Source organism: Peromyscus leucopus, chromosome X (genome assembly GCF_004664715.2).
Source record: "Peromyscus leucopus breed LL Stock chromosome X, UCI_PerLeu_2.1, whole genome shotgun sequence".
In the NCBI taxonomy this organism is placed as follows: Eukaryota; Metazoa; Chordata; class Mammalia; order Rodentia; family Cricetidae; genus Peromyscus; species Peromyscus leucopus.
The window spans coordinates 105,212,697-105,356,875 of record NC_051083.1 but is presented as its reverse complement, the minus strand read 5'-3'; the positions used below and the strand labels follow the sequence as shown (position 1 = coordinate 105,356,875).

At 40.4% G+C, this 144,179-nt stretch overlaps 3 protein-coding genes, 2 long non-coding RNA genes, 1 other non-coding gene and 2 pseudogenes across 8 annotated transcripts; 3 read left to right on the top strand and 5 right to left on the bottom strand.

Annotated features, from left to right (window-relative positions):
• Positions 1 to 16,149: 16,149 nt before the first annotated feature.
• Positions 16,150 to 20,646, top strand: C1galt1c1 (C1GALT1 specific chaperone 1). The gene is made up of 2 exons (XM_028893720.2): positions 16,150 to 16,344; positions 18,830 to 20,646. The coding sequence occupies exon 2, from the start codon at positions 18,835 to 18,837 to the stop codon at positions 19,789 to 19,791; it is 957 nt and encodes a 318-aa protein (XP_028749553.1). The 5' UTR covers positions 16,150 to 16,344; positions 18,830 to 18,834; the 3' UTR covers positions 19,792 to 20,646.
• Positions 20,647 to 34,727: 14,081 nt separating this feature from the next.
• LOC114709766 lies at positions 34,728 to 34,834 on the bottom strand. The gene has a single exon (XR_003736977.1). It is a non-coding gene; the product is annotated as a U6 spliceosomal RNA (small nuclear RNA).
• Positions 34,835 to 39,761: 4,927 nt separating this feature from the next.
• On the bottom strand, positions 39,762 to 52,283 carry Mcts1 (MCTS1 re-initiation and release factor). Of its 2 annotated transcripts, none has more exons than XM_028893719.2 (6): positions 51,971 to 52,283; positions 50,651 to 50,803; positions 50,056 to 50,153; positions 46,747 to 46,880; positions 41,242 to 41,309; positions 39,762 to 39,968 (listed from the first exon to the last, which is right to left on the bottom strand). In XM_028893719.2, the coding sequence occupies exons 1-6, from the start codon at positions 51,979 to 51,981 to the stop codon at positions 39,887 to 39,889; spliced, it is 546 nt and encodes a 181-aa protein (XP_028749552.1). In that variant the 5' UTR covers positions 51,982 to 52,283; the 3' UTR covers positions 39,762 to 39,886. The 2 variants fall into 2 exon arrangements, with proteins under 2 accessions (XP_028749552.1, XP_028749551.1); XM_028893718.2 differs by lacking the exon at positions 51,971 to 52,283 and adding an exon at positions 51,329 to 51,929.
• Positions 52,284 to 71,863: 19,580 nt separating this feature from the next.
• Positions 71,864 to 72,251, bottom strand: LOC114709746 (annotated as a pseudogene).
• A 7,459-nt stretch (positions 72,252 to 79,710) lies between these two features.
• Positions 79,711 to 80,933, bottom strand: LOC119086709. The gene is made up of 2 exons (XR_005090049.1): positions 80,741 to 80,933; positions 79,711 to 80,373 (listed from the first exon to the last, which is right to left on the bottom strand). It is a non-coding gene; the product is annotated as an uncharacterized LOC119086709 (long non-coding RNA).
• Positions 80,934 to 80,993: 60 nt separating this feature from the next.
• Cul4b (cullin 4B) lies at positions 80,994 to 124,416 on the top strand. 2 transcript variants are annotated; one of them, XM_028893713.2, is made up of 23 exons: positions 80,994 to 81,100; positions 83,910 to 83,987; positions 88,974 to 89,147; positions 89,868 to 90,407; positions 92,374 to 92,489; positions 101,904 to 102,007; positions 102,608 to 102,677; positions 104,135 to 104,208; positions 104,933 to 105,095; positions 105,259 to 105,348; positions 105,646 to 105,728; positions 106,459 to 106,526; positions 107,750 to 107,868; positions 108,425 to 108,617; positions 110,607 to 110,711; positions 111,594 to 111,704; positions 112,502 to 112,593; positions 114,128 to 114,235; positions 115,416 to 115,529; positions 116,340 to 116,445; positions 117,970 to 118,142; positions 119,399 to 119,551; positions 122,236 to 124,416. In XM_028893713.2, exons 1-23 carry the CDS (start codon positions 81,061 to 81,063, stop codon positions 122,329 to 122,331), a joined length of 2,970 nt encoding a protein of 989 aa, XP_028749546.2. In that variant the 5' UTR covers positions 80,994 to 81,060; the 3' UTR covers positions 122,332 to 124,416. The 2 variants fall into 2 exon arrangements, with proteins under 2 accessions (XP_028749546.2, XP_028749547.2); XM_028893714.2 differs by having other exon boundaries at positions 80,995 to 81,100; positions 112,502 to 112,587.
• Positions 83,589 to 89,155, bottom strand: LOC119086708. The gene is made up of 3 exons (XR_005090048.1): positions 89,079 to 89,155; positions 86,949 to 87,065; positions 83,589 to 83,945 (listed from the first exon to the last, which is right to left on the bottom strand). It is a non-coding gene; the product is annotated as an uncharacterized LOC119086708 (long non-coding RNA).
• Positions 124,417 to 137,521: 13,105 nt separating the features above from the next.
• Positions 137,522 to 139,046, top strand: LOC114709757 (annotated as a pseudogene).
• Positions 139,047 to 144,179: the final 5,133 nt, after the last annotated feature.

Sequence of the window (144,179 nt, the reverse complement as noted above, 5' to 3'; positions counted from 1 at the left end):
TGGGAGCTGTTAGGTTAGCATACCATGTGTCCCTTCACTCAGCCAGGAAGAAAACAGTTAGCCCAAACAGATACAGTTCAATTTACAAGCAGTGAACACAAAAATCAGCATGGGATCCTTGGTCCTGTAGGATGACACTGAATAAGGGGGTCCCGATAACAGATGACGTGAGCAGTGTGTTCCTTTTCTGTGGAGTAGCCAACTCCAAGCTATAGTCAAGCGGTTTATATTCCAGCTAGACAGAAAGGACTGTATATGCGATGGTGGAGAGCTCTATGCCTCAGTGTAACCAGAGGCCTCTTGGGAAACCTAAGATGGAAACATGGATGAGAAATGGCTTTATAATAGCTTTTCACAGTATTGCTTATTTTGTCATGTTTCGCAGAGAATCGCAGGGTATTTCTCCAAGGCAAGAGCAGACTGTGGTTGAACGTTGGCTGTGTACCTAGGAGGAGCTTTTCAAGGTCACTGGAACACCATGGAAAGAACCATTCCCCAATTCTCACAGCTTAATGCATGATCCATGAGTGTTAAATCTGTACATAGTATAGCCCTAGTACCCTGAATAAGTTTGCTACATTGTAATTGCTCAGTAAATATTTTATTAATTAATGAGTGAATGAATGAATGAATGAATGAATGAATGAATAGGGGCATGTAATGTGAGTGCCCACGAAGCAAGAATTGTCTGCCATTCCACTCTTCTCTAACTCAAAGTGAAAGCTCTGTTCCCTTTCCTGGTTCTTCTTTAGCATCAGCGATTTACCCATATCTGCCACCGCTCATCTTTGTGGCACTACTAAAATCAGATTCAACAAGTGAGATTTTGAAGGTATTTCTCTATGGTTCTTCCTTCTTCCTGGATGACTGCTCTTGATATTTGCCAGAATCGGTCTCTGAGAAAAGCTGGATTGCCTCTTAGATTGTTAGGTCACTGACCTTTCTGCTAGAGCTATGGTGCAGTTCTCAGCCCTGATTGCACATTTAAATTAGCTTTAAAAAAAAAATCTTTCCCTAGAGGACATTCCCAGAATCTCTGATTTAATTATTTTGCTGTGGGACCAGAATGTAGGCAATGTTTTGCTAAGTCCCCAGGTGATATTAATGTACAACTAGGGCTCAGAACCACAGCTCAAGTACGCTCTTGCAGCCTGCACCAAGTGCTTTTGGATGCACCTCCTCCTAAGACCTTAAATACCTTTCACAGGGAACAAAATGTTTAGTTCCATAGAAGAAAGAGAACAATAAAATACAAATCTCCCTCAGAGAGGAATTAGAGCTGTGTAAAGACATTCGGGTTTGATCACTCAGCTTTTTAGTCAGATGACCTGGGTTGTAGCACAGACTACCAGTAATCAGCCATGTGATCTTAGACAAGGAACTTCTCTCGCCTGTGAAATCACCTATTAGTTTGCCTGGCACGAAGCAGGTCCTCACTATCTGTGTGTTTTGTCTGAGAGGGAACCTCTGGGCTTCATCCGAAAATGGAGGGCAATACAGCTGCCCCCCTACCTCCTAGGACTGCTGAGTCTAAAAATAGATGACGGTGCTGTGCAAATGGTAGCTATAAACATTGCTTTTCTTTTCTGGAAATGGTAAATGTGTATGGCACCTTTTAAAAACTTTTCTAGGAACTTTCATGCCTCCAGTCTCATAATGAGCTCTGGCAGCAAACTAAGATGAGCTAGGTTGTACAGTTTACACCAGGTGGCTCTGCAAAACTAAAAGTGAATTCTAGGACCGTTAACTCAAAGGCAGCCATTCTCTTGACCCAACGACTGCTGCAAAAAGTTTACTAATAAATCCCTTTAGGTAACTACATTGGCCATTTGATCAGCATTCCAGACTGGTCATCTTCCCCTCATTTGATGCATTTAAGTCAGAGATCACATCTGAGGATTCTAATCCAGTTGTCCCCAGGTCTATATTAAGTCTATTGCTACCCATTCTACTTCAGTTTCTGATTTCCTATTACCTCTGTCTTCTCTTGCAAACTATTATCAGTAACCATGGTTTGGCTGCAAGAGCAAAAGCAAAAGAACCCTTCCTCATCACAGTGGCTTTTTTCTGTCTATGTGTCACTTTTTACATTTCAACACTGAGGGGAGAATGCAATGAGATGGCAACACTAAAAACTAATAGCCACAAGATGGCAGAGTTTACCATTCCATTTTTTTCCTTGGGGCTATCGTTGATTCATTCATTCATTCAAGAACTATCTTTGAGCGAAGTGCAGTGGTACATGCCTGTAATCCCAGCCCACAGAACTCAAGAGACTGAGGCAGTAAGATCCTGAGTTCAGGAACAGCATGGGCTACATACCAAGACCCAATCTTAAAAACATATGTGTCAGCCGGGCGGTGGTGGCGCACGCCTTCAATCCCAGCACTTGGGAGGCAGAGCCAGGCAGATCTCTGTGAGTTCGAGGCCAGCCTGGTTTACAGAGTGAGATCTAAAATAGGAACCAAAACTACACAGAGAAACCCTGTCTGGAAAAACCAAAAAAAAAAAACAAAAACAAAAAACAAAAAACATGTGTCTTTGCGTACCTGGGGCTTTCCTAGAAGTCAAGAAAAACACAAAAGACATACCCACTTGGGTTTCAGGTCTTGAGTGCCTGGCAGTAGGGAGGAGTCTTTGAGGAAGGAATGACAAAGCTGAGAGCACTCAACTGAAAATCAAGTCACTGGTTCCAGAAACCTCCATGAGAATCAAAATTTATTCACATTTCCAAGTGGCATTCCATATAAACTATGGACTATACACAACTTCCTCTGTAGTTTAAATCATCTGTAACTTTCTACATAAGTGGGTTATTTACACAACTTAACACCAGGACTTGGGAGACTGCTCAGTCAGTAAAGTGCTCATCAAGAGGACTTAAATTCAATTCCCAGGACCTATGGGGAAAGTCCAGACATGGTGGCATGCTTGTAATCCCTGCCCTGGAGAGGCAGAGGCAGGCAGAACTTTAGGGCTCAGTGGTTAGCTAGCCTAGACTAATCGGTGAACTATAGGCCAATCAGAGGCCTCTCTCTCTCTCTCTCTCTCTCTCTCTCTCTCTCTCTCTCTCTCTCTCTCTCTCACACACACACACACACACACACACACACCACACACACACACACACACACACACACACAAAAACACATACACAAAAGTCCAAGGTGGACCTCTGGCTTCCACACAGCAACACACATTCATACACCTGCTCATACATGAACACCTACAGACAAAAGAAAAATTTAATACAATTCAAATCTATAAAAATATTCATCATACTGCACTATTTAAGAAATAATGAGCTGGGCAGTGGTGGCTCACGCCTTTAATCCCAGCACTCAGGAGGCAGAGGCACGTGGATCTCTGTGAGTTCGAGACCAGCCTGGTCTACAAGGGGAGTTCCAGGAAAGCTCCAAAGCTACAGAAAGAAACCCTGTCTCGAAAAAACAAAAACAAAACAAAACAAAAAGAGAACGAAAGAAAAAAAGAAATAATGATAGCTGGGTGGTGGTGCACACCTTTAATCCCAGCACTCAAGAGGCAGAGGCAGGCGGATCTCTGTGAGTTTGAGGCCAGCCTGGGCTACCAAGTGAGTTCCAGGAAAGGCGCAAAGCTACACAGAGAAACCCTGTCTTGAAAAACAAACAAACAAAAAAGATGCTTTTCTTAGGTTCTGAGTTCCATCCCTAGCACCAAAAAGGAAGAGGAAGACAAAACTAGACAACTAGACACAATTGCAAGTTATTCCAAAGTACAGAGTCCTACATAAAGAGGTTAAGTGAAAGACTGTCCAGGTCCTGGAGATCAGAGGTTTCTCTCAAGAAAGGGTAGGCTGGACAAAGAACAGGGACGTGTTTTGGGAAAACAAACAGCAGGAAAATGGCTCCAAGGTCAGAAAGAGCCTGGCCTATCAGGAAACTGAAAGGCCACAGTAACTAGGTGTTGGATACACTGTTTTAAAACATCTGCAGGCTTCACGCTGCCCTCAGGCACTATGTAAACTGGGACTTGTTGATCCAAAAACCTTTGCACTCATGCCATTATTTTCTAGTTCTCTCTAGTCTAGGCTAGCCTGAGTATCTTAGTGAGACATTGTCTCAAAGAGGAAAAAAAGTCTTGGGGTGCATGCAGCTCAGTGGTAGGGCATTTACACATGTATAAGGCCCTGGATTTGAGCTAACACACCACAGGAAAGAGAAAAACAGACTGAGAAAAAGATGTACCTTAAATGTTGAAAATGAATGGGTGTCTCAAAATAATATAATTATTGATACTTTCAAGGCTGCATTATTTAAAAGTGTTTATTTTTATCTCTACTCTTTTTCCTGAACTTCTAGGCATACAACCCAGGGCTCATGCTGTTTAGACAAGGGCTCTAACTTTAAGCTACACCCCAGGCAAATTTATTGATTTTTTTGAGGCTGAATGTTCTCTGAGAGGGACTATAAACCCAGCACTTGGGAGGTAATGCAGAAACACAAAATCCCTGAAGCTCATTGGCCCACCAGCCTGGTCTCAAAAAACAAAGGTGGACAACAATCAAGAAAAGACTTTCAGCATCAGGGCTGAAGAGCTAGCTCAGTGGTTAAGAACACTGCTGGTCTTGCAGAGGACCCAGGTACAGTTCCAGGGACTCCAATGACCTCTCTGACCTCCACTGTCACTGAACACACATGATGCTCATACAAACACTTAGACATACACATAAAATAAATATTTTGTTTTTTTTAAAAGACACTTAACACTGATCTCTGGCTTCTACACACAGTTACACACACAACACCCCACACAAACATTACAAACATACAAATACAAGTATATGTACCACAAAAACACACACACACACACATACACACATACATCAGAACACAAAAAAACTCTATTTTCTTGTTGAATTACAGCTTTTTAAAATCTCTTTGCCTCTTGGCTATTGTGGTAGTTTGAATAGGAATGTCCCCTATAGGCTCATATATTTGAATGCTTGGTCATCAGGGAGCGGCACTGCTTGAGAGGGATTAGGAGGTGTGGTCTTGTTGGAGTAGATGTGGTCTTGTTGGATGAAGTGTGTCACTGGGTGTGGACTTTGGGGTTTCAGATGCTTAAGCCAAGCCCAATGTTTCTCTCTTCCTGCTGCCTGTGGATCCAGATGCAGAACTCTTAGCTCCTCTCCAGCACCATGTCTGCCTGTGTGCTGCCGTGCTGACAATGGACTAGACCTCTGAATCTATAAGCCAGCCCCAATTAAATGTGTTGTTTATATGAGTTGCCACGGTCATGGTGTCTCTTCACATCAATATAACACTAAGACAGTTATGAACTACATGGAACAGGGTCTATGAATTGCCTTTGTACCTAGCTTAGAATAGCTATTTACAACTAATATAGAGTAAATATTTAGAAAAATTTTGAATGTCTAGGTAAGGTGGTACTCAGAGATAGATGTTTTATAACAAGCTACATAGATTACATGGGCAGTTGGCTGAATATGTAAGAGGAACGGGAAAGCTCATAGTGGAAGAGGGCAGACTCAGGAAATGTTATATTGTCTTTCTTGACATGAAAAGATGGGGGAGACAGAAGAAGAGAGAAATGAAAGGGGAGAGAAGGTAGGAGGGAAGGAGAGAGAGAGAGAGAGAGAGAGAGAGAGAGAGAGAGAGAGAGAGAGAAAGAGAGAGAGAGAGAGAGAGAGAGAGAGAGAGAGAGAGAGAGAGAGAGAGAGAGAGAGAGAGAGATCATCACGATAACCTCTAGACTGCTTGGTAGAAAATCACTAATGTCCGCAGCTATCTTAGAGTTATTAGTAAATCTCTATAGGCTGGGAAGATGGCTTAGTCAGGAAAATACTTGCCCTACAAGCACGAGAACCTAAATTTGTTTGTGTGGTTGTTTTTCAAGCAGGAGTCTCTTTTTTTAAAAAAAGATTTTGAATGTATGAGTATTTTGCCTGCATGTATGTATATGCATGACATCCATGCCTGGTGCCCAAGGAGTCCTAATGAGGCCATCAGATCCCCTGGAACTGGAGTGACAGATGGTTGTGACCTTGGTTCTGGGAAACAAACAAGGGTCCTTTGCAAGAACAGCAAGTGCTCTTAACCACTGAGCCATCTCTCCAGTCCCACAACCTGGGCTTGCTCCCCCAAAACCTACATTTCAAAAATTCGAAAAGTGGTGGTGTGCACTTGTGATCTCAGCTCTAGGGCAGGAGATCCCTTGGGCTCACTGGCCTACCAGCCTAGCTAAATGGGAAAGACCCAGGTCAGTGAAGGATTCTTAAAGAACCAACATAGTAACATCTGGCCCATACACATAACATGCATGCTTACACGTGCCTGTAATCCCAAATAGGCAACTAGGGCAAAGGAAAGCGATCTCACCGACTCTGTGAGGTTTTACCTATTTAGAAGACTGCCCCATACATTGTTTGCCCCTTGGATGGAAAAGGCAATAGGTAAACTGGTAGTGTAGCTCACTTGTAGAAGATTTGCCTAGCATGGATGGCACAGTCCTGGGCTCCACCCCAGGAAATAAAAAGCAGTTGGTGATAGGGATTATCTGAAGGTGCTTGTCTGTTTTAATGGTGTCAGAATAAACCTTTACCAAACTCTGCCAGGCCCTGACCAAAAGAACTTTCTGTTTCCCTAAGGCTTGCTGCAATCCCCTGCCTCTGTGTTGAAACTCCAGCCCCTTCTCCCTCACTGGCATTGCCTAACTCAGCCACTTTCACCCGCATCCTGGTAGCCAGAGCAAGGCAGTTTCTAAAGAGAAACAGCCTTGTCTGGACAAACAACTCCCAGAAGTAGAAAGTGCACACTCCTTCAGCTGCATTCAACTTCCCATTCTCCAAAACCTCTATATAAACTGCAAGTATCACCTTCCCCCTTCATAGCCACCCCTGTTCCCACAGGTGTGGGGCGTTTACCCACCACCCCCACAGCTTCCCAGAGTTTTCTTGAGTGCGATCAGCAGGAAATATTAGATAGAAGGATTTATAGCAGAGAATCTTGTGGAGCTAAATAGATAGAAAATAAAGGATAGCCTGGAGAGGGCCTGGAACCTATTCCAATGGGCCCGGACTGTCTCTGGCCCAGGGTTTTTATAGAGACGCCAAGGGGTGGCGCAAAAGACCTCCTCTCCCAGCACAGCCAAGTGCAGACCATCTCAGACACCTGCACTCAGGCCCGTGGTCCTGATCATCCTCTATTCGGACCTGCTGGGTGAAGCCACGAGGAACCCCAGAACGGGCTCCCACACACAGGAGAGCGTCTGCCCCTTGTTGTTTGAATTAAATAGTCTCTTCTGCTGGGGCCAGCCTGATCTCCTTCTGCCTTCTCTCTACACTGCCACAGACACCTAACAAATGGCATGCTCACACTTGGCAGACCTTGGAAATAAGAATCACTAACTCCTTGTGTCACTGCTCCCCCTGAAAAGCAGCACTGCCAGAGCTATGGACATACGCTGGACATGTAAGATTACAGCAGAAGCCTGGAATCAACCCTAGAATGATCCCTGAGTGGCAGGCAGGACTCCACAGCGGAAGACACTTGATGTATTCACCATATAAAGCAGAAAAGATTTGGAAGACTGTTCAAAACTTGCAAAACAGGTTGATGCTTTAGGGCAGTCAGACGAAAAGAAGCACATACATACTTTAGAAAGGGCTGTGCAAAGGGAAGAGGGAAGAAAAAGCAGAAGGAAAAGGTCAGGCCTGCAATATCAGCTACTCCGGAGCCTGCACCACAGAGTTGAGGCAACTGTAACAGTTTATACTGTCTACTTCACAAGCTCTAGAACCACCGAAAAAACAAATCTGAGTGTGTTTGTGAGGGATTTTCTAGATTAGGTTAATTGAGGTAGGAAGACCCCCTTTTCATGTGGGTCCCACCATCCCGTGGGCTAGGGTTCTGGACTGAATAAAAAGGAGAGAGGTAGCTGAGCACAGATATTCATCTCTCTCTGCTTCCTAGCAGTGAATGCCGTGTGACCAGCAGTTACACTCCTGCAGCCATGCTTTGCCTACCATCTTGAATTTGCTCTCAAACTGTAAGTCAAAATAAATCCTTCCATTCTTAAGTTCCTTTTGGTCCAGTATTTTGTTGCAGCAACCAGGAAAGTCACTAATACTGCAACTTAATAATACCCTATCTCCAACTTTGAAAAACAAACAAACAAAAAAGGCTGGAATGATGGAGGCCTCACCTTCAATCTCCACTTCGGGAAAAAAAACAATCCCGCAACGTGTCAGTAAAGAAAAGTGCTTTTGACACTTAAAAATGAATAAATAAAAAATTCAAGTTATTACTTCATTTAAAAATAATAAGCCAGGCGGCGGTGGTACACACCTTTAATCCCAGCACTTGGGAGGCGGATCTCTGTGAGTTCGAGGCCAGCCTGGTCTACAGATTGAGATCCAGGACAGACACCAAAACTACACAGAGAAACCCTGTCTCGAAAAAAAGACAAAAATGAAATAATAATAATATATGACATATTAATATAAATAATATATTTAGTAAATGATACTTTCCATTCTCAAAAACCACTGAAGCCAATTTTGATGAAATGGGGACTATGCTATATTATAAGGACATGGGAAAAAAATAAAACTTTTTATCCAATTAGAATCTGTCATTTGGTGAGTCCTGGGGGTCTAGTAATTCAAAAAATTACTATTATCACTATAATGTGAGTTGGTTATCATGAGTTTTCATCTGAAAGAAAATGATTTTGGGGTATAAAAAAGTTTTGAAGCCAGACAGAAATAAAGACCTTCCCAGGGGCATAAGATGGTGAATACAAGAAAGAGGTGCTGGGGATTAAGCTTGCTTAGTGTTTCTGCTATGATTAAATAAGATATCTGAAATGACAATGACCAATATTTTGCTCTTAATCAATATTACCATGTTCTTCCCTTCTGGTAAAAATAATGTCTATTGCTCCATATGATCCAGATTGAAAACCAGTCTCTCAAATAAATAAATCTTAAAAAAAAACTAAAGGAAAAGATGGACCAACTTAACTGTATGATGTTTATAATGTCTACATAACTAAATACCAAACATCAAGCAAAAGACTAGGCTTTAAAAATAGCTAATATTCATACTACAAAAGATAGATAGCTTTAAAAACATTTTTAGAATTATTTCATTTTCTGTATGAGTGTTTTTCCTATATATATATATGTGTGTGTGTGTGTGTGTACCACATACTTGTCTGGCATTTGGTATACATGGAGGCCAGAAGAGGTTGTCGGATCCCCTAAAGCCTGAGTTTCAGAGAGTTGTGAGCTACCATATAGGTGCTGGGAACTGAACCCGAGTCCTTTGCAAAAGCAGCCAGTGCTGTTAACTGCTGAGCCATCTCTCCAGACCCATGATTGATAATTTCAATACATAAATCAATTAAAAATTTAAAAGCATAAGGTATCCAGTAGAACTAGCAGAAACACAAACAGAATATTTCATAGAAAAAGAAATATAAAAGCATTTTTTACCAGCAAGTGGATTGCAGGAATAGCTCAGGTTTTGCTAGTGTGCCCACGGCCCAGGGATCCATTACACCACTGAAGACTATGTCTCCCTCTCTCCCAGCAATGATTATCTATCTACCTGTAGATCCTCAAGAAGGAGCAGGGCCCCATAAGCTCCATCTCCTCCCATCCCAACAAGATGTTGATGGAGCCCATTGAAACTCTTTACATTTCATGAGAAGAGCTTCACATTTTCCTGTGGGGCTGAGTCTAAAAATTCCATACAAGTCCCATCAGTATATCCTTACCTCTTCAGTTTGAACCACTACAGAACTTGATATGCCCATTCCCTTCCTTCAAACACAAGCAGAAAAAGTCTTTTTTTTTTTTTGGGGGGGGGGGTTTCGAGACAGTGTTTCTCTGTAGCTTTGGAGCCTGTCCTGGAACTCACTCTGCAGACCAGCCTGGCCATCACTGCAGAAAAAAATTCTTAAAAAAAAAGTATCTTCTGGCTCTTTTCTGCTTCTCATTTCTTTTTAATATTTTTCATATTTTATTTTTATTAAAGGGTTGTGTGGAGGTCAAAGAATATCGCTGAGTCAGTCTGGGGACTCTAATTGAAGTCCTTAAATTTGAGCTGGAAGCACTTTTACCCACTGAGTCTCTGTCTCTCTGTTCTCTGTCTCTCTCTCTCTCTCATACATGCATGCATGCACACACACATAGGCATGCTCTGACCTTTTTTATCTACCAACTTGGAAAGAGAAGGAAAACTTGAGAGTGGATTACTTTTGTTCCCCCACTGAAGTTTGGTTTTAAACTCTCTCCAAGCCACTGACACCATGAACTTAATCATGGGTGTTCATACAGTCAGTCCTACATATAAATGGTTCCATAGCCATATAACTAAGGATAAAAAAAATCCTTGAAAAACAGATCTCAGGACCAGATGTGGTGGCACACATCATTAATCCTAACATTTAGAAAACAGAGGGAAAAAGCTGATCTCTATGAATTTGAGGCCAGCCTGGCCTACATTGGGAGTTTTGAAACTCTGTCTCAAAAAAAAAAAGAAAGAATGAAAGAAGGAAGGGGGAAAGTGGTGACTGAAGTGAATACATGCAGGCTATTTTCCTTGTCATTAGTCTCTCAGTACAAGAACTATAAACTAGCTGGGCGGTGGTGGCGGATGCCTTTAATCCCAGCACTCCAGAAGCAGAGGCAGGCAGATCTCTGTGAGTTCGAGGCTAGCCAGGTCTACAAAGTGACTTCCAGGAAAGGCGCAAAGCTACACAGAGAAACCCTGTCTTGAAAAAAAAAAAAAAAAAACTAGCCGGGTGTTGGTGGCGCACGCCTTTAATCCCAGCACTCGGAAGGCAGAGCCAGGCGGATCTCTGTGAGTTTGAGGCCAGCCTGGGCTACCAAGTGAGCTCCAGGAAAGGCGCAAAGCTACACAGAGAAACCCTGTCTCGAAAAAACCAACTAAAAAAAAAAAAGAAAAGAAAAGAAAAGAAAAAAAACTATAAACTATTTGTGATGTATTATTTATTATAGTCAATCTAGAGATGATTTAAAGTTCACAGGAGAATTCGAGTAGATTATATGCAAATATTATACCATTTTATATAAATGACTTAAGATTTGAATATGGTGGGAGTCCTGAAATTAACTGATAGCTGAAAGAGGATGGCATTAGATAATTTGCCCATATTTTCCAAATACTTTTCTCCAGGGGTCTGCTACTCCAGAGAACTCCAGCCACTATTATATTTTACTTACATGTCATTAAATCTGCATATGTAAGTTATCTACATATTTAGCAATGAACCTTAATGTCTACAGCTTCACCATGCAAGACCTTCCATAATATCAATAAGTAGTTTCAGAGCAACTACAGTTAATATTTATAGCTGCCAGTGAATATAACTAAACCCATACCCATGAGACTTCCTTATAGCTTATTCTCCATGTCAACAAGGTTTGAATTATTCACAAAGAATTTAATATAGTCATCAATTTGGAGATTTCATTGTGTATTGCTTCCTTTAGATCTTTTGCAAATTTATTATTTTATAAAATACATCCCACTTCACCATGTCCCTAAAAATCCATGCTTTTGAAATGTCAAAACAATTTTCTTAATATCCTTTATCCATTGTCTCCTGTTTCTTTCTTTTTTAAATATTTCGGGTAGGATATTTGGAGTCTCCTATTTTTAAGGCATTATCTATTGAAAGGAAAAGGACTCAAGGTCCTAAAGTGTATCTATTTCCTTAAAAACAGTGCTCAAGTTTATGTGTGGTGGTCCAAACCTGTAATCTCAGCACTTGGGAGATGAGGAATTCAAGGAATTCTACTACTTGGTGAATCGGAAGTCAGCCTGAGCTACATGAAATTCTGTCTCAAAGACAAAAGAAAGGAATAATGAGGGATTTGGGCTCCATAGTCTTACAAGCATGGGAACCTGATGAAGCCCAAAGTGCATGTAAAAATGTCAAGCATGTGCTGTGTGGCAGTTACCTCCAAAGTGAAGCATTCCCTGGGGGGGGGGGGGATCATGAGACTCCTGGGGTAGACAAAAGATCATGCAGATTTTTCTCATCTCCTGCTCCCCTCAAAAGTATGGGAATGAGTAAACAGTTGCTGGAGAGGGAGCCCTGAACAGCTGAAAGGCAGGGACTAGTTCTTTTTCCACTGTGCAGTTGTTTAGAAAGCTCCAGGAATGCGACTTTTGTGGGTCATCACCTGTTTGGGAGTAGACTTTTCAGTGACACAGCTGCTTTTGAGACATCTGTGCTCTTTGCAAGTAAATCCTCCCCCGTGTTCTGTTAGTAACCGTATTACAAACTCGTTGGCTTACTGAGTTAGACTTTAGTGCAGTCATTATTTTGGTCTGTAATGCACTCCCTTTCTGGATAACCAGGTGTGTGTGTGTGTGTGTGTGTGTGTGTGTGTGTGTGTGTGTGTGTTGCAGCTCTCCAGTGAAAGTCTGCCACATGACAACATGATGGTATGTGCTTATAATCCCAGTCCTTGAGAGATAGAGACAGGAGGATCCCTAGGGCTCACTGGCCAGCCAGTTGAAATTAATTGGTGAGATCCAGACAAATGAGAAACCAGGTCTCAAAAGAGAGAGGGCTCATTCCAGAGAATGGCACCCAGGCCTCCACACGCATGATGTGCATACCTCTGTACACACATACATACACACACAAACTGTAACAACAACACCAACAACAAAACCAGTGTTCAGACAGGCCTGCCTCATGCTTGCAACACCAGCATATGGAAAGCTGAGATAGTATGTCTGTAACTTCAAGGTAATCCCGAGCTATTAGGGAATTCCAGAAGTGGTCATAACATCTTGTCAAAAGCTTTTTGAAGTTATTTTAAATTATAGCTGCCAAATGCTTTAGCTGTGTTCCATTTAATAAATCCCATGGATTAGAAAAGCATTATAAAGCTATCACAATTCCTCCATTGCCTCTTTGAGCTCAGATATTCTCAACTAGCTTTTCTAACATAACAGTCAAACTTTCCAATTCTTGAGTGACCTCCATTGTTACATGGACAAAAACATTTAATTTTTTTTGAGAAGGGATCTCACTATGCAACCCTGGCTAGCCTGGAACTCACTATGTAGACCTGGCTAAACTCAAATGCCCTGCCTCTGCCTCCCAAGAGTTGGGATTAAAGACTTGCACCGCCACACCAGCCCCTAATTATGAATAGTTTTTAAATAAACATGGAAGCATAGAGAGTAAAGTGAAGTTCAAAGTATCTATGACTCATTTTTACTAATTACATTCTGCCAATCTAATCACCATTATTTCTCTCGGCAGAACTGGGCGCTGAACACAGGGTCTTAGACACATTAGTTACCTAGGCTCATAGCCTATGGAACGAACGGCACCACCCACAACCATCCACATCTAGAGACATGCCTTGCCCCCTTAGTCTTTTCTGGAAATGCTTTCTCTCTCTCTCTCTCTCTCTCTCTCTCTCTCTCTCTCTCTCTCTCTCTCTCTCTCTCTCTCTCTCACACACACACACACACACACACACACACACACACACACACACACACATGCGCGGGTGCGCGCGCGCGCGCTTTACTAATTACCTAGATGCTTCTCATTCTAGTCAAGCTAACAATCCAGTTTAATTGCAAAGGTATGAGTGTGAATGTGGATCTTAAGCAAACAGAATGAGAAAAACAAGTACGAAACAAGCAATTTTGTTCCTTAAAATAGGAACAAAACCCAGTTCTGAGCAAACAGTGGTCTCAGTTCGGCAGCAGCTTTGTACAAGCCCTTGACCTTGTAGTCCTTTCAGTTGAATGCTAAACCTAATTTGTAGAAAGTAGAAAAGTTTGACATATCAAAACTGGAGAGAACATATCCTTGAAGAAAAAGAAAAATTTTCTTCCATAATCTCCAGCATGGGTGTGTGGAAAGATCATAAACTAAGGATTTCCTCTCAAGAGCAAACTTCCACATTGAGAGTTTTGGTTTTAGGATTGCTTTGTAAACCTGTGTGTTTGTTAATTTTCAGCACTTCCTAATGGTTTCTTACCCATACTACCTGGCTGAGAGATCAGCAGTAGACAATGTGCCCTAAGTCTGTTTTTCAACTTCCCACTGGTGTGGAAATTCCACTGTTAGCAAGCTTACCACTGCTGGCCTGGGTGACGTAGTGCTTTCACTTGCTGCAAGGTGAACCATCTCTAATCTACAAAGGAGGCCTTAACTGCTGCACTCTTTATGAGGTTGCATGCTTTTGCAGCTACTCGTGTTTATTTTCATTTCTAATATAGCATTTAACTAACCATAATCACACAGAGCGAAAAACAAGAAGCAACATGGGGGACTTTTGAAGGAATGAATACAGTCTGATTGGCTATGAAATTGATCATCTGTGTCCCCTGCAAAAATAGTGTACTACCATTAAAGAAGAGAAATAACATTATTGAATGAGCAACAAACAGATGAAAATTGAATTTACTAGTCCTACTTCATTCAACACAAATGTAAGTAGATATTTGGCAAGATAACCCAATATCTAATTCAAATAAAAAACTTTCACTGTAATAGAGTACAGTTGGTCCTTCAAGTAAGAAGGTCAAAAGAAAAAAAAGAAAGGAAAAAAAGAAAGGAAAAGAAAGAAGAGAAGGAAGGCATTAATGGCAATGCCATTGAGAAGGAATTACTGGAGAAACTGAAACAAAGAAGTCTGGCAACCTGTACAACTTCCCCATTCATGGCTTTTCGCAAGTCTCTGGAGAAACAGAAGGTATAGAGAGTGACTCTTCAATTGCTCAGGGAAAAGATGAGGAAGATGATGAAGATGTGAACCAAAAAGTTTGTGGAAGAAGGTGAGGTGGGTGAGATACTGGAAAAAAAATTTAGGATATGAATAAATTGGATGTCTGCAGTGAAGAGGAAAAATAAAATGCCCCTAATACACAACATAGAGGCAAAGCAATCGTAAAAGAACCTCTGCAGAAAAACAAACCCACATAGAGTCTGTGTAGAACAAAGCCAAAGCCACTTGATTTCTCTTCACCTTGTAAACAGCAGTGGACATTTTGAACTTCTTTACCTTAAAGACAAGGCCTGGTAAGACTATAGCCCTCAGATTAAAAATGATAATTTCTTGCAATCTAGGTGTCATTACAGTATTTCTTGAACTGCTCATTGTACTTAACGTAGGTCATTGCCAGGCACCACTCAAATGTATGTGTTTTCAGGAACTTGGGCCCAAGTCACTATTCAATGTTACTTGAACCAAATCTAGTGACAATACATTTTGAATAGCTATAAAGCTAGCCTTCAACTTTTCAATCCTTCTGCCGTGGCCTCCCCAGTGGTAGGATTACAAGTGTGACCCAACAGCACCAGCTACAAAAGAGCACTTCAAAAGACTGTATTTATTGGTTCTGTAGTCCTAATTAGACCTGGATTCTACACCCACCTCTGCATCTAAGGTAGCCCTTCGGAAGCACCTTTTCTCCTGTATTGGGCCTGATTCCTCACCTGTATTTCTAACATTCATTAACTCCACAAATATTTGTCTCTTGCATTCCGGCACTATGTGCTAGCAATACAGGGTGGAATAGAAAGAGCCAACATTTACTAAACGAGTAGTTTACACTTGAACTTTTGCTAGGGAAGTTATATACACTAACTGATAACCTGTGAGGCACTACTGTGATATTTTCCAAACATAATAAAGGAAGGAACCGAGGCATAGTGAAACTGAAGTCACTTTTCCAGGATATCAAAAAACTTGGCTAAAGATTAGATAGACACTAGGCTATGTGGCTTCAAATCCCACCACTCCAGGAACCAGAGCCAATTCTTTCTGTCCAAAACGATTACTAGTTCAATGACTTGCATTTTGATTCCAGGCCAGAAATCCTGGGAGAAACACCCTCTTGTCACCACAAGAGTATCAACACACTACAAAAGGTTAGAGAAAAGATCCAGAAATCTACAACAGACAGATAACTTGCTTTCCCATTCTGGCAGTTTCCACGCCCAGTATAGGCGGACAAGGAGGAGCATGTGGGCGGGTCTAGCATACGCACGCCCCTCGGGGCATCTCATTGGGTACAGTTGAGCGTGAGGGTTACGTCAGGTCTGAACTCAGCGCGGGGCGGGTCCTTTCAGCGTCCGGGAGTCCGTTTCCCCCACCCCCATCCCGCCCCCCTTTAGCTTCCTGTATTGCCCGCTCTTTAATGAAACCAACGAGAGGACACCGCCTCCGTCTAGAGCAGCCTGGTCAGGAGCGTAACTGAGGGGCCCGTGGACGTGAGAGGAAAGCCGCGTAAGGCTGCGCTTCCCTGCCCTTGAGCCATTCTAGACGCGGTGAGTGCCAAGACCGCTGTCCCCACTCCAAGCGCAACCCGGAGCGGCTGCTCCCCTCCCTCCTTAGGGGAAGGCCTGGGCCCTAGCCCATTCCCAGCATGCTCCACTCGGGATGCCCTGGCAGGTGCTGCGGGAGGACCCACCGGGAATGGTGAAGAGCAAGCAGCCTTCCTAGAGGCGCGCCCCTGGCCCCTCAATGGGATCTTGAAATACTCAAGCCCATCTCTGTACTCAGTCTCCATTTTGATCTCCGTCCACTCTCTCCTTGAAAAAAAAAGTTCATCTCAAAAACAAAGTTTCTGCCTTCACTGTGTGAAGTTTTAAGTTCCCTTCTACTCTGTAGAAAATACCCTATCGTGTGGATCGCTGATGTTATATTTTTTTTATTCTTCGACAGAGGAAAAAATGTTAGGATAATTTGTGCAAATAATTTTGTGTGAAATTTGTGGACGTTTTGAGTTTTAATGGTAGTTTTGCCGCCAGGAGGAGTATCCGTGACAGGAAAAATTCTGACACAAAATCAGGTGAAGGGATTTGTTTGGATTGTTGTGTATTGGCCAGAAGTAATGATTGTGTGATAAGAACTGCAGTTATAACAATTAATATTAAGATGCACCCGGCAACACTGTTTTGAGGCATAGCCTTTCTGTTGTTTCCCCTTTCCTGTGGGAATTGTTTATTGATCAAGTGCTCTGGATTACAGGAGGAAAGTACCATCTTGCCTCTCCTCACCCACTTTCCCAAACACACTCAGAAATTGCACCTTCCCATCACACAGCTGGCTTTGTGGTGCAAGTCAAAGTTTATTTCCTGTTTAAGAAAACAGCAGGAGCCAGACGTAGTGCCACACTAACACCAGCACATGGGCAAATAAAGTGGGAGGATCACAAGTTCAAGACCAGCTCGAGTTGCATAGTGAGAGGCTCTTCTCAAAAAAAGAAAAGAAGAAAGAAAGAAAACTGTCAATGTAGTATCCTTGTAGCATTGTAGAGAAATTTGGTGTAAGCATCAATTATGCTTAGTAGATTTCTCATTTATAGGTCGCTTCTACCACTGATAGCCTTTGTGACTTTGGGTCAGTTACTTAACCTTTATTGTCCTCCATTTCCCTATTTAAAGGAAATACATGTGTGGCATTAGGTGGGGGAGGGGGGAGTCACAGAGTTGGGATTTAGGGCCAGATAAAGACAGACTTCAGATAACCGCTCTATCATTTCCCCACCTTTTATTCTTCCTGAACCAGGAATGTGCTGAAGGCCTGCAGGCCCCTGTGATCCCCTATCTCCAACCCACAGTGCTGGGGTTACAGATAGCTTCCTGCCTTGCCCAGCTTTTTATATAGGTGCTGGGACTGCAACACAGGTCCCCATGCTTGCATAGCAAGCTTTTATCTACTGAGTCATCTCCCCAACCCCATATATTTACAAAAAAATGACACATAACTGAACATATTTTTAAATGAGAAAAATGACATTAGATAACTTCTGAGGTCCTTTTCAACCTTAAGAGACAAGTGGAAATCTAAGGAGCACAGTAGAACTTTGTGGAGTTGCAGGGGAAATTGGGAAACTTTCAGCCTTTACTAGCAAAAATGTAAACCATAATATTTTTTCAGCTGTCTTTTTTACATTGACATTTCTATACATTTCTAGTTGAAATTAAAAATGTAGGACCCCCGCTTACTTCCCCAAGGAAGAAAATAACATTTGAGTAGATAAAAATATTCATTGATATCCCCCAAATATACCTATATTGATTTCTTTCTCCAAACAATTTTCCATTGAGGGCTTTTTATTATGTCAGTAGTTGGTATACTGCATTGTAAGACATTTAATCTTAGGGGCAGAATGATAATTAATAACATATGATATTAACCACAAGAAACATGATTTAGATTGCTTAAAATGCCTTAGGACATTAGCCACCAGTTAAATAAAGCACTAGGTTGAAAAGAGAAATTTGAGACTGGTAGTGGTGGTGGCATACACTTTTAATTCTAGCATTTCACTAAGGAAGCAGAGACGGGGAATCTCTGAGTTCAAGGCCATCATGATCTCCAGAGCAAGTTCCAGGACAGCCAGGGCTACACAGAAGAAACCCTGTCTTGAAAAAAAAAAAGAGAGAAATTTCAGTTTAAATTGAGTATCTGTTCAACTTAAAGTCTTGATCTAAAATGCTTTTGTAATGGCCAGAGGTACTTAAAAACATAGTACAAGTTTCTCACACAAAATTTTTAGAGAATGATGGAAAAACAATGTCTATAACATTGGTTTCTAGGCTAAGGCTTTGATTTGCCTCTTGGTTAAATAAATGCTGATATGCAAAAATTGCCCCCCCTCAACTGCAAATTCTATTCCATGAAGGAGTTTCCCCACCTGATTTCAAGCATCTGGACCTGCTTTTAAACATTAAGGGCAAATTGTAAGTATATAAGAAATAACCAAGTGAAATTATTAGACTGTTTGAAAAGTCTTTTTCTTTACAGGAAAAATGCTTTCAGAAAGCAGTTCATTTTTGAAGGGTGTGATGCTTGGAAGCATCTTCTGTGCCTTGATCACTATGCTAGGCCACATTAGGATTGGTCACGGAAACAGAACACACCATCATGAGCATCACCACCTGCAAGCTCCTAACAAAGAAGATATCTTGAAAATCTCAGAGGCTGAACGTATGGAACTTAGTAAGAGCTTCCAGGTATACTGTATTGTTCTTGTAAAACCCAAAGATGTGAGTCTTTGGGCTGCAGTAAAAGAGACATGGACCAAACACTGTGACAAAGCAGAGTTCTTCAGTTCTGAAAATGTTAAAGTGTTTGAGTCAATTAATGTGGACACGAATGACATGTGGTTAATGATGAGGAAGGCTTACAAATATGCTTTTGATAAATACAGAGACCAGTACAACTGGTTCTTCCTTGCACGCCCCACTACTTTTGCTGTTATTGAAAATCTAAAATATTTTTTGTTAAAAAAGGATCCATCACAACCTTTCTATCTAGGACACGCTGTAAAATCTGGAGACCTTGAATATGTGAGTGTGGATGGAGGAATTGTCTTAAGCATAGAATCAATGAAAAGACTCAACAGCCTTCTCAATGTTCCTGAAAAGTGTCCTGAACAAGGAGGGATGATTTGGAAGATATCTGAAGATAAGCAACTAGCAGTCTGCCTGAAATATGCTGGAGTATTTGCAGAAAATGCAGAAGACGCCAATGGAAAAGATGTATTTAATACCAAATCTGTTGGGCTTTTCATTAAAGAGGCAATGACTAACCACCCAAACCAGGTAGTTGAAGGATGCTGTTCTGATACGGCTGTTACTTTTAATGGATTGACTCCTAATCAGATGCATGTGATGATGTATGGGGTGTACCGGCTTAGGGCATTTGGACATATTTTCAATGATGCATTGGTTTTCTTACCTCCAAATGGTTCTGAGAATGACTGAAAAAAAGCAAGAGCGTGCATTTGGTAACCACATTAAGACATATTATCATGGTTTCTAATTGATAATGCATCTAACACAGTAGTGTGTTTCTTTTTCTTAATCTGGTTACGCTGGTATAATCACACATTGAAGTCTACTTGTACGTTTTCAAATGGAATGGTATTTTTCCCTTAAATCACTTGTAAGAAATTTTCATGTGTTAGAAATAAATGTTTTAAGAATAGCAATTTTGCAAATACATATTTATAAATATTTATGTGATGAAGACTAAATTGTAGACATTAAAATCTGTGATGGATTGGTTTTAAATTTTTAATGTATCTTTCTAATATATGAAAATGAGATCTCTAGTGAATTTGTGTTTAAAATGATACTTTTAGCCCTGTGTTTCCTTTACTTTTCTGTAGGGGTAGGAGCAGGGTCTTACAATGTAGTCCAGGCTGGCCTAGAACTGGCAGTTCTCCTTAGCCTCCTGAGTGCTAGTTTTATTGGCGTGTGCCACTATGCCTAGTTGTTTCCTTTACTTCGGATGTAGATCTGTACTCTAAGCCACATCAATGCCAATGGGTTTACTCTCCTAAAATACACAACAAAGCAATTAAGGAAGTGTTTGTTACCACTGTTAAAGCTTCAATGCTATCCCCAAGAGAATGTGCAAATTTTTACAAAGGTTAAGTAATATTCCTCAAAGTTAATTATGTGGCATTCCAGAGTGTTTAGTTTCCATTAACTCTCTACTTCAGCATTCAAATCATGCATTTGAAATGGAGGCTATGAAAACTGTAATGTCGTTTAACTGTTTTCCCCCTTAAGCTATGAGCTGCAGCTTGGATTAAATATATGACCTGTGATTTATTCATGCCTACTGGACAGTGACTTCCATGCAGATCTCCTTTGAAAAAAACTTGTTTTTGCTCCTCTGGCTGATTCACCTACCTAAGTTAAATGTGGGGTTTTATTGTTTTGGTTTTTGTTACTTGTGCAAATTCTGAAAATTTCCCCAGATTCACAATTATGTCACACATAACTGGTTTGGCTTTGTTTCCATTTTGGGTGGGTAGGCACTAGCCTCACCATCCATGTTGGATTACCATATTATTTTCGTAATCTCAAGTGAGTACCTAAAATGTCCACCTATTGTGGATACAGTCATTCCTGTCCTCTTAAATGTGTAATATGCTTGGATCTGGCCTATCCTATAATCTGCTCTCTTCAGTTCAATTCATAAGCCCCTTTAGGACGTGAAACTATTTTTAGATACAGTATTCCTTGTAATTGGCCTCACGACTGTAATAATCTCCTTCAGCTTTAGCAAAGCAGGATGAATTTCAGACTATTGATCGTCAAGGTAGTGTGTCAAGCCTTTGTTTTAAATGCTGTCTGACCTTCTTCCTTGGGATTTTCAGTTAAGCTGAAGCATTCTTAATTTCAAAGAATCATAAATCCTATTTAATAAGCACCCTATTATGTGGTTACAGATGCAATTTCTACAGATCAAGTTATGTTCATTGTGAGTATAATGATTAAAAATTCTGAGTATGACTCATTACCCCTAACACTAATATTTTTACATTTATTTTATTGAGGGGAGGGGTTACACAAGTGCACATGTAGAGGTCAGAGGGCAACTTGTGAGAGTCAGTTTTCCCCTTCCACAATGTGGGTCCTGGGGATCAAACTTGTATTGTCAGTGTTCACAATAAGCACCTTTACCCACTAAGCCATCCATGTGGCTTTATTTAAAATTTTCTATTTTAGGGACCAGAGAGATAGCTCAGTGTTTAAGAGCACTTCCCATCTTCCAGAAGACCCAAGTTAAGTTTCCATTACCAATATTGGGTGGCTGACAACTACCTGTAACTCACCTGTAATTCACCACCTTCTTTTGACCTTTGCAGACACTTTGCACACACATGACAAAAGAAACACATATACACATAAAATGTAACTTTTTTCTATTTTTGTTGTGTCACCTTGCCAGCACCAGTATTTAAATTTTTCATCTTTGGGCTGGAGAGATGGTTCAGCCTTTAAAGGCTAGGCTCAAAACCAAAAATACAAAATTTTTATCTTTAATTACATTAGCCTATCAATATACTGAAATTGCCAGGCCGTGCCCTAGCACTCAGGAGGCAGAGGCAGGGGGATCACTGTGAGTTCAAGAAAAGCATGGTCTAGGAAGTGAGTTCCAGGACAGCCAAGACTACATAGAGTGACCTTATCTCAAAAATTAAACAAAAATATTGGAATAAATGTCAGTGAATACACCCTTTTGACTTTCCAGCCAATAGATGACAAGATAAACATGGGCATTTATATTGCTGGGCGGGTGGGTAGCCTTCAGCAGGAGGGCTCCTCCAACACAGGGCTCAAAGGGAGATCCACAGAGTTAGCTTGTACTAGACTTATCTATCTGAGGGGTTAGGAAAAAAACACTCACACTCTCTCTTGATGGTTTCCTTCTTTGTTCTCTAATCTATGTTCTTCCTGTGTTCTTTCTACTGTATATTTTTTCTCTATAGCTTATATACCCCAACAAAGTTTTTCAGGCAATCAATATAGGAATTCCAATGTGGTTACATTCTATTTTTCAAGTGATTGACTACAACGAATACAAAACAAACAGTAAAAACAGCATGATTAAACATTTTACATATTACAGGTGAAAAACAAGTTATCCCAAGAACCCACTCACATTCATACCCAAGCAACTTGTTATAAATTAACTGTGTGGGCAAGCAAGCTATTCTTCTCAGTCAGGTCTTTTACTGGCAGACTACATTTTGCAGTTACAAAGAAAGGGCCAATTACTTTATTACTTCTCTTGAAAGGTAATCTTATAAGGAATCTTGAATCACAAACATAAGCTTTTATACATGAAAAACAGTCAGCTGTACTTTAAATCTTTAGGGTACGTACCCACTCAATAGTTTTCTTTATATCAGATTGAGAGCAAACATGAATATAAGGAATTAATCATTACATTTGATCATTAATCAACCCTAGCAAGAAAAGTATGTCAGCTAGTAATAATTGGAGTGCTTTGTATTTTTTACCTTAACCTACTCAATCTACAACTCAGCAATATGTCCTTGTGAACTTTAAATTGTTTTCTGCAGTTTTTCATCTCAAAGCTATTATCAAACATCTGTTATAGCCTGAAGTTACTTAAGGCTTTGTTTCAGCTAATGTTACACACCAAAACCTGAGACTGCATCTTTCAGCATTAAGAGAATTAGAACCAGCTTGGCTCTTGGGGACTCAATTGTTTTTCTTAATCATTAACCTGAATTGCGATCTATGCTGCTCCTTAGGTGAAACTCATAGGACCTAGGTGTGTGACATTTCCTTGTATGTATTTTTATTTGTCAAAATTCTGTATAAGCTAACATTATTATTATCCATTAGACAGTACAATTTAGGAAGGAATCATCTTCATGACAATTCACAGATAAAAATGCTCAGCAGAACATGATGTTTCCATGAGCTAAACATACTACATTACAGGCAGGGAGGATCTCCTCACACCCACTCACACCATGCCAGGTACCAGAGGACAATGGCAGGGGCAAACATGTAAAGGCACAGCAGAAGCAAAAGACATTCTGGGATCTGGGGTCTCGGGGCCTTGCCTATCTGAGATTCACCCATCAGGGATTTTCCTCCTAGTGGGCTGACAACCTGAAGTCAATTGCCACCTGCTGCTCCTCTGACATGGCCACTGGCACATTTAAAATAAAATTAATGCTTAATTGAGTTTTTATACATGATATTGGATTATAAAATGTCTCCAGTAGTATGTTGCCTCTTAGAAATTATGTATATCCAGGCTTGTAGATAAAAGGTGGCTCACTAACAGAAAAATTGTAATACTGTGGTTGTAGATACTGACACACTTTTCATAATGTCATTTCACTTTATGTGTAAAAATACACATTTAGTAGCTAAGCTAGCCCTAGCCATACTCTGGAGTTAGGATGTGAGTTGAGGAAAAATAGAGGTCCAATGCAAATTGATCATAAATGTGAATATCCTTTACATATGGCTAATGACTAGCATAATAAATACATAGGTTTAAACAACTATCAGAAATTGAGACATGCAGCCACAGCTAACATATAAATGAGAGAAAAAAAATTTTTTGGTTTTTCTTTTTTTTTTTTTTTGGTTTTTCGAGACAGGGTTTCTCTGTGTAGCTTTGCGCCTTTCCTGGAGCTCACTTGGTAGCCCAGGTTGGCCTCGAACTCACAGAGATCCGCCTGGCTCTGCCTCCCGAGTGCTGGAAAGGGTTTCTTAGTGTAGCCCTGGTTTTCCTGGAACTCACTCTGTAGACCAGACTGGCCTTGAACTCACAGAGATCTGCCTGCTTCTGCTTCCTGAATAGAGTGCTGGAATCAAAGGTGTGTGCCACCACCTCCTGGTTTGTAGATGTCTTCTAAAAGTTGAATTTGTGTTTATTTTTCTGTTTGTCTTAAGTAGACACTGGAACCTAACTTAAGCAGACCCCAGGCCATTTCCTTGCATGAGCTGAATCCTCCTCAAAAATGAAAACATCATATTTAGAATAAAAAAGAAATTATACTCCTTGGCTTTTTCTTTTTGATGAAGCAAAAAAAGTTATTCTGTATCAAATCTGGCATATAAAATCAAGAGTTTTTTTTGGAGTGAATTTAAAAAAACCCATCAGGTTTTATTAAAGAAGATTATACCTAAATTAGAAAAATTTCAGAAAGCAGTCTAGTGGGGCATCATTCATTTCTGCTTCCTTTGTTAAGTGTTCTTTAGGTGAATAATCCAGTGCATTTGGTGCATGCATGAGTGGTCACATGATAAGTAGCTTTTTTTGTTTTCTAGTGTATTTTTTTAAGGGTGTATATATGTGTGGGTCTGTGCAAGTAAGATCAGGTGCCCTTGTGTTTATAAAAGTTAGCTTCTTTTTTGTTTTCTAGTTATTTTTAATGGTGTGTATATGTGTGGGTATGTGCAAGTAAGAGCAGGTGCCCATGGAGGTCAGAAGAGGATGTCAGATCCCCTGGAGCTGGAGTTCCCAGGCATTTGTGAGCCACCTGATGTGAGTGCTGGGAACTGAACTGAGGTCCTGGTTTTCTAAAAGAACAGACTCTGAGTCATCTCTCCAGCCCATTTGGGGAGTGTTAATGTTTTAATCACATTTGTGTGTGTGTGGATGCACAGGCACTTGCCACAGGCACATGTGTGGAGGTCATGTGAGTTCCTGGGATCATGCTCAGGTCCTCAAGCTTGGCAGCAAGCACCTTTAGCCACTGAGCCATCTCTTCACCAGCATTGTTTGGGGCTTTTTATTGTTGTTTAGTTTTTAAACACAGGCTTTCTTTAGCCCAAGCTGACTTCAGATTCAAGGGACTCATTCTGCCCCAAGCTCCTAAGTGTTGAAATTATAGACATGCGCCATCATGCCTGGCTTTTTACAAACATTTTTTGTTGAGAGTTTAAAATAGGGGCTCGAAAGATGGCTCAGTGATCAACAGCATTGACTGCTCTTCCAGAGGACCCTGGTTCAGAAATTCCCAGCACCCACATGGCAGCTAACAACTGTCTGTGACTCCAAGACACCCTCACACAGACCTATATGCAGGCAAAATACCAATGCACATTAAAAAAATTATCAAGAATCTGCCGGGCGGTGGTGGCGCACGCCTTTAATCCCAGCACTCGGGAGGCAGAGGCAGGCGGATCTCTGTGAGTTCGAGGCCAGCCTGGGCTATCAAGTGAGTTCCAGGAAAGGCGCAAAGCTACACAGAGAAACCCTGTCTCGAAAAACCAAATATATATATATATATATATATATATATATATATATATATATATATATCAAGAATCTAAAATAATGGGAATATATCATTGTACCTTGCTCATATTCACCCTCCCAGTATACTTTCTCATTCCCCCAAATATAGCCCTTCTGCTTTCATGACACAATCAAATTCCAGATATGAGAAAAATATGAGATTTGTCATCCCCCAACCTACTTTGTTGTTGCACCTCCCCCTCCCTTTAGATTCCCTTGACTCACAGTCTCTAGCAGAAATTAACTTTTTTTTAGCATAGGAACAGTTTTTCAAATTTTATCTATCTTTCCCCCCAAATTTTAAAATCGATGTATCAGGGTTTAGTCGCTCAGACTTATCCTCCCAGCTGAAGGGCGGAGGCAGGAAGATCTCAAGTTAGAACCCAGCCTTTAGTAAAATCCTGTCTCAAAAATTAATAATTATGGGCTAGCAAGATGGCTTAGTGGCTAAAGGTACTTGCCACCAAGTCTGATGATATGAGTCCAATTTCCAGGACCCACATGGTAGAAGAGAACTGACTCCCACAAAATGTTTCCTAAACTCTACAGGCAGATTAAAAAAAGAAAATAAATATTAAAAATCAGCCAAGTGTGGTGGTGCAATCCTTTAATCCCAGCACTTAGGAGACAGAGGCAGGCAGATCTTTGTGAGTCTGGGTCCAGCCTCAAGTTCCAGGACAGTCAGGGTTATATAATGGGACCCTATCTCAAAAAGTAGCAAAACTAGGGGTTGGGGATTTAGCTCAGTGGTAGAGTGCTTGCCCAGCAAGTGCAAGGCCCTGGGTTCGGTCCTCAGTTCTGGAAAAAAAAAGACAACAAAAAAGACCCCCCCAAAAAAAAAAACCAAAATAGCAAAACTAAAAACAAAAACAATCACATTCAATATACATCATCACCAAAAATTAAATGGATGATAGGAAATGACTTGATTGGAAAATAAAACATGATGTGTATCTGGAAGTCTTCATTTTACAAAAACAAACTTTTTTTTTTGGTTTTTCAAGACAGGGTTTTTCTGTGTAGTTTTGGTGCCTGTCCTGCGTCTCACTGTAGACCAGGCTGGCCTCGAACTCACAGAAATCCACTTGGCTCTGATTCCCAAGTGCTGGGATTAAAGGCGTGCGCCACTGCTGCCTGGCACAAAAACAAACTTTTAACCTATATCATTGTGACATCTTTACAAATTTTTCCTTTTACATACCAAGCATTTTTTGAGCTGAATGCTAGGCCTGGTGCCCCGTGAAATGCAACAAGAACCCAAAGCCATGATTCATTACAAGGATTCAGTCAATTTGTATAGGGTTTGCAGGAGCAGTAAAACAAACCATTGTTTACATTGTATAATGCTGTCCTCTGTGCATGTCATGGCCATTGCCCTCTTGAACTCTTAGCAGCTGGGATTACCCTCAGGAGACCCAGACATGATTTGGTCCATTAATTCTATCATAAGGGGAGGGGCTCAAGAGGTCTTATCTATTCCTAAAGATAAGTAGGCAGTTAATAGTTGCTTACTGGGGCAGCTCACAAGGCCCCACTCTTCCTTGAGAATATATAGGCAGTTAACAGTTGCTGAGCATGGGACTCAGGAGCCCCACCAAGGATAGATAGTTAATAGTTGCAGAGAATGGGGCTCGGAAGGACACGCCTGCACTGCCAAGGATAGGTAAGCAGTTAAGAGTTGAGAGAGAGAATCAGGATTCCCTAACCCTCCCAGAGACTAGGCAGGCAGTGTTTAACCAGGCATAAATTGTCCATGCTCCTGTAACCCCCATTAAGCTCAATGGCTCGCCGTGCTAGACATGGTTGAAATCTTTTCTTTGGTCTGTAGCTTGGTGCTCTATATGACGTAAATAGGTATTTGTTCATCTCCCTAGGAAAAGCCACACAAAAATTAGAATATGGTGGTCCATTTACCTAAAAGTCCTGGATTTTGAGAGATACCATTACTTTAAATTCACAAAGAAAATCCATATTTTTTTTTTTTAGTGATTCCACACAAGAATAGCCACACCATTTATGCCACTGCATTTTCACTTTGGCAAAAGTTCTGGCAGAAGAGCAGGACTTAAAGGTTTGGGTTTTTTGGTTTGGTTTCATTAATTCTTGGGATAGGACAGGAGAGATGACTCAGTGGTTAAGAGCATTGGCTGCTTTTGCAAAGGACCCAGGTTCAGTTACCAACACCCACATGGTAGCTCACAACCAGCTGTGACTCCAGTTCCAGGGAACCCAATACCCTCTTCTGACCTTTGCATGCACCGGGCACACATATGGTGCATGGACATACAGCCATTGCACATAATTTTTTTTAATTCTTGGATCATAAGACACATCACCTAGGTACCCTGTGTACTAAATAAATGAGAACTGTCAAAACATGAGTTGAGTACTTCCTGAGGAAGTGGTGACAAGTTGACTGGCCTAACAAACATCTTTGAATACTGGTATTTATCTAAAATATATGGCAGGAAGCCTTAAGAAATACTGCCTTTTCATGAACCCATTCCTGTCCATACATTAAACATGAGCACCACATATACAGTTTAAAATTTTCAGTAACCACATTAAAGAGTAAAAAGACATAGGTAAAATTACTTTTCAGTAATATTTTATTTAACCCAATATATCTAAAGTACTGTCATTTCAACAAGTAATCTACAGGAATAATTACACAGTTAACATTCTTTTCTAGTTGAGTCTTTGAAATGCAGTGTGTAGTTATAACATATAACAATTCATTTACCACATTTCCAGTGCTCAGTAGCAACATATGGCTAGTGACCACCATACTGCAAAGTAGAGGGCTATACAGTTCCAAAAATGTGCCAGATAGGTTTAAATATGAATGGGAGAAAACACCCAAAAGTCCTGTTTGGGGTTATGTCAGATGAAATTAAAACTGGAACCTATTTTTAGTAGGCTCCAGGCCATCACCTTGCATGAGTTCAATCAAGGACCATCCCCTTCAAAATGAAATCATTGTATTTGAAGCAAAACATCAATTAGACATCTTAACTTTTACCCTTATATAAATGAACCCAGACTACTCATTAACTTTAATCATCATTAATATTTTCCCCCAACTATCTTCAAAGTAATTGTTAGGCCTGTGCTTGCACAATACACACTTCTCTAATTGCCATGCTTTTTTTAAAAGACAGTCAGTGCATAGCTTTGGCTAGTCTCAGAGAGATTCTCCACCTCAGCCTCCTGAGTGTTGGAATTGTTTCCACATAACTAGTTACTCCCTTGTATCACTTTTTAAGGATTCAACAAAAGCCTCTAAAAGCCATAACCTTTAAATGGCTATAAAGCACCTGGCTTCAAGGCGATTGAGTAGTAGGAACAGCTCAGCTCTCAGAACTGAGTTCAACTTCAAAGGATTCTCCTAGTACATCCTGCTGCTGAAGAGAAAAAGAACATCCCGTCAGCAGCATAAGACTGTGTAAGCACTCCACACACTCATACAAACCCTACCTGCTGTTATCCCACTGTGAAACACAAGATTACCAAGGTACACTTCCCTCTCATGAGTCACAAAGATGATTTAACTATGGGCCAGGCTTAACCTCTGAGCATTAGTGTCCTCATTTGTAAAAAACTTAAAAGCTGTCCCCACAGAATCATAAAAATTAATGAAAATATGTAAGATTTTCGGCATGGTGGACACCCAGAGAAAGCTATTTCCTTTTTCTCTTCCTTATTTGGACACATTTAGTACTCCAGTCATTCATGTATCAATTCTTGGAAATAAATATCTTGATGGTAAAATATTAAGCTACTAATTTGAACAGGTGGTGCTGAATATTCAAACTAATAGAGAAATAGTCTTAAAATAACTAATCTGGCCAGGCAGTGGTGGCACATGCCTTTAATCCTAGCACTCAAGAGGCAGAGGCAAATGGATCTCTGTGAGTTGGAGGCCAGCCTGGTCTACAAAGTGAATTCCAGGACAGCTAGACTGTTTACACAGAAACTCTGTCTTGAAAAACCAAAAAAGAAAAAAAGATAACATCTGCACATTTAATCGGTGCTATGTGATAAAACAGCTTTTTTTTCCCTGAAAGCTTTTAAACAAGTATTTTTAGCAGTAAGCCATAAATTACTTTTAAAAACATAAGTTTAAGCCGGGCTTTGGTGGTGGCGCACGCCTTTAATCCCAGCACTCGGGAGGCAGAGCAAGGCGGATCTCTGTGAGTTCGAGGCCAGACTAGGCTACCAAGTGAGTTCCAGGAAAGGCACAAAGCTACACAGAGAAACCCTGTCTCGGAAAAAAAAAAAAAAAAAAAAAAAAAAAAAAAAAAAAAAACATAACTTTAGACTATGTTTCCCTTTCACAGTAAATTAGATACTTCTGAAGCCTAAATTGCTTAAATTGATGTAGTTCTTATTTCTCACACTTTAATCAAGAGGTTTCTGTTCATACTGGTGGAAAACCCTGCATCAGTGAGGATCCTTCATCCTTGTAAATGCTTCTGAAGGCTAGTACTTGGGAGAGAACTGTTTGATACCACACAAAGGGTAATAAAGCCATGTGCCTCTCCTCTGATCTCATTCAGGAGCAAGAAAGGATTAACTTTGTCAATTCCTTTCCATATATATTACACAATAACTTTAACCTTGTGAAATACAACATAAGTACAATATAAGTACTCAAGTTTCTAATATATTTTATCTTGTATGATTTTAAAAACAATAAAGCAGTATCTGAAAAAAATACATTCCAGTCATGTTTTGAAAGCTATTTAGTAGATGATGCGTTAGATGTAGCTATTATCATGCTAAATAAGGCTATTTTAAATCTGTATTCAAATGTTTAATTTTTTAAAAACATAATATTGTTTTAATTTTTTTTATTTTATGTTCATTGGTGTTTTGCTTGCATGTATGTCTTTGTGATGGTGTCAGAAGCCCTGCAACTGGAGTTACAGACAGGTGTGAGCTGCCATGTGGGTGCTGGGAATTGAACCCAGGTCCCCTGGAAGAACAGACAGTGCTCTCAACCTCTGAGCCATCTTTCCAGCCCTCAAAACATAATATTATTTAAACAGAATTTTAAGTCTAAATGCTTATACAAGAAAACTTTAAAAAAATAACTTTAGGGACTAGGGATGTAGCTTAATTGGTACAGTGCCTGCCTAGGATACAGGAAGTCCTGAGTTTGAACCCCAGCACTGCATTAAAAATGGGCGTAGTGGTACACACCTACAGTCCCAGCACTTAGAAGGTGGAGGCCTAGATTGAGAAGTTCAAAGTCATTCTCCCTACACAGAGAAAGTTCCATGCTAGCCTGGGCTACAAGAGGCTGCATGGAAAGGGCAAGGGGGGAGATGAAAGGAAATGGAAGAAAGAAAGGAAAGAACTTAGCCATATGAAAGCGTATGTAGTGCATAACTTTAAGAGAGCTGCCCAGCAGTGGGACCGAGTCCTGTGCTCATTGCATGAGTTGGCTGTTTGAAACCTGGAGCCTATGCAGGGACGCTTGGCTCAGTCTGGGAGGAGGGGACTGGACCTGCCTGGACTGAGACTACCAGGTTGATCGCAGTCCTCGGGGGAGGCTTTGCCCTGGAGGAGATGGGAATGGGGGGTAGGCTGGGGGTAAGGGGAGGAGGTGGAAGGGGGGAGAATAGGGGAACCGGTGGCTGATATGTAGAACTGGATGGTATTGTAAAATAAAAGAAAAAAAAAAGAGAGAGAGCTGCCCAGAAGGTACAGGATAAAAACTACTCACTCTCACCAATTAAGGTCAGATGTGTTAGTGAAGTGAATTTTGGCTTTAAAATGTTAATAGAACAGCGTCTTCAACAACCTAAGTTTTACATTAAGATAAGTTTACATTAACTCATTTAACATATTGGAGGACAACTCAAGGGAGTCATTTTTCTCCTTCCACCAAGTGGGTCCTGGGGACTGAACTCAGGTTGTCAGTCTTGGCAGTAAGTATCCTTACCTACTGAGCCATCTTGCCAGCCCCCTGGAGCACCAATTAAATAAGTAAAAGCCATTCTACATGGAAAGTATTTCACATCATGAAAAACTTTAGAATGTCAATATATAGAAACAGAACTTTAAGCCCTGAAGAATAAGGAAGCAAAATTAAACGTTTTTTACTGGGCAAGGTGGCTCCAGTCTGTTATCCTGAATTCTGCAGGCAAGAGGATTCTGAAATCAAGGCTAGCCCAGGCTCTATCACCTCTCTGACTACCACCACCAGTTGCCTAAGGGCTAGGGATGAATCTGTAACAGTGTTTGCCTAGCATGGATGAGACCCTGGTTGAGCCCCTGCATTTGATCCTCAACACTACTGTAAAGTTTTCTAATTTATGTCCTCAAGGACTATGCATGTACACTGGCTGCCTAACAGCTATGCAGTTTCATCATAAAATCATCTAACTGGTTTGCAAGTTTCCAAGCCTCAGGGCATCAGCATAAGGCAATCTCAATCTTGGGGGACAAAGAATACCCCTTTTTAAAACAGAAATTGGTAGGGATAAAAATTGGCTGCCAGGGTTTCTCAGAAAATTAGGAATCGAACTACCTCAAGACCCAGCCATCCCACTCTTGGGCATATACCCAAGGAATGCTGATTCATACCATAAAGATACATGCTCAGCTATGTTCATAGCAGCACTATTTGTAATAGCCAGAACCTGGAAACAACCTAGATGCCCGTCAACAGAAGAATGGATGTGGTACATATACACAATGGAGTACTACTCAGCAGAGAAAAACAATGAAAGCATGAAATTTGCAGGCAAATGGATGGAACTAGAAAAAAATCATCCTGAGTGAGGTAACCCAAACCCAGAAAGACAGTCATGATATGTACTCACTCATAAGTGGATTCTAGATATAAAATAAAGAACAATCAGACCACAACCCATAGAACCATGGAGGCTATATATATAGTATGGAGGTCCCTAGGACGACTGTGGCTCATAATAAATTTCGGTTTTACTCAATTATTGAAAAAAAATAGCCAAATGAATGGAAACACATGAACTATGAACCAAAGGCTGAGGGGCCCCCAGCTGGATCAGGCCCTCTGAATAGGTGTGACAGTTGATTGGCTTGATCAGTTTGGGAGGCAACTAGGCAGTGGGACCAAGTCCTGTGCTCATTGCATGAGTTGGCTGTTTGAAACCTGGAGCTTATGCAGGGACACTTGGCTCAGTCTGGGAGGAAGGGACTGGACCTCCCTGGACTGAGTCTACCAGGTTGATCGCAGTCCTGGGGGGGGAAGGATTTGCCCTGGAGGAGGTGGGAATGGGGGGTAAGCTGGGGGTAAGGGGAGGGGGTGGGAGGGGGGGAGAATAGGGGAACCTGTGGCTGATATGTAGAACTGAATGGTATTGTAAAATAAAATAAATAAAATCTAAAAAAAATTGGCTGCCAGATCTTAGAACTCCCAGTAAGTTTGATGAACAAGGAAACTAAATTTGTTTTTTTGGTTTGGTTTGGCTTTTGGTTTTTCAAGATAGGGTGATAGGGTTTCTCTTTGTAGCAGCCCTGGCTTTCCTGGAACTTGTTCTCTAGACCAAGCTGGCCTGGAACTCACTAAGATCCTGCTGCCCCTGCCTCCTGAGTGCTGAGATTAAAGGTGTGAGCCACCACCACCAGGCTGAAGGAAACTAAATTTGTGTTGAAGGTTTATGTTAAAATGGCACTTTCTCCAAACAAGAGCTTAGTCACAACCAGTCTTGCTGAAAAGCAACTCCTTTGCCTGCATGCTTGTGGAAACCAGAAGTTACTTATTACACTACAGGAAACAAAATGATAGTTGGCAATTATCACTGACAAGCTGTATGATTAAAGATTAAAATAAGGTAAGCTTTGTATCTTGTAAATCTAGATGTTTTTCCAAGAATACTTAAGTGAACTTGAAGGGAGTAAATAATTCATTATGCCCTGTCATTTATTGTTCCTCATTCACCCTGACGAAATTAAGTATTTGAAAAGCTGGGCATGGTGGTGCACACTGGTAATCCAAGTACTCAAGGGACTAGGCAGGAGGATCAGAAGTTCAGGGCAGCTTGAACTATACACATAGCAAGACCTTTCCTCAAGGGGAAAAGAAGAATCTTGAAAATGTTTGGATGATTTGACGGATTTCTTTTTCTGTTTTTGCCTGAAAGAAAAACCAATGTCGTACATGCTGATATTAAGAAATCTGCAATGGATTGGAGATGGCTTAGTGGTTGAGAGCAATTGTTCTTGTAAAGGACCCAAGTTCGTTCTCTAGAGAACATGCAGGCAAAACACTTATACATATAAAAATTCTAAAAATAAGTCTTCGACATAACATAAGCCATTGAACTAATGTTCCACAAGAAACTGATACCTATAGTTCTATTTTTAATTAACTGCTTCCGATAGTTACACATCTTTCCTTCCTCTAATCAAGTTTTCTTTATCCATTTGAGGTATCAAGTCTCATTACCATTTCTATTTGCTGCATTTCACAAACACACTAATTGGCAAAACAATCCATTTAATTGTAATTGAATATTAGTAGTGAAGCATGTCATTCTCTCCAACAAGGGTTTTAAGACAAAATTATTTTTACTACTTTGTCTTATTTCTCAGAGTATTCAAGGATAAAATTTAGTGTTCTTCAATTGTTACTTTAGTGTTCTTCAAATGTTAATTTCCTCCCTGTGACTTTATTTCAGGGTTTTGTTGTTGTTGTTGTTGTTGTTGGAAATAGCATCTATGTAGTCCAGGCTGGCCTAAAACTCACATTCATCTAGGATTAATGAACTGCTCATAATAAACAATATCAGAAGAAACTCCTGAGAGTCTCTCCTTTAATCCATTCTATGATAGATTTTATTCACTAAAAGGCTGGCTTTAGAGACAAGGTAAAATAAGCTGGTCTCCAAGCCTCAATCTGCCTCCTCCAGCCTTCTGAGTACCAGTATTATAGGCAATTATAGAGGTGCACTACCATACCTGGCTTCTTTGTTTTTCAGGCAGGTCTCCATAAGTAGCAAGGGCTGGCTTTAAATTCATGGTAGTCCTTCTTAGGTCTCCCAAGTGCTAGCAGGACTACAGCCATGTACCACCACACTCAACCTCCTAATTCTTTTTTTTTTTAATAAACTGGTTAAAAAATATGGAACGCTTCACGAATTCGCATGTCATTCTTGCACAGGGGCCATGCTAATCTTCTCTGTATTGTTCCAATTTTAGTATATGTGCTGCTGAAGCGAGCACTCAACCTCCTAATTCTAATGCTTGTTTTAAAACTGACCCTCGCCAGGCGGTGGTGGCACACAGCTTTAATCCCAGCACTCTGGAGGCAGAGCCAGGCGGATATCTGTGAGTTCAAGGCCAGCCTGGGCTACAGAGTGAGTTCCAGGTAAGGCGCAAAGCTACACAGAGAAACCCTGTCTCGAAAAACCAAAAAAAAAAAAAAAAAAGCCAAACAACAACAACAAAAAAAAACAAATAAAACTGACCCTCAGTTTTGTCCATTCATACCAATCTGATGTCACTGTAATCCTTGACTAGGAATTAATTGGTTTTAATACAATACTAAATAAACTCATGTTATAGTTGGCAAATCTCACTATTCCTACCATAAAAAGTTTACTAAAAATATGCATAGAAAGCATACAATACAAAATATAAAAATATATCATTCATTTACATGCATCAGTCTCTAGACAGACTGGTATGGCTTCATTACAAAATGTTGTAAGACTTTGACATTAAAAGTAGAGTTATGCCGGGCGGTGATGGTGCATGCCTTTAATCCTAGCACTCCGGAGGCAGAGCCAGGCCTCTGTGAGTTTGAGTCCAGCCTTGTCTACAAAGTGAGATCCGGGATAGGCTCCAAAGCTACACAGAGAAACCCTGTCTCGGAACCCCCCCCCCCCAAAAAAAAGTAGTTATATTTGGTCTAATTTTTGCTGTGCTAATATGATTGTAACATATTTAATGAATATGCTCTACAGGGTTTCCAGAATATTTTAATGGCCTACTCTTACAGCAAGTTTGTGGTTGCTTGAGACCTCAGAAGTGATAGTTTTATTGACATGGGATTTATGTTTTCAGTTTTTCTTTCATTACAAATCAATTTTAGTAGATACTCCTTTAGAAATTGGAATCATTTTGAATTTCCTGAAGAACATTGAGAGAGATGTCCTCAATATTAAGGAATCTAGATAAACAAAATTAAAATATTTACATTTTGTTTGGGCATGCACTCAACATAGTTCCATTAATACATAATTACTGTGTTTATGTTACCATGACCAACAAAAAAATGAAATACCTCTGCAAATTTTGCAAATTGCTGTTTATCTTCTTCTAAAGCACTATGCCTAGAAATAGTGTATACTATTTGTGTTTAGATGTGTTTAGACGGGGAACTTGCTTGTATAGAATTATTATTTAACAAATAGCATATGATCTCTATGTGGGGATTATCATATCCCTCAATTTGGAAATGTTCATGACTACCCTTGGGATAAATCCAGCTGGTTTTGTTTGAAGTTGATGTTTTTTAAAAAGAGGTAAAAGAAAAGAAAACATGAGCTGGTCTTGGTGGTGCAGCCCATAATCCTAGTTTCATGGGAGGCTGAAGCAAGACAACCGGAAGTTCAGGGACTGCTGGATTATAGAATGAGTTCAAGGCCAGTTTAGGTAAATTAGTGAGACCTTGTCTCAAAATAAAATGAAGCCTAGGGATACAGCCCAGTGTCAGAGTACTTGCTTAGCATTTACAAAGTCTGGGGCCAACCTTCAGTTTGGGGGGTTGTGGGGGGCAGCTGCTAACAGAACAACAGCAAAACATGAGTCTGCTAGAAGAGATTGATTGATGGGCACTGAACTATGGGATAACCATCTAACCTGAGATGGTGAACTGTTACAACTCCAAAGCATATGGATTTCATTTTTTTAATCTATTGTGTGCTAGGTGTTTTGCCTGTGTATATGTCTATGCCCCGCATATGTACCTGGTACCAATGGAGGCTCTTCTAAATCCCTTGTAACCAGAGTTACAGACAGTCGTGAGCCACTATGGGGTTGCTGAGAACCTAACCCAGTCTTCTGTGCTATCTCTCTATTCCTACATTTGGATTTAAAAAAAGCTTTGTACTAGATACAATGTAAGAGGTACTTTTATAGTTAGTTTATATGCAATTTGTACTTTATTTGAAACAGGGTCTCACTCTGTAGACCAGGCTGGCCTCAAACTCAGAGAGCTGCCTGTCTCTGCCTCCCAAGTGCTATGGTTAAAAGCGTGAGCCACAACACCCAACACAAATTTGCAAAATTCTGATGACTAAAATTGGAAAAGTATTGTAATTAATACTGACTTTATAAATTGGTCTTGGGGCTATCACCATTGCTCATTTTTTCTTCATGACGTTTTCTCACTACACTAGAAGCCCCTTAATTGCAAGAGCTTCTTGTATATTTTTCCTTTGTGCCATTCTATATGGAAACAATACCTATTGAGATCAACTAACCTGAGCTGAGTAAAAATGAGCCATCTACATAAGAATAGCTGGAATGGAAATTAAGTTTGGCACAGATTTAATTTTGAAATTTAAAATTTGTGTCATGTTGCTCAAAAGATACCAGGTACTCTCTATTATTCTCGGGAATACAGGTGAATTTTCCTTCAAGCATGCTGCAGAAAGTGGCTCATCTTTCTGCTAGTTTAGCATCTCTCAGTTGGCTCCCATACATGGCCTATGTTTAAAAACTGAAAAGGCCAGCTGGGCATGGTGGCGCGTACGCCTTTAATCCCAGCACTCGGGAGGCAGGCAGATCCCTAAATTCAAGGCCAGCCTGGTCTACAAAGCAAGGTCCAGGAAAGCCAGGGCTGTTACACAGAAACCCTGTCTTAAAAAAATGGGAAAAAAAACCTGAAAAGGCCTGCACAAGTAAGAGTGGCACCCCTGATTAAAACTGATGAGATGAGGCCTCAAACTCAGGAGAGGCAGGCAACCTACTAGTCTACCAAGGCAACAGTCAGTGTACCTTAGCACAGTAGAAAAACCAGCACAAATATTGATGCTGAATATTTAAAAAAGTGTTCTCTACACCCACTGTGACAGTGGTTAGGTACAAGGAATAATCATTCTAGAAACCAGGCAACATAAAGTTTTAACTTCTCCGGTCTATGTTTGTGTGTGCCATGTTTTTCATTGTTTGCACCACACAGACAATCTTGGTCAACTAACATTATTTTAGCAGGAAAAATAAAAGCTCAATACTTGGTTTTGGCACAAGTAGCACATGTATTATTATTAGGACTATAAGGAGCTACAAGCCTCAAAATGTGTGCTTCTGCCTCAGAATTAGAAACAGGAATTTGAAATCAGTAAGTCAGCATAAATGTTTTGAGACAAGATCTCACTATGCACACCTGGCTGACCATATCAGGCTAGCCTCAAACTCAGATTCTCATGCCTGAGTGCTAGAATAAAAGGCATGCACCACCACATCCAGGAAGACTTTTTTATCTACCAAGAATAACTATCAAAATTGAGCAATATGGTAAATTGTAAGATACAACTGTCACAACAAAAGGGAAATATTAGACATAGAACTTGAAAAGGATATAGGAAGTAAAATATCAGGGCATCTCTACAGGCTAAGAAAGACAAGCTTTTGGTACTGATAAGCATTCTAATTGAGGAAGAATCAGGAAAAATTCTCCAAGCCTTACCCCAACCCAGATGAAATATTATTATCCCAAGTTATCAACCTTTCTTTGCTCTCTGTATTTACCAAGAAACTTCTTGTTTACTAACTGTTCACCCTATGTAGGCCCTTTACTCAAACATATATTTATACTCTGGGAAATCTCCAAGTCTTACATGGTCCATCAGTGGGTAATTGTGTGCCAATCTGAGGATCAGATCTTTATCTGTGTTCACTTATGTTAGTTATATCCTGGGAGGCCCAGCTAGAACAGCCAGCTGCATGATCTCTCTCTCTCTCTCTTTACTATCCACCCTCACCATTTTCACCAACTTCTAACTGTAACAGGGGTCACCACAATCTTGTAAATGTCTGTATCCATCTGAAAAATAAAATCACATGTCAAGATTGGTAAACAACCAAGAGAGATGGCTGAGACACTAGCATAACAAGGTCACTGGGAAGAAAGGCCTTTATCACTAACACTTACAAACAGATTACTGTTCTTTCTATATGTGGCCCATTGTCCTCAGGATAGGAGATAGACATTTTGAAGGGAATATATTGGAACACAAAGATGACAGTTTAAATCTCTCATGGCATGATTTGACTCAAGAGAAGGCACTACAAATGAACCTTAATCTGATGAAACCTGTTTTTACAGGATTACATACTATATATTCCTGTGTACAAGGGACAGTGATACAATGGGAAAAAATAAAGAACATGGGAAATTCCTAAGAAAAAAACTACATTTCTTAAATGATTTAAAAAGATAAAAGAATATGGATTTAATATAGAAACAAATATCAACCAAATACAATATAAGCATATTGTCTCGTCCCTAACTCAAGGAAACAAACAGTTCATAAAACTTGAAAAGAGACAACTGAGGGAGTCTGATGAGTTTAGATAGTTGATCATATTAGAAAATAATGTTTTAAGTATTCTCAGGGTATGTGATTCTATTTTTAAAGACTATCTTTTTAAAGATACATATTACAATAGTTAAAGCTTTGAGAAATAATTGGCTAAGATTTGCTGCACAGTAACTGGTGAGTAGTGAAGAAAACTGAAGCATAGATAAAGGAAGATTGGTCCTAAAGTGAAGCAGGGAGATGAAGGAAGGAAAGTCTGTTATACTATTACCCATAGTTTAGAGCTGTTTGGAACATTCCATAGTGAAATCTAGAACGACAACAACAACACATATACACACACATACACACGGAAACACTGCTGGGTGCCTCTGAATAATGGAATCAAATTCCAAATCTAGCTTCTAGCCCCATAACTAGACAAACTATCTAGGAATCCACCATCAACTGGCAAACACATTTACCAAATCATCTTCTATTGTTAACCTAAATAGGACATTGAGTTGTCTGCTGAGTCACTCACCCGATATCCTTTAATGTCCAAGTTGGCTACCCAATTATAATTTGTGTTTAAGTTAAAATAATTTCTGAAGCTAACAGAATTTTAGCATCCATAGAATTTATTCAGCATAAGCACAGAGGCATTGTCTTCATGCTGTCACACACAGACACAAACACAGATATAACACAATATCCATATTTAGCCCAAGCACATTCCTTTTGAGGCTCATTTATATGTCTTCATATGCCACAGCCCATCATTTAAATAATGGATATTTTCAATGCCAATTCCTTTGTTGACTTTCTCACTGTAAAAAAAATACATAAACAGGTTTTATGAATTTTATAGGCTTATTCATTCATAAGAAACACAATCCAAAGTGTCTTGTTACTTTATAATCACTGAGCAACATGTAGGAAATTTCTTGCTATTATATTATTGTCTGCATTAAACTACAGTACTCTGTGACAGTTTGTGGAGTTTGGGGATTTGGTTGATCTGACTTTTCTTTTAGTTGGCTATTTTTTTTTGTAGTACTACAGAATCAAACCCAGGGCCTCATGCTACACAAGCACTCCACCACCGAGCCACATAATTACTCTTGAAAAATCATATTTAAGTGATTCTAAAGCTGGGTGAGGTAGCACACACCTGTAATCCCAGCACTGGAGAAAGATCAGGAATTCAAGGTCATCCTGAACTGCTTGGTGAGTTCAAGGTCAACCTGGGCTGCAAAAGACCCTGTCTCAAACATTCAAAAAACAGCCAGATATCAGTGGCACACGCCTTTAATCCCAGCACTTTGGAAAGCAGAGGCAGGTGGGTCTCTGTGAGTTCGAGGCCAGCCTGGACTACAGAGTGAGTTCCAGGACAACCAGGGCTACACAGAGAAAACATGTCTGGGGCAGGGGGTGGGCACCAGAAAGTAAATAAAGATACTGACTTTAGCAGTATAATAAGCAATCAAACAGAATGATACCAACAAAATAAGAAAAATAGCAACACTAAATCTCAACGCAAAATTAATAGAATTTCAGTTCTGTATGTTGGAAACATGCTACATTTCTTCTATCACCAGATCAGAATCTAAAAGGGTGAATAATGCTGAACTATATCATTATTCCTTTTTGAGACAGAGTCTCACTTTATAGTTTCAAATCAACCTCTAACTCACTAAGTGCTAGGATTATAGTCATGTGCTATTACACCCAGCAGTATTAGTGTTTTCAAAACTAGCAGTAAAACACACACCCTCTATCACTGATTTAAATCTAGATACTAATACACACCCTCTATCACTGATTTAAATCTAGATACTAAAGAGAAAATCCTAAAGTACCACATACATAGGTATATAACACCTGTTTTGGCACATGTTTCATTTCAAAATGCTTAAGAATGTAACTCTGAAGACAGAATGAGTTGTAACGGCTTCCTAAGTGTTAGGAAAATTAAGAAATGGGTTACTTTGCTTAGCTATTTGTAAGATGTGGTATGAATGACATCAAACTTCACCTATAACTGATGCTGCCTGAGCTACCACTGATATTTCGGTTAAGGGAGCCTAAAGTGAGACTTACATATCTTCTGCAGACATCTTCATGACGCCAACACACAAAGCATGTTGCTTTCCTTCTGCCATGATTGCCTGAAAACAAGCTAAGAAAACTATTTCTCAATTTGGGGAAGGGAAGTGTGAGAAACAGTGATTGTTTTGCCACCTGAGCCCATCTTTTGTTCTCTCCTAGATCACTGATTCCTTAAGAGCAGGAACCTAGGAGTCTTTGGGTACAATGTAAATATCCAATAAATCCTAATTTAATCAATCACTATAGTTTCAAGCCAAATATCAGTACCACACCTCCCTATGAACCAAACCAGAACGCCAGGCAAAAAGAAGATAAAACTTATTGTAGATAAATACTAAAATCTGTGAAATACATATCAATTGTTTTAGTTATTACCACCACCAAATGGTGGCTTTATATAAATAACACATAAGATAATAATTATATACCCAGCTTGACAAGGTACAAGCTGATAATTGCCACACTCAGAAAGTTAGGGAAGGAAAACCATACATTGCAGGAGAGCCTGAGCTGCACAGTTAGTAAGGTCAGTTCTATGTTACATAACAAGACTATCTCAAAAAATATACTTCCATTCTGTTTTGATGAGCCCCTTGTAACAGTTTCAACCTTTATACAATTGAAACAATGATTTTGGTTATCCTTCAAAGCTTCTGTTTTATGCTGCAGTGTTTGTTTTGAGCTCAAATATACACAGAATCTCTCTACTAGTTTTTGCAATTCCTGTAAATCTACTATTTCAAATGAGTGAAACTGCATCTTCAAAAAGGGGTGGAGGGTGGGTGTGATGGTAAAGTTTAGGTACTAGGAAAGTCTTCCAGTCAAGGAAAATTTCAGAACTTAAAACATACCACTGTTTAAATCTATAAACATAAAAGGTAACCTTGTCCTCATAGAATATTTTCTCTACTGATTTTCCAGTGGTTCATTCAGTGTAGCACAAAAATTTGAGCACCTAGTATGTGACTAGTATCTACGTCAATGCAATGTGTATCTAACATATACAACTTATTCTATCCTTTAGGTATAAATACCACAAAAGAGAAAACCTTCTTTTGAGCACAAGGCACAGAATATATATATTTTTTTAAAGATAGTGTCACACTATGTAGCCCTGGCTGCTCTGGTACTATTCTAAAATTCAAAGATCTTCCTGAGTACTAAAAGCATGTACCTACCACTACACCCTGGTATTTTTGTTTTTGAAGCTGGCCTCAAACTAATGGCAATCTTCCTGCCTTAGCCTTCCAAGTGCTGGGATTACAGGTGTAAGCCACCACATTCAGTTAAGACACATCTTTAAATGCATTCCAACACTCCATAGTGATTTCCTTGTTCTCACCAATTATGATTCCTTTTCTCAACCTGAGGCAAATGAACACTCTGTCTATGACATAGCAGAAGATGGACTCCTGTCCTAATGGACAAAAGCCTATTTTATAGATAATATAGATGAAATATTGCTGCAAAATGGAAATGATACAGAATCACTTAGTCCTATTCATGGCATAACTATACCCTTTAAACTGTATGGAGCAGGGGTGCACCTCCATAATATCAGCATCTGGGAGGCTGGGGCAGGATTGTAAATTCAAAACCAGTCTGAACTACCAAGTAAGATCCTGAAATGGAGGGTGGGGAAAGAGGCAAGACACGGTGGCACACACATGTAATCCAGCACTTAGGAAGTGGAGGCAGGAAGATCATCAATAGTTCCAGGCCAGCTTAGGCTGCAAGAGACCCTGTCTCAAAAACAAAACAAAAAAATTGGGTTTCCTCCCTAGACAAAGAAGATAATAGGAGTCATTAAGTATGATCATGGCTTAAAAGAATAGCTTGGCCATATGTGGTGATCACACCCTTACTTCCCATGTTTAAGAGGCAGAAGCAAGAAGATCTCTGTGAATTTGAGGCCAGCCTGGTCTACATAGCAACTTCTCTGCAAGCCAGTGCTACATAGTAAAATGCTGTCTCAAAAAGAATAAAAAGCCCAACATAACAAGCTGTGCTGTACATGAAGACTATTCCTTGATTTGAAGCAGTCTCAATTTGTCATTAGTTCTTCTATTTCTGGTTTGGTTTTGAGCCAAAGTCTCATGTACTCCAGACTGACCTTGAACTCATGACACTTGTCTTGTCTCAGCTTCCCAGGTGGTGGGAATACAGGTGGATACCACTACTTACAGATCCATGTGCATTTCTTTTAAAAAGTTGAATAGGTTATATTGATTTTTTGCTCCTGTGGTTCTTTTCTTTTCTTTTGGTTTGGTTTTTTGAAACAGGGTTTCTCTGTGTAGCTCTGGCTGTCCAGGAACTCACTCTGTAGACCAGTCTGGCCTTGAACTCATAGAAATACTCCTGCCTTTGCTTTCCTGGGTACTAGGATTAAAGGCGAGTGCCACCACTGCCTGCCCCGTGGTTATTTCTTAAGGTCTCACTTTTTCCTTTTTTGAAACTATACTGCAGTATCTCTAAATGCATTTATTTGACCTATTACATTCATTATTAATATCTGCCACCTTCTTTCTAATGAGACCGATAAGAACACAAACTAAGATAGTCAATCTGGGGGCATCTAGTCTTTCCAAATGACGTATATTTAAAAATTCATCCTTAGCCAGGTGAATGCCTTTAATCCCAGCATTTAGGAGGCAGAGACAGATGGATCTCTTTAAAGTAAGCCTGGTTTGTATATAAGTTCCAGGACACCCAGGACAATGTAAGAAAGAACCTGTTTCAAAAAAACAAACAAAAGTCCTAGCCAGATAAAGTGGCTCATGCCTGTGATCCAACACTTGAGAGCTAATGCAGGCAGATCACCAAGAATTCAAGACTAGACTTTCTCAAAAAGAAAAAAAAACCTATTTAAATATTTTCAAGTTAGACATATTAAAATGTTAAAACATTTTCAGAGAGAGAGAGAGTGCTAAGTGGTGATGCTCACTTGTAATCCTAGTATTGGGAAAGCTGAACTAGGAAGATCACTGTGAGTTCAAGGCTAGCATGTGTTGCATATCAAGACTATCTTTAAATATAAAAATACACATTTCTCTTAGAGAAAATATGTTCACAGATCCAAACCAACCGCCTAAATGTCAATTTTTAGGCTGGGTATAGTAATAGATTTGTAAGCCCAGCACTGGGAGGCTGAGAAAGGAAGATTCAAGGCTACCCCGGGCTACCTATCGAGTTCCAGGCTAATCCAAGCTACATAACACAAGATACCCCCCCCAACACACACACACACACACACACAGGCAAAGTAAAAGTGAATTTTTAAAATAAATGTTGAGGACTCTTAGTATTTCTCCTAATACAGAGTTGTTGCTTGAGATGTGAGAAACTGTACCTGTTGCCTCAATTCAGTTCTCTCTTGAATGCTTTTACTCCACTCTATCTGGATAGTTAAACTAAATGTTAAAGTGGCAAGTTCATGTACAAAAGAGGATCCAATCCTATCACCTATAACCTATTCATAATAAAGTTTCAGACTACATCTTGAGTCTGATTATAGGTCATAAACAGGCTGCAATGACACTAGAACTCCTTCATAACTTTTCAATTAGCTTCTATGAATCCACGTAAAATGAAACACAATTTATCATCAAGAAATAAAAAGGGAGGGCAAGATGGTTCAGAAGGTAGAAGTACTTAAGATACAGAACTGATGAGCTGAGTTCTATCCCAAGAACCTATAGCAGAAAGAGAGAATTGACTCCTCAAAGTTGTACTCTTACCTACACACACACACACACACACACACACACACACACACACACACACACACACACACAATAGAACGTTTTTTTAAAGAAATAAAAAAAGAGCTGGGCAGTGGTGGCACACGCCTTTAATCCCAGCACTGGGAGGCAGAGGCAGGCTGATCTCTGTGAGCTCGATGCCAGCCTGGTCTACAAAGTAAGTTCTAGGAAAGGCGCCAAAACTACACAGAGAAACCCTGTCTTGAAAAAAAAAAAAGGTGAATCAGGCATAATAGTATATGCCAGTAATCCCATGACCCATCAATAAGGAGTTCCAGACTAGTGATGGCCACATAGTAAATTCAAGGTCAGTTTAAATAAGACTATCAAAAAAAAAAAAAGAAAGAAAGAAAGAAAAGAAAAGGGAACAGGGAATAGTGGTAAACACCTGTAATCCAGCATCTCAAGAGACAGAGGCAGGATTATAGCAAGGTCAAGGATAGCCTGGGCTACAATAGTAAAATCTAAGCCAGTCAGGGATATATAGTGAGATTCTGTCTCAAGAAAACAAAAGATAGCTGGATATGGTGGCACATACTTTCAAACCCAGCACTTAGGAGGCAGAGTCAGGCAGATCTTTGTGGGTTCAGGGCCAGCCTGATCTACATAAAAATCTCTAGGCCAGGCAAGGATACACAGTAAGACTATCTCAAAAAAAAAAAAGACAGAATGTAATTGTGGGTAAGAGGAATATGATTATAATATGTTATATACATATGTAAAATCGTTTAAAAAAAGATTGAAAAAAGGGAGCCAGCCGATCCCAGCATTCGGGTGGCAGAGGCAAGAGGATCTCTGTAAGTTCAAGCCCAGCCTGTCTACAGAACAAGTTCTGGGACAGCCAATGCTATACAAAGAAACCTTGCCTAGATAAAACAAAGGTGGCGGGGGGGGGGGGGGGGGCAAGAATGGTGGCACATGCCTATAATTACAGAACTTGGAAGGTAGAGGCAGGAAGAGTAGGAGTTCTAGAGCATCCTTGACTACAAGTTTGAGACCACCTTGGGCTATATGAGACACTTTGTCAAAAAGAAAAAAAAAAGAAATAAAAAGGTTGCTTGATTCCAAGTTTATCTCTCACTTCTTTTCAGGGTCAAGAATATGCCTCCTTTAGTCCATCATATAATCCTATAATCTCAACATTTAGGAAGCAGAGGTAGAATTCTGATCAATCTGAGACCAACTTGAGATACATGGTAAATCCTAAACCAGCCTGGACCACATACTGAGTTTGAGGTCCAGCCAAGATTACATAGTAAGACCTTGTCTCAAAAGAGAGAGAGAGAGAGAGAGAGAGAGAGAGAGAGAGAGAGAGAGAGAGAGAGAGAGAGAGAGAGAAGAAGAAAGAAAGAAAGAAAGAAAGAAAGAAAGAAAGAAAGAAAGAAAGAAAGAAAGAAAGAAAGAAAAAGAAAGAAAGAAAGAAAGAGGAAAAAAGAAAAAAATTCATTCAAGGCTGGATGATTTGAGTTTATCTCCCATTTCTCTTTAGCCAAAATTAAAAGTCTCCTTCAACAGGGTGTGGTAGCACATGCCTGTAATCCCCGCACTTGGGAGACTGGGGCAGCAGAAGCACAAGCTCAAGGCTAGCCTTGGCTATAGAATGAGACTACTATTTCTGAAAAAGAAAACTAATAAAAATTAAAAGCATATGTAATATTCTCCTGGATGACAGATCTTTCAGTAATAGCAAGAATCCAATGAACAATTTTCAGTGGTTAAAACCTGGGAAGGATACAACAATAGTATCTACGGCAGCAGGGTAAAGCTTAGCTCCAGGAGAAGTTAAGCCAGGACACATGATATTTGCTCCACTGAGGACAAATTTGATGGCTCCTTTATCAACCTGCTGATGTGGCAAGATAAAAGGATCTACAAGAGAAGAAATAAATTATACAAATTAATATGACTGAAGATTCAAGATAATGGCAAAGAACATAAACAAGTGTTTTCCAAAATTACAGTACTCTTATTATTGCAAAATAAAAGCCAAAGTACAGTCCTAACTGAGAAAGTGGATAAATATTTTCAAGAAAAGAGTATAGGAATACACATCCTAGTAGAGTGCTTCAAAGCTTCATTTAGAACGACTTAGCAGCATGCATTAAAAACCTTGAAAAGGGGTTGGGGATTTAGCTCAGTGGTAAAGCGCTTGCCTAGCAAGCGCAAGGCCCTGGGTTCAGTCCTCAGCTCTGATAAAAAAGTAACAAAAAAGCCTTGAAAAGAGTTCTACTCTTTGATCCAGTAACTCTACTTCTGAATCTGTCCTAAAGAATACAGAGGGAAAGCCAGGCGGTGGTAGTGTATGCCTTTAATCCCAGCACTTGGGAGGCAGAGGCAGGCAGATCTCTGTGAGTTCAAGGCTAGCCTGGTCTACAGAGCAAATTCAAGGACAACCAGAGCTCTTACACAGAGAAAACAAACCAAAAAAAAAAAAAAAAAAGAATACAGAGGGATGTGCAGTATGTAGAAAGATTTGTTCCAACACTGACATAAAACAGAAATAAACTGAGATGGATCACAATGTCTAAAAAAATGAGGTAAGATACAAACAATTTAAGATATGTCTATAAGAATAGTATTTAAAGCTGGGCGGTGGTGGTGGTGGTGGTGGTGGTGGTGGTGGTGGTGGTGGTGGTGGTGGTGGTGGTGGTGCATGCCTTTGATCCCAGCGCTCAGGAGGTAGAGCCAGGCAGATCTCTGGGAGTTTAAGGCTAGCCTGGTCTACAGCGCAAGATCCAGGACAGGACAAGCACCAAAACTACACCGAGAAACCCTGTCTCGAAAAACAAAAAACAAAACAAAAGAGTAGTGTTTAAGTCTACAATAAACCATGCTTTTGGAAAATACTTAATGGCTGGAAAATGTTTACAAAACAACATGTCAATGAAAACAGCAGAAATAAAACACTATCAAAAAGATCAGTGGCCAGGCATGGTATCACAAGCCTTTAATTCTGGTACTCAGGAGGCAGAGGCAGATCTCTGAGTGTGAGGCCAGCTTGGTCTACAGAGTTAGTCCAGGACAGCCAGGGCTACACACAGAGAAACCCTGTCTTAAAAAAATGAAAAAAAGAAAATCCGTGGTTACTAGAAAGAGAAAGGGTGAACAGGTAGACTACAGGGGATATAATTTATACTGTATGATAGTGAACAGTAGATACTTGACATTATGGATCTGGCAAACCACATAGAATTGTATAAAAAGAACTTTTATGACTATTAATGTTATCAGTAGTGATTCACCAACTGCAAGTGCCTATGATTTTCCAATGCAGAATCTTAATAGAGAAAACTAAGTAGCAAAGAAGCCAATTTTAAAAGAACAAAAAAGGTTGTGCTTAGCAGTATAGTGCCTGCCTAGCATGCACAAGGTCCTGGGTTCAATCTCCAGCACAAAATAAAACAAAACTGAAAGTGTTTGTATACAACATAGGAAAGAAAGTGGATAAGAGTATACCAATGTACTGAACATAGTTAACTCTGGATTACAGCAATACACTTGCTTATTAGTTTCCTATTCCTGTGATTTCCCACATTTAAGTGCATATATTATTTTTGTAATCTTAAAAGAAAGTATCTATGTGTGTATACCAATAACTTATAAACCAACAAAGAATTTCTAGAGGCTTTCACATGATGACAGCTTAGGGGTTTGTTTTGTTTTTTAAGATTTATGTAGGTATGTATTTTAGGTATATGGGTGTTTTGTCTGCATGTATGCACACCAGAAGAGGGCATGAGATCCATGGGACTACTGTCAGACAGTTGTGAGCCATCATTTGGGTACTGGGAATTGAACTCAGGACCTCTGGAAGAGTAACCAGTACTCTTAATTGCTAAACCGTCTCTCTAGCCCCTAGATGAATTTGTAAGCTTCTCTAAGTTCCCAGTAACCAGGTATGGTGGCACAGCTTTATAATCCCAGCACCTAGGAGGTAGAGGTAGGAGAATTAGAAGTACAAAACCAGCCTTGGTTACCTAGTGTTTGTCTCAAAGAACAATAACTTATTCCCACTGCATCAGAATTTAATTTCTATCTTAATCTAAAAAAATCAATGCTTAATTGAATAATTATAATTAGTTTTATAAATATTAAAATTTCACCCCCATAAAGATTTGCCAAACAGTTTTACTACTCCTGACCTCTGTAACACCAGGCAATTAAAAATTTATCTCCTTGTGATTTAATGAATTTGGTTTTTACAAAGAGATAAATTCAATCACCACTGCCCATCATTAATAGAGCCTATAAGTCACTAGTTTTCCTACTGCCTCCTGAAAATACCAAACTAAAAAGCAAAAATTTTAGTTCCCATTTGAAAAGTTCTTGCTCATTGGAATTATATCTTCCTTCAACTTTTTGTAATATGTATGCATGAAATCAACATTATTTGATTTCATGACATCTGTTCGTGTACTCAGTCAGTAATAAATGGGAATCCCACATTTACCCAATGCTTTTCCATACACAGAATTATGTCTATTAGGGAACTCTAATAACAAACTTAAAATGAAAATCTTCCAAGCCTTTATCAGTTTATGTTTACAATTACATACTGGTCTATTCTTCCAACTACAATGAGGACAGGGGACTTTGTCTGTCTTTGCTTACAATCGCACTTCTTAGTAACTAGCCCCTAGTGCCAACCATATAAAAAGTTCACTAGATAATCACTGAATTAATATTTCTGGGGCCTTTGTTTGGGGACAGGGTATCACCTAGTAGCCCAGATTAGCCTCAAAATTGTGCCAATCTCTTGTCTCAGCTTCTCAAGTTCTGTGAATACATATGTGAGTCTCCACACCAAGCTTTTATTGAATGGGTAAACTAATGAATGCTTTTTTGTAGGGAGAGGGCTTTCTATAATACATAAGAGAATTTGCATTTTTCAGACTTACAACAAGATGAGGATCCACTTTACTTTTATATTCCTTATTACTTAGCACTACTAAATAAACTATCAAAAGTCACTTTCCACTCCTATAATTTTCAACTACTTTTGTGTATTTTTATATTCCCAATGCATATTTCTAACAAGACTTACATTTATGAAGTAATCTTAAGGTTGGATAAAAAGGCCCTTCTCTTTGTCTAAAAAACAGTAATTCCCCATTTACTGTAAGGATTTCTATGTGTTCATGGCTGTAAGAGAAATGTCACAAAGTACCAAGTTAGCTATTTTCCTTCAAAAATGAATGTAAGTCAAACATCCTATAAAAATTATAGCCACATACAAGGATACATTAAGCTTATTAATCCAGTAAAGACCCTGACCAAAAAATACCTGTCTAGTAGAGAAGACAGAGAGGAAATATGACCAGCTACAGCCAATTTAATTCCACATTTTATTACTGAAATTCCATTGTCAAGTAATAAATCTGTCAAGAGTAAACTGAAATCCAATTATAGATAAAAACAAGTCTTTGATAAGACAAAGTATCATAAAAAAGATACACATTTTTCATATATGTAGATAAGATTTGAAAATAGAAATAAGACAAGTTCAGAATGAATTCTGTCTATTCTCATCATTAGTCTATCAATAGCTAATGCAGAAATAATTCCACTTAGAATGAGAACAATCTAACCTCTAATGTTCAGCTACTCTCATTTTTACATGGAGAAAAACAAGGACTTACCATCGGACAATTTTCACAGGATCTTTCTTAGGCATGATTTGATTAAGCCATGGTTCAATACCTGGAAATTGCTCTATCAATTGATTTTTAATACCCTTAATAACCGAGGTTTTCAACTGGATGCAGTTGGACACATTTTCTTTTTCATCAAATCTGGCAAATGATTTTTTTCAAGGAAAAAAAAGTCATTGCTAAGCAAAAGAATCAGAAAATCTAGAAGTAAGGTTCTAATTAATTATTCCCAAGCAAGTACTCATACCTAAAATAATTATAAATTGTTTTTAAAATACCAATTTCCATTTGTCTTATACAAAACCAACGTTTTAAGATAGTATTAGAATAAACTGCCATGCATGTGATGCAATTAATGGGGGCAGAGCAATTGTTATGCTGGAATCTGTTATCAGCTACACAAATGTCTTTTACTGAAAATTCTTGCTCAAAGGAAAAAAAAATACAGACTCCCACCCATAATAAAAATCTATGTTTTTTTTTTAATCTAAACGAAACTTCACACATGAAAATACAAAAGACCAACCCAAAAGAACAAAAGAATGAGCCCTGGCAGGTTACGTAGTCTGCAGAGTTTTTCTGTTTTTGTTTTTGTTTTAAGGAATGGTGATGATAATTTTAAGAACTGTATCAAGATTTGCTCAAATTTTCATGCACAAAACCCACCTTCCTTTTCCCATGTTCCCCCCTTGCCTTTTGCGTCTATCAAATCTGAAAGACAAACCCACTGGGTAGGTTTCCAAAGAATTTTGTCTTCCTTACACTGACTAGCACACAGGGCTATCACGTTTTTAAGACAAGGTTAATCTGGCAGCTAAGCAATAGGTTTGACAGGCTGCTTGCTTCCTGTCACCCAGACTCCTTCGCTGCCATGACCCAGGAAGTCAAGCCTTCCCCTTTTCAGTTCATAACTAATAAACATATGGTAGTGAGTGCAGGGCTCTCCTCTCAGCTAAGGAGGATGTGCCCCTAAATCACAATGCAAGGATGTGATTGGTAGACACCTAGGAATGGAGACAGCACTGCCGGAGGGGGCAGAACAGGGTTAAGGAGACAGAAAATGGGAGTGGGAGAGCCAAACCCCGATTGAAGACTAAAGATGAAAAGCTTAAAGAAGTGTTCCAAGTCCTGAGTGAGAGCATACTATTAAAAGGCAAACAAACAAACAAACAAAAAACCCAAAAAAACTTAGGGAGTCAGGATGGCAGGGGCGGGGGAGAGAAAGAGGACCTTTGCTCTCGCCCTCTTCCCCACCCCCACCCCCACCGCCTTTGTGAGCAGCCCATGGAGGCCACAGCGTGTCCTTACTTCTTGAACATGATCCAAGGTGAAGGGGACGACGATAGGGAAGGGCCCGGAATGGGAAGGAAATGGAATTAGGAAGGGTCCGGCACGAGGAAGGCCGGCACTGACAGTCGGATCTGCTGTCGTTATCCGGAAGGCGAACACACTATGCGCTTTACGGCCCTCAGCGAAATCTGACTACTTCCGCTCCTCTCAACTCCACGTTGACGCTTTTGTCGCCTCCTTTTGAGTAACAGCTTACTCTCCATTGGGGATAGCCGAAAGGGCGGGACTTCAGAAAAGATCAAGCAATTCTTTCTGGTTGCTGAAGAGAAGAACGGAGGAGGGCGGGAATCAATCAAAGCAGTAGCGTCAGTTACGGGTTCCTTAAAGGGTCAAGATTCTTCGGTCTCTTTGTTGCTACATACTACTATACCAAATACTTTGCAATGACAATGGTTTTTGTTTCCTGCCTCAGGCAACCTAGTGAATTGGTGCTTACTAAGCAGCACAAACCTAGGCGAACCTCATAGCTTCATGTTAAAATAATGGCAAAGTTGTCGGGTTCAGCAAATAAAATTACAAGACACCTAGTTAAATTTGAATTTCAAATAAAGTGAGCATCTTTTAGTGCAAGTATATCTCATCTACGTTTTGAACATGCTTATGCTAAGAACTACTTGTTTATATGAATTTAATTGAACAACCTATTTTTTATCTGATAGCCCTAATCATTAGACAGTGAAGTGTTATAGAATTAACAAATAAGTCACCAGGTTGCTGTCCCCTGCTTCACTGTGATACTTAGAAACTGAACTACAAATAGAATGTAGCAGAGCATGGTGGTGCACACCTTTAATCCCAGCACCTGGGAGGCAGAGGCAGGCAGATCTCTGAGTTCAAGGCCAGCCTGACCTACGGAACTAGTTCAGGGACAGCCAGGGCGACACAGAGAAACCCTTTCTCATAAAACAAACAACAACAAAAAAAGTGCAATTTCGTGCCAGACATGGTTAACACATGTCCGAAAATCACAGCACTTGAAGGGCTGGAGGAGGCTTGAGACCCCGTCTCAAAAAGCAAACAAAACAGAAATTTTAAAATAAGGTAATTTCCTGGCCGGGCGGTGGTGGCGCACGCCTTTAATCCCAGCACTCGGGAGGCAGAGCCAGGCGGATCTCTGTGAGTTCGAGGCCAGCCTGGGCTACCAAGTGAGCTCCAGGAAAGGCGCAAAGCTACACAGAGAAACCCTGTCTCGAAAAACCAAAAAAATAAAAATAAAAAAAAATTAAAAAATTAAAATAAAATAAGGTAATTTCCTTAAAGAATAAAAAGACCTCTGGGCCAGTAATAATAGTCATAATCTAAATGAAAAGATAAAGAAATCCATTTTGCTGAGTCCTAATGATACTCTGCTATACTCATAGATGGGAGTCTAGAATAATCATCATCAGAGAGGCTTCACCCACAGCAACTGATAGGAGCAGATGCAGAGACCCACAGCCAAACATTAGGCAGAGCTTAGGGAATTCTGCATAAGAGGGGAAGAAAGGGTGTGTAGGAGCCAGAGGGGTCAAGACACCACAAGAAAATGGCCCCCAGAATCAACTAACCAGGGCTCATAGGGTCTTACAGAGACTAAAGCGACTATCAGGAAGCCTGTATAGGACTGACCTAGGTCCTCTGTATATATGTTATGGCTGTGTAGCTTGGTGGTTTTGGTGGGACTCCTAACAGTAAGAGCAGGGTCTATTTATGACTCTTTTGCTTGCTTTTGGAACCCTTTTCCTCCTACTGGGTTGCCTAGTCTAGCCTTGATATGAAGGTTTGTGCCTAGTCATTTTGTAATGTGTTATGCCATGTTTGTTTGATATTCCTGAAAGGCCTGCTAATTTCTGAAGGGAAACAGAAGAGGAGTGGGGAGGGGATAAGGGAGGGGTAAACTGTGGTCAGGATGTAATATAAGAGAAAAAATTAAATTTAAAAAGAAAGAAGAAAAAATACATTTTGCTTGTGTGATTTTTTTTTTTTTTTAGTCAGGACTTCGATGTATATCCCCAGCTGGCCTTAGAACTCCTTATGTTGATCAGGTTGGCCTCAAAATCAGATATCCACCTGCGTCTACCTCCCTAGTACTGGGATTAAAGATGTGTGCCACCACACTCAACTTTGTATAATTTCTTAAAAAATTTTTTCTAAGAAAACAAAATTATGCTTCGAAAGAAAGATTAAGAAAGAGGAAGCATGGTGGGGATTAAAGACTAAACAGGCACTACTTAATATGTGAAACACAGGAACCTGTAAGACAAACATAGCAGTCTATCTAGGAACAAATATTCTAGTCCTCAATGGGGAGGTAAACCTTTAAAGTATTCCAACAAATGTAGTATGCATTTAAATTGTTTCATTGTTTGTAACTGGTGGTTAATATGCCTACCTTGTCCTGATTCTATGGTACCAACAATCTTTGTTTAATAACTTAATATTTTCAAATCAAATCTGCATGAAAAAATTGTTTGTCTTTGTAAATTAATAATTTGGTTATTCTGGTTTACACATCAGTCTTATGTGAATATCCTCAGTATGAATCTGCATTACTAACATCAATAAATATGGAAGGATTTGGAATATTGGGTTTATGAACATGCAAAACTGAAGCCGAGAGCCTAGCATGGTGGCCTGTGGGGATACAGTGGTTGGCTCTGTCCTCTGCTCCTCAGGCAAGTTTATTAGGGTACAAAATATATCAAAACCACAGTAGCCCATACATGTAATCCTGGCACTAGCAAAGCATGGAAGTTGAGACAGGAAGATGGAGAGTTCAATGGCAGCTTGACTACAAAATGAAACTCTGTCTCAAAAAAAAATGAGGCTAATGAGCTTCTTGCCAAATATTATTATTCCTCACCTAGCAATTCTCATGCCACTCCAGGAGCCTGCCATTTAACAACAAATACATTGTCAACAGCAAGAAACAGCCATTACTGAGTAGTTTAACGTTAGCGAAAATAGATAATTTGCATTAGAATTTATACAGATGCTCTTTAAGATGGGATTATAAACCCATAAACCCACTCTATACATTGAAAATATCATTAAGTTGAAAGTGTGTTCAATACACCTACCCTAACAAGCAGCATAACTTAGCAAAACAGAACACTATCTAGAGAGAATTGGTTGTTTCCCATCAGTATCATGACTGGCTGGGAGAGATGGGCTTTACTGTTGCTACCCAGCCTAGCAAAACAATACACTCACTAAACCAGAAAAAGATCAAACTTCAATGTTTCTACTGAATACTTACTATTTTTGCATCCACCATCAAACCATTGGGGTAGCTGCATGTGGCAAATTTGTATTTAATAAGTACATGTTCTACAAGCAAATCGGAGTTAATTTATTGGACAAAGAAATTAGGAATAAATTAGCCAGGCATAATGGCACAAGCCTTTAATCCTAGCACTTTGGAGGGAGAGGCAGATGAATCCCTGAGTTCCAGGTCAGCCTGGTCCACAATGTGAAATCTAGGATAGCCAGGACTACACAGAGAAACACTGTCTCAAAAAATAAATTTAAAAAATTAGTAAATAAGTGGACAAGTTTATTAATTTTTTGAACTTTTTGTTTGAAAAATGTACTAATGCGACTAGAGTGGTGTTTCCCCAGTTAAAAGTACTGACTACTCTTCCAGAGGACCTGAGTTTGATTTCCAGAACCCATGTAACAGATCATAACCACCTATAACTCCAGTCCTAGGGGGTCCAATGCCCTATTTTTGCCTCCATGAGCATCAGGTATGCAGGCAGCCAGAACACCCATACACATAAGGAATAAAATAATAATTTAAAAACTACTACTTTTACTTATTCAAAAGTATTATGCCAAAAATTTATATTACTAAAAAAATAACTCCCCCCCCATGCAGTCAGTCTCTTGCTAGAGCTGGTACCATGTATTGCCAGTGCCCAGTCAATGGAATTTTTCTTTTGTTTTGGGCTTTGGGTTTTGGAACATTTTGTACGTGAGTAGTGGTGGTACTGGGGATGGAACCCAAGATATTGTGCATTCTGGGCAAGTACTCCATCACTGAGCTACATTCTCATTCCTCTTTTCCTATTTTTTAAATTTTGAGATAGAGTCTCACTAAGTTGCCCAGGCTAGCCTTGAATTTGAGATCTTTCTCCCTCAACTTCCTGAGTATCTGAGATTACAGGCCAGTGCTGTCAGGCTGGGAGTGGTAGTTGTTGCTTGGTTGCTTATAGTTTTTTGTTTGGTTTTTTTTTGGTTTGTTTGTTTGTTTGTTTTGTTTTGTTTTTAGAGACAGGGGTTCTCTGTGTAGCTTTGGAGCCTTTCCTGGAACTCACTCTGTAGACCATGCTGGCATCGATCTCACAGAGATCTGCCTGCCTCTGCCTCCCGTGTGCTAGGATTAAAGGCATGTGCCACCACTGCCCTGCGGTTGCTTATAGTTTTATTGTTCTTGTGTTCTTGTTGTTGTTGTTATTGATGTTGTTGTTTGAGGTAGACCCTTACTCCTTGGCTGACCTGAAATTCACCAAGTAGCTCAGACAGACCCCAAAACATGGCAATCCTCCTGCTCATCCTCCCAAGTGCTGGAATTCAGTGGCACAGCACATACCTAATACGTGTCATGTATACACACCCACCCCACCCTCACACTCATGCTGTATCATTAGTTACCAAATGGGACTTGAAAGAATTGTTTCTTTCTTCTGTCCTTGCTTCCTCTGTCTGGGACAGATAGAGGTTTCTGTGCATCACTCCAGAAAAAAAAAAAACAGTGTTATGTGCATTATAATAATGAAATGGATTATAGTTTTCCAAGATTATGTTTTGGAGTTTGCTCCTGAGAAAGAATTATTATATTTATTTACTTATTGTGTGTGTCATGTGCTCATGTGCATACCAGTGTGTATGTGGGCAGAGGGCATCTGGTAGGAGTCAGATCTTCCCTTCTGCCATTGGGACCTGGGAATCAAACTCATGTGATCAGGTTTAGCATAAGCATCTTTAACTGTTTAACCATCTTGTTGGCCCAGAACTCACCTTTAACTCAATCATTGCTATAACAAACCAGTGCCACAGAGGATATATTTCAAAATATCTTCAAAAATTACACAGGGCTACCCTGTCTTGGAAAAATAATATTGAAGTAATGATGACTCGCCCCTGTAAGTGCAACACTTGAGAGGTAGAAGGAAGAGGATCACAAGTCTAAAGCCAGCCTAAGCTATGAGACTATCTCAAAAATTCGAAAAGAAAAATTAAAAATGAACTTCCAAGCCAGATGGGGTGGTATAGGCCTGTAATGGCAGCACTCAAGAGGATGAATCCTTGCTGTTTCAAGGACACCCTGGGCAATACAGTGAGATAGTATCTTAACAAAACAACCCAACCCTGAAAATTAAGTTTCATTTATTCATGTCATAAACAGTTATAAAGTTCTTTTATGCCTTTGATATACATGATCTCTGTCCTATAATTTATAGATAAATTATAATATCTTATTTTACAAGGACCCTCAATGTCTACATAGGACAGGACACAATCCCCCAGCCAATCATGTATTTTACTATAAGCTATAATAAGCATTAAGCATGTCACAGTTGTGTTTGTTCACTTAAGGTTTTGAAAGTGGTTTACAGAGTCATTTGATACAACTCTCTAAAGTGCAACCCAGGGAAGTACTTCTTAAGCGATAAGCATAGCACCAGACCCTGTAAAGAGTCTAGGAAAGAAAGGTTTTCTTAGGAAATAGGGCACAGATTTGAACAGTGGAGAGGCTGCTTTCACTGCAAGAAAGAACTGAGCCACTGCCAGACCCTTGCTGGGCCTCCCGTCTCTCAGAATCTATAGCCTGTGAAGTCTCCTCGTAGGCTCATATTTCCCACAGACTGCCTCTCAGCCTTCTACTTTAGAGGCAGCTGAACCCTGGCTTTATGTCCCCCACTAGATCAAAACACACCTAAGGCCGGGCGGTGGTGGCGCACGCCTTTAATCCCAGCACTTGGGAGGCAAAGCCAGGCGGATCTCTGTGAGTTCGAGGCCAGCCTGGGCTACCAAGTGAGTTCCAGGAAAGGCGCAAAGCTACACAGAGAAACCCTGTCTCGAAAAACCAAAAAAAAAAAAAAACACACCTAAGAATCACAACACTCCTCCCCAGAGCCCCCCACCAACTCTAAAAAGCATAAGTGAGAAAGTACATTAGTACTTCTTGTCCAGATCTTCCTATACCAAGCAACATACGTAACATCCATGAAATAAACAACTCGCACCTCTAGTCTTAAACACAGCTCCATTTGGAGACTGGAGAGTTCCTCCTATCTATCAAAAGACTATCAGGACTCACCAAACAGCAAGACTGGTGATGAGCCAAACTCACTAAGCCTCACTCACACCCGTTTTCTTCTATCACTGCCAAACATGAAAACACCCAGTCTGACTTGTTGGGACTGTCAGCAAGTTGCTTTTTCCCCTCTTTTTCTTGGAGAATTTCACACAATGCCCACTCCTCCCCAAAACTCCTCCCTGATTCATACCTCCCTCCCTGCCACCCATCCCCACCAATTTTCTGTCCTCTTTAAAAAAAAAATACTAATTAACTCTAGTTTGTGCTGCCTGTTCTCTCCTGGGTGGGGGCCATCCCCTGGAGCCTGGTTGATGTACCAGGGGGCACACCCTTAAAGAAAACTGACTCTTTCTCCCCCAGAAGTTATCAGTTGTCCATAGGCCTCAGTTAAGTGTGAGGACTCATGAGCCCCTTTCCACTCCGTCCTAGACTGTTGATTAGCTTGATCCTGTGCGGGTCTTGTTGAGTCAACTACAGATGCTGTGAGTTCCTGAATTCAGTAGTCTGTCAGGTTCAGAAGATATGACTTTTCTCCTGTCCTCGCCAACCTCTGGCTCTTACAATCTTTCTGTCCCCTCTTCCATTATGTTCACTGAGCCTTCTAGAAAGGGTAAATATAGATACCCCATTTATGGCTGAACACTCCATTGCCACTTAGTCTCTACACTTATACCATTTATGAGTTTCTGTGTTAACCACTGTTCACTGCCCAAAGAAACAGCATGGGCAAGGCCTAAGAGTAACATGGAAAAAAATGAATTTAGAGCTGGGCGGTGGCATCACATGCCTTTAATCCCAGCACTGGGGAGGCAGAGGCAGGTGGGATCTCTGTGAGTTCGAGGCCAGCCTGGTCTACAGAGTGAGTTCTAGGACAGCCAAGACTGTTTCACAGAGAAACCCTGTCTTGAAAAGAAGAAGAAGAAGAAGAAGAAGAAGAAGAAGAAGAAGAAGAAGAAGAAGAAGAAGAAGAAGAAGAAGAAGAAGAAGAAGAAGAAGAAGAACTTAGAGAGCAGTTTGATACTATGTCCATTTAGCAGGTTCACCCCTGGGGCCTTGTTAATCCTCCAACTGTTGTGAGGGTCTTAGGTGATGAGGTAGTTATCTAGGGGTACAGGTAGGTTGGTCTGGTGGGACGGACAAAGAATTGTATTCCCTGGAGAAAAGATTGAGGCAGGAAAGTGAAGGGGCAATTGGAGAAGGGCCACTGAAAGGGAGTGACATCTAGAAATCTGAGGAATAGGGACAGTTGCAACCTCCTGAGGGGAGAGGGTGGGATAACCCCCAAAGCAAGAAGCCGCTCTTCTTAAAGGGGCCAGTCCCTGTTTTCAACAGATTCCCCAAGTTACCCTAACCCTCCTTCCAACTACAGGTTTTTAGCCAGATTTACAGTACCAGATATGTATTTTCTCCTGTGGAATGGGTCTTAAGTCCAATTAGAAAGCAGTTGCTTATTCCCATGTCTTAGTTAGGGCTTCTATTGCTTCGACAAAACACCATAATTAAAAAGCAAGTTGGGGAGGAAAGGAATTATTTCAACTTACACTTCAATGTAAACAGTCCATCACTGAGGGAAGTCAGGACAGGAACTCAAACAGGGTAGGGTAGGAACCTGGAGGCAGAAGCTGGTGCAGAGGGCATGGAGGGGAGCTGCTTACAGGCTTGTTCTTCTTGGCTTGGTCAGACTGTTTTCTTATAGAACCCAGGACCACCAACTCAGGGGTGGCCCCACCCACAATGGGCTGGGCTCTCCCACATCAATCATCAGTCAAGAAAATGCCCTATAGGCTTGCCTACAGTCCAATCTTAGGGAGACATTTTCTCAATTGATGTCCTCTCCTCTCAGATAACTCTAGCTTGTGTCAAGTTGTCATAAAGCTAGCCAGCACATAAGACAAGATAAACACCCTCCATGTCTGGCTGTTGGTCTCTGTATTGGTCCCCATCTTCTGTAGGAGGAAGCTTCTCTGAGGATGACTGAATAAAGTACTGATCTGTGAGTATAGCAGAATATCATTATGAGTCATTTTAGCACCACATTTTTTTCTTTTTTTTTTAGGCCAGTATTATTTGGTTTTTACCCTAGGTCCCTGCCTATCTAGTCTTATGTTCTTGGCCACCCAAGCAGTGTCAGGTATGGGTTCCATCTCATGGGCCTTAGATCAAATCAGTTATTGGTTGGTCACTCCCACAAGTTCTGTGCCACCATTGCCCTAGCATATCTTGCAGGCAGGACAGACTCTAAGACAAAGTGTTTGTGGCTAGGTCTGTGTTTGTGTTTCTCTTTTGGTAGCCTGCCGAGTACCTCCCTACACCAAAGACACTAGAACGTAGGAGTGAAGGTTCTGTGTAGGCACCAGCTTATTGTTTCCATGTTCAGTGAGTTGTGTGGATGTTGTCCTCAGCAATGAGGCCCCACTGTCATTTTTGGAGAGCAACCCATTGTCTTGGCAACAGCCTGAGTTGTTTGGGGATAACCATGGGACCCTCTTGGCATACAACTTAGTTTAATGCAACCCAGTCCTGATACCAGAAGCCTCCTTTGGTGAAAAGATATGGCCAGTTGGGACTCGGTCTCCTTCATTACTAGGAGACCTCATTAGGATCGCCTTCATATATTTTAGGAAGTTTCCATTGCACTAGGTTTCCATATCTTCCCTCAAATGCCCTCAATTTTAGTTGTCTCTCCCTTCATTCCATTCCTCAACCCACTCTTCCAACTTCTTCTGTTCCTCCCATTCCTATCCACTGCTCCACATCCCAGTCGACCCATAAAATATATTCTGTTCCCCTCCTGGGATACACACACACACACACACACACACACACACACACACACACACACACATCCCCTAGTCTCTTCTTCTATACCTAAGCTCTCTGGGTCTCTGGATTGTAGATTAGTTATCATTTATTTAATGGCTAATGTCTTAGTGTTTCTATTGCTGCAATTAAACACCATGACCAAAAGGCAAGTTTGGGGGGAAAGGTTTTTGTTTGGCTTACACTTCTACATCGTAGTCCATCGTTGAAGGAAGCCATCATTGAAAGAACTCAAATAGGGCAGGAACTACCTCAGGAGCTAATGCAGAGGCTATGGAGGGGTGATGCTTACTGGCTTGTCCATCATGGCTTGCTCAGCCTACTTTCTCATAGAACCCAGGACTACCACCCCAGGGATGGCATCACCCACAGTGGGATGGGCCCTCCCCCCATTAATCACTAATTAAGAAACTGCCCTACAGCTGGATCTTATAGAGGCATTTTCCCAGTTGAGGTTCCCTGCTTTCAGATGACTCTAGTTTGTGTCAAGTTGACATAAGACTAGCCAGGACACTTTATAACATTCATGCCACTATTGCACACATGGACCTATCTTGCCACCCCAATCATTAGTGCAGTTAACAGTGTTCACATTTGGGTAAAACAGTTGATGACCACAACCACCACCCCCACCACCCCCAGTGTACATAGCACCTTCCAGTACTATGAAAGCTAACTGGCAGGGAGGAAGCTTCCTGGTCAGGACCAATTTGCTTTCTACATGTCCTATGACCAATGTGTGTGGTGTCTTCAGCAATAGGGTTTTACCATCAACTTCTGATGAGCAACCAAGAATGATGGCTATTGTTTGGGGCATCCCTGCGACACCCCGACCAGACCAACAACTCAAGGAGAGGTACCCCACAACTGGCACTGGGCCTTTTATTTGACAATCTATGGCTTCTGGGATGAGACTAATCCCCTATGTAGGATAACTTTAATTAAACTCTTTGGGGGTGGAGCTGGAGAGATGGCTCAGAGGTTAAGATGACTCAGAGGTTAAGAGCATAGGCTGTTCTTCCGGAGCTCATGAGTTCAATTCCCAGCAACCACAAGGTGGCGAGCAACCATCTATAATGAGATCTGGTGCTCTCTTCTGGAGTGCAGGAATACATGCAGGCAGAATACTGTATACATAATAAATACAACTTAAAAAAAAACCCTTTGGGGGCAAATTACTCGGGAAAATAGGCAAATTACTTAAACTCTGTGTTCTCATCTGTAAAATGGGGTCTCTATTTTATGAAGATGCTAGGAGAACTGTGGAGTGTCAATCTGTGGGAGATAAGAAGGAAGTTTGGAGCCAGGCATTGGTGGCGCACGCCTTTAATCCCAGCACTCGGGAGGCAGAGCCAGGCGGATCTCTGTGAGTTCGAGGCCAGCCTGGGCTACCAAGTGAGTTCCAGGAAAGGCGCAAAGCTACACAGAGAAACCCTGTCTCGAAAAACCAAAAAAAAAAAAAAAAAAAAAAAAAAAGAAGGAAGTTTGGTTCAACACAATTCAGTAGCTGGTGTTGGTTCAGACTTCAAGAGTCTGATCTCAAAGTAGTTTATCTTAGGCATTTTTTTTTTTGAGATAGGGTTTCTGTCCTGGAACTTGCTTTATAGACAAGGCTGGCCTCGAACTCATGGAGATCTGCATGTCTCTGCCTCCCAACTGCTGATATTAAAGGTGTGCACCAGCAGTGCTTAACTATTTTAGGCATATTTAAGCACAGCACAATTTGGAAAAAAGTTTCTGGTGATAATTACCCCAAACCCATGTGCACAACAAAGCTCAAGACATGACTACTTTGAAATGCTTAGTAAAGTACAAGTGACGAAACTTCCAGAAAGGTTGCTTCTATAGATTAACTTTGGAAACAGGCTCAAGATAAACAAGCTGATGATAAGGGTCTGGGGGAGGACAGCACTATAGATTAACTGAGACAAACAATCTCAAGATAAAGGTCTGGGGGAGCCCATGTGGCCTGGCCACACAGATAGCGCAAAGGTCACCAGGCTATTACCCACATCTGTCTCCAGTCTTCTGGGTGGAAAACAGGTTATACATCTCTCTCTTTGAAGAGCCAGCCCTGCATGCTTAACATTCCTGGTTTCCCTGGTGCTTGCTTGTCTGTGAGCACAAGGACGTCTGTGTCCCTTACAGGGGACTAAAGAAGAAAATTCAAAGTGGTGTTAAATTCTTTAGGATTTTTGTTCCTCCTCTTCCTTGTTCCCTCTTCCACTTTAACCCATTTCCCTGTGCTTCTCTTCCCAGTACTTGATGTTCCATTTCTACCTTCATTTCCAGGTGCTTCTGCTAGAGTGCAAAGGTAATTCAGTGGCTAAAGCCCTGGGCGAAATGACCAGCACATTTTTTTTTCTCTCCTTCATCTCTGACTCTCAATATTCTACTTTCTGTTTGATTCATTCTTTTTTTTTATTTTATTTTACAATATAATTCAGTTCTATATATCAGCCACGGATTCCCTTGTTCTCCCCCCTCCCGCCCCCTCCCCTTCCCCCCATCTCACCACCGTGACCAGCACATTTTTTTTTAAAAAGTACAGGCCAGATACCTTCCTGTAATCCCAGCCCTTGAAAGAGCCAACAAAGACTGTCACTATTGTCCTAAGTACAAAATAGATAGATAAATATATACGTACATATCCAGAAACAACAAAATCCTAATGTGCTTTTATAACTGAAAAAAAGACACACATAAGCCTGTAATATTTTTAAGACTAGCTTAAGAAATGATGGCATTTTTATTTGCCAATCTCTTCCTTTAAATGAATTCTAAAACTTTATTACATCGTGCCCCCCCCCCAAAAAAAGCTCACTATCATTCTCAACTACACAGCAAGTTCTAGGCTGTATAGTTGAGAAACTACAAACAAAAAGTGAGCCCAGGTGCTTTTGATATGCTCCCTATGGGGACACAATTCCACCACTAGCAAACTCTTCTGCCATCCTATTTTAAAAGATTTTAGTTATTTTTATTTTATGTGGGTGTTTGCTTGCATGTGCACTAAGTGCATGTAGTGCCAGCAGAGGATGGTGTTGGATCCCCTGGAACATGAGTTATAGATGGTTGTGAGCTGCCATGTGGGTGTTGGGAATCGAACCTAGGTCCTCTACAAGAGCAGCCAGTGTTTGTAACCTCTAAGCAATCTCTCCAGCCCCATCTTCTGCTACCTTATCTCTGAATATCCACTGGTGTTCTTCATTTTTCTATGAGTTCCCTCATATCCTTTTCCATCTAACGTGATTTATAGCAACAGCACCACTGTGCTGCAATCAGGAAGTAGGGATCAGGAAGTACGGTAGGCATGTTCCTTCTCGCAGGCACACGGTGATTTCCAGACAATTCATCTCCACCCTCAGGTGAACCCTGAATCCTTCTTGCTGATTCTTCTGCTGAGTTTCATGATCTTTGGTCACACATTGATTTTACCCTCTTTGTTGTCCTACACTGATTCAGCAAAGACACTGGTGCGTGCTACCCAGCCTTCCTCTCCTTTGTAGGCTTGTGAAGCGCTGCAAGAGAAAAATGCCCAGTGAAGCTGACTGATGTGGTGAAGCTGCAGGTGTGGACCTCTCTCTGTCTTAGTTAGGGTTACTATTGCTTCGATGGAACACTACAGCCAAAAGCAAATTGGGGAGGAAAAGGTTTATTTGGCTTGTTCATGAGAGGAAGTCAGGATCGAAACGCAGAGCAGGAACTTGGAGAGATGATGCAGAGGCCATGGAGGAGTGCTGCTGGCTGGCTGGCTCCAGAATGCATGCTCAATCTGTTTTCTTATAGAACCTAGGACCAACAGCCCAGGGATGGCCCCACCCACAATGGGCAGGTCCCTTCTCCATCAATCATTAATTACGAAAATCTCCTACAGCCGGGATTTATGGAGGCATTTTCTCAATTGAGGTTCCCCCTTTTCAGCTAACTCTAACTTGTGTCAAGTTGACATAAAACTAGCCAGCACAGCCTCTAATGTGCCTGTGGATTCCTGGAAGGTGCCTGTGGCCAAGCCTGATGATCTGATTGAGTTTGATCCCAGGACCTCACATGGTAGAAGAACTGACTCCTACAAGTTGTCCCTTGCCCCACACTTATACACCATGGCGGTGTGTGCCCACATACATACACTCCCACACACCATATTCCCACAATTCTCTCGGTCCTAATGGTACTTCCCCTACACTTGTTCTTACTCCTCAAAACTTCACCTCCTCAACTGTCCCAAATAACTAATCCCCTGAAAATAAGATGGGAATTTCTAGATGGAAATTCATTCCTACTACTAAACTAGAAATATACATATACTCACAGGCACCTTTTCCTACTGTTGAAAGGATAGCTAGCCCTCTTGCAGACCCCGGTCAGGGATGGGTCCTCTCAATAGCTTTATACAACTCACTAGGACCTCTCTTTTTTCTCTTTTTTTTTCATTTTCCTTTATTAAGAAATTTTCTACTCATTCCACATACCACCCACAGATCCCATCTCCTCCCTCCTCCCTCCTCCCACCCCCCAGCCCTCTCTCCCTAGCCACCCCACATCCCCACATCCCCCAAATCAAGGTCTCTCATGGGGAGTCAGCAGAGCCCAGCACACTGAGCCTAGGCAGGTTCAAGCCCCTCCCCACTGCACCAAGGCTTCACAAGGCATCACACCACAGGCACTGTGCTCCCAAAAGCCTGCCCATGCACCAGAGACAGATCCCAATCCCCCTGCCTGGGTGCCCCCCAAACAGTTCGAGCCAAACAACCGTCTTCGGTATCCAGAGGACCTAGTCCAGTCCCATGGGGGCTCCACAGCCACTAGTCCACAGTTCATGGGCTTCCACTAGTGTGGCCGATCATCTCTGCGTGTCTTCCCATCTCTATGCCCCCCTCCTGCAGAATCCCTCCTCTCTCTCATCGATTGGATTCCCGGAGCTCAACCTGGTGTCTGGCCAGAGATCTCTGCATCTGCCTCCATCAGTAGGACCTCTCTCTTGTATTTTATTTTTCTTTCCTCTTTGAGGCAAGGCCTGATGTGTAACCCTGGCTGGCCTCAAGCTTACAGAAATCCTCCTGCCTCTACCTCCCAAGTATTGGGGTTACATGCAAGAGCCACCATACATGTGCCATCACATCCTGTCTCTCTTTTTGTAGTTTCTTAATTTTTTTTTACATTTTAAAATTATTAATTTGTGGGTGTATGAGTGTGTGAAAGTGGATGTATGTGGGCATACACTGCCGTGGTGTATGAATAGGGGCCAGAGGACAATTTGTAGGAGTCAGTTTCTCTACTATATGAGGTCCTGGGATCAAACTCTTTCAGGGCATCAGGCTAGCCACAGGCACATTTACATACTGAGTCTTCTCACTTCTGGTTGTTTTTTAAAACATCGCTACTATTTTTTCTTTTGTATTTTTCAAAGAAAATATGTGGCAATTTCCATATTATAAAATGTACAAACATGCCGGGTGGTGGGGGTGCACGCCTTTAATCCCAGCACTTGGGAGGCAGAGCCAGGCGGATCTCTGTGAGTTCGAGGCCAGCCTGGGCTACCAAGTGAGTCCCAGGAAAGACACAAAGCTACACAGAGAAAGCCTGTCTCGAAAAACCAAAAAAAAAAAAATGTACAAACATAAAGGTATAATATCAACAATAATAGCAGCATCTCAGGCTGGAGATATGGCTAAGTAATAGAGCACTTGCTTAAAATGTGCAAAGCTCTCGGTTATATGCCCACACTCAAAAAAAAAAAAAAAAAAAAAAAAGCTAGTGTTTTTGGAGTAATTGCCCTAAGCGAGGCACTGTTGCAAGTGATTTCATAGATTACCTCACTTAATCATCAGAGTAATAATTAAGTAATAATTAGCATTTTCACTTTGTAGGTAAAGAAACAGAAGGAATGGAGGTTAAGGAATGTAGCTCAGTTTCTATAGGTGGATGGATAGATAGATATTTCAATATATATACTACATATGCTTTTGTAGTTATTTGGTTTTGGCTGACCTGGGAATTGAACCCAGGACTTCATGCTTACGAGGCAAGGACTTGAACCACTGAGCTATATTCCTAGCCTGGTGTGTGTTTTTGAAAAACAAAAATGACTCTGAGCCTTGTAAAGCATGCCTATCAGTCAGAAGGCTGAACCAGGAGGATTGTAAATTTGAGGCCTGCCTAGCTTATATAATGAGACCCTGTCCCAAAAAGAAGAAACAAACAGAAAAGCACAAATGAGATCATGCCATACATTTTTTTCTTTTTTAATTTTTTTAATTTTTTGAGATTATAATATAATTACATAATTTCCCCCTTACATTTCCTCCCTCTAAACTCTCCCATGTACTCCCTTTTTTGCTTTAATTTATATAATACACAAACTGCTCAGTCTGTACAACTTCACTTGTATGCATATGTTTTCAGGACTGGCCATTTGGTATTGGATAACTAATTAGTGCACTCCTCCGTGGGAAAGACTCTCTCCTGCTCTCAGCTTTCCTTAGTTGCCTATAGATCTTTGTGCAGGGTTGAGGCCTCACATGGTTTACCCCATCCACATTGGCATGTCTATTGATAACGTCCTTCTTCCGGTCATGTTTAAGCAGCCTTTTTTGGTAAGACTTCATGGGTGTACCTTCTGATAATTCTAGTAGACACAATCTCACAGCAAATTCCCTGATCCTCTGGCTCTTACGATCTTTCCTCCCCTCTTCCTCAGTGATCCCTGAGCCTTAGGTATAGGAGTTGTGTTGTAGATATAATTAGTTGGGACTGGGTTCCACAACCCAGAAAAGAATGAAATCATGAAACTTTCAGGTAAATAAAGAAACTAGAAAAGATCATTGAGTGAGGAAATCCAGACCTAGAAAAACAAACATCAAACATCACGCATTTTCTCTTATCTTAGGTTCCTAGCTTCTAATCTTCAGATGTGAGGATACAGCCTGTACACATTAAAAAAAAAAAACCTGCAGGAAACAGGAAAGTGAAAGGGACCATGTAGGCGGGTGGTGGTAATAGAAGAGGGAATAGCAGGATACAAGCGATTTGAAGGGGAATGGAAAAATAAAAAATAGGAGGGGGGCTTTAATTAAGGAGGAGGAGGGAAATAAATACAGTAAAATAGCAGTAAGGATGTCTTCAAGCTACTTGAGCATTCTACCAACTGTGCTGCACCACCAGCCAAACCCAGTTCCCTTCTGGCAGCATATTCAAGCCCCTACAAGAAGTCTGGTAGGTGCAATGAAGTCACAAAACTCCAGTACTCCTGCTTTCCTAAACGGGCCTTTTCAAACTCTGGGATCAGAACCCCATGCTCTGACACCCATATTATTTTAGAAGTCCTCAATTTTATCAACTGGAGCATCATCAGGGTTTGGGGGAAGTTGGAGGGGAGAATGGGAGGTAAACATGATCCTAATACATCGTGTACATGTGTGAAATTCTCAAAGAATAAAAATCCCCACACTTCCCTGAGGTTCTCTCTTCTATTAAAACCAACCAAGAGGAGATCCATGCACTCCAATTATGGTCTCAGAGCAGAACAACTATCAAGCTTCACCACCCATTTTCCGCCTTAACAACGGAGGTAGGAGTGTTGTCCCAGACATTCTCTACGCCCAATAGCCTCACAGTCACTGTTTACCTTGAGTCCATCAGGGACCATTCTCGTCAGATCAGCCTTATGAAAAGAGGAAAAGGGGCTATTTGTGGAGAGAGAGCCATCGGGAGAGGGGGAGGGGAACAGGTGAGGGTAATGTGGAATGAGTATGAGTGCCATGTTATACATATACAAAATGTCATGAAGAAACCCATCATTTGGTACACTAAGTAAAAAAAAGAAAAAGAACAGCTGTCGCCATTTAAGTTAGTCACCAGAAGAAGCGCCAGACTCCATAACTACCCAACATCTAACCCACATTCATTTTCATTTGGCTCTGTACATCCTCCACTCTGGCCCCCTCTCCCATGTTTTCCTAACTACTGAAATATTTCCACTATATCCATTATGAACAAAACCTATATTCTCAGTTCCCTTTCCCCATGCTCCCTTCGTCTTATTCTTAAAGACACCTGGATCCTTCCTGAAATCAATGCTTTCTCTTCGGCTTTCAAATTATGGTTGCTTTTTCTCCCACAGGAGGTGGAGGTAGGGGAATGGATTTTTGCCATGTTCCTTACTGAAACTTAGACAACATTCCCCACTGTCACATATGTTAATGATATTTGGGAATGAGACATTTAGAAGATATTAAGGATCAGATGAGGTCTTTAGGATTGGTCCCTCATGATGTATTAGTGGTTTTCCAAAAGAAGAAAAGAAAGACCCAAGTTAGGAAGGTTGCTGTGTCTCATGGTGTAATGTTCTCTGCCACGTCATCACCATCAGGAAGTCTTTCACCAGATGTCTGAATCCTGCTCTTGGACTCTCTAAAGCATGGGCTAAATAAACCTCCTTTATTTATAAAGTACACAGTTTATGGTATTCAGTTATGGCAACAGAAAGTGGACTAAGGCACACCCAATCTATGCCACCTGCCCGTTTTGCCTAGGTCTAGGTAGCTGAAAGTGACTAGAGAAAAACAGAACTATGCTGACTGGCTTCATTTTAAATTCATGAATGTGAATCTTAAGTGGTCTCTTAATGCTTCCTGGCAATCATATTATATATCACAAGACTGGTGCTATCCAATATAAATTTTTGGAGTGATGGAAATGTTCTATACTTTGTGCCACCCCAAACAGTAGCCATGAGTACATACAGCTACTTATATTTACTTTCAAATAATTAAGTGGCTCTTTTAAATTCATTCCTTAGTTATATTACCCACATTTCAAGCTTAATAGTCACATGTGGCTAGTGGCTATGTGATAGACACTGTAGTCTAGACAATTGACTTTCCTGCTTGTCTAGCTATTTCCATTTTCCACCATTGTCCACAAATTCCTATCATTCCACCTACCCACTTAAACCAGCATCTATACCCATATACTCTGTCTTTTCTCTTGTTGATATATATACACATACATATATATGATATATGTGTGTGTGTGTATGGCATATGTGTATGTATGTAGACACATACACACACATCAGTGGCTCTCAAGGTGTGATCTAAGGACCACAAAATGTCCATGAGTTTAATATTGTCAATTTGTGCTATTATAACCAAATATCTGAGGCATGGTAGTTTATACATACAAGGAGTCTATTTCTCATTTATTTATCATTACTGGTTTGTTACTGTTGGTAAGTGGAAATCCATTTGTTTGTAGCTAAAATAATGCCAAAAAATGATGAGTTTTAAAGAAAAGAGGCTTATTTTAGCCCACAGTCCTGGAAGTCCAAGGACAATAGGATGCATCTGGTGAAGGCCAAGGTACTGCAAGTTATCACAAGAAAAGAGACAGAGTCTCCCTATGTAGCCCAGGCTGGCTTTAAAGTCACTGTCCTCCTTTCACACCCTGCCAAGTGCTGAGTTTTATAGGAATGAACCATCTTGGAGGAGACACAGAGGTTCTTGTGCTCACAGATAATCACTAGGGAAACCAGGAATGTTAAACACACAGGGCTGGCTCTTCAAAGAGAGAGGTGTATAACCTGTTTTCTGCCCAGAAGGCTGGGGACAGAGGTGGTTAATAGCCTGGTGACCTCTGTGCTATCTGTATGGCCAGGATACATGGGTCCCCCAGACTCTTATATTTATCTCACTCACTCTATAATACTACCCTCCCCCAGACCCTTATGAACGTTGTTTACCTTGAGCCTTCTTCCCTCTTTAATTTATAGAACCTACCTTTATAGAAGATGTCACTTGTATTTTCAAGAGTTTTGATGTAATCATTTCTTAAGCTTTGTTGTACACATGGGACTAAGTTAATTATCACCAGGAAACTTTTTTTCCAAATTGTGCTGTGCTTAAATTTGTGTGAAATAAACTACTCAGTATCAGACTCTCAAAGTTGTTTGTTTGTTTGTTTGTTTGTTTGTTTGTTTGTTTGTTTTGAGACAGGGTTTCATGTAGCCCAGGCTGGCTTCAAACTTACTATATAGTGGAGACTGGGTTTAGACTCCTGATCCTCGGGCCTCCACCTTTCAAGTGCTAGGATTACAGGAACACATCACCTCCCTCCCCGCCATTTGTTCATGTTTCTAGTTGATCTTTGGGGAGTTTTAATTTTCACCTGCACTGTGAGCATATGAGTACCCTGCTGGACTCTCAAAGTTTGAACCAACACGGGCCGCTGAGTTGTGTTGAACTGGACTTCCTTCTTGCCTTACACGGATGGAACACTCTGCTGGATACTCTGATGGCTGTGGTGTTTGCAGAGACCCCTCACTGGAACCATAACCCTGTCTCTTTATGAAAACACATTGGACAAAAGCAAGTTCTACCCAATATCTCAGCAGACTCAGTAAAACTGTCAAATCCATCAAAATTTAACCTATACTACTCTAGTCAACTCATTTACTGACCTGTTAGGCTTCACTTTAAACTGAGTGAGTGGAGAAGAGAGAAAGCTTGGGTGGGCTTTTCCTTCATATCTTTTATATAAGCAGTAGAGGACTTTGATGTGTTTCTCTTCTGATCAAAATTGCATTGTTTTTTCCTACACTTTCTGTAGGTCCAGATTATATTGATAACTCTTTTGTTTTGTCCCCCCCACTTTTGTTCACATTTTATTGGCTACTATAGTATAGACCCTGAAACTGCATCATTCCCTCTCCTTCCCCTATCATGGGGTCAGACCTTCCCAGGAGCTGCCTGGACCCGTGTAAACTCCTGCTGCAGCTGTGCAAGGCATTCCCTTTGTTGCTCGGACTGTTGCTCAGTGTCACAAGGCCGGAATTCATAGTGCTCGATTTCTGCTGTGATATACCCTAGCCTTTCCCCACAATGGCTAGAGTCTCCCCTTGGCTCCTCTTTGGCAAACACAGGATCCAGAAGTTTAAAGACCACGTTGGATCCATCTCGCAAGGCCAGTTCCTCCCTCATCCTCCCTCACAATATTCTTTTCTGATAGCTTTGGCTCAAGCTTTGTCCTCTCGGACAAGGGTTTACTCAAATCTTCTGGCAGCTGTTGGTGTTTCTCCACTTCTTCCTGTAGCTTCTTTTAGATCATCTCAGGCATGGTCAAAGTGAAGGCCCCTGGGATAGAGATCACTGGGTCTCAAGCTCCCAAAGATATCTGAGCTTACATTTCTGGCCCTCTTCACGGTCTTCCTTGTATATTAACAAATCCCTTGTTGTTTGTTTGTTTGTCTTTTTGTTGTTGTTGTTTTGGTTTTTTGAGACAGAGTTTCTCTGTGTAGCCTTGACTGTCCTAGAACTCACTCTGTAGAACAGGCTGGCCTCAAACTCACAGAGATCCACCTGCCTCTGCCTCCCGAGTGCTGGCCCTGCTGCTGCTGTTGTTTGTAAAGGGGGGGATTGTTTTATTCTGACTCACAGTTGCAGAAGCTTTCATCACATTATAGACAAGGAATGGGGAAGCAGCTCTGTTAGTTCACGGTGACAGTAGCAGATAGTGGGGGTTGTTCATGTCACAAGAACCATCCGGAAACAGAGATAACATGACAGGAAAGGAGCCAGGAACAAAATTGCTACAAATAACATTCCTAGTGGCCTACTTACTCCAGCTAGGCCCCTCATCCTACAGGTTCTATTTTTTTTTAGCTTTTTTTTTTTTTTTCAAAAAATGTCTCACTATGCAGCCCTGGCCAGCCTGAAACTCCCAATCTGAACTCACAGAGGTCAGTCTGCCTCTGACTGTGGAGCTCTAGAATCAAAGGCAGGTACTACCATTCCTGGCCATGGTTCTGTTTTGTTTTGTTTTTTAATGCATGCACTCACATGTTTGTATGGGGAGGGCATGTACATATGTATGCATGTGTGTGGAGAGCAGAGGACAACCTCAGATGTCAACCTCAAAAATGTTGTCCACGTTTTTTAAGACAGGTTCTTTCCTTGGACTGAAGTTCAGCAATTTGGCTGGACTGGCTGGCCAGAGAGCCTCGGGATCCTCGTGTCTCCTCTTCCCGCACTGGGATCATCGGCCCATGCATCACCACACTAGGCATTTTTATGTCAGTTTTGAGGATCACACTCAAGACGTTATGCTTGTGAGGGCAACCACATTACCAATTGAGTTGTCTACTCAGCCCTTGTTTTTGTCACATTCATACAAGCAACATTGGGTAGCAAGCACTTCCCGTTCTTTAACTTTAGAATAACTTGAGGGGAGGAAGGACAGGTGCTTACAGTCACCAACTGGCCTTTCCTTTCTGAATGCAATTCTGTTTTTAATGTTTGGCTTGCATGATAAATTATGCATAATAATAGATCTCATCATGATATTTTCATTTGGGTACATAATGTATTTTGAGCATATTCATCCTCCACTACCCTTTCTTGTCCTCCTTCCACTCCTGCCAAACCCCTGAACCCCTTCCTGTTCTCAGCTAGTCCCTCTACTTCCAAGTTTGGTTTTTGTTTTGTTTGGTGACTCAAGGAACTTAATGAAGGTTCCTTACGAGACCAAGAGCATGGTTAAGGAGTTCTGTACAGGAATATGATCCACTCTCCAGTGGTTATACCACTGAAGAAAACGTCTCCCCATTCTCCAGCAACCTTTAATTGCCTATAGAGCGGCAGGGAGAGCTGGGCCTAGTGAGTTTCTCCCCCAGGCAACTGTTAACTGTCTATAAATCCTTAGAAAGGGATGGGGCTCTGTGAGCTCCCCACCCCTAGGAAGGAACGTTGACAGGCCCAATCGTAGGCAGGTCTTTTTTTTTTTCCCCTCAATTTATTATTATTTTTTTTTAAAGAAATTAGGCAGGTCTCCTGCCTAGGCTCAGTGTGCCTGGCTCTGCTGACTCCCCATGGGAGACCTTGATTTGGGAGATGTGGGGATGCGAGGTGGCTTGGGAGAGAGGAGTGGGGGGTGTGATGAGGTAGGAGGGGGGGATCTGTGGGGTGGTATGTGGAGTGAGTAGAAAATTTCTTAATAAAGAAAAATAGAAAAAAATAAATTAGGCAGGTCTTAACCAGATAATCACATTTGCTGGGAGTTTGAGTGTGGTGGCCATGTCCTGGGCAGAAGATAGAGCCACAGTTTCCTAGCCTTTCCTTTCTGGTTCTTTAGTTGTTTTTCCTTCCTGAGACATTCCCTGAGCCATGGAGGACAGTATAGATGTCCCATTATGGGCTGAGTGAACAACATTATTTCATTATCTGTGGACATCCATTGCTCTTTGTGCTTATTCATTCGCAGATTTTATTTTCTCTGGATTGGCTCAAGCAATTTCCTCTTGCAGGTTTTTTTTCAATTAATTAATTAATTAAAAAAGGATTTCACTATCCAACTCTGGCTGTCCTAGAACTGTATACATAGAGCAGGCTGGCCTTGAACTCACACAGAACCACCTGCCTCTACCTCCCGAGTGCTAAGATTGAAGGCATGTACCAGCATACCTGGCTCTTGTAGGTTTCCTCCTTCTCTTTTTACCAATGTTATTGATATTTCTGGACTGCTAACACCCCCCTTCTTCTATCACTGAAACAAAGTCTCATCCTGTACTCCAGGCTGGCCTGGAACTTACTATGTCCTCTGGAGTGCTGGAACTAAAAGTGTGCACCACCATGCCCAGCTCACTATCACTTTTTGCACAGTTAAACAAATAATCTGTTACTGTCCTTTTCCCCTAGAGCACTGTCCTTCTGTTTGAATATACTGAGTCAGATTTTCTGCTTCCTGGGTATCATATGTCTTCCTCTTTCTTGCTTTAGTCTCTAAGTTTAGTGGAGTATGTCCTCTGGTTGCTTCCTGAGAGTGTTAGAGACAATGTATTTATTCTGCTTCCTGAGAAGGAGTGTTAGAGAAAATGTATTTATTCTACCCTAACAATTGATAAATTGGCTGAATGCAGAATTCTGTGTTGGAAATTATAGCCACTATGAATTTTAAGGCATGTATCCATTGTCTTTCATCTTTACTGATTTTTTTGGCGGAGGGGGGGCATTGAGACAGAGTTTCTCTGTGTAACTGTCTTGGCTGTCCTGGAACTCAGTTTGTAGACCAGGCTGGCCTTGAACTCACAGAGATCCACCTGCCTCTGCCTCCCGAGTGCTGGGATTAAAGATATTCACCACCAAAGCCCAGCCTGATATATTTTTAAAAGTTCAATGTCGATCTTATTCTTGATCTTTTATGTGAAAGCTTTTACTCCTTTCCCCCTTTAGAATTGTGTTAAGGTTTGTTACTTAGTTCTATTATTCTGAAATTTCACAGTGTTGTGTCTTTATGAAAGTGCCTCACACTTTATGAATACAGTGTTTTCTCTTACTTCTCTGAGTATGCTAATTGGATTAGAAGGATAGTGACGGTGTTTACAGGTTTTGCTGCTGCATTCTATCTTTCTCCACACCCTCCTTTTCTGTTTAGCTGTTTTAGCCTCTAGCTTCACATTGGAACTGTCCTTGAACTGTTTCAAATCCTTGGTGATTCATTTATATTTAGCATAAGGCCCTAAAAAGTTGACTGGATGTCCGGCCTGCTAGGAAGAGAGATTGGTCTTTGTTGTACAGAGAAATTTCTTTACTGAAGTCTGGGAGGATTAATCTATGGGTACAGAAATGAATTTAGAGAAAGTTTGGAACTATGTCCATTTTTCAGACTAATAATAGGTTCTCCTCTGGAGCCTGTGATTTTCCTAACCATGGGTTCTTGACTAGATTTACAGTACCATGAATATGTTTCCTTACACAGTGGTCCTAGATCCAATCAGAAAGGACTTGGTTGTTCCCATAACAACTGTGCTACTATTGCAACCATGAGAATGGGCAATATGCCTTTATAGTTAGTTATCAGTAGTTATTTTTCTAAAATAGTCCAGTAATCCAGAGAAGGATATTTATTTGTTGTGTTTATATGTGTGTACATGTTCATGTGTGTGTATGTGGGTATACATGTGTGTGTATATGTAAGCCAGGAGTCTCTGTGCTGTCTAGATTTCTGTCAACATGGCACAAGCTAGAGTTATCTGGAAAGAGGAACCTCAAATGCCTGTAGGAAAGTATATGGAGCATTTTCTTGATTAGTGATTGGTGTTGGTTGGCCCAGCCCATGGGGGGTTGGGTGGGGGAATGAGAAGCAGTGCCATCCTTGGTCAGGTGGTTCTGGTTGTATTTAAAAAGAAGCCAAGCAAGCCATAGGGGAGCAAGCCAGTAAGTAGCACTCCTCCCTGGCTTCTGCTTCAGTTCCTACTTCCAGGTTTCTGCCTTGAGTTCCTTCTCTGACATCCCTCAGGTGTAGTTAGTTCCTCAGTCATGGGCTACCTTGTTTTTGAAACAGGGTCTCTCTGACCCAGAACTCACCAATTAGATTGGGTCTCATTGTGTAGCCCAGGTTGACCTCAAACTCACAGAGATCTGTTTGCCTTCTGAGTTCTGTAGTTAGAGGCATGGAGCATCATGTCTAGCTTTTTATATTTGTGTGTGTGTGTATGTATGTATGTATGTATGTATGTATGTAGTATGTATGTATGTATTTGTATAAATGCATATGCACATGTAGGGTGCACTGTCTCCTCCTCTTGGAGTTGGAGTTACAGGTATGCATGGGATGTCTGAGCTGTTATGTGAGTGCTCAGATTTGAACTCTAGTCTTCATGGTTGTGTAGCAAGTGCTTTTAATCTCTGAGCTACCTCTCTAACCCCATACTTATTTATTGAGACAAGGTCTTGTGTAGCCCAGATAAGCCTTAAACACACTGTATAAACAATGATGGCCTTGAACTTCTGGTTCTCCTCTCTATCTCCCAAGTGTTGGGATTGCAGGCATATGCCACATGGGCAAGTTTATGTTGTATTGGGATCAAACCCAGGACATTGTGCCTGCTAGGCAATTGAGTCATATCCTCAGCCCAAAGAAGGATAGTTTCATTTTTATACCTGGGACATCATAAGCCTGGGTGTTTATATTCTGGAAACTCCAGACAGTCATCTTTTCCCTCTTTTTCCTTCCTTCCTTCCTTCCTTCCTTCCTCCCTTCCTTCCTTCCTTCTTTTCTGACAGCATCTCACTATGTGTTCCTCCTACCTCAGTCTCCTACATTGCTGGGGTTAGAGGAATGTGATGCCAGGGCAGGTTTGGGCCTCTTTTCAGTGCAGCATTCTCTATTACCCCTATTGGTCTCCACTTCTGTCCTCACCATATTTAGTTTTCTCTGATTTGAATCAGCATGAATCAATTGTATCTCTGGTGGTTTGAATGAGAAATGTCCCGCACAGGCTCAAGTTTTTATTTGAGCACTTGGTTCCCTGTTGAGGGTGCTGTTTGGGGGAGTTGTGAAGCCTTCATGAGATACAGCCTTCCTGGAGGAAATATGTCACTGGGGATGGACTTTGAGAGTTTATAGTCTCACCCCACTTCCAGTTCCTTTTCTCTGCTTTGTGTTTGCACTTGAAAGTATGACCATCCTTGAGCTTCTCACTCAAGCCATCTGCTGCCCTGCTTTCATAGTCATGATGGACTCTCCTTCTGCAACCATAAGCCAAAAGCAAAATCTTTTTTCATAAGGCACTTTGATTCCTGGTGTTTTAGCACAAGAATGAAAAGTAACTGATGAAAAATATTAATAGATTCCACTATGGTATTTTCATACATGAATATATAATGTGCTCTCTTCTCTTCTCTTCTTTCCCAATTCCGACTGATCCCCTTCCTCTTTCCAACCAGCCATTCTCTCTTCAACCTTCATGTCTTTTTTGCTTGTTTGTTTGGTTTGGTTTTGGGTTTCTCTGTGTAGCCCTGGCTGTCCTGGAACTCACAATGTAGACCAGGCAGGCCTCAAATTCAGAGACATCTGCCTGCCTCTGCCTCCCAAATGGTGGGATTAAAGGTGCATGCCACAGCTGGATGTTGATGGTACATGCTTTTAATCCCAGCATTGTGGGAGATAAAGCAAGACAGAGAAACCCTGTCTTGAAAAACCAGGAAAAAAAAAAAAAGGCGTGTGCCACTATGCCCGGCCTCATACCTTTTTCTATGATCCAGACCTAATGAGTTTAATTAAGCTTGTTTACAAGGGCATGGGTGATGGATTATTCATAGGAGCGTGAGCAGCTTACAAATGGCTACACCACTGAAAAATCTCTCTTCCAGCAACTATTAACTGCCAGTGGCTACTCAGAGAAAGATGGAACCTTATGAGCTCTTCTTCAATTTTCACTTACCTGTTTTTCAATCTATTTAAAAAACTTTTGATAAATAACATGTAGAAATGAACAAATTATAAGTGTACTGTTCAATTAATTGTTTACAAACAAAACCAGCAATATAATGAGCACTCAAATGTCTCTGGCTCAGTTTCTACAAGTAATAAACTTCTTTTGCTGGGCAACATCCATAGAGCATTCAGGGTAGTCTATGGCATAGAATGAAGGCTTCACTGGTGCTAGCTAATCTCATTAAGTCACCTCACTTTATAAATAGTGCTTTCTGTGATGTAAGAGTTGTTTCCTGGTTTCAAGGAAGGTAGAGTCTAGTTTCAGTTTTCCCATTTTCTATTTATTTATGTTGATTCATTTGTTTTCTGAGATAGGGTTGCACTATGTAGCCTGGCCTGACAGCAAAATCATGGCAATCAACCAAGGTACTAGCCCCCCCCCCCCTCAAGTACTAAAATAACAAGCATGAGACACTCTAGGGAACTTTTCCCTTAAGGTTTTGGTTGTAGTTCACTATTCTGTTACATTTTGCATTGTGGGGGGTAGGGATCAGTCCATAGCCTTGTGCACACCAAGCAATTGTTCTAATATCGAGGCATAACTCCAGTTTAAATCTGAAGTAAAACAATGCTCTGAGTCCAATGAGAACAGAAAGGAATTTCTTAAACATCAAGCGTGTCAAACTAAAGAGTATTAAAAAAGTCAACAGCATGAGGTGGAAAGGATGAGTGGTGTAGCAGGAAAAGCATCAGCAAGAATTATAGGCAAATTGTTTCCCCTAATTAGGAGTGGTGAGGCATGCCTATAATTCCAGTCGGGAGGTTGAGGTATGAATATCACAAGGTCAAGGATAGCCTAAGCTCCACAGCAAAACCCTCTCAGGAAAAGGCAGGGTCGGGGGAGAGAAAGCTGTTTCCCCTAAAACTCAGGAAGAAGAGTGACCCAGGTAGATATGTGTCTTGAAGACCCTGAAATGCATTAAGAAAATGAGGAGCTGGAGAAGTGCTCAGCAGTTAAGAGCACTGACTGCTCTTCTAGAGGACCTGGGTTCACTTCCCAGCATCCATATGGCAGCTCACAACTATCTGTAACTCCAGTTCCAGGGGACCTGACACCCATGACAAAACACTGATGCACATAAAATAAAAATAAATAAATTTAAAAAAAGAAAAGAAAATGAAATAAACTATACACATCTAAAGGAATGAAGAAGCCAGGCCCGGTGGCACACACCTTTAATGCCAACACTCAGGAGACAGAGGCAGGTGAATCTCTGGGAGTTTGAGGCCAGCCTAGTTTACAAATCGAGTTCCAGGACAGCCAGAGCTGTCCTGCCTTAAAATAAATAAACAACAACAGTAATAATGAATAAAAGAATGAAGAAAATATATTTATTTGCAGTGATATGATTATATGGATTCAAAATCTAAGAAGTGCAATTTAATTTTTTCACATCCTGACGCAGTTTCCCCTCCCTCCTCTCCTCTGAGTCCCTCTCACCTCCTCCTTTCTGCTCCCTTCCCCCATCCACTCCTCAGTTTCTCTACAGAAAAGGGCAGGCCTCCTCCCATGGATATCCACCAAACATGGCATATCAAGTTGCAGTAAGATTAGGCACCTCCCCTCCTATTAAGGCTGGACTCCAGAGTGGGTGTCTATTGTTTAGATTTGCCTAACATTTCTGCTTTCAAGCTTCCTTTGAAAATCTGCTCAGACAGGCAATTTCCTCACCCTACACCTCACAGCAAAGCGGCTACCCCATGGTATTAAATGCTTCTAAGCCCTGTAGCAACTTCAAGGGGGTAGAGATGAGACCCAGACTAGAGATACAACTTTGCGTTTTTCTAAATCAGAACAGAGAAGTCTTTTTCTCTTGGATTTGAATTTCTTTTCTTTGTATCCAGACAGGGTGTTCTGTAGCCCAGCTGTGTAGCCAAGGCTGACCTTGAACTGCAGATCCTCCTGTGTCTGCTTCCCACATTCTGACATGCACCATCACACCGGCTTTTTTCTTCCGCTGCCAACCTGAAAAGTAAGGCTGCTAGAAACCCTGTTGTGTCTACCAAAAAAGTCTCTTGGTGGCACATACCTTCAATCCCAGCACTCGGAGAGGCAGAGGCAGGCGGATCTCTGTGAGCTCAAGGCTGGCCTGGTCTACAGAACTAGTTCCTGGACAGCCAGGGCTACACAGAGAAACCCTGTGTCAAAAAATAAAAAAATAAAAATAAAACAAAACAAAAATCCTTGGCTGTCTTGGAACTCACTCTGTAGACCCAGCAGGCCTTGGACTCAAGAGATCCGCCTGCCTCTGCCTCCAGAGTGCTAGAATTAAAGGCGTGCGCCACCGCCGCCTGGCTTTGGTCTGGTTTTTTGAGACAAGGGCTGTGTGTACCTGATGTAGTCTAGGCTGGCCTCGAACTCAACAACCTCCTGCTTCAGCTTCAGGGTGAAGGCTGTCATTACCTGAAGCGTGCCCGCAAGGCTCCGTTTTGATTGGCTATGACATCATCCGAGCCCTTTGTTGTTCAGAAATGTGTCCCTGTATGGATTGGTCAGATCTGCTGTCAGTTATCAGAGAGTCATTATCTATTCAGTGTGGGTGGGTGCGGTTTGAAATAGTCTAGTGTTCTCAGTGCCTTCGTGGTTACAGTCGATGACGGATGTCTTTGCGAAGGTCTCTGGTCCTCAAGGTCTGAGAGCGCGATCACATGAATGATAGAACAAAACAATTTTTGTACATCCTCCAGTGACTGTAAGTTAAACAAGCTTTCTTAAAGAGTGAAAAATGTTTCCTTTAGAAATGTAGAAGGTGGGCCAGATTTAGGACCTCTAAGTGGAGCCTGACTTTGTGGTAACGTTTTACTCTCACTGTTGTATTGTGATTATCAAATGTTTAAAAGGTGTATGTCATAGCCTTATTGGTGGTGTGAGGAAGTTGGGGCGAAACTCCTTAGAGTCAGTTAAGTGAGAGCGAAAGTCCGTAGCCAAGGCTCTGGCACAGAGAGACCCCAGGTTACAGCAGTATCTTGGTACTGAGGACAGGAGGACCGGAGGGCAGGTCAGAAGAAGCTTGGGGGACTGGGGAGAGAGCACAGTCGGTAAACCCAAATGGGAGGGCCTGAGTTTGGATTGTCCCCTTCCCCAAACTCTTCCGTTGGGGAGGTGGAGACAGGAGGATCCCTAGGCCAGCTAGTAGTCTAATCAGTGAGCTCCGTGTCGATGAGCGACCCTGTTTCAGAACGGTAAGGAAGAACACACTGGACCTCCCCTGAACTCCTCCTCACCCCACCCCGACTCCGCTTCCACAGCCTCCTCCCCCTCCCTCCCGTCTCTCACCATCCCTAGTGCCCCTACCCAACCGTTTCCCTCCTTTCTTTTTTCTTCCTTCCTTTCCTTCAACCCCCCCCCCCCCCCCCCGCCCTCTGTCTGTTTTTCGAGACAGTGTTTCTCCGCGTCGTTTTGGTACTGCCCTGGAACTCGCTCTGTAGACCAGACTGGCCTTGAACTCACAGAGATCCCCCTGCCTCTGCCTCCCGAGTGTTGGGATTAAAGGTGTGGACCACAGCCCGGCTCCTTCCTCCTTTCCTTGCCCCCTTTACCTCACACTACACCCCCTTCTGACCGACTCCTCCCCTTCTTTCTTCACATTCTCCTCGCCTCCCATTTCTGCTTCTTACCTAGTCACTCTCCTCCCTGCTCCGGCCCCTCCTTCTCCCTGCCCATTACCTTATCTCCCTCCCCCTTATCATTCTCCCTCCTTCCCCTTTCCCATACTACTCCCCATCCCCTTCCTCCAGTCCTCCTCACCATCCCCTCCTCTCTACCCCCCTCAACCCTCCACCTCCCTCACTCTCATTCCCATACCCCTCCTCCCTGCCCCTCCCTCATCTTCACCTCCCTAACCTTCATCCTTTCTCCCTACCCTCCTTCCTCAATCCCTTTCCTCCCCAACACGTCCTCTACCAACCCCCCTCCTCCCTCCCTTAATCACTTTCCTCCCTAACCCTCCTCCCCATCTTCTTCCTCCCTCACACTCTTCCATCAATCCCCCTCCTCCCTTCCCTCCATCCTCAAGCTCCCTTCTCCCACACCCTCCTCTTCAATCTCCTTCCTCCCTTACCCTCCACGGTCCCCTTCTTCCCTCCCCCCCCTCCATCAAGCCTCTTCCTCCCTCACCTTCCTCAACCCCCTTCCTCTCACACTCCTCAATCAATCCCCTCTTCCCTTCTCTCCTCTCTCAAACCCCTGGTCCTTTTCCTTCCCCTCAATTCCCCTCCTCCCTTTCCTTCTCCTTCATCTTCCTCCCTCACCCTCCTTCACTAATCACCCTCCTCCATCCCCATTCCCTGTCCTCTGTGTCTCCCTCCTCCCTCGCCTTCCTCAATTCCCCTCCTCACTTATTGTCCTTCCCTCTGTCCTCCTCTCCTCCCTCCCCCTTCTCCCATCCTCCCCCTTCCCCTTGACTCCTCCTTTCATCACCCAGTCCTAACTCCTGCTCTCTTCCTCCTCCTCCTCCCTATCCCAGTGTGCCTCCCTCTCCTCCATCTTCTTCTTTCCCTCCTTCCTCCTTCACTCCTCTCCCATTCATCCCCCACTTCCTCTCTCAGCATCCTCCCTTACCCACCTCCCTCCTTCCCTCCTCCCAGCCTTCCCTCCTCAGTCTTCCCTCCTCCTCTCATCCTCTTCCCTTTCCTTACTCCCCTCTTCTTTCTACCCTCCCCCTCCTCCTTCCCTGCCTCCCCAGTGGTCCTATGTTCTTCCTACTCCTCACTCCACTCTCATTTAGTCTCCTTTGCCCTCTCACTGCATCTTCCTCGCCTGTTCCTCACACCCTTCCAAGGAAACATAACATCAGGTATGAAGATCCTACTGATACAGATGAATCATTTGAGGACTATCATTTTATTTTTAAGTTATTTATTTTTTGTCATTCCAGTCAGTAGGTGCTCTGATGATGGTGATGATGATGATACAGAGATTCTCTGTATAATAGCCCTGACTCCCTCTGTAAACCTCGAACTCAGAGATCTGTCTGCTTCTGCCTCTTGGGTGCTGGGATTAAAGGTGTGCTATACCACACCTGGCTAGGCACTGTAATTTAAAATAGCATGCGGTCGACAGCAGTGTCGCACGCCTTTAATCCCAGCACTCAGGAGGCAGAGGCAGGCGGATCTCTGTGAGTTTGAGGCCAGCCTATGTCTACTGCAGAGCAAGATCCAGAACAGGCACCAAAACTACACAGAGAAACCCTGTCTCCAAAAACAAACAAAAAAACCCAAACAAACAAACAAACAAAAACCAACCAAATAAAATAGCATGCTAGAGTTGGAAATCCAATGTCAGATATTAAAAATAAAACACGTTTTACTCTTCAAATTAGCTTTAAATGCAAGAGGAAAATTAAATCTATGAAAAGTAATGTAGGAGGCCCTGGGGTTCATCCCCAGCACTTAAGAAAAGTCCAAGTAATGGAAGGCAATAAAGGGGAGAGTATGATTAGTCTATGCAAATTTGAGGATGTTCTTAAAACTGCCTTACAAGTGAGTTCTGTTTTCTCACAGCTCCCAAGGAGAAGATGTCATCACGTTCAACTAGATCTAGAGAAAGAAGAGACAATGAGTCCAACTCAGAAGATAACAGTGAGTGAACTAGTAAAACCTAGTTACAGCCACATGACTGTTACCAGGTGTCTAAGCAGTGAGTGCATGATTAAAATGGCAAGAGAACAAGGTGGGGATGCATTTCCCCAGAGGGACTTGGGATCAGGGGAGGACAGTCTAGAGGACACTTCTGCCTTTGTTATTATACTGAGAATTAACTCATGTGACATTTTGTAACTTTAAAGTTTTATAAAATTTTGCATTGGCTATTGTGTGGGCCAATCAGCAGTCATCAGAAGATGGAATCATTTACCAACATATTTCTGAGGGGTTATATGATAATCTCTCACAAATTCAAATATACCTTTCACTTGACCAAATTCAACTTCAAATATATCCTGTGGAATATCCATTATAGAGTGTTTTGGTTGTTGTAAACTGTTGAAAATACAGTGTGCTTAAATAAGCTCTGATCTTCTCCACATTAAATATAACATTTTTTTGATTGTTTTGAGACAGGAGCTTACTCTATATGTCAGGCTGTCCTCACACGATATCCTTCTGCCTCTGCTTCTCAAATACTGTGTTTACAAGTATGTGTCACACTGTTGTGTTAGTAGTATATTATGGAAATATAGGACCCTTAAAATGGTTCATCCCTAACACACACACAAAAAAAATCCTTAGCATGCTTTAAATCACCTTCTCTTTTTCAGATCTGTGAGTTAGAGGCCATCCTGATCCATAGAGTGAGTTCCAGGGCAGCCAGGGCTACACAGAGAAACCCTGTCTCAAAAACAATAAAGTACAACTCTGAACTCTGTTTTAGCACAAATGTAGCCACAGAGAATATGCAAAGGAATGAGTATGGCCATGATGCAACAAAAAAACTTTATTTACAGACAGCAAAAAGCTGGAGTTGGCCCACTGGTCATAGTTTTCCAAAGGATGGTTTTGTTTACCTGAATACATTAATAGCACAGTATTCTGGTTTTATCAGGTCCACCCTTGCTCCTATTTTGCATGTTTTATCCTCTCCCTCCTTTGAGGTTCTCAGCTTGAGTCCTAAACCACTGCAACTCATGTAAGGCTACAGCTTCAACAGAAAGTAGGGTTTATGACTAAGCATTAGTGCTAAAGGGCCTAGGAATTGCTAGCAGACTGGTGACAGAGATGTTGCCTTGCTTCCCCTCTTTAGTGCTCCAGAATCTAGTTAGGATGGAAAGTTGTGCCCTATAACTGTGTCCTGATATTTTGTTCATGCTGTGTTCTCTCTCCTCAAGGATTTAAATGTGTCCTCTATATTCTTCCTTGATGCTCTCGGCTCCCTTTCATTCCTACCTGTCCAGGTCCAATGCTTTCAGTTGAATTTCTTCCTTGGACGCTCATGCTCATTTTTGACTCTTTTCTCCACTTCATCCCACCAGTCTCCATTACTGTCTCAGGCATAGTTAGCACCTTTCATGACTGCCTGGTAGTAATTGGCTCCCTCTCCCACTAGGCTAGCAGAAGACCGTTTGAGAGCAAGGGTTGTTTTTGTGTACTCTGTGACCAGATTCTATTAGGTTCTCAGGCAAGGTTTGTTTGTTCAGCATTTACCTAGATTTTGCCAGGAGCGGGAGGAGGAGGAGGAGCATATTTCCCCCTCCCACTGGTTGAAGGTCTAGCCAGGGAATGAACTGATTTGTCTAGAACAAAATACCACTCTTGGCTGATATGTATATTTCTTGCTATGTTCCTTCTTCATAGGGGCTTGAACTACACGCAAGCTTGATCTTCATATTAGTTACTGTTCTCATTGCTGTGACAACACGTACACACACTCACACTCACTCTTACACACACACACATACACACACACACACACACACACACACACACACACACACCAAAAACTGACAAAAGCAGCTTAAGGAAGGAAGGAGGGTTTGTTCTGGTTCAGAGTCCATCATGACAGAATATTTTTTTTGTGCTACTGGGAATGAAACCTAGGGTTTCAGACATGCCAGGCAAGTGCTCTACCAGCCCAAAATTTAAAAAACAATAGAAACCGCCCCCACCCCCACCCAAACCTCCCTAGGTGATTCTATTGTGAAGTCGGTGGGAATAGCTGATTTAAATTTAAACTGGCCTTGCTTGTGAGACAAAAACCCTGAACCCATTATAATAGCAAACATTAAAGCAGGGGGTGGGGAATTGTGAGACTCACTGATGAAGTGAGGAGAAATATAAGTGGGACCCAGCAACTCCATACTAAGTGAATGCTTGGCATCACCATAGGGAGAATTAATCTGTGGCTGGTCAAAAAAACCATAAAAAAATACACCGGATCATTTTTTTTTTAAAAGAAAGAAAACGTACTTTAATGTTGAAAGTGTGTTTTAATTCTGTTTGGCAAATGTTTGAGTGTCTATAAAATACTTTAGCTAGCCACAGCTAGTTAAGTTTTGATATAAAAGACCTTTCATATAACATATTTTTTTCTCTTTTTAAAATTGGTCTGAGCCAAAAAAAAAAAAAAAAAAAAAAAGTGGGGGCAGGCATGCCTTTAAACCCAGCACTCGGAAGTCAGAGGCAGGCGGATCTCTTCGAGTTCAAGGCCAGCCTGGTATACAGAGCAAATTCCAGGACAGCCAGGGCTATACAGAGAAATGCTATCTCAAAACAACAAAAAAAATTGGTCTGAGGGTCTAAGATTAAAACCCAGTCCTCTCATGAGACAGTACTATTTAAGTTGATTTGTGTAACAAAATGTACACTTAAGAAAAAAATTATTAAAATTCCATATCCTTATTAAGATATGCTAAATATGTGAGGGTTGACCTGGCACAACATTAGATTATAAGATGCCAAAAGAAAGATAATTATTAGTTATTTCAGGAAAAAGTTATTTTTTTTCCATAAAACTCAGGGACATTTCTTGGAGACTTTCCACAAGTATGTTTTTCAACATGTAAGCTGCTTGGGAGCCTGAGGCAGGAGAACTGAAATACAGTTTACCTGAGCTACCAAATATGTTCATATCTGGCCTGAGAGACAGCCTGTGTCCACAGTTGCTGGGTGGGGCTCTGGAGATTCTGGAGATTCCTCTCCTCCCTGAGGTCCTGTTACTGGTTGCTGGGGAAAGAGTGGCAATTAGCAAGCACTGTAGGATATAGGAAACGCAAATCCTTTGCCCCAGTCCCTTCGCAGGCCAGCTGTTTTTCTTCTTTCATGGCCCTGGGGCCTAAATTCCATTAGAGCTTTTCCGCTGACAACCACTAGCACAAAGGGGCAGACCAGCTGGTCTTTTATTGAGATAGGGTCTCTTTAGTCCAGTCTGGGCTTGAACTCAAGGCAATCCTCCTGTCTCAGCCTCTCTAGTGCTGGGAATACAAATGTGATCTCTCATACTCAGTTTAAGATGGCAACTTTCCTGGAGAATTTGCATGTTAAGGGCTTTTCCGGACACAAAGGAGTGTGGCCTTATTGTTAGAAAGGTGATTTATCTTCAGTGTTCTTACCATTCAAAGCTGCTTTTACTCCAACCACAAGCCTGTCAGTTCTCTACATATGAAAGCCTAACTTGCTTAGCCTTGCTGTTTACCATTTCCTAGATGGTAGACCAAATGTTTGGTGTACCAGACTTTTTTTTTTTTTTTTTTTGCATAGGGTCTCGCCTTTTGCCTCTTCTTCCAAAATACTGAGATTACAAATTGTGCTGGAACTGTTACGTGGCCTTAGACCTCACTGTGGTCCTGGGTACTTTCAAGCTTCATTTTCCATATTTCAATCTGACATCCTACCTTCTAGTCCGATTGCAATTTACACTACATAGACAAAAATCTTTCACAGCTGAGAAATATTTCTCTCTCTTTCCTCTTGCCAACTCCCATTTTGAGACCCAGCATAAATAAACATTGTTTATCTTGTCCTGACTATTCCACATCTGTGCTTTTCCCCACAGTAATTTCTAGACCTCTTTAAAAAAAAAAAACAATAATATTAGGGAAATTTGTTTTGAGGCTTTTTCCTTCACTGACTTTTCAAAGGTAGGTTTCTGGGGTAGTATCTGGCATGTGAACTTTTTCCATACAAGCTGTTTACCGTTTTTGTAGTTACGATGCAGAAATAATATGCTGGCAACTGTAGTTTTGAGTTTGTCTCTCCTGCTGAGAATACCTGAAGATTAACTTTTTTCTTATTTTTCAGTCTGTGCAGCCCAGCCTGGCCTCAAACTAGCTCTACTCCAGCCTCGGCCTCCAGAGTGCTGGAATGACAGGTATTTACCAGTGCAGTGTCTAAAAATGCCCCCTAGATTAAGTAAAAAGTCCCAAGAGAGACTTTACAAGGTTTATTGTTGGTAATTTAACCAAATTTCGAGGTTTTTTTCTTGCCAATAATCACATGTAAAACTTGGTCTCATGGACCACTCTGGGAAGGAAACAGATTTTTGCCAATACTGCGTCTAAACTGAGAGTTGGTAAATGGAGGAAGTAGGTCTTAGCTTTGTTTGGTCAACAAATTACCGAGTTACTGACTGATAGGGTGAGAGGTCGGGCGGACCCTGAAATTGTGCTGGGTGGAACTGTTACGTAGCCTTAGAATGTACCCCTGCGCTCGCCAGCCATCTTAGAAAATGCTCATGGTAGAAAGGTAACAGGATTTACAGCTGTTATCATTGAGACAATCAGAATGCGGTTCGGGGGATGCTGTGTCAGGGACAAAACTGTGTTGCTCCACCGAGTCAAAAACTTTCCTCCTAGCTAAGCTTTCTCCACTCTCTGAACATAGTGATACGCCTCTTTCGCAGTAGGTATGCTCAGGTTCCCCTCTTATTTCGGGTTACTCCCGTGGCCTCGCAACTCCTCCTTAGTTAGCCCTGTTCCTCTTTCAAAGTTTCCCTTCCACTTACTTTTTTCTTCCCACCCTCTTCTTTTCCCAGCTAGCTCACCCCGCCCCTAGCACGCACCACCTCCTCTGCCTCACGGGAGGCTTCCCGCTTCTTCTCCCGCCCCCCCAACCCTGTCTCCCCGCCCTCCTCAGGTTCAGAAACCTCCAATCAAGAGCGCCGAAGGCGTCGCCACGGCCCGCCCCGTCCTCCCTATCCACCTCTTTTACCCCCCGTGTTCCCTCCCCCACCCCCCCCACCTCAAGTCCGTCGGACCAGGGGGCTTCAGGATCTGGGAGCTATGAAAAGTGTCTGCCCAGGCACTTCCGGTAAGGACGCTGTGGCGCGAAGCTCCCCGCGGGACGGATAAGGAAGGGGTGACTGGCGCAGTGGGAGCCCGGTGAGGAGGGTGCTGGCAGGGAAGGGGTGCGGGAGCGGGAGCTCCAGCGAGCTGCCCGGAGCGAGCGTCCCCGGCGCTTCAGTCGCCCCGCGGTGAGCCGGCGCCCCCGCCTCCCGGGCCGCTCGGGTCCTCCTCTCCACCCCCCACTCCGCGAGGGTGACGCCGCCTCTCCACGGGCGCCGCGTGACCGGAAGTGGCGCCATCTTTAGCCTCTTGTGCTATTGACAATAACAAGCCTCGGCTCGCTCCCCCTCCCCCCTCCAGCCCTGCGTCTCCCCTCCCTGTGAGAGGGAGAAAAGGAGGAGGAGCTGCAAGCTTCACTGGCTCCCTGAGTCTCTCCAGCAGAAAGTGGGGGAGAGAGGACGAAAAGCAGGGGAGGGGGGAACGGCACGGGCCGTTTACCTGTCTGCCTCCTTTGCTTCCCCCCGCCAGGTTCTCACTGCGGGTGTCAGCCTATCTGCCTTCTCAAGCTCTCCCGTTCCCCCCCGGTGTGCCCCCCCCACTTTCCTTCTCGTCCTCTGTGTTTCTCCTCTCTTTCTTCCCTTCCCCCTCCAGCATTGCCACCTCTCCTACACGCACGCAGGCACATAAACGTAGGTTTTTGATGCTCCTCTGCCCGTTGACCCCGCTATTTTCATGTTTCCAACAGGTTTTTCTTCCCCCAATCCCTCTGCTGCTTCTGCTGCTGCTCAGGAGGTCAGATCTGCCACTGATGGTAATACCAGCACCACTCCGCCCACCTCTGCCAAGAAGAGAAAGTTAAACAGCAGCAGCAGTAGCAGCAGTAGCAGTAGTAACGAGAGAGAAGACTTTGATTCCACCTCTTCCTCTTCCACCCCTCCACAACCTAGAGATTCGGCGTCCCCTTCAACCTCGTCCTTTTGCCTCGGGGTTCCAGTGGCCACTTCCAGCCACGTACCGATACAGAAGAAACTGCGTTTTGAAGACACCCTGGAGTTTGTAGGGTTTGATACGAAAATGGCTGAGGAATCTTCCTCCTCATCTTCCTCATCTTCGCCAACTGCTGCAACCTCACAGCAGCAGCAACTTAAAAATAAGAGTATATTAATTTCTTCTGTGGCTTCAGTGCACCATGCAAACGGCCTGGCTAAATCATCTACCACGGTCTCTAGCTTTGCTAACAGCAAGCCTGGTTCTGCTAAGAAGTTAGTGATCAAGAACTTTAAAGGTAACCAAGGCCAAAATCCATAATCACCTAAGAATTTAACACTTGAGCAGTCACGTGCGCTGTTTATGTTAATATATTAAACAATATAGAGATCGCCTAATGATTTATGCATAATCAATGAGTGCAAGAGAGGTCCGATTTTTGGTAGAGAGTTCTTTTCCTGGGGTGTTTGTGTCCTTGCTCTGAAGCACTCTCTTAGTGTTTCCGTGCAATGTTTTTGAGGTCTGTCTCAACTTATTAGATCTAATCTGTTGTTTCTTAAAACATTGACGGTATGATTGATCCGGATTTTACAGGTGAGAAACTTGGCTTCTAAAGAGGTACATTTCAGGTGCATAGCGAGTCTTGGCACTACTGAGATTTTAATTTTTATAGGCCACATACTCCAGTCCCTAAAAATGTGGGTACTGAGGTTGATAGTTTTATGTTTAAATGAGATTTATAGTTAGGCTCTTAGTGTAGAGTACTGTATTTGTGAAACTCTCTGTGGAAGGAGTATTTGGTGAACATTTGTTTTTGTTTTTGTTTTTTCTACATTTCTCCCCAAATGTAAAGCCTGAAAACGAAAACTGCTGTGTAGACACAGAAGTAGTGACTCTATCAGTAGTCTAAGGATAGAAACAGTTGACTGCATTTTTTCCTCACTAAAATGGGCATTTAAAGTACTGACCTGCAAAATTTGCGCATACTGTGTTTGAGATTACTGATTGGGAGTGTGATGTATGCACCAATGAAAATAGAAACTCAGCATATAAAATGTATCTGAGCTAAGTTCTTGTCTGTTGAATGTGTTTCTGATTTTCTTATTTTTTTCATCGTCCCCGGTTAGCAGGTAATAGATGCTAGAATGTTTATTAAAGGTGGGGAAGTAAATGAATGAACTTAGGACAGCTTGTACCAGAAAGTGGGGAGAACTGGTTACTCTGCTTGTGTTGGGAATGTGCTATTTGTCTCACAAGGGGCCTTATAGTTTGTCTGTTTTTAACCCTTTCTTCTTTTATATGACCCTCTTTCCATCCCCAGGCTCTCAAGAGTTAACATTCTTTCTGATTTACTAATAGAGCTTTCTAAAGTGAATATGAACCATATTTACAAATTCATTCATTACTTCACTTACAGATGAATGATTTATTTAATAGGGAAGGAGTTTTCAAGAAATGAGCTGTGATCCTAATTGCATTTGCAAATTGATTTCAGAAACTTTATTTTTCTTTCTCCTGAAGGCATTAAGGCATTTGGAATCTTTAATTTGTTTCACTTAAGTGCTGGTGAATGAAGTTTAAAGTCTAGATTAAGATTTCTTTGCAGTCTGAAAATGCTGCATAGATTCTGGAGTCATTTGGGTGTTAGTTTGTTTTTAAGTTTTCATTCTGTTCCTTTAAAACTAAGAAATGTTCTCCGTTTCTGTGATTGCTGCATACATTAGGGAGTCACAGACCTGGATTGGAATCCTAGCTTTGCCATTGACTAGCTATGGTGACCTTGGGCAAGCTTACCAAATAAGTTCCAGGTTCAGTTTCTTCAGTTGTAAAATAGAGGTGTTAATAGTCACTGTGGGTATTTTATTGTGGGGATGATTTCTAAGAAGTTTCTAAGATACTTTTCACATAGTACATACTCGGTGTTTTAAATCTTCTCTACAAGATTCATGTTAACTTTGGTTTACACATGCTAAAAACAAGATCAGGACTGCTATTTTTATCTGTCATTCTTGAATTTTTATTTTTGAAGCAATACAATCAATAGGAGAAAAAAACCTTTACCTTCAGTTTTCATAGGTGAGTCAAAATGACTTAATAGTATTTTGGCATCTTAAATTTTGTTTATACTGAACTTTTAAATACCATGTTAACTTTAATATTAAGGTATAATAAAGATCCTAAAATAGCAATGCTGTTCTATTTTATGGTCCTTTAGTTACTGTATCCTGAATATTTTTCTAATGATTTTTTTGCATATTATTTAGATAAGCCTAAATTACCAGAAAACTATACAGATGAGACATGGCAGAAGCTAAAAGAAGCAGTGGAAGCTATTCAGAATAGTACTTCAATTAAGTACAATTTAGAAGAACTCTACCAGGTATGTATTAGTGTGGAAAACCAGATTTGACTAACAGAAGTCAAGTTGGGATGCATTTGTATTTTCTTCTTTAAAGATTTGTGTGTGTGTATATATATGTGTGTGTGTGTGTGTGTGTATGCACATGAGCGTGAGTATGCGCATGAGCGTGCATGTGGGAGGCCAGAGGATTAGGATGCCTCTAGAGCTGGAATTATAATGGTTGTGAGCTGCCTGACATGGGTGCTAGGAATCGAACTTGAGTCATGGAAGAGTACTCTTAACTGCTGATCCATTTCTCTAGCCCCTTGTGTTTGAACTTTCTGAAATTTGTTCCTTAGTAGACTTTTTTGTTCCCTACTAGTTTATTGGTGCCTTCTATTTTATCATCACAGCATAAGTCTTACTTAAACTGGGAATACATAACAGTTCTGATAAGGACGCAGTTATATTTTGATATAATAAAGATATGAGCTAGAGTAGAATGCTATAGCATGGATCCTAGAACTTTTTTTTCCGTGGGATGTCATTTCTGTTGTGCCATTCTTGCTTGGTTCTGTTACCCACCTATAGGAAAGGCCTCAAGACATTCAGCTCTTCACATTCTCACATCCTTTGTTCTGCCTTATTTTTTAAAAAAAAAATTGCATTTGTTCTGTGTATATATGTGTGTAGGCAAGCCATGTGTGGCGGTCAGAGGACAACTTATAAGAGTCAGTTCTTTCCTTCTACCCTGTGGGTCCCAGGGATTGAATGCAAGTCATTAGGCTTGATGCTAAGTGCCTTTTAACTGCTTAGCCATCTTGCCACTCTGCCTGTGTGTATGAGAGAGATTAGTGCGGGTGTTAGTTCATATTTTCGTCATACAAACCATGTAGAAATCATAAGACATCTTCCTACATGTGTGTCCTAGGTATCAGACTCAGGTTGTCAGGTTTGGTGGCAAGCACCTTTACCTGATGAGCTATCCATCTCCTTGGCCCTGCCTGATTTGTTTTTTATCTTTTTTTTTTTTTTTGGTTTTTTGAGACAGGGTTTCTCTGTGTAGCTTTGTGCCTTTCCTGGATCTTGCTCTGTAGACCAGGCTGGCCTGGAACAACTCCTGCCTCTTTCCCAAGTACTGGGACTAAAGGTGTGTGCTACCACTGCCTGGGGCTCATTCTTTCTTTTTTTTTTTTTTTTTTTAAGAGATTTATTATATACACAGTGTTCTGCCTGCATGTATGACTGCAGGCCAGAAGAGGGCACCAGATCTCATTATAGATGGTTGGGAGCCACCGTGTGGTTGCTGGGAATTGAATTCAGGACCTCTGGAAGAGCAGTCAATGCTCTTAACCTCTGAGCCTTCTCCAGCCCCTCATTCATTCATTCATTCATTCATTCATTCATTCATTCATTCTTTTTCTTTTTTTAATTTTTTTTTAATTTTTCGAGACAGGGTTTCTCTGTGTAGCTTTGCTCCTGGCTCTCGCTCTGTAGACCAGGCTGGCCTCGAACTCACAAAGATCCTCCTGCATCTGCCTCCCGAGTGCTGGGATTAAAGGCGTGCGCCACCACCTCCCAGCTTCATTCTTTCTTTCTTTTTTTTTTTTTTTTTGGCTTTTCAAGACAGGGTTTCTCTGTGTAGCTTTGCGCCTTTCCTGGAACTCACTTGGTAGCCCAGGCTGGCCTCGAACTCACAGAGATCCGCCTGCCTCTGCCTCCCGAGTGCTGGGATTGAAGGCGTGCGCCACCACCGCCCGGCTCATTCTTTCTTAATAGTAGCATTTTGTACTTTTTTCTTGAGCTTGTTTCATCTCCCTGTCTACCCGAGAAATGAGCAGCAGCAGCTATAATAGCTCAATACTTTAACCTGAGGTTCATGTTTGTTTTTCCTGATTTGCCAAGAGAGTTTTCCTCACTGCAGTTTTTGACACAACTAATTCAGGAAGCTGTTTTTCCTTACAGCATCAGCCATTTGGTATTTAAAAATACTTCTGATTACATAGACTATTTTAGAGTGTTTGTGTTTAGTAAACCTTGTAAGAAATTATGTTGGTTCAATATGTCAGCATTTGTAGTTTTTGTATTTTAGTTGTAGAGTGAGTATGTTGGTGACTAAACTTTGGGTTAGGAGTTAGAAGAAACATTTGGGACTTAATTTTGACTACTTCTGCCTTTCTAATCTTGGGCAAAACAACACCCTCAGCTTTAGTTTCCTCCTCTATAAAACAGGCAAACTACTACCTGCCTTGTCTTCCTTTCTGGGTTGCTAATAATCAAATAAGATGTTTGTAAAACAACACCTTAATGAAGCACTACGATACATAAATTGAGCTGATGTTAGTTGTAATCACATTTTTTTTCCAAATCATAGTATACCTTTTTTTTTACTGTAATAAGTTAAATTGAGATCACTGGTTTCTATTGCTGTGAGAATGAAATGAGTCAGTACATGCACAACACAGAACAGTAATCAGCAGGTAGTGATGGTGTAGAAATGTCAGCTGGTGGGAATCCTAAGCTGTTACTAAAGGATTAGTCCACCTCATTTGGTTCTTTTGGCACATTATAGATAGACATGCCTCCTGAATTATAAAATAACAAAAGTAGAATTAAGAGTCTCTGAGGTCTACCTACTGTGTATGATAAACCTGCAAAACAGATCCACTTTGTAATAGTTCATTTAAAGCATTACAGAAACTCTTAAATATATAAAGTATTCTTATCCCCACTTTATCAACAAGGAGACTGAGTCTCAGAATTTAAGTAACCCATCAGATGGTGGTGATGGTGGTGGTGATGGTCCACACCTTTAAGGCAGGCGGATCTTTGTGAGTTTGAGGCCAGCCTGGTCTACAATTGAGTTCCAGGACAGCCATGGCTGTTACACAAAGAAACCCTGTCTAGAAAAAGTTTAAAAAAGGGGGAGGGGATTTAAATAACCCATCTAAAGTTACTTATTGGCTGAACAGGGAAAGTCGAACTAAGATGTTTAATTCTTTTTTTTGTTTTGTTTTGGTTTTATTTTTGAGACAGGTTTTCTCTGTGTAGTTTTGGTGCCTGTCCTGGAACTCACTCTGTAGACCAGGCTGGCCTCAGAACTCACAGAGATCCGCCTGGCTCTGCCTCCTGAATGCTGGGGTTAAAGGCGTGCGCCACCACCGCCCAGCAAGATGATCTAATAACGCCACAGCACCTTATATACTGTACAGCAGTCTTCAAAGCAGTTTTAGCAAAAAAAAACAACCACCACTGGAACAGCTGCTCTGTGTTTCCATTTGTGTATGGAGTCTTTATTTGGGTATGCTGGTGCACAGCCAGTGTAATTTATAACATATTGATTGTAGCTATTAAGGAGCCCTATTCACCTTAAATATTTTCTCAAGTTTTTGATATGACAATATCTCTCTTGATACGTTGATTTTTTTGTTAATTTCTTGCATGTTTAAAGAACATACATAAGTTTTATTGTGTGTACTTTTGCTTTCTTGTATTTAGTTTTACTTGCTGTTGTATTTCTTTGTCCTAAAGTCACAAGTGCCTAGTTATATTAGGACATGCCTGTAATCTCAGTACTTGAGAGCTTAAGACAAGAGGATTTTGAGTTCAAGGAAGACTGGTTTTTATAGGAAGACCTTGTCTCAAAACGAAAATTTTAAGTTTTTGTTTTGTAAATGTTCCTTTGAGATTATTTTGAGATAGTTTAATTTTAGAAAAGAACACGTTGTTCCCATTGCATTTCAATAAGCACATACTGTCTTTATATTTTTACTTATTTTTTCTATATTTATTTATTTAGTTAGTTAGCTTTGGTTTCTCGAGAGGGTTTCTCTGTAGCTTTGGAGCCTGTCCTGGAACCTTTGTAGACCAGGCTGGTCTCGAACTCACATATGCGCCTGTCTCTGCCTCCCAAGTGCTGGGATCAAAGGCATGCCGCCGCCGCCGCCGCCGCCGCCGCCGCCGCCACCACCACCACCACCACCACCACCACCGCCCGGCTTAATTTTTTTTTAAGGCAGGGTCCCTGGCTATCCTAGAACTCAGCTCACTAATGTAGAGTTATCTGATTGGGATTAAGGTGTGCACCACCACCACACCCAGCTTTTTACTTTTTTAATTTTTGAGACAGGACCTCACTGTGGAAAAACACCTAGCTCTCCTGGCACTCATTATGTAGACCAGGCTGGCCTCACTGAAATCCACCTGCCTCTGCCTCCCAAATACTAGGATTAACACGTGCCTGGCCTATTGTTTTAAAATGATACTTTAAATGATAATTGTTCCTGAATTTTAAAATTACCTTTCTTAACAATCTTGAAATCCATTGAGAGTGATGCTGTGCTTCATACTCTGAGTGGGATTTTTGTTTGCTTGTTTTATCTTGGTTGATTATAAATAGGACTATGTTTAAATGCACTAATTTGGGTTGATTAGTCTGTCTTTGAATAAAGATTGGTTGTTGTTTAAGACAGAATTCCACTCTTAGTTTAGGGTCTTACTGTTTGACTAGGCTGGCTTACTCTATATTTCATCTCTAATGAAAGTTATTTTATCTGACAATAATGAGAATTCTAGTGAACTTTTTGTGAAATATATTTTAAATAATGTTCCTTTCTATTCTGTAGATGGATGACCACAAGACTGGAGGCAAATTATGCATCTCTCTCAGTATAGATTTTCATCAATTGTAAAATGTGGTTACTTAAGCAGTTGATGGTTATAGGAGAAAAGTTAAAATTCCTTACAGTTTTGATAACTAGCTATTGGTTTCTCAAGGTTTAACTGCTGTCACCTGTTCACGTTTATTTTGTTGTGTTTTAAGATTTATTTTAATATATGTGGGTATTTTGCCTGTATGTTTGTCTGTGTATCACATGTCTACAGTGTCCTTAGAGGCCACAAGCAGGCATTAGTTCCCCTTGCAACTGGAGTTACAGATAGTTGTGAGCTGCCTTGTGAGTGCTAAGAATGGAATTTGGGTTCTCTGCAAGAGCAATAAGTCCTCTTAACCACTGAGCCATCTCTCCAGCCCTGTTTTGATTTTTTTGAGATAGGGACTCCCTCTAACACAGATTGACATAGAACACTGTAGCCCACTATGATCTTGAACTCATGACTGTCGTCTTGCTTCAGTGTATGATTACCGGCATGAGCACCACACCTGACTTACAAGATTATAACTCTGTTACATATTTCTCCGAGGGTTTTTTTGTTTGTTTTTCAAGACAGGGTTTCTCTGTGTAGCCTTGGATGTCCTGGAGCTCACTCTGTAGACTAGGTTGGCCTTAATTTGCAGAGATCTTCCTGCCTCTCTTGCTGCAATCAAAGGCGTGTGTCACCACTGCCTGGCTTATTTCTTCTTCTTTTAATGAATCGGTACTACTGTCACTGATCATTTTTAAAATGTTCAGTCACAAAATGACGGTCCTTGATAATCTTTGATCTCATTGAAGCACTGTTTGCTACATGATGTTGTGTGACAAAACTTTTCCCAGAAAGCCACAGTACATAAGGTCTACTCACCCCAGATAGGGAACCCATGATAGAACAAAGTATGGATACCACCAAAGTCCTGCTTGGTGAACCAATGAGTTTTATTGAGTTTACTTAATGGAAGTATGGGGGAGGGGTTACTTACAGGAGCAGAAATGTCTCAAAGACCGCTACATCACCAAAGCCCACCCCAGCACGGGTGAAAGACAGCTCACAAAGCTGGGAGCCTGAAGCACACTTCACAGCCTTAAAGCAGCTCAGCTGGTTGGACAGTGTCCTTACCAGATACCTCCATTGGTCTAACCCCCTTCCAGGCAGCTGGTCTGGTCTCAAGAGTTTTCTTTGCAGCCCAGCTTCCTCCTGTCTTAGACTCAGCTTTTATTACATACTTTGTCAGGGGGGGCCTAGTAAATCAGTGAGTTTCAGGGACTTCCTGAAACTATTTTGAGTTGTTTACCTTCCTGCTTAAGGAGCTTCCTGCAGCACGGAATGGGGGAACTTACACAACAATACAAAAAGGATAAAACAAACAATTTAAATTTTATTTTTATAGTTGATTTCCTTCCTGCAAATTCTTAGTACTTTCTTCTATGTGTAATATATTGTCTTACCCCCCCCCTTTTTTTTTTACCAGATGTAAAAGATAATTTGCATTTTATTGCTATATGTTACTGAATTTCTGCAATATATTTTCTTTTTTTAAGGCAAGATCTTACTCTGTATAGCCCAGGCTGTACTCATTCGAGATTTTTTTTTTGCCTCAGGCTCTTGAGTGCTGGGCTTACAAGCATATTACCATACCTGGTTTCTATTTTTTTCTAAAAATTTTCTGAGACAGGGTCACACTATATAGCCTTAGGTGGCCTGGAACTTACTGTATAGATCAGATTGTTCTTGAGCTCCTAGAGTTCCACCTGCCTCTGCCTCTCTCATGCTTGTTCCCCTTACTCCATGTCTTCACCAGCATGAGCTGTCACTTGTTTTATTGAATTTAGCCATATGGTGTGTGCCACCACAACCAGGTGTCCTTTAAAAAAAACCTTTTATTTATTTTACTTACTTAATTTTTAATTTGTTTGTGTCTCTGTGTGTGATGGGGGAGGAGCCAGGTACATGTCACAGAATGCTTGTAGAGGTTAGAGGACAACTTTGTCAGTTTATCAGTGGAAGTCATGGCCTCAGGCTCGGCCTTTTACTTCCTGAGCCACGTCACCAGCCAATTGTTTTTTCTTTTTTTAAATAATAAACGTTTGAAAAATAGTACCTAACCTAATAGACAAGAATTCAGTACCTTGGTGGAAATTCTTTTATCTTTCTTACTATCTTTGTTATGAAACACTTACATTTTATTTTCTGTATGTATATTTTCAAAGAAGTGGTTGTAGTGGGTTGTTTTGTGCTTTTAATGTGATATATGGGTTTTGGAGGATAGGAGCTAGGATTTGGAGGAATAAGGGTTAAAAGCTCGCTAAATGTATTTTATGCCTGACTACCTTCAAAGGCTTTAAGACCCCGTGTTTACACCCCCATCTGTTAGGTTGCTAGGTTGTGAACCTGGAACCTGACAAACGCTAAGCAAACAGCCTACCACTGAGCTATACTAGCCCTAGCCTACTTGAAAGTTCTGCTACCACCTTTCAGCTAATTACAGATGAGACTGTATGGAAAGCTCAGCTTCATTTTTCTGTTTATCATTATTCTCAGTAGCACTCTATCCATTTCTCTCTGGGTTGCAGGGATTCTGCCCTGACTTTTCCTAACTTCCCTCTCCTAAAGGCTGTGATAGGGAGTCTTATCTCTGATTATTCCTGTAATAGGACTTAGCTCACACTATAGTTTTCTGATCATGTTTTTCATTCTAATAGAAGTCCCTTTTAATATGCAGGATGTATTGTTGTAATCTCTCTCTTTCTCCTACACACACACACACACACACACACACACTTTGAGACTCAAAGTATTAAATAACTTATCTCTGTGTGATCACTCTGTCATTAAGCAAAGTCAAGGAGACAGGTTATACACATAAAAAGAAAGTATATTGATTTAGTGTCAAGTCAGTGTAGTGTGATGGGTGGATGCATTAGGCAAATCTGTGGCAGTGAAAGGACTTACCTTATTTGGAAGAAGCAGTATCCAGTTGAATAGTAACAGAAAATGTGGTATCTTGGGTGAGAAGATAAATAGATGTGTCAGGAACTGTTTTATGAGATAAAGGAGAACACAGAAGGAAGTAGAATAAATAGGATTTATTGAAGTATCAGAAGTAGGAAAAGTAGAAAAGATGAAGTATATATATTGTCATATTGACAACCTAAGCAGAAAATGAGAAATGCTTGAGAAAATGAGTCAGTCATTCAAAAAGACATAGATACAGTAAAAAGAAGTACTATAAAGGAAGGAAGAGGACACCCACATCATCTAGGACCGGTGTGATTAGAGGAGCACATGAAATAAACAAGTACCCCTTAGGCATTTGTGACCTTACCCTAGGTTTACATGGAATGTAACTTAGTCTTTTTCAGGGGAGACTCAACTTTCCTGTTTTTCCGTAGCTGTTAAATCTAATGGGTCTACCCCCTCCTCTTGAGGCTTAATGATTTCCCTCCAGTGAAATAAGTAGGTTCCTTTTTAAGCTTTTTTTGTGGTTTTTTTTTGGAGACAGGATTTCTCTGTGTAGCTCTCGATGTCCTGGAATTATCTTTGTAGACCAGGCTGGCCTCGAACTCAAGAAATCTGCCTGCCTCTGCTTCCCAAGGACTGGAATTTAAAGATGTACACCAACACTGCCTGACAGTTTGGGGTTTTTTTTGTTTGTTTGTTTTTGTTTTTTGTTTTGTTTTTGATTACTGAACTTAAATTCTAGCAATGTGACCTCTAGCTACATATTTACACAATTCTACTCAGACCAACAGAACTCAGATCACCCCCCCCCCCATATCCTTTTAATGGGATTTTTGTCTTGTTATGGTGAGAAAGGAATATTGGTGTTACACTTGAGCCATTGCCAATTGTGGATTAACCTCAGAGTTATTACCATACCTGTTGTTTTAAACTTTAAAGGGTTTTGATACACATAATAAGAAACACACAGAATCTGAACTTGTCCTCTTAAGATTTGAGAATAAATTCAAGTACTCTAATGAAGGGAAAATGTATTCTTTTTGTTGTTGTTCAGAGTATGGACTCTTGGGCCTCCAACTGGGTAGGCAGATGTTTTACTATTAAGCCCAATTTGGAGCCCCTATATTCAAACTATTTGTAAATTGAGACACTGAAGAAAATTTCATGGTGTTTTTATCATACTAATTTTAATCCTGCTAGAAATAATTTCCACTTTATTGTATTCAGGAAAATCCAAGGAACTATACGTTTTAATTGAGTTATAGTAGTCATTTCTGGCCCATCCTGTACATAAACAACAGGTGAAATTACTTTTAAACGTTAATTATATTCTACTTATGAAAATTATCATCATTTGTAATAAGAGAGCTTTTGTATGTAGTTCTGAATTGGATATCCTCACAGGGTAGAACTTAACTTGGTTCCCTTTATCCTTAACTTTTAGTATAGCCATCATAAACATACAAATGTGAACTTTTTTGTATAGTACATTGGTATTGAAAAAAATTTTCACCCACATTGGTATATTTTCTTGTTTTACTTTATCTATTTTGGAAGGGGTGTGTGTGTGTGTGTGTGTGTGTGTGTGTGTGTGTGTGTGTGTGTGTGTGTGCGCGCGCGCGCGCCTAAGGCTTTTCAGGCTGGCTTCAAACATCTGTTTCTCCTGCCTCGGCCTCTTAGGTATGCTTTTGTATGCCATGCTTTTGTTTTTTTAAATGGACAAATAACTCATTTTCAATGAGCTGATATATAACAAAAAAATGGCTTCATGTGATTATTAAGACTTCTTCCCCTACTCTATCCTGTCCTAACAAATTTACGTGTTCTATTTTGCAGGCTGTAGAAAACCTTTGTTCTTACAAGATTTCTGCAAATTTGTATAAGCAGCTGAGACAGATCTGCGAAGATCACATTAAAGCACAGATTCATCAATTCAGAGAATATCCTTTTTAAAACAGTATCTTCATTTTTGCTTTTTCTTGCTTAGCTCTATTGGAAGTTGAATGCCTATGTTGGTAGATTATTTTTGTTCTGTCTAAAGGAAAAAAACAAAGTTTGGAAATTTTTCAGGTTTTTTTTTTTTTTTTTTTTTTGGTTTTTCGTGCCTGTCCTGGATCTCGCTCCATAGACCAGGCTGGCCTTGAACTCATAGAGAGCTGCCTGGCTCTGTCTCCCAAGTGCTGGGATTAAAGGCGTGCACCACCACCGCCCGGCCAATTTTTCAGTTTTAATTAGGGTCAAAATCTACATGTGTGGTATTAAGTCAAAATTTCTTGTTGTTAACCCTCTGTTCTGGCGGATTTCCATTTGAGGATAATCTTAAACAGAAAACACCATGTTCAGTTATGTTTAAGACTAGATTTAAAGGCAGGTTAAGGGGGAATCTAATTTGTTTCTGTAGTTTAAGAAATAGAATTATGTCCTATAATGTCTATTTAATTTCATTTATTATATGAGTATTCTGTATTTAACACAAAATAATAAGACAAAAGATATTACTTGTATGAAACACTTTAAAATATCCTTAACATCTGTCTCAGGGATTCATTGGATAGTGTTCTTTTTCTAAAAAAGATTGACAAATGCTGGCAAAATCATTGTAGGCAAATGGTAAGTTAGAAATAGCACTACATACTTCATTTTAAACAAGTTCAATCACTAGAATGTTTTGACAGCTTTGTTGGGGAATTACTGTGTAGCAGAGTAGTAAAGCACTAGCTTAGCCTGAGTGATACCTTGGGTATATCCTGAGCACTATATAGTAATAGCAACAAACCTTTATAGCCAGATGTGGCAGCACACAATTGGAGTTCCAGCACTTGGGAGGCTGAGACAGAAGCATTATACACTCTAGGCCAGCCTGGGCTATATATCAAGACCTTATAACAAAAGATATAGGTGAATAAAATAAAAGCTTTGTAATATATATGAAAATGATACAATGAAATATATAATAAGAAATAATATAATTGATATACATATATGAAAGTGGTATAATAAAACTCATTGCTTTGTGTAATATATAATGAAAGTAATACACAATAATTAAAAATAAGTTTTGTAATAGGGAAGCTCTCTATAATTGTTTTTATTCTAAATTGGAATATAATTTTGGTTGGATTTTTACTTTAAAACTGCAAATTATAAGTAAACCAGCATTTCAGAATGATTTCCATTCTAGAGTCTTTGTTGTAGTTGATGGCAGTTTTTGTGTTGAGATTGGGTCATACTCTCTATCTAGACTAGCTTGAGCTTACTTACTATACAGCTCATGCCAATCTCAGATTCATAGCAATCCTGCTGCCTCAACCTCCTGAGAGTTGGGGATTACGTGCATCAGCCATCATACTTGACTTTATTTCTTTTTCTTTTTTTTTTCTGAATTATTGACCCCAAATTATTTCTCATTAAAGTTGTGTCTTCCTTTATTAGTCTTATTGGTAATATCCCCATATATTATTTGATTACTTATGAAAGCTGGTATTTTTTAGTTTATTTAGATGATACATTTCTTTATCCTCCCTAGTCTGGTATTAGTTTATTCTAATGCAAATAGAAACATTTAAATCCACTTCCCACCCCCTAAATGCCATGAGTGCAGTTTAAGACAGCTTTACCCCCTAGCACTGCTACTGAGGAAGAAGTAACTGAACCTAGGATTCCTTTTTTTTTTTTTCTGAGATAGGATCTCACTGTGAAGCACAGGCTGACCTAGAACTTACTATGTAGCCCATGCTGGCCTGAAACTCAAGATCGTCCTGCTTTAGCCTCTTGAGTGCTGGATTTGCAGGCATGCAACCCATGACTACCTCCTGTTTCCCTTTTCAGTTACTTCATAAGTAGCAAAGACATCAGAGGACCATCATAAATTTCTGTTTTCTAGAAACCACAAGAAGGATTAATACAATAGTTTAAAGATAAATATATGGGACATATTCTCAGCTATATGTATTTATTTGCATGTTGGATCCTAGTAGTTTATTTAGTGTAAAATCTTTCAAATTCTCATTAAGAGCTAATATTGCAGTTTCAAAATTACAAAAATTGCTTGATTTTTTTTTTGACAGATAATGATCAGGAGCATTTTTTTGTTTCTGGATAGAACTTATGTTCTTCAGAATTCAATGCTACCCTCCATTTGGTAAGGATGCCAGAAAAGTATTATGAAAATTTTTGTTATATATCATAGTCTTAATTATTATAATGAAAGAGAACAAGGTGTACTCAGAATATTCTAAAAATTCACATTTGGGTTCTAGATTTTTTCCCTAACTAATATAGCAGAAAGCTAATTTTCCCTCATAGTGTATGAAGAAATTTCTATGTTATGTATGAGGATTAAAGTTTACTGTAGAATTTCTGTGCCTGAATCTTGTTGGTGCTGATCATTAAGGTTTTGTTCTTTTTTCTTGTAACTATATACTGAAATGTCTGTTTGTTCTTGAAAATAAAATAATACGATGAATTGGTCCCTCACCAGGTGCTTAGCATATACCTTCAGTAATGATTAAAATTCACTGATTTTGGAGTTCTGAAGCCAGTTAATAAATGACCAAGTAAACTAATCAGTGCCAGAATAGTGAAAATTATTTTGTCTTTGAACTAAGAAAAGATAGCCACCAGAGGAAATAAGAGACTAAAACCAAGTGATTGAGGAAGCTAGGAATTCAGTTTCAGTTCTCATTAAAGAGAAAATGAGTTTCCTGTATGCTTTAATAATGTTATTCAAAATTAAATGTGGATTTTATCCTTTTATAGTCACTGCTTCAAAGTCTGGGGCTCTACTTAACATGTGATAAGTTAACTAAGCCTGTTCAGATGTGGTATTGCCAGTTTAGATCATACTTACTTGTTTTTAATTTTAGGGACATGGGACTAGAATTATTTAGGGCTCATATTATAAGTGATCAGAAAGTCCAGACAAAAACAATCGATGGCATCCTTCTCTTGATTGAGAGAGAGCGGAATGGCGAAGCAATTGATAGAAGTTTACTTCGAAGCCTTTTAAGTATGCTGTCTGATTTGCAAGTAAGTTTCACTAACAAACACTCACTGTACTGCCTACAAATGTGAATACTGTTCCTAGTTTGATGTTTGAAATCCACAGTCAGAGTGCTGTTCATATAGAGTTCAGATGGAAGACATTCAGTAAATATTTAACAAATACTTTTGGTTTTTTCCCTCCTCCTAGATTTACCAAGACTCTTTTGAACAACGATTTTTGGAGGAAACTAACAGGCTTTATGCAGCTGAAGGTCAAAAGTTAATGCAAGAAAGAGAGGTATTTAAAAATCATGATTAATAAATCTACTATCTTTTACAATACACATTACCGTGTAGAACACAAACTTCCCTTTCTATTTATATTCCCAACATTGTAATGCTCTTCTCTCACTTAGGTGCTCCTTTCTTTTCTCTCTTCTTAAAGGCCAGAATTCTGGATCATAAACTCTACCTCTAATTTTACATCATTCTACCTTGTCACATTTGACGGGGCTGCTCCCCGGATCTTTTGGACTTGATATTTTCTGAGTGATTTAAGGGGAGGAAAACAATAATATAAAAACTATCTTTGTAGGTTCCTGAGTATCTTCATCATGTTAATAAACGCCTAGAAGAAGAAGCAGACAGACTTATTACTTACTTAGATCAGACCACCCAGTAAGTATTACATGCTCAGCCTAATAGTCTTAAAACTGTTGGTAAAGCACTTTAGGCATCTTAAACATGTTAGTAATAATATTCAAGTCTGATTTAGTCTTTAACAGTTGTTTTCATAATGTAAACTTCAAGTTATTATCTTCCCTAGCTAATTAGATTTAATCAAGGATTTAATTATTGGTTGGGTGTGTGTTTAGTATATAATTTTAAAATAGTATTAGAGACTGATATTTAAAATTTTTTTGGTGTTTTTGGTGCACAGTTTCACTAAAACCCAGGCTGCCCTGGAACTCATGATCCTCCAATGCCAGCCTCCCAAGTTCTAGGATTATAGGCATGCACCACCATGCCCAGCTTTTAAAATCTTTATATTGATTAAAACTCAGTAAGTGGGTGTTCAGAGAGAAGCTACTTCTGTACTTCTTAAACCTCACTAACCAAGTAGTTCCTTTAAGCAGCATAGATAACTGTGTTACCTTCTTAGTAAAAAGCAGAGAAATGTGGAAAAAGCTAGGCAGAGCAAGACCTTGGAGATCATTACTTTGAGTAAATTCTGAAATACACACTAGTTTTTTTTCTTTAGGCATTATGTAGAATAAATCTTGAGCACTATTAAATTGACACATAGGATGGAAATGGCAAACAATGTAAAATGAAATATTTGATTTGTTTTCTCTAGCAGCTTTAAATTTTCAGAAAGGTGTATCAATTCTCTCTTCCCTCCTTTTAGGAAGTCGCTAATTGCTTCTGTTGAGAAACAACTTCTAGGTGAACACTTAACAGCAATTCTTCAGAAAGGTAATTGGCAATTTGTAAATAAAAGATTATGAGGGCTGCAGAGATGGCTCAGTGGATAAGGGCACTTGTTGCTCTTGCAAAGGACCCAAGGGCAATTCCCAGTACCCACATGGTGACTCAAAACCATCCAAAATTCCAGTTTCAGGGGATCAAATACTCTGTTATCCTCCCTGGTCACCAGGCATTCTCATTGCACATACATGCAGGAAAAACACTCGAACTCATAAAAAATAAAATCAAAATGAAAAATACTAGATAGGTCACCATCATGTCTGCTCAAAGTTCAGGTTTAAATGAATATTATCCTTAACATGTGCTGTCTTAGTTTTTTTTGTGTGTTTTGTTTTTTTGTTTTTCAAGACAGGGTTTTTCTGTGTAGCCCTGGCTGTCCTGGAACTTAATATGTAGACCAGGCTGGCCTCGAACTCACACAGGTCCACCTGCCTCTATTTCCTTAGTCTTAATTAGTGGTGGAAGAATGATCTCAGAACTGTTTGTCTCAGTTGGCCATTTAAGATTAGTAGCGAAAACTGCTTATTGATAACTAAGCATCATAAAAGCATCAGAAGTAAAGGAGGATGTTTAGTGTGTAGTTTTAAGTTTTTAGTGCTTTAAAATCATTTTATGAAAACAGCTTAACCAAAAGTTTGTTAAAGAATATTGAGACCCATTCAAACAAAGTTTAATGACGAAAAACTAAAACTTGATAAGCGATAAGCATGTCGTTCATTTCTGAAGACTGGCAACTCTTTCCCCTGTTCATTGTCCTAAATTTTCTGTAGTTGCTGGTTTCTTGACTGAAAGTGGAACTAAGAAGAGAGTTCTGCTAACTAATACCAGTCAAGAAATTGGGCTGGGTAGCCATAGAACATTTTAGTGTGAGTTGCCCTGGTTCATCCTCAGTACTACAGACCCAAAATAGAAACAATGGGAATTTGGACATGTAAGAAAACAGTAAAGGAAGGTATTCCTTTTGTGTGTGTGTGTGTGTGTGTGTGTGTGTGTGTGTGTGTGTGTGTGTGTGTGTGTGTGTGTTTTCTTAGCATGTAGAGCTAAGAACTTCTAAACCTTGGTGTTCTTACAGGATACATTCACATAAATTTTAGTTATAGTTTAGACCATGAATCACAATAGTAATTTCAACTTACATTTGTTTTAGTAAAATGCATGGCAATTTTATTCACTTTTTGATTCTATTTTAATGCCAAAATATTTCAAACCAGGTTTAAATAATCTCCTTGATGAAAACAGAATTGAAGATTTGTCTCTGCTGTATCAGCTCTTCAGTAGAGTTCGAGGTGGAGTTCAGGTTCTCTTACAACAGTGGATTGAGTATATTAAGGTATTAACAGTTGATTTTACTCCTGAATGTTTTATAATCTACATATCAAGAACATCAGCATTTCTTGTTAGGTGCATTTTTTAAGGAAGGAATTTAAAAAGAATAAAAAATTTGAAATATCAGCCTGAGATGTAGCTGTGTGGCATATCAGCAATAAAACTTGAGTGATGTTTGATGGTATTTCTAGCTCTAATACTTCAGTGAATATAGGAGATTAAAGGATTGTTAGCATTCTGCTACCATTTAGTTAAGATAAAATCTAGAGTCTATTCTTCCAAGTTTGAACTACAAACTTTCCCTCCCTCATTCCTGTTTTAAAAGTATAGACCCTACTTCCTTAACAGTAAGAAAAAGCTTCTAGAGTCTTCTAATAACACCCCATTAGGATATTGTGTACCCAATGGTCATTCATTTTTGTGTTTAGGAGGGAATATTATCTGTTTTTTTCCCTCTTTTCCTTCAGAAACAGCTATACCTTTTTATGATTGTTAAATACATGTGCCAACTTTAGAATATGGTTTGGTGATTATTTTCTTTATACCATTTTCATTTTCAGGCTTTTGGAAGTACTATTGTTATTAATCCTGAAAAAGATAAAACCATGGTTCAAGAATTGTTGGACTTTAAAGATAAAGTTGACCATATAATTGATACCTGCTTTATGAAAAATGAAAAATTTATCAATGCTATGAAAGAAGCATTTGAAACATTCATTAATAAAAGACCAAATAAGCCAGCTGAGCTAATAGGTATGTTTCATATTCTTTTTCTGGTTTTATAAATATTGATAAACTCTGAGGTAAAACCATATTATACCTCTATCTTGTTTGTTTGATGTTGCTTAGCTAGTAATACTAAATCTGAAAGTGTCTCTAAGGATGTAGTAGATGTAAGTTGTAAATTCCTTCAAGCTAAACAACTTCACAAAGCCTTCATGTTAAACATAATATAAATTCTTTGTGAGCTAGGACATTGGCCCTCATTTACTTTTAGTGAGCAAGCTTGATTCTGTGCTTTCTAAGCCTATAGTGATTTAGAATGGTGCAGAGTACTATTTTCTAAAGGTCTCCAGTTACAGCTACAGGAAAAGGACAGCATGAAATTTCCAATGACAATGAATAAAAAGTCCAGGATGAAAATAAATCTAATAATATAGGCTCACTGAATATACAGGTGTGTTGTTCTGCTTCTCACGATTCCTTACACATGCACTAGTACCCTAGGAAACTAGGTCCTCTGCCAAAAGGATGAAGTCGGGTTTGGTTGAAGTCTAATTTTGTTTGCATTGAAACATTTTATAAATTGTGCCTTCTGCTGTATTGTTTCTGGTCTATTCAAATAGAAAAGTAATGTTTAAGAATTCTCTATGATTTGACATTGCTGCTGCTGGTGGTGGTGTTATAGCAGTGGTGGCCACCGCTGCTACTGTTTCTGGGATTACAATTTCATGATTGCTTACTACAGCTAGCACAGTGGAGACCCTGGCAGCAAAAGTAGCTACCACAGTTAATCTTTCATTCTACTGGGCATGATAAATTTAATTCAACAGTTATATACATTTCAATTTGTTATAAACTCAAGTTCCATTTGCTTTTGGGATACCATCTTAAAAGGACTCCAATTTGCAGGAAGGCTCGTTAAGGAAGGGAATGGCTCAGTTGCCTTTAGCCTACTGGCTATGGGTGGGATAGGACCTCTGTTGGTCTTTTCTGTGTTGAACACACAGATTGCAAGCCCAGTGCCACTTTGAGATCTTTGGCAATAGTTAACTCTGCAGCTCACACATGATTGAGCCTGTATGATAATGAGTATTCAGAGACGGGTAATGCCTGGGGGCACTCACCAACCTAAGACAGAGCGCCACACAGGCATCTCCATGACGGGTAAGGTGACCTGCTGACGTCCCATGCATCCTAAGTCAGAAGCTCATTTTTTAGTAAAAGGGGGGACTTGTAGGGCCCTGCTCCCCCCGCCCCCCGTTTTGGGTAACTGTTGCCTTTCTTGCTGACCTTGACCTTGATATCCTCCCTATGCTAATTCCCTGCCGTGTTCTACCCTTCTGAATGCTTAAGGGAAGTTCCTTGTCTGTGTATCCTGCATAAAGGGTGTTACAGCTTAGATGCAAGATTGTAAAACATCGGTAGCAAACTTCTGCCATCTGAGGTTCTCCCATTTTGCTATAAGCCTGTATTTAATAACTCTTCCCTCCTTCAGTAAACAGTATTTGGCATTAAATAAATAAATAAATGAATGAATGCATGCTCTATGTAAATTAGAAACTTGAGAAGGATACTCATGTTTCTAATGACTTTGTTTAACCCTACACAGAGCTACATGGAACCTCTACCATGAGCTTGTCTGTACCTCATTTTATATTTTTATTTCTTTTTTTTTTTTAACTCTGAAGTACTAGGGTTTGAACCCACAGCCCTGTACATGCTAGGCAAGTACTCTACCACAGAGCTACATTATATAGCCCTTCAACACCCCATTTTGATATCATTAAGCCAGCAAGTATACTCTGGAGTCAGACTTAATGCTTTTAGGTTGTGGTATTTATTAGCCCAGTGACATTGACAAGTTAACATGATCTTCCTTGTATTGAAGACTTATAAAATGCATGTACATATAGCAGAAATACTAAAGAATATTTTATAGTCTTGTTTGGGTATGTGTAGTTGTTAGTACCTTTTAGACACCCATGGTCACTAAACAACAATGCTTTTTCTTTATTTTAGCGAAGTATGTGGATTCAAAACTTCGTGCAGGCAACAAAGAAGCTACAGATGAAGAGCTTGAGAAAATGTTGGATAAAATAATGATTATATTTAGATTTATCTATGGTAAGTGTTGATTACTGCTTTTATACTTTTCTTTTAAAACAAAGCTCTCGGGTTGGGGATTTAGCTCAGTGGTAGAGCGCTTGCGGCAAGGCCTTGGGTTCGATCCTCAGCTCCAAAAAAAAAAAAGCACTCTGAGCGAGGCATAGTGGTAGGTACTGGAAGTCTAGAATTCAGGAGGCAGCATTGCTGTATAGATTACATAGTGAGTATCTCAGGCCAACTAAGTCAACATAGCAAGGACTCGTCTCAAAACAAACAAAAACAAAACAAAGCAATCCTAGAGGAACTTGGGACGTTTATATAACCTGGAGAGACTGTTAGAGAACTAGAGTTTACATTTTAGTCATTGTATTTTTAATTCCTTAAGAATAGTTGCTTAAACTGGATGGTGGTGGTGCACACCTTTATTCCTAGCACTCAGGAGGCAGAGCAGGCGGATTTCTGTGAGTTCGAGGACAGCCTGGTCTACAGAGCAAGATCCAGGACAGCCAAGGCTGTTAAATAGAGAAATCCTGTCTCAAAAAACCAAAGTGGGGAAAATAGTTGAGGAATGTAACTAAATTGCCTTGTGCTTTGACCTTTCCACTATTAAGAACCTGGGATTTTGCTGCTTGTTTTAATCTCTTGGGTTTTGGTGCTAACAGGACCAGTGTACTAAATTTTTTTTCTGAAGAAAAGTTAATAATACAGTCTTAATTTTTTACAGTAAAGAACTTTTGAAATGTCTGGCACAGACATAGACCTCCAGTGTCTTGAGTTTAATAAACTTGAATAAAATGTATAAAGTAAAATAACTTGAGGTGCTGTGATTAAGCTTTTTGAAGCCATTTTGTTACAACTTTACTTGGCATATCATGAGTGTTATATTTTTATTTAATATAGGCAAAGATGTTTTTGAGGCCTTCTATAAGAAAGATTTAGCCAAACGCCTATTAGTTGGCAAGAGTGCATCTGTAGATGCTGAAAAATCAATGCTGTCCAAACTGAAACATGGTATGTTTGCTGTTCTCATTTTTCTCTTTTATTATTTCAATTTTGCCTTTCTTTAGTATTTGAGAGAAATGTTGGGCTAATTGTACTATTTTCATTTATTGCTTTTTTGTTAATCATTTCATGTACACATGATGATATGCATAAAAACATAAACTGAGGGGATGGGGAGGATGGCTCAGTGGGTAAGAGCTCTTGCTGCAAAAGCATGAGGACCAGAGTTTAAATCCCCAGCACTCATGTGAAAAGGCCATGTGTATGTATAACCCCAGTGACTAGGGGTTGGGTGAGAGGAGGATCTCTGGGGCTTCCTGGGTGCCAGCCTAGGTCTAGGTTCAATGAGAGATCCTGTTTCAAAAGAATAAGGTAGAGTGTGGTAGAGCAGTACAGCCAATGTCCTCTGGCTTCTATATGCATGAATGGGTGCCCACACCTGTACACACATTTCCTGACCCTCTAACACACACACACACACACACACACACACACACACACACACACACACACACACACATACACACACACACAATTGTTGGCTTTTTTTAAAGATAAAGAATTATTCTTCTGTTTATTTGTATGAAAAGTTCCCAAATATACTTGAAAGTAGATAAGGTTGCTATGGGATTAAAGAGTTTGCCTCTGAATTAGTAGGGCACATACTGGGAGGTAAGAATTTATTTTCGCTCTTACCAGTAGTTACAGGTCATATTTTATGCCCAAGTAAGATTTGCATTTTTTTCTGATTTTTAAATACTTTGTACTATCTTGAAATATTATAAATATACAAACATCTTCAATAGAATGTGGAGCCGCATTCACCAGCAAGCTTGAAGGGATGTTTAAAGACATGGAGCTTTCTAAAGACATCATGATTCACTTCAAACAGGTAAAAGTGAGTTAAACTCTTACTTAATTCCTTGAACTTAAGGATATTTAAGTTATGCCTTTGCGGCGGTCCATATTGAAGAGGATAAATAGAAACATATTTGTTACAAATAACTTCATAGCAACTTAAAAGATATAGTAGAAGAAAATGTCATCAATGAAATGTAAATACATTTGACCTACTTGAGAATTTAGTCTTAATAAACACCTAGAATAAGACAGAAATATAAGTAAAATGTATTAGACTAAAGTTAGCGTAAGAATTATAGTTAGACAGTATGATCAGGGCTTTTTTGACATCTAATCAAGGTTGGAGGACTTTCAGAGTTTGTAATGGGAGAGAGGTGAGGTGGAGAGGTATATAATATCTGTGGGGACATTTGAGATGAGAAGCTGGAGTTGTAGTTTTGAAGACATGGATAGCAGGTTGTTTAAAAATATTTTTGTTGCCGGGCAATGGTGGCGCACGCCTTTAATTCCAGCACTCGGGAGGCAGAGCCAGGCGGATCTCTGTGAGTTCGAGGCCAGCCTGGGCTACCAAGTGAGTTCCAGGAAAAGGCGCAAAGCTACACAGAGAAACCCTGTCTCAAAAAACCAAAAAAAAAAAAAAATTTTGTTTGTTTTAAAATATTTTTTTAAGATTTATTTATTTATTATGTATACAGAAGAGGGTGCCAGATCTCATTACAGATGGTTGTGAGCCATCATGTGGTTGCTGGGAATTGAACTCAGGACCTCTGGAAAAGCAGTCAGTGCTCTTAACCGCTAAGCCATCTCTCTAGCCCTGTTTTAAAATATTTTAAGAACATAACCAGATGTAGTTTTTATAACTGCAGTCTCAGCTACTTTGGATGCTGAAATAATGATATATGGGCAATAGAGTGAAACCCTGTCTCAGAGAGCAGTAGTAGCAAGAACTAGACAATAGTGATGGCAAATTAGATTTTACACTCTGAGAGTTTCAGTAATGACTTTTTGACCACTGTATTGAAGGTGGTAAATGGAACTGAAGGACTCGATGGAGAAAGTTCAGAGTCAGTAGCTGCAGAGTAGGATTTATCTGCCTTGCCCTTTCCCCTTCTTCCTTTCCCACTTCAGGTCACCACCTTCAAACAGGGAATGAAGCAGTTGAAAAACCAGAGACTTGGGCTGGCTGGTGGGGTGAGGAATGGGAGTTGCTGCAAGGTGTTCCAATCCATGTAGGGGTCTCCAAAGGTGGGGACTACAGGTAGCATTGGGGGAAAAGAATGGAGAAGAGATGCTATAACAGCCCCAGCTTTTGTGAGAAGTTGAGTTAATAATGCCTAGGATGTTTTAATGGGAATTTTGTATGCCACTGTATCAAAATAGCCACTTGGGTATTTGTCTACTGCATTTTGTGTAACCGGCATTTCAAGTCTCAATAGTTAGTTGCCTTTATTTTCAGGGTGGTTAGTATTCACATATATTTTTAGAATAAGGAAATTCTTAAATGAGTCAGTTAATTATGGTATGATGTATATACTTTTGTAACCTCAGTGTGTATGTTGATCTTTTTATAGTATATGCAGAACCAGAACGTACCTGGCAATATTGAATTAACTGTGAATATCCTGACAATGGGTTACTGGCCAACATATGTGCCAATGGAAGTCCATTTGCCACCAGAGGTAAGATTAACTGTTTCAGACCTAAGCTATAGGCATAGAAATCACACTTTTTTTCTGCTTTTCATTTGAAAATATATGCCTTTTAAAGGCTTATGTCAGCAAACATAGGAACAAAATGAGTGTTAATATTTTATTCTTTTACTTCAACTTTCAAGTCCACTTGAACATATTAGTGAAGGTAGGTCTCTAAATTTAGTGCTATTTTCCCCAATTATTCTTCTATTTCTTAACTTGTGACCTCTTAATAATAATCTTAGCTGTCAAAAAAATGTTGTACATATTTCACCTGAAGGCAGGACTGGTGAATATGATGTATACATGAGTACCCCCTAATGCATTGGAAACTATTCCACTCAGGACAAAAACCTAGAAGGTTGAATAAAGAAAGATATTGAGAGTCCTCTATGGAAAGTGTCATAAAGAAAGAATATGGTGAAGTTGAAGAGAAAGGGCAGAGCTCAAACTTTAGAAAGGCTCACCTTTAGCAGATGGTAAGAAGAGGAACCTATTAAAGAAACTTGGGCAGAAGCAGCAGTGGGAGAAAGGAGTCAGTAGAATATAGAAGCCCAAGTGACCAGAGGTGAAAGGAATGATTAAATAGTGTAGAAGAGCTAAAAGAGTGTAAAGATCACCAAGCACTGTTACATTGGGGAGATTTTGACTTTATATTAAAGAGATTGATACCTACTGGATAATCATGAAAGCTATCAGAAGTTACTTTAGATGGGGTTAAGAAGGGTAAGAGGGGGCTGGAGAGATGGCTCAGCAGTTAAGAGCACTGGCTGTTCTTCCCAAGTTCCTGAGTTCAATTCCCAGCAACCACATGGTGGCTCACAACCATCTATAATGGGATCTGAAGTTCTCTCTCTCATGCAGAGTACTCATACCTAAAAAATACATGAATAATTAAAAAAAATTTTAAATATGAGTGGTGAGAGGGAGGTCATTGAGGTTGCCTAGGGGTGAAGGCACCTAACACCCAGAGCTTGAACTCTGAAGTTTAATCCCCAGAACCCACAAAGTGGGAGGAGGGAACTAACTCCTGAAAGTTGTCCTCTGACCTTCCTGAGCATCCTATGGCATGCACACTCCACCTCATGATCCAATAAATGAGTAAAAAAATCTCTGAAGGTGCTATTGCATATACAGCTTAAAGAAACACTTATTTTATTTGCTTTAGATGGTAAAGCTTCAGGAAATTTTCAAGACATTTTACTTAGGCAAACACAGTGGCAGGAAACTCCAGTGGCAGTCAACTTTGGGACACTGTGTGCTAAAAGCTGAATTTAAAGAGGTAAGTAGATATTCCCAAACCTTCATTTCTGCCTTCATCTTTTATGGAAGTCAAGTCGCTTATTTTGAAGGTTCAAGCTGCTGTTTTGTAAGTGTGGCCTTGATACCACATGGCAACAGTGGTAGCTTGTTAAAGCTTTGTGTTTTTTTAAGATGGTCCCACCTTTTCAACAATTGAGTTGGCCTTCTCTAAAATCGAAAACAATAGTCTTTCTTTACTTGTGGATGCAGAGTTCACACTGTCTTGTCAGAAATCATGTTACTGGAAGCTAGAGTGAGATATAAGGCAATTTTTTAAAAAAATTCCTACAGCTCTTCATTACTGATCTTAACAAAGTCAAAATACATTTGAAAGTGAGGAATAGTGAGTGGCACAGGGTTGTAATCCTTGGAAGATAGAGGGGCGGGAAGATAGAGAGTTCAAGGACACACTTGGCTAAATAGCAAGTAAGTCTAGTCTGGACTACATGAAACTCTGTCTGAAAAATGCACTCAGAGTAATAATTTCTTGCTGCTTATGGTGAATATTTATATTGATACACAGGGTTATTTCCATTACTTTATTCTGTTTTAATAAGGATTATAAAAAAAGCTATTAGGCTAACTAATCCTTCACCTCATTTTTTGTGGAATCATACCTAAACCTCAACCTCAAACTTCACATTTTATTGCCACCTGAAGCAGAGTTTTGGATAATGTTAATCTGTGCTTCTTAACTCACTAATTAAAAATGCTTTTCCTAGAAGAGATTTTTTTTTTATTAATTTTTTATTTTTTTTAAACTAGGCTAACTTGCTTTTTCTCTTAACAGGGCAAAAAAGAACTTCAGGTCTCTCTTTTTCAAACCCTGGTGCTGCTAATGTTTAACGAAGGGGAGGAATTCAGTTTAGAAGAGATTAAGCAAGCTACTGGGATAGGTTTGTATTGCATCTGTCAATATCAAGCAATTGTAGTTCTCTACTCTGTGCAGTCACTGTGTTCAGACTCTGGGAGATACAAGGAAGTAATCCTTTACTCTGTACTCTTTTTTTTTTAAAAGATTCATTCATTTATTTATGTTTATGTTATGAGCACAGTATATGTATAACATACATGTGCAGGAACCTGTTGAGGCCAGAAGGGGGCATTGTATCCCCTGGAACTTGAGTTGTGTGTCACCATGTAGGTGCTGGAAACTGGTATCTATCTGGTCCTCTGAAAGACCAGAAAGTACTCTTCAATGGTGAGATGTCTCTCCAGCCCCTTCCTCTGTATTCTTAGCAATTTCAAAACCAGTAAGTACCAGTATATAGTTCTAACAAGAAGTATGTTAAGCAAGAAATCATTGTGGAAGGAGTGGGACTTGAGTTGGAGAGAAGGCATGTGAAATAAAGGAAATAGTGTGAGAAAGGCTTAGGTGGTGTGGGTAGGAAGCATGAAAAGTTTGTAGCTTAGAATGGTAAGCTATAAAATCCAATAGGTAAGATGTATAGATAGACTGATGAATACAGCTGAAGCCTCTGCTATAGTGACTCAAAACATATGACTTAAAGGAAATAACAACTTACCTGGCATTGATAGGGCCAGCCACCTGGAACAGAAAAGAGTCTAGTCTAGAAACTATAGAGATAATTCTGACATAAAGTCCCAACGGGCTCCTGGTAAAATGATTCCAACAGCAATGGAATTACTACAGCCATGGTGGAATAAAGGTGAAGGAAAAATTAAAAGATAATTCTAGGATTTTCATTGGATTAGGTTAGTAATATCATTAGCAATGAAACAGAGGTTAATGGAGAATAAAACATACTGGAATGATAATAAAACAGCCAAGTGGTGGTGTGGGATAATGCTCTTGTACACTGTAAAGATTTGTCACTCCTATTGGTTTGATAAAATGCTGATTGGCCAGTAGCCAGGCAGGAGGTATAAGTGGGGTGACCAGACTAGGAGAAGGCTGGGGAGAAAAGGAGAGACGGGGTCTCCAGCCAGATGCAGAGGAAGTAAGATGAGAATGTTGGACTAAGAAAACGTACCAAACCACATATCTAAACATAGGCAAGAATTATGGGTTCATTTAAGCATAAGAGCTAGTTAGTTATAAGCCTGAACAATAGTCCAAACGGTTTATAATAGTATAAGCCTTTTTGTGTTTATTTGGGACTGAACAGCTGCAGGACCAGGTGGGACAGAAACTTCCATCTACAATGTGGAGTGTCCTTTTAGTGATTGACTTGAGAGAAGTGAAATGTTGCATCAGAAGTTTTAGTAGTTGTTTGCATGGGGTGACAATGATTTTACAAGACAACTAGAAAAAAATTGTTATTGGATAGCACAAAGAGCAGGTGTTGATGACCTGGGGAAAAAAGACACAGTTTAGTAGAGAATGTGTAGAAATCAAATTGATGTTGAATGTAGTGTTCTGCATGTTACTAGCAAATGACTAACCATTACTTCTTCAGAGGATGGAGAATTAAGGAGAACACTGCAGTCACTAGCCTGTGGCAAAGCTAGAGTTCTGGCTAAAAATCCAAAGGGCAAAGATATCGAAGATGGTGACAAATTCATTTGTAATGACGACTTCAAACACAAACTCTTCAGGATAAAGATCAATCAAATCCAAATGAAAGAAACGGTAAACCTTTTGCTCTCTTGTCCTGCTGTATTAGGTTTATGTGTGTTTATAGTAGAAATTTACAGATTAAAAAAATTGTAGCTGGGTGGTGGTGGCACACGCCTTTTTAATCGCAGCACTTGGGAGGCAGAGCCAGACAGATCTCTGTGAGTTCAAGGCCAGCCTGGTCTATAAAGCAAGTTCCAGGACAGGCACCAAAAGTACACAGAGAAACCCTGTCTTGAACACCCCCCCCAAAAAAAATTGTGTTATGTGCTTGAGTGTTTTACCTGCATGTGAGTCTGTGCATCACATCAGGCCTGGGGCCCATATGCCAGAAGAGGGTATTGGTTTCACTGGAGCTGGAGTTACAGATGGTTGTTAATGTACAGGTTCTCTTTACTGCTGAACCATGTTTCCAGCCCTGAAATTTACAGTTTATTTCTCTAATGCTGCCATTATTATTAACATTTTCTGTCCCTATGTCTACCCAAGTACATTTCAGTATTTGATTTTATGTTTCTTTTTGTTGAGGAGTAAACATTATAGGGTTGACAGTCAACGTAGTTGTTTGTTTTTTGATTTGTTTGTGAAAAGAACCTGATGCCCAAGGTTGTCCTCTTACATCCCCAACCACACTCACTTAATGTACATACCCCCACACATATTTTAAAAATAAACACAATGCTAAATAGCTACATAATATTCTTGTATGTGGCCCATTTTAAAAAATCCGTACCTAAATCATAATCTCTAATCTTTTCCTTAAGATGAATTCATGGAAGTAAATTTGGATCAATGAGTGTGAACATTTTAAATTTTAGGGAAGACCAGAGGACAACTTCCAGTGTCATTCCTTAGGACCTTGTTTCTTGCCGTGGTTTCTTACTTGCCTGGAACTCACTAATTAGGCTTGGCTGGCTAGGTTTTGAGTTCCTAGAATCTGTTTATCTGTTTTTACATGAGTTCATGAAAATTAAATTTAAAAACCAGGTCCTCATACTTGCAGGGCAGACACTTGACCAAATGAGTCTATCTCCTGCGTCCTCAAAGGTGGTATTTTTCTGTCAGCCTTTGTAGGCATTGCTTTATTGGTACAGGGCAGTATGATTAGAACAGAAAGGAGCTATATTTGTCAAGTTTTTTCTTCTTGTGTCTGTATTTATAAGGTCCCATTTAGATGAGTCAGTGCCTTTAGAACAGTAACACTGTTATGTCCCCAATGTACAGTTTGTCTTAATAATTAAGTTTGACTTCGTTTGAAAACTTTTTTTTAGGTTGAAGAACAAGCAAGCACTACAGAAAGAGTATTTCAAGATAGACAATACCAAATTGATGCTGCGATTGTCCGAATTATGAAGATGAGAAAAACACTTAGCCACAATCTTCTTGTTTCAGAGGTCTACAATCAGCTAAAATTTCCAGTAAAAGTAGGTGTTTCTGTGTCTCCATACTGGGACTTGTTATAAATGAAAGAGAATACATTTGACTTTAGACACTAATCTTGCAAATATAGATTAAAGGCATAAAGCCATTTGGAACAACAAGATTTACTTCCTATAGTCATACATGTGATTCACAAAAGAATATTGTTACAAAAGAATATTGTTGGTATATGTATACAACTGTGATAAATTGGGGAAACAATTTACAAAAGCTCTTCCCTATACTTGAAAGTTTAGTGAGTAAATACGGCTTTGAAATTTTTTAATTCACTCTATCTTTTGAGTCTTACTTTTCTGTAGAATTGACATATTTGGTTATTAAATTGAGTTCTATCTTGTTTAGTTACATTATATAAATATCTTCTCAGATCTGTTACAGAGGCTGCTGGGTGGATCATAGTGCTAAAGCACTTCTAGTGTCTTTTGAAAATGTCTAACAATATGTTCTAGTAAACTGAACTTGGTCAACACATTGGCTTGTTCCGATACAAATGTCCAGTAATAAAGGTGTTTAGACAAGGAGGTAATGTACTGGACTATTTTCCAAATTTTAAATGATTTCTAAACTTTTGTAATAAGAAACATTTGGTAGAGGTTGCATAGACTCTGGCTGTTAGGATTCCTAGCAGCTTTGGACTTTGATAAGTCATTTAATCTTGCTGAGCTTGTTTGGAATTGATAATTATACTTTGCTCGTACTATTATTTTGAGGCTTAAATGAGATGGGAAGTATAAAACACTTAGTAATAAGTTTGGTATGTATGTAAGTATGTAGTAGCTATTACTTCTAATAAGGTAGGTTGCTTCTTAAAACCTCAAACTGCCTCCTCGTTACCACACTTGCACACATGCTCAACTAATTATTTCACCTCCAGCAAGAATGCTTACTGATGCTAGAATGGAGGAGATCACTCACTATACTTTGATCATTACTAAGCCAAAGCCATTTGTTATTTAAACCTTGGAGTTAGTAAATGGAATTTTACTTCCCTGTTTATTTTTCTTTTTTGTTTTATCTTTTGTTTTTGCGTTAGGGTCTTACTGTGTTCCAAGGCTGACTTTGAAATCAGCCCTTCATAGCCATCGATTCCATATCTGTGACTTCAACAAACCAAAGGTTGAAAACATCCTTTGAGAATGCATTAGCTAGGCCAGGCAGTGGTGGGGCATGCCCTTAATCCCAGCCCTTGGGAGACAGAAGCAGGTGGATCTCTGAGTTCAAGGCCAATTGGTTCCAGGATAGCCAGGACTGTTATACAGAGAAACCCTGTCTTGACAAACCAAAACCAAACCAAACAAACAAAAAATGCATTACCTGGCTGGGTGTAGTAGTGAATGCCTTTAATCCTGGCACTGGGGAGGCAAAGGCAGGTGGATCTCTTAAGTTCGAGGCCAGCCTGGTCTATATAGTAAGTTCTAGGACACCAAGACTACAAAGAGAGACCCTGTCTAAAAAAAAAAACAAACAAAACCAGCTAGTTCATTTGTTTGGCTTTTAGTTTTGTTTGTATTTGAACTATAACACCTTAAGAATTTTGGGTATTGTAAGTGATATGGAAATATTTGATTTTTTTTATATCAGGGTCTGACTGTAGCTCAGACTGGCCTCAAAAGTCATCCTCTTACCTCAAATTCTCCATTGCTGGGATTGTAAGCATGTATCAGTACACCTGACCAAGACCATTTTAAACTGTACTAGAAGATAGCAGGAATTTATATGCAAATACTAAACATTGGCAGATTTTGGTGTGTCAGGGTTCTAGAACCAGTTACGTGTTCATACCAAAGAATGCTTTTATTACTTTTATGGGCCATATATACAATATAGTAGCTTTTTATCATTCAAGAGATAAGTATAATTAATTATCCGTGCAAGGCTATAATTTTTTTAAAGATTTTATTTTTAATTATGTATCTCTGTGTGGGTGTTTACTTGTATACAGATGTGTCGACTCCACATGGAGCTTGAGTTACAGGCAGTTGCAAACCACCTGATGTGGGTGCTGGAACCAAACTAGGATCTACACAGAGAAACTCAGTCTCAAAAAACCAAAAGGAAGGAAGGGAGGAAGGGAAGTAGAGGACCTGGGTTTGATTCCTAGTATCCATGATGGCTAATGCATCTTTAACTCCAGTTCCAGGGGATCTGACACCCTCTTCTGGCTTCAATGGGTACTGCTAATATATGGTACACAGACTAACATGCAAGCCAAACACCCATATCCATAAAAATAAATCTCAAAAAATGTAGTAAAAATAAATTAGTAGGAAATGTTATATAATGATAGGAGTATGGTAGTATAATATATGTGTAGTGTATAAACAGACACCTTGATGGGGGATTAAGACAGGATCTGGCTGACAAGATCCAGGCTACCCTCAAACTTGTGGTCCTCCTATCTCATCCTCCTGAACTAGGGTAGTAGTCAGGTGCCACCACACCTGCTTTTGTTCACCCTCACCCCTCTTTGAAAAAAAAAAAAACCATAGTGTTTCACTGTGTAGCTCTGGCTGTCCTGAAACTTGCTATGTGTAGACCAGGCTGGCCTCAAACTCACAGAGATCTGCCTGACTCCTGGGGCCTTTTGTTCTCTTTTGTTGGGATGTTGGTAGATAGGCTTATGTTGATGGTTATGAGCTTTGCATTGAAAATATGTTTTCTTTTACAGCCTGCAGATCTAAAGAAGAGAATAGAATCTCTAATTGACCGGGACTACATGGAAAGAGATAAAGAAAATCCAAATCAGTACAACTATATTGCATAGAATGTTGGCCTTGGAACATTTGTTGTCATATGCTGTAGCCAATGGATAAACTAACTTGTTGAATCTCATATTATTTGACTTCTTTTATACTTCCAATGACCAAATGAAGCAGTGTAATGGAAATAGTTGTGTGGACTTTTCTCAGTGGTTAACATGCCCATTTTAAAGAGTAATACTTAACCTTTAAGAAGAATGTTGTTGAACTCTTTGCATGTTATTTAGTATGATATGCAGAAAACTCTTTAAGAAAGTACTCGGTCTTCATGATTCCTTTTGGAACTGGGGAAGAGACCCCTATGGCCATTAAAAAGGGGAGGGGGATTCTTATACATCATCAATGAAGCAAAAGGTTTATTTGCTTAAAAGTGACTTAAAGATACTTAAACTGCATGCAAACTTTATTTACTGTACAGAGTTCTGGATGTATTTATCATATAGAAAAACCACCCTGGACTTGGTTGTTCACCCATTTTATGGTTTCCCTTGAAAAGAAAATTAAGTTGTTATTGCTGTTGGCATTCTGTTACACTGAAGGGATTGGTTAAGAAACCTTATTTGGAAACAAGTTTTTCAAGTAGGGTGGCAGTTACTTCCATAATACCTTATATATTCACATCCTAAAGTTTTCCATTTATGAGTATGGGATGTGTACATAAGACTTAGCTCCAAATTTACTGTGCTGATTAACAGGTACTTATTAAAATAGATAAAATAGAAAAATTACTGATCATCTCATACTAGAAGAACATAGTAAAAGGGGGAAATCCAGTTCTTTTTATTAAAAATGAATACAGTATGAAAATCACAGGAGACCAAAATCAACCTGTTTTGTAAATTTCAGGAGCAAAAATCACCAGCTACATTTCATCATGCTTCAGTCTTTAAATGTTGTTTGCATCGTTTTGTCTTTAACTTGGGCCAGTTGTCAACTGTTAGAGGCTTCCTAGGATTTGCATTCCAGTGTTTTCTACTGAAGTGTTTTTTTATTTTTTGGAAGCATCTCTTCTCTTTGTTGGTAAACAAAGATTTTACTTTCATCCACCTCCTGGCTTGGAGAAACTCTACATATGGTTCTCCCTTGTCTCACTTACACACTCCTTATTTGAAAATGTCAAGTTCTCTATTTTTTTTTTTAATTGCTTGAATTTAAGAGTTCTCATAGCCACTGGACACCTGCTTTTCAGGGAATTGTCCCCAAATTGTTCACACACACACAGAATAACAAAAGTATTGTTCTTCTAATTCAGAATGTGAGTAAAAGACTTCTCTTCATCACCAGAGGTTTTGCTTTGCTTCCTGGTTTCTTTTTCTATGAAGGGAATTGATTATGGGAGAGAAGCAGACAGTTTTAGTGTTTGCTTTTAAATTAGGACTTCTTCAGTGCTTTATCCAGCAGCATATTTTCTTATCTTTCTGGAGCCAGTTAGGGGCATTACTTAGACCTGAACCTTCAGCTTAGGAGATTTGGGACTCTATGTCTACTATTGTTGGTTCTCTTGAATTCTCAAAGACCTGTGGCCAGCTGTCTGTATTTTTTTAAGTTGCCCATTTCTCTAATGCATCAACTTGCACACTGTTTGACTATATATTAATATTTATAATTAGCTTCCCAATTTTTTTCGAGCAGCTATTTCGTATATTTTTGTCCAGCTCCTCTCCGATTTCCTTACAGGAGCTCTTCTGACAAGGAAATGTGGCTGTTACATTTACTGGACCATCAGCATCAGTGTTCTGATTAATCCTTGTTGGTCTCTGGGATATGGAGACTATTACACCACTCACTAGTTACTCTAAGGAATATTTAGGTAAAGTTGTTGCTACTAGGAGGCTCTTGATACCACATTCATTATCTTGAGAGTGGGTCCCTTTTCTGGGGTTCTTAATTCTTGGAAAATTTGATGCTGTTTCAGCTGAAAAACTAACCAGACTATTAAGGGAAGCTGGTTAAGAAACTGAAAAGTAATGGCAAACTACATTGCATAATTGTGAGTTTCAGTTGTTCTGTATCAGTTGAATTTTTGTGCTTTTATTCCCTTGTGTATGTGGTGGTTCTATTTTTCTCCAATAAAACTTTTATTTTAAAAAGGTTTCTTGGGGAAGATCTTTAAACTCCAAATATTGTGAGAAAAATCATAAAGCTAGAAAACAAAATCTTCCTGATGACTTCCTTAATTCACATTTGGCAGTTCACATTCGATTATTTTTATATCTTCTCTTTGTTATTTTGTTGGTAGTTTTGAGATACTGTGGAGGAGGCTATAGTAAAAAGATAGTAAAATTCCCAGCATTCTCAAAGTAGACAATTATTGCCACTTTAGAAAAATCAAGCTCAAGTATAAACATTTTTTCAGTCAAACTTTCAAAGTCAGCAGTTTCATAATGTCAATATAGAAGTAGTTTAGGTTGAAGTTGGAAGAAGAGATGGTGCTAATTTTTTTTTAGAGTGCCTGATACTCTGTTAATTGTTTCTGTTCGGGACAGCATACCATCACAGATGTTACTTGATCTTTTCCTAACTCAGTTCCTGAGACATTTTTCTGTAGACTTGAAGTCTCTACCACATGTGTGTTTGTACAGGAGAGGAAATGAGTTTATTCTATGTAGTCATGTGTATCTAAAGGTTTATTTTCTATCTTAGTATCCATAAATCTTTTTTTCTCTTTTTGAGACAAGAGTCTTGCTATGTTTCCTAGGCTGGCCTTGAATTTGTGATCTTCCTGCCTTGGGCTCTTAAGTGCTGGGATTATAGCTGTGTGCTACCCTGTCTTGTTCCACACATCATTAGTTGTATGCTTTTTGTCTGTTTTAATGACCACACTGTTTAATGTTGCACATGGCAAAAATGTTGCATATTTCATTCTCTCATTCACATAAAATTGCTAAAACAGTTTAAGAAGAAGGACCCAAGGGTAATAGGACTTTGTGTAATTACAGTTTATAAAATGTCCTTTCTAAAGCTTTACTTGGAAGGCAGAGGCAGGTTGATCTCTTTGTCAGTTCCAGGCCAGCTAGGGCTGCATAGTGAAAGTTGTCTGAAAAACAGAAAAAAAAAAAAACCCAACCCTCGTTTTATATTGGAATTAATATCTGGTTCAAATCAAATACTTTGTTCAATTATTTTTTTTCTTCCTGCTATTAGAATAAAGTGTATTTTCCTTTTGAATGGACAAATTATCCACTTAGAGTTAAAATTTAGAAATAATGTCTAGCATAGTAAAAAAATTATTTTATAAAACTTTTTATTCGCTATAGAATATAAGAATGTATACTATTAGACACGTTAGAACTTAATAGTTTTGCAAGCTACAAAACCATCTTTTCACCCTCTAATTCCTGTAATAACATCTCTCAACTTTCTTTTCAATTTTCTATTGTAAAATACACATAAAATTTACCATTCTAACCATTTTAAAATATCCAATTGAGACATTTAGTGTGTTCAGTGTTGTGCAGTTATCACCCTGCAGTTTCGGAATGTTTTCATCACCTCAGAAGGAAGCTCAGCGCCCATTATTGAGCAATTATTTTCCATTTCTCCTCTACCCAGCCCCCAGAAACCATTAACCCCTCTTCATCTGGATTTGCCTCCTTTAGATATCTTACATCACTGGAACTGTGACTTATGTTGGATTTCTTTCATTTTGTATGATGTTTTTCAAGGTTCATTCACGTCAGGCATTCATTCCCTTTTATAACTGAATTACATATATATGTATGTACATATATATGTTATATATATATATATATATATATATATATATATATATATATATACTATTTATTGAAAGTAGCTAAGGTCTGGGTTGTTTCCACTTTTTAGGGATTGTATACACACTTGTTTAATTCCTTGTTTCACAATCTTTTGAGAGTATACACAGAATGAAACTGCTGAGATACATGGTGATTCTGTTCTGAACTTAAGTCTTCAAACTACACTGCTGCTAGTAGCATCTGAGTTCCAATTTCTCTGCAGCCTCATCAATGTATGGTGTTCTCCATTGTCTTCTTATGGCCATCCAAGATGATGTGAAGTGGGTTTTTATTTAATAACTAAAAATTTGACATATCGTCTGTTTGCCATTTGTAGCTTTTCTTTTAAATGTCTCCACACTGGCCATTTTCAAATAGGGTGTCTCTCTTGTTATTAAATTATAAGACTTGTTCATATATTCAGATATTAGATTCTTATCAAATAGAATAGTTTGCTAATATTTTATCCAGTTAAAAGTTGTCTTCTCTATCCTTTGCACAAAGTATTTAATTTTTATTATATTTGTGTGTCTGTGTGTGTGTGTGTGTGTGTGTGTGTGTGTGTGTGTGTACACGCACATTGTGTCATGGTACATATGGAAGTCAGAGGACACTTGTAAGAGCTCATTCTCGCCAGATGGTGGTGGTGCATACCTGCACGCCTTTAATCCCAGCACTTGGGAGGCAGAGGAAAGTGGATCTCTGAATTTGAGAACAGCCTGGTCTACAGAGCGAGTTCTAGGACAGCCAGGACTACATGGTAAAATTGTTTCCAAAACAACAAAAAAAGAGTTTGTTCTCTCGTACCTTGTAGATACCAGGGATTGAACTCAAGTTGTCAGACTTGCCAAGTGCCGTTAACCTACTGAGATATCTCACCAGTCCAAGAGTATTTAATTTTAGTGAAGTTAAATGTATTACTCTACTATTTTTAGAGTAATAAATTTTAACTTTTTTTTGTTGTTGCTTTTGGTATATTGAAGAAATGATTGGCAGATTCTTGTTCATTCAGGATTTTGTTTTGTTTTGAAACAGAGTTTCTATGTGTGTCCCTGGCTGTCCTGGAACTTGCTCTGTAGGCCAGGCTAGCCTTGAACTCAGAGATCCTCCTGCCTCTATTTCCTGAGTTCTGGGATAAAAGGAGTGTGTCATCATCACCTGGCTCATTTTTTTCTTTTTAGTGTTCAGGTTTTGGTTGGCTTGGTTTTTGTTTGTTTAGGTTTTTTGAGTCTTATCATGTAACCCTGTCTGGCCTGCCTCTACCTCTCAAGTACTGGAATTAAAGGTGTGCACCACTACACCCGTCAGAGTCTATGTGTTGAGTCATTATGCTAGTACTACACTATTTTGATTACTGTAGCTCTGTAATAGATTTAGTCAGGAGGTATGAGTTCCATCTTTGCTCTTCCTTTTTGCAAGATGATTTTATCTACTTGGGTAACTTGCAATTCTATGTGAACTTTAGCAGGAGTGTTTCTATTTCTGTAGAAAGGCTTTTGGAGGTTTTGATAAGAATGTCTTTGAAGAGTATTGCCATCTTAGTATTTTCAAGTCTCCTAATGACTATAAGATGTATATTTAGGTCTTTAAAATTTCAGTTAGATTTGTACTTCCCATGTAAAGTTTTATGTTACTCCCTAAACATACCCAAATATTTTACTCTAATGCTCTTATGAATGAGATTATTTTCTGAACTTACACATGCATTGCCAGTCTATATAACCATCTATAACTGACATTTTATATAATAGTTTTGTATCTTACATTTTTTTCATTGACTTGTTGGTGCTAATATATTTTGGTGGTTTTTATTTATAGCATCTTAACCATCTACAAAGAGTTTCTTTCTAGTTTGGGTGCTTTTTTCCTCTTGCCTGGCATGTAAACCTAGTGTGTAACTGGAGCTTCTAATACAACTTTGAATAGAGTTGTGTCCAGTCAATAGCTTTGTAGGAACTTCATAAATACCCATTATGAGAATAGGAAGTTCCTTTTCAGTCCTAGTTTTTGGAGTTTTATTTTTATAAATAATTTATTCATATTTATATGTATGAGTGTTTGCTGGCATGTATACATGTGCCACATGTACATTCATGTTACCTGCAGAGGCTAGAGGAAGACATTGGATCTCCTGGAACTGGAGTTAGAGACAATTGTGAGCCGTCATGTGGGTTCTGAGAATTGAACCCAAGGTCCTCTGCAAGAGCAGCCAGTGCTTTTAACCACCAAGCCATTTCTCCAACCCCTGGAGTTGATTTTTAATCATTAAACCATGTGGCACTTTATCAACTAGCTTTCCGTACTAGTTGAGATAATTGTATTTTCTTTCATTGTGTTAATGTGTGCTACATTGAATTCCTTTTCATATGTGCAACGATTCTTCTACTCTTAGTAAAACACCACCTTTTTTGATGTGGATTTGCCTATAGTGTTGAGAATTTTTGCATAAGTGTTCATAAGAAATACTTGTCTGTGGTATTCTTTCTAAAAGTATTTTATGATATTTGGTGCAGGTTGTGTACGTGCCAAGATACTTATATGGACTTTAGATGACAACTTACAGGAGTCCCCTTCTCCCAATATGTGGGTCCCGGGGGTTGACCTCCACCAGTTTTGTACCTTTGTCTGCTGAGCCATCTCAGCAGCCCGTAGTGTGCTTACTGTATCTTTGATACCAGATAATACTGGCTTCATAATAGGAGCTACTGTTTATTCTTCTAATATTTGGAAGACATAGAGAAGAGTTGGCCGTTAAAAACTAATACCCTCCTTTAAATATGAATAGAATTTTTATATTGAGAAGCAGTATGATTCTGGACCTTTCTTTTGGTGAAGGCTTTTGGTTATTGATTAGATTTCTCTTTTTCTTTTCTATTGGGGGCATTGTTTCTTTGTTAATATACTTTCACAGAGCTAGCCTGGAACTCTGTAGCCCAGACTAACCTCAAACTTGAGGTAGTCCTGCCTCCATCTCTCTCCTGAGTGGTGAGGTTACATAAATGAGTCACTTGTGGTTTTGCTTCAGCTGCTTGCTGATATGTTTCTATTAAAATGCTGTCTCGGAAAAAAAAAAAGCTTTTAACACTATTTTATTTCTTCATTGTGTGTGTGTGTGTGTGTGTGTGTGTGTGTGTGTGTGTGTGTGTATGCATGCACATGTGTATGTGTGTACAACATTGTATGTGGAGATCAGAGGACAACTTGTAGATGTTGGTTCTCCACCATGTGGATTCTGGGGCTCACACTCAGTTTGCCAGGTTTGGTGGCTAGAGCCTTTGCATTTTCTATTATATTCATTTTTCATATATTACCTCTCATATCTTTGTCTTTGAGTTTAATTATTTTCCTTTTGTTTTTGTTCTTTTGGGTGTGTGTGTCATGTATGTGTTCTTGTGTATGCCAGCAGCAGAAATGTGTGTGTGTGTATGTGTGTGTGTGTGTGTGTGTGTGTGTGTGTGTGTGTACAAGTGGAGAACAGCAGTTAGTATTGGATATCTTTCTCTGTTGCTCTTAGTTTCTGAGACAGGCTTTCACTGCACCCGGAGCTCACCAATTCAGCAACACTGGCTGGCCAGCAAGCTTCAGAGCTTCTGGCTATGCCTGTCCAGCACTGGGACTATATGCATTCTCTGCCATGTCTAGCTTTTTACATGAGTTCAGGGAATTCAAACTCAGGTCCTCATGTTTGGACAGTAAGCACTTTACTGACGGAATCATCTCTCTACCTCACTCCCATTGTTTTGGTTCTTATATAAAACTACCTTGTTGATTTGAAATCTTGTGTAGTATAGGCATTTACAGTTAATAAATGTCTCTCAATACTTTTTTGCTGCATCCCATCAGTTTGCTGTGTTTGTTTTTGTTTTAAAATAATTTTTAGATTAGCTCATTGGTTGTTGGAAAAAATGTTGTTTAATTTCCATATAGTGTGAATTTTCTAGTTTTCCTGTTAGCTGATTTCTAATTTCAAATTCTTTTTTTCATATTTAAGGAAATTTATTTAATTAAATTTGAGTGACACCTATTGTCAAATGCAGTTTAAATTTTTAGTTCATACTCTTTAAAATTTAATTTCAAATTCTTTTTTTTTTTTTTTTTTGGTTTTTTTCGAGACAGGGTTTCTCTGTGTAGCTTTGCGCCTTTCCTGGAACTCACTTGGTAGCCCAGGCTGGCCTCTAACTCACAAAGATCCGCCTGCCTCTGCCTCCCGAGTGCTGGGATTAAAGGTGTGCGCCACCACAGCCCGGCTCAAATTCTTTAATTACATTTTTTTGTGTGAAAGTGTCTATGTGTAGTCTTGGTTGACCTGGAACTCATTATGTTTTCCAAGCTGGCCTCAAAACATCACAGAGATCTGCCTGCCTCTGCCTCCCAGTTGCTGGGATTGAAGGCATGTGTAGCACCTTACATTACATTTTTATTAATTTATTTTTGATGTTATATGTATATGTGTGGGCATGCATGTGTGATGGCCCATGTGTGGAGGTCAGAAGACAACTTGTAGGAGTCAGTTTTCTCCACCAAGTGGATCCTGAGGATCCATTTCAGGTTGTCAGTCTTGGAGGCAACCATTCATCTTCTGAGCCCTCCTGCTCACCTTGATTTCTAATTTCACCTTGTGACAGAAGTACTGTGTTTCATGTAAACGTGAATCTCGTGTGGCCTAACAAATGATCTAGCCTAGAGAATGTTCTGTGGAGACTTGAGGAGAGCATCTGTACTGTTTTGAGTGGAGTGAGTATTCAATGTTATGTCTGGGAAGGCAGATAGGTTTGAATCATTTCCATTCACTGTTTCCCTTTTCATCTTCTATCTGTAGGGCATTGGAGCCTTTGGAAATCTTCAGCTGCAGTTGCACATCATTCCTCCTTTCATTTCTACCAATTCTTGCTTCGTGTATTTTGGGATAGGTGTCTATGTTTATAATTATTCCATCCTTTTCATGGATAGACCCCTCACCTTATAATGTCGTTCCTTATGTCATGTAATATGTTTTCACTCACTTTTTTTTTTTTTTTTTTTTTTTTTGGTTTTTCGAGACAGGGTTTCTCTGTGTAGCTTTGCGCCTTTCCTGGAGCTCACTTGGTAGCCCAGGCTGGCCTCAAACTCACAAAGATCCGCCTGCCTCTTCCTCCCGAGTGCTGGGATTAAAGGCAAATTAGTAGATAAAAGGAAATTAGTAGAGATACCTTAGCTCTCGTCGATTTACAGTTTATATGTTGTCTGTGCACCTACCCTTTCTTTTCATGATGTGTGTGTCTATAGACAGTCTATAGTTAGATTATAGTTAGATTATATTTTTAAATCCAGTTTCCCAGTCTCTCCCTTTCCAAATTAAAGTATTTAATTCTTTTACATTTAAAATAATTACTGATAAGAGGACTTTTTTTTCATTTTTCCATTTTCTATAATGTCTTTTTTGTTCATTAACACCATTAGTAGTGCAAAATAGATTTTGTTTGAGTACTGAAGAAATGGATACTGAACTTCTACATTGTACATTTGGTTTTAGGTTGAATGTATAGTTTAAATCGTAAACATCTAGAGGTATCAATATATAACTATTCTTTATAGGGATAAGAAAATAGTTTATTCTGAGCAGCATATAAATGACCATGACCAAGGGCTATGAATTCATTATTCCCAGGAACTTCTTCCACTGTGGAAGAGGTTGTGTGACCTTTTGTAGTCACTGAACAAAAGAAATGTTAGAAATCAATTCACTTACTGAGTCCACTGGTGGGGGGCATCTAGTAGGTGGACTACAACTGAGCAGGGATGTCTCTTTAATAGGTTTTAGATGCCACAGCATTCTAAACTTCAGGGTTGGTGGAAATGAGAGGCCGCCATGCTTAATTGCACATTCCAGAGTTTTGCTTAGCAGTCCCCAGGCTGTTAAGTCAGATGGGGAGGTTGGTAGTAAATGGCTATTTAAAGGACCTAAAGGGCTGGGGAGATGGCTCAGTAAAGTGCTTGCCTTGCAAATGGGACAACCCAAATTTGGTCCCTAATACCCCTTTTAGAAAGCTGGGAGTGGTGTTGCACTCCCAGCACTGGGAAGGTAAAGTGGTGGCCAGTCAGCCTAACCTACTTGATGAACTCCAGTCCAGTGAGAGACTGTCTCATTAAGGTTCCTGACACCTGAGGAAAGACACCCCAGGTGACCTGACCTGTCTTCCACGTGCACATACAAATAAAGGAGAACTGAAGGTGGTCCCTGATACTAGCTCTCAGTCTGCAGTATTACACCTCTCCGTGGCCCTAGTGTTGTAGTCACACAAAATAATCTGCAGGGCTAATGTTGTTTCTTCAGAGAACTTATACTCACACCCGTAAACCCAGGTAGAAGGGGAAGTTGTGGGATCTGCATCACTTTGGATGCTGACAACCCTGCAGCAAACTCAACAGCCATTTACCAAGACATGCTTGCTGAACTTGCAGTCTTCCAGTTCGCGGGCTGAATAAACAAACCAACAGTATTCTTACTTAATGAGGATTGCCAAAGCCATGTGAACTTGAAAAGCATTTGGGTTATTTCGTGCACTTCTGAGAAAACAGTGTGTTTTGCTTTGAGACAATTGAGTAGGATTCATTTACCAGTCAGGTAGAAAATACAACACATGCAGATGCAGAAGTCTAACAGGCTTCTTCTAAAACTTTCAGGCAGGTGTTAGGTGCTATAATACAAGCCACAGTAGTTAGGAAAAGAATAGCTGAATCTTAAATTGCTTCTAGCACACAGAAGTTCATATGACTAATGCTTTTTATCTACGTTTGTGAGAAAAATTACTTGCTCTGTTTTCAAAAAAATAAAAAAGTTTTTCCCTTCTGATGAGTATTATCCCCTACAGGGAGTTTGGGGGCCCTGTCTGTGGATTACTATTGGTAAGTCTTAGGAAGGATCTAGACTAAATTTCTTAGGAGTGACCAAAGAGCTCTAACAGTTGCCAGAGTGTCTCCACATACTGTCAGGTGGATAGCATGTGTTGTTTATTTCTGATTTTTTTCTTTACAGCTTCAGGTAGTTTCAATGGTGCCCAAGTCCTTTGCAAGCCACAGAGCCCAAAGTTAAAATGACTGGAGAGTTGAAGTGGGGAGGCGTGGGCAAGAGGGATGGAGGAGATATTGGAGGTTCAGAGGGGGGTATATGGGGATCCAGGGGAACAGAATCGAAGATTGAAACGTGCAGAAAGGAAAATCGGAGTCAGGCTGAAGGAAAAACTCGCATGGGAATTAGTTTGGAGAGAGCTCAAGTTTCCTGAAGGAGTTGCTGATGTTTCACATCACATTATAAGTGTGCCCACAAAATTGTGGCAATGTTGGCAGAACAGTGTATAGTAGTTGTTCAAGAGGAGTATGGGGGCCGGGGGTGTATGGAGTTCTCTGGTACTTAGGTAGCACGTATGAACTCCTGAGTTTGATTCCCAGTATGGAGGGAGGTTTCGGTTCATTGATAATGTTCTCATTCGAGGGACATTCAGAGCACGAAGTTGCTGTAATCTCAGTACTTGGAAGATGAGGCAAAACTCAGGGTGGATGCCAACCCAAGCTGCAGAGTGAGACCCTGTGTCGGAGCAACAGCAGGAGCATTTCTAGCAGTAGTGAATTTCGTTGAAAACTAGATACACCTGTCAACTGACTGAGAAACCGACCAGCATTCCAGAATGCAAGAGGAATCTCCACAAAGGGTACAAAAATTGTCCTGCCAAATTTCCGGAGCTACTTCCAAAGAAGGAAGAGACTCGCAGTAGTCAATAGGATGCTAGCTGAAAGTGGTTATGACTCATATTTCTGACTGACCTTTCAGTATTTACACAGGCCTGATAACCTGTGTGCTGCGATACAAAGCCACATAAACTCTCAGGACACAAAATGAGAAAAAAAAAGAAAAGGAATGGTTATTTCTGTGTAGGGAACAATTTAATTTAATGGTTTCTTCTTCCAAACCAAGGAATTAACTTTTACAAATTTTTTCACCTGCTGATCTAAAGTTGGGAAGGAAGAAGCAATATATTTTTCTGCTGTCCCTAAGACAGACAAAAACATGGTCCCACTGTGAGACCAGGACAGTCTCCAGGCTGTCCTGGAACTCACTATTTGTACCTAGCGTCCTTCTCTCCTTGTTCTCTTGCACTTCCTCTTCTTTTCCTCCTAGATTTCTCCTTCTATTTATTCTCTGCCTCTGCCTCTGCCTGCTAGCCCCACCTATCCTTTCTGACTGTCTTGCTATTGACTGATCAGCTCTTTATTATACCATCAGGTGTTTTAGACAGTCAAAGTTATACAGCTTCACAGTGTTAAACAAATGCAACATAAAAGAATGCAACACGCCCTTGCGCACGCCTTTAATCCAGCACTCGGAGCAGAGCCAGACGGATCTCTTGATTCGAGCACTGCTACAATGAGTTCCAGAAAGCGCAAAGCTACACAGAAAATGTCAAAAAAAAAAAAAAAAAAAAAAAAAATCCACAAAATGACACAAAACAAATGTAGCACATCTTAAAATAATATTCTACAATAAAGTATATGCAGAGGACCTAGTTCAGACCCATGCAGGGTCCACTTCAGTCTCTGAAACCCATCAACCCACCCACAAAACCTTTGACCTGCAAATTGTCCTCCATGCAAGATGTGTTGAGGAAATGGTGGCACAGAACTTGTGGGAGTGGTCAACCAATGACCGGGTCCAACTTGAGGCCACCAGAGGGAGCCCAAACCTAACACTGGATAGCCCAGAGACCAAGGATAGAACCAAACATGGCTGTCTCGCCCCCCCCCCCCAACACAAAGTCAATGAAATTATTCCTAATGATAGTCTGGTTTTGCCTTCTTAACAAGCATAGTAAGCAGAGATCTAAGTGGGCAGTGTTTGATAATAATTTTGACCCCTTAACCCCTGCTAGTATTCCCAGGACTCTGGCAACTTCTAGAGTGAATAGGATGCCCCAGAGATGCCATTGTCAACACCTAAAACTATAGAGCAATAAAAATAGTATTCTCTCTACTCTTCATAGACTGAGCCTTGCTATGCAGTCCTGCTTAGCCTGCTTAGTCCACTATTCGGCTGAACTGAAACTTGTGATCCTCCTCCCTCTGCCTAGGAATACAGGAGTGCACCCCCATGCCTGTCTTACCCTTTATAGTTCATGTTTGGGTGGATTCTTGTAATAGCCAATTTGCAAGGGAAAAACCTAAGTAATAGTTTGTGTGTCTATTGCATACCTGGAGATACCTAGGGAAAGATAAGGCACTTTCTCCTCCCTTCTTGGTCACTTGCTTTGTAGAATTCTATTTTGATTAATTTATGTTCCTGTGTATCTTCTAGCTATCTATTTTTTTTTAACAAGATTTAATTCGCTTTATTTTTCTTGTATAAAAACACCATTTGGTAACCACAGCTGGAGCCTGAGTCCTCTGAATTGAGTCTCTGGTGTGGGTTTTCACAAGATGGTCAGTGAATTCCTGGTAAGGAGACTTAGTGAATAGTCTCTTTCCAGAGGTCAGGGGTCAAGTACTTGTAGGTCTTGGAGATGGCATCAAAGGAGACTGTATTAGTCAAGGTTCTCTAGAGGAACATATCGAATATAATATATATATATATGTATATATATATATATATTACATATTCACTCTATATAGAATATATAAAGAAGATTTATAATATACGATTTGTTATTACTGTAATTAATGGGGCAATTCCACATAATTTATCTGGTAATCAAGAGAGGTTTATTTCTGGGATAACTTACATTCATGCAATAGGGGTTGGTTATAGGATCAGGGAGAGATGAGGTACCATCCAGCAGAGAACTCTGGCTTGGTGTCCCATCCAGCTTCCAGGACCACGAGGTATCCAGAAGGGGCTAAGGGGATCCCTCTCAGCCACACCCCAGGGGCAGGTCATAGGCAGGTGTGGCAGTTACCTGCTGTCAATCTAGGGGCAGTGTTTCAAGATCAAAGCTGGAACAGCTACCCACTACAATTTATATTATGTTTAAAATAATATAAATATTTATTATATATGCTAATATTTTATATTTATTTAATATTATATATAGGGGATTTATTAGAATGGCTTACAGGCTGTGGTTCAGCTTGTTCAACAATGGCTGTGTTAGTAGACATTCTTCCTCTTCAAAGTTATTCTCACAAAGTTCATTTATTAAAATTGTCTCAGGATGTTATCCAGGCTAGCCTCCTGTGATCACACCTACATCTAGCTTCTGAGTGCTAAAATTACAGATGGTGCCCACCAAGTCTAACAATCAGGAACTTTTACCTTTATACATTATGTGCCTGCTAATATATAGAGAAACCCTTTCTCACAGTTGAATTTAATTTTATTTTTTGGTTGTGTAGACGGGCTCTCTATAGCTTAGATTGCCTTTAACTTGCAACAGTCTTGCCTCAGCCTCTTGAGTGATAGGACTACAGTTATGAACCACCATATTTGGTTTCATGTTTTTTTTTTTTGAGGTGTGTGTGTGTGTGTGTGTGTGTGTGTGTGTGTGTGTGTGTATGGGTGTTTTGGCTGGCATGTACGTCTGTCTGTGTACCACATGCATGCCTGGTGTACACAGAGGCCAGAAGAGGGCTTCAAATTCCCTGGAACTTGAATTATAAGCAGTTGTTAGTCATCATGTAGGTGCTATGACTTGAACTCAGGTCCTCCAGAAGAGCAATGCATGCTTTTAACTGCTGAGCCAACTCTCTAGTCACAAGAAGTTCATGTTTCTTAATCAATCCAAAACATAACAAGGCACTCTTAAGTTGGAAGTAATATTGTTGTTGGTTTTTGTTCTTTTTGGGGGCCCACCACCCAGCTCTCAAATAAATCACACACAGAGGCTTATTCTTAATTATAAATCCACAGCCTTAACTTGGCTTGTTTCTTGCCAGCTTTTCTTAAATTAACCCATCTGTCTTTTGCCTCCGGCTTTTATCTTTTTCTCTTTCTGTATACCTTTCTTTATTTCTCCATTGTTGTGTAGCTGGGTAGCTGGCCCCCAATGTCCTCCTCCTTCTCTGGCTCCTTCTTCCTCTTTTTCCAGATTTCTCTTTCTATTTATTCTCTCTGCCTGCCAGTCCTGCCTATCCTTTCTCCTGCCTTGCTATTGGCTGTTCAGTTCTTTATTAGACCATCAGGTATTTTAGACAGGCACAGGAACACAGCTTCACAGAGTTAAACAAATGCAACATAAAAGTCACATACCTTAAAACAATATTCTACAACATAGTATAAATATCAAAGTAAGTTGATTTAAGGTACCCAACTTTTTATTGATTAAAACCCCCTCCCCCACCCTGTGTGTGTTCTTGTACGTTGGTATATATCAGAATTTTTGTTTTAGACCAAGCATAAATAGCATAATAGCATACACCTGTAATCCTAGCACTTGGTGGGTGGAGGAGGACCAGGAATGTGAGGTCATCTTCAGCTACACAGCATTTGAGTCCAGTCTGGGCTCGGTGAAACCCTGCTTCAGAAAACAAACAAAAAACTGACCGGTTTTTGTAAACTGCTGTATAAATAGGGTCAAGGGCTACATAATGGGAGGAATTCACTGAGTTTGTTGCTGTATTATGGATGTGGATCTTCAAAAAGTATTTGTCCTGCCTCTCAAATTCAAGCTATTACAATAGCAGTCTTCAGAGACCCTGATGACTAGTGTCATAAATAATTGCAGAGGGCTGGCTGTCCAGACTGCGTCCACCCGCAAACACAGGTCTCTCGCCACTCACTCTTCACCTCTTCACGCCCGCCGCCAGTTCGCCATGGATGTGGATATCTCTGCACTCATTGTTGACAACGGCTCTGGCAGTGCAAAGCCGGCTTCGCAGGCGTTGATGCTCCCCCAGGCTATCTTCCCCTCCCTCGTGGGCCACCCTAGGCACCATGGCGTGATGGTGAGCATGGGCCAGAAGGACTCCTACGTGGGTAATGAGACCCAGAGCAAGAGTGGCAATTCTGACCCTGAATTACCCTATTGAACACAGCATTGTCGCCAACTGGGACGATGTGGAGAAGATCTGGCACTACACCTTCTACAACTAACTGCATGTGGCCCCTGAGGAGCACCCTGTGCTGTTCATCGAGGCTCCCTTAAACCCCAAGGTCAACCGTGAAAAGATGATCCAGATCATGTTTGAGACCTTCAACACCCCAGCCATGTACGTAGCCATTCAGGCCGTGATGTCCCTGTTGGAACCACTGGCATTGTGATGGACTCCAGAGATGGGGTCACCCACACTATGCCCATCTATGAGGGCTACGCTCTCCCTCGTGCCAGCCTGCGTCTGGACCTGGCTGGCCAGGACCTGACAGACTACCTCATGAAGATCCTAAGTGTGCGTTCCTACAGCTTCACCACCACAGCCAAGAGGGAAATCATACGTGACATCAAAGAGAAGCTGTACTATGTTGCCCTATACTTCGAGCAAGAGATGGCCACTGCTGCATCCTTTTCCTCCTTGGAGAAGAGCTACGAGCTGCCCGATGGCCAGGACATCACTATTGGCAACGAGCGGTTCCCCTGCCTTGAGGCTCCTTTCCAGCCTTCCTTCCTAGGTATGGAATCTTGTGGCATCCAAGAAACTACATTCAATTCCGTCATGAAGTGTGACATCGGCATCCGCAAAGACCTCTATGTCAACACAGTGCTGTCTGGTGGTACCACCATGTATCCAGGCATTGCAGATCGAATGCAGAAGGAGATCACTGCTCTGGCTCCCAGCACCACGAAGATCAAGATCATTGCTCCTCTTGAGCGCCAAGTACTCTGTGTGGATCGGTGGCTCCACCTTGGCCTCACTTCCCACCTTCCAGCGGATGTGGGTCAGCAAGCAGGAATACTGTGAGTCTGGCCCTTCCGTCTTGCATTGCAAATGCTTCTAGGCGGACTGTTACTAAGCGCTGCGTTTTACACCCTTTCTTTGACAAAACCTAACTTGCGCAGAAAAAAAAATGAGACAACATTGGCATGACTTTGTTTTTTGTTTGGGTTTTGTTGTTGTTGTTAAGGGAAGAGGGGGTAGGACCTGTCTCAATTTAGTATGCCAGGCTTTGTTGACTACCAAAGGGAGGCCTTACCCCCTCTGAGGAGTGGATGGGGCTGGGAGGTGGGGGGGGGCGAGAAGGGGAGAAAGGATGTGGGGACCTGCCCCACCGGGAACTTGGGTCACCTGTGAAGAGGTGGCCTGGAAGCCAGGGAAAGGCAAGTGCCCGTTTCCCAGCCTCCCTCTTACCCGGAGACAATCAGATGCAGTGGGGAGTCAAGTCAAGCAAGAACTCATTTATTGATAGGCAGTAAGCGTCTGTTATACCAGAAAACCTCAGACCCCTAGGAGGGGGTGAAGGAACCAACCAATCATTTTAAAGGGCACCCTATTTACAAGTTGTTTATGCCCTGACATCATGTAAATAACTTGAGCTAACTTCCTTCCTCACCATTTGTCTCTCAGCTCCATACAAACAACCCAAGCTAACTTCCTCTCCACAGCATCCTTTGTATCTTTGTTCGTAAACAGCTTAAAGCTTAAGCTCTATTTGTCTAAATTTCTCTCGGCACCCTCTTTGCGCCCATGTATGACCCCACAAGAGGATTTAAAAACTGGAACCGTGAAGGTGGCAGCAGTCTGTTGGAGCAAGCGTCCCCCAAAGTTGTACAATGTGGCTGAAGACTTTGATTGTACATTGTTTTTGTTTTTTTCTTTTTTAATAGACATTCTAAGTATCCATGAGATACATGACTATATACAGGAAGTCCCTCACTCTCCCAAAAGCCATCTCATTCCCTGGAGGAGGGTGGCCGAGTTCACACCCCAAGTATACACCGGGGAGGTGACAACATTGCTTCTGTGTAAATTATGTACTGCAATTTTTAAAAAAATCTTCCGCCTTAATACTTTTTTTAATTTTTTTTTTATTTTTGAATGGTTAGCCACTGTAGTCCTCCTTTTCTTGCCCACCCAACTTGATGTATGAAGGCTTTGGTCTCCCTGGGAGTGGGCTTGCCTGTACACTGACATGAGACCAGTTTAGTAAACGTGCACACCTTACAAACAAATAAATAAATAAATAATTGCAGAGACTTCTGGGTGGGTAGGATGGCACATGCCTTTAATCCCAGCAACAGGGAGATAAGCATGGCAGAACTTGAGAACAGAGGCAGAACAGAGTTCGAGGCCAGTCTGGTCAAGATGGAGAGTTCCAGGTTAGCCAAAGCTACATAGTGAGACCCTGTCTCAAGAGAACAAGAAAGACCATTAAAAAGAAATGTCTCCAAGTGGGTTGGGAGTATATCCCAGAGCTAGAGCACAAGGTTGGGGCTGGGAGAAAGGATATGAATATTTATGCCAGCCACACTGCCAGGACCCGGGAGGACAGCGGGAGCACGCCTGAGCTGGTCTCCGCTCCACTCCAACTCGCAGCTTAGAGGGCACAAATGAGAAGATAGGCAGTGGGGTACAATGATGGGGAGCCATGGACACTTGAAGGAAATCCACCCAACCCAGACTTGGAGAGCAGAGACTTCCCAGAGGACTAGAAGCCAGTCAAAGACAAGCGGAAAAGGTCCTGCACAGGGAAAACGGCCTGTTCACAGAACGGAGTGAGAAAAGCTGGAGAGGTGGATGGGAGCCTGGGTGTGTGTGTGTGGAGGGGGGGCGCTGTGTGAAGCTGGGAAGAGGTAAACACCGCTTCAGTGCTCTGGAGGGAGGGAGATCTTCGGAGTCTCGCCTGTCTCTCCTACATGGAACTAGTAGGAACTTGAACAAACCATCTTTGAGTATAAGCCTCAGTTTACTAGCAAAATGAGGACAGTACTCTAAGGATGCCAATATTATAGGTTTGTATTAGATAGAGGACATTAAATACCTAATGTATGTGCTCAATAAGCAATTATTTCTACATTATTTCCTCTTATATGAAGCTGACATTTTAACTGTTAGATACTTGGTCTCACATATGATATATATGTAGGTAATTATAATATACCATTGTTTACATGTTATGTACAACCATGTGCCACTACTCATACATTTAAGACTTTTTCATTTTTTTTCTTTTTAATCTTAGTTTGTTGGCTAAGAAAAAGACATTTTATATATTGTTATAATCCTATATGGCCTCCCTTTATTTTCGTAATTTGCTACCCTCGGCTTTAATACATTAAACACTACCATGCTGCCACAGAGACATTCTTCCCTCTTCTCCATTCTCTTTGAAACTTTCTGATTCTTGTGCCTTTCTGCTTAGACTCTATAATTGCCACCACTTATAAAAGTGCGCCCTCTGGTGGTAATTTCTAGTCACTACAAGCAAAACACCATTCTTTTGTTTCTGGGGTCTGTAGGTTCTTGCCTGAAGCTTTTTTTTTTTTTTTTTTTTTTTTAAATGTATGTGGGTGTTTTGCCTGCATGTAGGCATGCGCCTGGTGCCTGTGGAGACCATAAGTGGGTATCAGATTCCTGGACCTGGATTTATGGATGGTTATGAGCCACCATTTGGGTCCTCTGGAAGAGCAGTAAGTGCTCCTAAGGTCTAAGCCAGATCTTCCAAATCCTGCCTAAAGTTTTTTTAAGCAGAGACCCTTTTCTTTAATATATATTGCTGTGGGATGTTGTTCTGTATGCTGTGACTATGTGTTGCTCTGATTGGTTGATAAATAAAGCATTGGCCTATGGCAGGGCAGGATAAGGTTAGGTGCTACATTCAGACTGAAGATGAGTGGAAGTAAGGTGGAGTCCGAGGAGACCCCAGCTCACTGCCCAAGGAGCAACAAGATGCCAGCAGACTGGTAATGCCACGGCCACGGGGAAACAGATTAATAGAAATTGGTTATAAGAGCTAGCTAACAAGAAGCTGGCCCATAGGCCATACAGTTTGTAAATAATATAAGCCTTTGTGTGTTTACTTGGGACCAAGAGGCTGAGGGACCCAGGTGGGAGAGTTTCATCCCTACTGCGGGCTGGGCAGGACCAGAGAAGTTTCTCCTTCTGGCTATAATATATAAATGTTATTTATAAACAAAGGGGTTCATTTTTGAAAATAGGTTTTATATAACAATATGGGAAAATCCAACTTGGGTCCAAAATAAATATATCAAAAACTAAGGGCTGGTGAGGGATAAATCAAGAGGTGCTTTTGTTGCCAAGCATGGTGACCTAAGTTTGACCAGTCCCCAGGTCCCGACTTCTGCAGATTGCCTTCACATGTGCACTATGGCATACACCCCCACCACACACATAGACAGACTATAATTTCACAATCACATAGCTATCATCAGAGTTTCCACAGTATCTGAGTTAGAACAAGATTTTTTCACAATCACCCTAGCTATGGGCTTTGGTGGCACTCTACAACTTTCTAGCTCTGTGACTTTAGGTTAGCTATTCAGTTGCTCTTACACTCAGCTCGAAAGGATGTATGAGGTGCTTGCTTCATTATCACAAGCACTCAATCAGTGTCTGTTACTATTGCTGCTGCTGTTAAAAGATTATGTTGATGGCTGGGGCGGCAGGTGGATCTCTGTGAGTTCGAGGCCAGCCTGATCTACAGAGTGAGATCCAGGACAGCCACCAAAACTACACAGAGAAACCCTGTCTTGAAAAAACAAACAAACAAAAAAATAACAAAGCAAAATGAAACAGTCCACAAAAATACCATGGAGTTCCTTTTGTGTGGGTAATAGTGCGCCTGCCCTGAAGTATGGTTGATAAACCCGGTGAGACTTCAGTAGAGAAAACCTATTTTCTCTTTGCCAGCGGCTATCAATTGCAGATAGTTTCTTTATTAAGGGTGGCAGTCTGTGTCCACTTCCTCATCCCAGTGCTGGGACCCCATCTTTCTTGAACCTGTGCAGATCATGTGCATTGCCACAATCTCTGTGCATTCAAATGTGTATCAGTCATTTTGTGTCTGGAAGACACTGTTTTCCTTAGAGTCATCCATTCCCTTTGGCTCTTCCACTCTTTCTGCTTCCTCTTCAGCATAGCTCCCTGAGCCCTGGGGAGTCTGATGAAGATGTCCCATTTAGGACTGAGTGTTCCAAAGTCTCCCACTCTCTGCACATTGTACAGTTATGGTCTCTGTGTTAATTTCTATCTACAAGAGGAACTCTTTCTGATGTGGGTTTATCTTTATCACATAGATGTACAGTTGGTAAAGTTCTTTTTGCATTCTGTAGAGTGCTGCTTTGCTCTAAGGATGGTGTCCTTTGCCATACAGAAGCTTTTCAGATTCATACCATCCCATTTATTGACTGTTAGTGTCTATGTTGTTGGTATCCGGTTCAGAAGGTCTTCTGTGCCAATGAGTTGAAGCCTATTCCCCACTTCTATCAGATTCGGGGTATCTGGTCTTATGTTGAAGTCTTTTATCATTTGAACTTGGGTTTTGTGCAGTTTGGTAGGTATGGATCTATTTGCATTCTTTACATGCTGACATCCAATTTGACCAGCACCATTTGTTGAAGATGCTGACTTTTCTCCAGTGTGTACTTCTGTCTTCTTTATAAAAATAAAACAGGTGTCCAAGCTGAATGTACTGATGCATGCCTTTAATCCCAGCACTTGGGAGCAGAAGCAGGCTGATTTCTATGAGTTTGAGTCCAACCTGGTCTACAGAGCAAGTTCCAGGACAACCAGGGCTACCCAGAGAGACCCTGTCTCAAAACAAAACACAATAACAAAAATCAGGTGTCCAAGCTAGATGTAGTGGTACATGCCTTTAATTCCAGCACTTGGAGACAGGGGCAGTCATATCTCTGTGAGTTCGAGGCCAGCATGGTCTACATAGTGAGTTCCAGAACAGCCAGGGCCACATAAAGAGACCCTGCCTCAAAAACACCAAAAATAGGGGCTGGAGAGATGGCTTGGTGGTTAACAGCACTGACTGTTTTTCCAAAGGACCTGGGTTCAATTCCCAGCACCCATATGGCAGCTCACAACTCTCCGTAACTCCAGTTCCAGGGAACCAGGGGACCCTCACACAGACATACACACAGACAAAGCACAAATACACATAAAATAAAAATAAATAAATAATTTAAAAAACCCACCAAAATATATATCAGGTATCCATAAGCATGTGGATTTAT

Coding starts and splice junctions, on each gene's coding strand:
- C1galt1c1 (XM_028893720.2), top strand. CDS start 18,835: ATGCTTTCAGAAAGCAGTTCATTTTTGAAGGGTGTGATGCTTGGAAGC.
- Mcts1 (XM_028893718.2), bottom strand. Junction 50,154..50,650: donor CCTGTGAAAATTGTCCGATG/GTAAGTCCTTGT, acceptor TTTCTCTTACAG/CCATGAACACATAGAAATCC. Junction 39,969..41,241: donor AAGATGTCTGCAGAAGATAT/GTAAGTCTCACT, acceptor TTTTTTTTACAG/TGAGAAAGTCAACAAAGGAA.
- Cul4b (XM_028893713.2), top strand. CDS start 81,061: ATGATAGAACAAAACAATTTTTGTACATCCTCCAGTGACT. Junction 110,712..111,593: donor TATATTTAGATTTATCTATG/GTAAGTGTTGAT, acceptor TATTTAATATAG/GCAAAGATGTTTTTGAGGCC. Junction 111,705..112,501: donor GCTGTCCAAACTGAAACATG/GTATGTTTGCTG, acceptor CATCTTCAATAG/AATGTGGAGCCGCATTCACC.